This window comes from Ammodytes marinus (assembly GCF_949987685.1).
Source record: "Ammodytes marinus genome assembly, chromosome: 23".
Taxonomy (NCBI): Eukaryota; Metazoa; Chordata; class Actinopteri; order Uranoscopiformes; family Ammodytidae; genus Ammodytes; species Ammodytes marinus.
The window spans coordinates 16,954,479-17,064,478 of record NC_137227.1 but is presented as its reverse complement, the minus strand read 5'-3'; the positions used below and the strand labels follow the sequence as shown (position 1 = coordinate 17,064,478).

The following is a 110,000-nucleotide window of genomic DNA, read 5'->3' as shown; positions in this document are numbered from 1 at the left end:
AGAGCCTCATGCTGAAATAAAGCTTTACAAGTTTCCAAACACTCACAGCTGATCGGATAGGCGGCTACATGACGAGCCTTCAATGGAAAACCTGTTCACAAATTGTAGTCCAAATTGCTGCGTCATCATCGTGTGCCTATAGTTCGAAATGTAGTCTTTAGCTCTCCATCCACAAACTGCCGTCGCGAAGTTTAAAGCAGCAAAAAAATAAGTTGGGCGAGTAAGCAGAACGTGCTACAAGTAAAAAACGCCGCGAAGAAGAAGAAGAAGAAAAAGAACGCTGTGGAGTTATCTGTTCAGCCTGCGGTTTGTGGGCACATCTCCCACTGTGACGAGAGGACTGTCAGCTGTCTGTGTGTGTGTGTGTGTGTGTGTGTGTGTGTGTGTGTGTGTGTGTGTGTGTGTGTGTGTGTGTGTGTGTGTGTGTGTGTGTGTGTGTGTGTGTGTGTGGTTCATTGGGTACGCTTGCATTTTAATGAACGCATTAGTGAATCACGTGGCTGCTCCTGCAACTCAAAATAGCCCATTCTGAGATAATGGTTATTATATTGAATGGAGTGTTTGGGGCTATTGCTTAACTCCAATGTTGTGTTAAAACACACACACACACACACACACACACACACGCACACGCACACGCACACACACACACACACACACACACACACACACACACACACACACACACACACACACACACACACACACACACACACACACACACACACACACACACGGCCTAGGGCTGAATGGGTAAAAGAAGTAAAAGAAAAAACTACACCTCCCAAGTTGCAGCTCGTCCGTCCAGTTCCGTGCATGCGCCTTGATGCGTGCGCACATGTGCGGCGCACTGGCGCAGTGAGTGTGCAGCTTCCCTCTTGTTGCACTAACTACAAACAAACACAGACAGGAGGCATATTGATAAAAACAAAAAACAAAATGTAATTCGTAGCCTTAATAAAGACAGCCAACTAAACATACACCTGTAGGCCTAGTCATCCCCTGCCCATATTCCTACTTATTCCATCTTTTTATTTTACCAACGTCTTACTATTAAATGTAATGCAACTCACAATAAGGTTAGTCTTATGCCCCCCCCCCCCCCCCCCATACACACACGCACACACACCCTACACTGATGGCCTGCCAGTTATTTCTTGCTGTGGACGCATCACTTCACACCACAGTCGCCTTTTCCTTTGCGTGCTGCGCCTCTCCGCGGTGCTTTACGGTAATGGTACTGATGCGGGATGAGTCAGGCGATATGATGCTGCTGCTGCTACTGCTGCCATTTCATCAGCAGCGAAAGCCCCACAAACACACAGCGAACACAGACGTGATACCGCGGGATTCCCCCCTTCTCTCTCTCTACCTCTCTCTCCCTCCCTCTCTCTCTCTCTCTGACAGCGCTGCCTTCACATACAGAGGGTCGTTCGTGGTTTGAATTCGTGGCTGGAAGCGCAAGATCCTTTTCTCTCTCTCTCTTTCTCTTTCTTTCTTTCTTTTGCACTTGCTCGGGATGCGATTTTCTCTTGGCTCTATAGCTCTCGCCTCCTCGGGCCTGGCATTAGGCAAACACACAGCGCAGGCCCACAGCGCACACTGTAGCCTCTGTTTCGCAGGTCTGTGAGGCTACTTAACAGTAACAGCCACTCTTTGGAAGGCTTTTTGTGTCCGGGTTTGGGTTCGTTTTATCGGGTCGTTCCAGCCGGACCCGTCGGTGCCATGGAGCCGACATCAGCCTGGCGCTAGGAACGGCACGAGAGAAGCAAGAAAGCATCGTTATCTGGCCGATAAACTCCACTCCTGCTGCTCCAAGTAGGCTACTGTTTTCTCTCTGTATAACTGCTGTTTATCATGCCATTATACGCCTAAAGGTGGTCGAAATAGGATATCATAAAATGCTTCTTTTTCTGTCACTGACTGGTCTAATAATAGCATATAAACTGTAGCCTATAGATTAGAACAACCTCCGATACAAGACGTTCTATAAGTGTGGGGGTCCACCATAATAATGTGTATTCAACTCTCTCAGATATTCAAATAGGCTTACACTCAGAACACAAATAACAATGTAGGTTTATAGGCCGCTTGAATATTGCAGAACATTTTGTTTTGTATTAAATGTAGAGGACATATTGATCGGAAAAAAACCACAGGAAGTTAAGGGCAGTCACTTCAGGCAAAAAAAATGTTTTCAAAACAAAACAAGTTTTTCTCAAGCACTGGTCAATTTTGAGATTTCTGTCTAGTTTGCTTCGGTAACATGTCTCCTTTTCATGCCAGAAATATCAACTAATAAAACACTTACATTGACTACATTTTCCAAAATTATTCTTAGCACTATCCTGAAGGATTCTACAGAAGGATTTCTTCATATGTTGTTAATTACCTGATTTATGATACATTTTGTTCGTAAACACATGCCCCCAAAAAAAGCATTTTTAAAACCTGTATGCATAGTAGTTTCTTATTTATAAAATGAATAAAAAGGCTGTATCCAGAATCTGTTCGGTAAAACCTTGAGACACTACAATGTTGTCAAAATTCTTTTGGATTTAAAAAAAAAAATAATAATAATAATAATAATAATAGGCTATTTTTAAAAATCAACTGGCAAAGTTTCATGATGATATATTAGTTGAAACTTTTACCCGATTCACCAGCTGTGTCTCACATTAAAATATTCAATATATAATATAATAGCATAATGTCTTTAAAAGTCACATAGGAAGTAGGAAGACATCAGAAACACCCAGTTGATAACAAGGCATTGGTACATACAGTATTTAGACTTTAGACAGGTCCATCTGTGACTGTTGGATATGTGATACTCTGTGTGTGGTTGTACAAGTACACACACACACACACACACACACACACACACACACACACACACACACACCTCCTCCTCCAAAATCACTTCCGGTGTTTCGGGCCCATACGGAGGCTATTCACCGGGGATTGGGCCACTGATGTTTGCATACCGACCGAGCTACGCAACCCGACCCCAGCAACACACACACACACACACACACACACACACACACACACACACACACACACACACACACACACACACACACACACACACACACACACACACACACACACACACACACACACACACACAGGCACACACACACACACACACACACACACTCTCTCTCTCTCACACACACACACAGGCACACACACACACACACACACACACACACTCTCTCTCTCTCACACACACACACAGGCACACACACACACACACACACACACACACACACACACACACTCTCTCTCTCACACACACACACACACACAGACAGGGAGGATGAGGCTGTGTGTGTGTCTGGCTCCCTGCCTGCCTGATGATGGCCTGATCAGGGAAAACCGTAGTGTGAAGATATACAGTGCAACATCGGGGTGAGAAAATATACTATTCAATTATTTGGAGGAAGTTACTCAAAGATTTTTACTAAAAGTATAATAAATAATACAGTGTAGAAATACAAGTTGATATACTGCAATCAAAAAGTAGTGTTGGAAACATTATGCACAATGCATATACTGTGATATCAAATCTAACAGTCTGTAACTCTTGTTATTCAAATAAAATGAATTCATGTTCAGAACATCCTTTCAGCAACAGCCATCATGCAATACAAAACACAGGTTGCGTTCCGAATCGCATACTTTCTACTATATAGTATGTAGAAAAAAGATTTAGGATGTCCCGATTCTTGTGGCCAGATTTAGGATGGTTAGAAGTACCCGGATGTCCTACTTCATGCGGCCAAGATTGTTAGTGTTGAAAAGTGCATCCTATTTGGGCGATTCTGACCCACAATCCAGTGCGCACGTGAAGTGACGTAACATCGACGAAGCCTCCATATGAAAACAAACAGGGATGCGACGGATATAAAAGCAAGAGGCAAGATCAAGGCGCAATGTTATGATGAAATAAGAGAGAAAAGTATGTCCCAATAGTATGCCTACTGCCTCCTAACTAGATTCTTTTTATCGTCGGATGTAGTATGTAGAATAGAAAAAAGAAAGAGTATGCGATTCGGAACGCAACCACAGTCTTACCGGAGCTGCTAGATGGAGTCTGCTGGGCGTTGAGTTGAGAATGTTGGTTATGTCATAATCCCAAGTGTCAATAAGTTTTCTTCCAAAAGACAAAAGTGTCGAGTTGTTCAGGCGTCTAGTCAACATGGACGATCTCTGGCACGTTACTTTGGATCCTGTTTGTTGAAGGGAAAAGTCTCTCAACGCTGCAGGAAGTTGAAGGCAGTGTCAGCAATGGGCCTTAACAAACTATCATGTAGTTTGAATGTGGCTCAACGACAGCTGTTTAGCCATAGCTTAGTTAGCTCCCAGCCAAATGTAACTAACACGTCAGCAATGGGTCTTACACTAGAGGGGAAGTTGATCCCCCATTCATTCAAGAAAGACAGTTAAAAAATTCAAATTCAAACTTTTTTTTTGTATTCATTAATTGATATTATTTTCATGAATCTGATTGGGTGGGCCACCAGTCAATCTGGGATCTATAGATCCGCCCCTGCAAACAACTCCAACATCAGTTTGTCAACATGAAGCCGATTTGAGATACTTTGTATGGTAGCCTACTTGGTAAATTAACAGGTTTATTTTGAGAATAGATTACCTTTATAATTAAATGTTACCTTTTTGTAAGAAGCACCTTTTAATTGTTAGGCTCAAATAAATCAGTAAAAAGTTCAATATTTCCCTCTGAAGTATGGAGGAGGAAAGTAGAAAGTAGCTGAGAATGGAAATACTCAAGTAAAGTACAAGCATGTCAAAAATTGTACCAAAGTAAATCACTTAAATGGTGTCCTTTAGACGTCTCGTAATGGGAAAGAAATGCAATAAAAAGCTGCTATAGTCAGAGCAGGATATAAAGCTGCTATAGTCAGAGCAGGATATAAGCAAAGTCACGCAGGGTCACACTCACACGTCAAAAAAATACCAAAAACCTCGAATCAAAAGGGGCCGATAATCCAGAAGGCCGGTTATTAAAACATCAGTTGACGACATCAAGTGACGCTGAAAACATAAGAGGATTTTTTCCTTCTTTCTATTATATCTCGTGGTGTGAACACAATGAGGCACAATGGGCCAGTTATGTGAAGGCAACCAGCCAATTAACAGTTATATTGCTGTAGCTGTTGGAGGCATAGTCAGCCCAGGAATATGTATTGTTTTAATATGACTTAATATGAGTATTGTGGTCCCCTACTGTTGTGAAAAAGATATGTTTTTACTAAGAATACTTTAAATGTGTTAGTGAAAGCCGAGAAAATTATGGAAATGTATCATTAGGACATCAAAGGTGCTCCGAGGAACTTTCAGTTTTAGTTCATTATTGCGCCCCCTTTGGACAATAGCGGTAGTGTTTTTACTACGCTATGCAATTGTAGTTCCTGGGTGAGTATACCCATGACACAGGCAATAAGACAAACTATATAAAAGAGGCATTCTTTGCACTGATGGTCTCGTTTGCTGTTACATGTAACTTTTGATCATCAGAGGAAAATTTTTGCAGAAATATTTAAAAGTTCCTCGTAGCTTTAACTTGCCACCCACACAAAGGGCTGTTTAGATCCATTAAACGAAAAGCAGTTTTAAACCTACAAACAATGGGTCACGTTAATACAGTATTAGCCTATATTGATGGTGTTATGATCCATGCTGGGTTACATTTCTAACCCAGATATTTTTTAAGTGTGTAGCCTAGGCCTAATATGTGTCCTGTTGTTTTGATAGAAAGGCTGCAGTAAATAATTAAGATACTGTTAGATATGATAATCTAAAATCGTTGTCTCTCTCTCCCTCTCTCTCGTAGACGCACGCGCCTACACACACACACACACACACACACACACACACACCTGTGAGCGCGCTACCGACAGACAGACAGACAGACAGGCGAAGAAGAAGAAGTCATGGAGGCGATATGGCTCTATCAGTTCCGGCTGATCGTTATCGGTGACTCCACGGTGGGGAAGTCGTGTCTGATTCGGCGGTTCACGGAGGGCCGCTTCGCCCAGGTGTCGGACCCTACCGTCGGCGTGGATTTCTTCTCGCGCCTGGTGGAGATCGAACCGGGCAAGAGGATCAAGCTACAGATCTGGGATACAGCAGGTCAGGAGCGCTTCAGGTAAGTAGAAGACGGTGTGTGTGTGTGTGTGTGTGTGTGTGTGTGTGTGTGTGTGTGTGTGTGTGTGTGTGTGTGTGTGTGTGTGTGTGTGTGCGCGTGTGTGTTATAGTTATCATAATATCGTGTCGTGCATTTGTTTTTTTAGGCTGTGAAAGTGAAAGTGGCGATACTCCACTGTAAAAAATGACCACAATTAAAAAATAACATGCCTTCTAAGAAATGCTATAAGCAAACATACAAACCTACAAACATAGTAACAGTAATCTTAGAGAATGACCCCATTCAGTGTCCTATAGGCCTATATATAATGTAAAACTATTTTATATATTTTTGGCTATTTTAATCTATCAAATTAGGTGTATTACATATTTAATGAGATGATAATTTTTAGCGTAATTTACAATCTGAGTTTGAAAAGTATGAATGAATGAAAACATTTCTTTTTTAGTGTATTACAAAAATAAAATATTTCCTAGTGGAGTAGAAGTTTGAAGTAGCACAAAATCGAAACACAGGTCGCGTTCTGAATCGCATACTCTTTCTTTTTCTATTCTACATACTACATCCGTCGATCCGACTAGAATCTAGTTAGGATGCAGTAGGCATACTATTGGGACATACTTTTACTCTTATTTCATCATAACATTGCGCCTTGATATTGCCTCTTGCTTTTATATCCGTCTCATCCCCGTTTGTTTTCATATGGAGGCATCGTCGATGTGACGTCACTTCACGTGCGCATTGGATTGTGGGTCAGAATCGCCCAAATAGGATGCAGTTTTCAACACTAACAATCTTGGCCGGATGAAGTAGAACATCCGGGTACTTCTAACCATCCTAAATCTGGCCACAACAATCGGGACATCCTAAATCTTTTTTCTACATACTATATAGTAGAAAGTATGCGATTCGGAACTCAACCACAGTTCAAGTACCTTTACAATCGTATTAATAGACTGAGCTTCTATTGGGGGGCGACCATAGAGTCTCAGTCCTCTTCACAGCAGACCACGGGTTAGAATCCAGCCCGTGGTCGTTCTCTGTATGTCATTCCCCTCTCTGCCCCCATTTCACCTCTGTCTCTCCAAACAGTCTAATAAAAAGCATAAAATTACAAAGAAATTAAATGGTATTAGATACGTGAGGGGGCGCATTTAGCTCAGTTGGTAGGGCGTCCCCCTCCCGGGCCGGGCCCAGCAGCAGACCCGGGTTCGATTCCCACCTGCGGTCGTTCTCTGCATGTCATTCCCCTCTCTGCCCCATTTCACCTATGTCTCTCTGCACTGTCAATAAATAAAAATGCCCAAAAAATATCTTAAGAAAAAAAAAAAAAAAAAGATACGTGAGTGGGTGTGGGTGAAACATTAACTGGTGTGTTGTGGATATCAAGTTGGGAAGAGTTGCTTTTGCAGAAGTGAAAGATAGATGGACTTCCCTTCAGTGGACAATGGCTTGTGTGAGAGCAGAAAGTGAACACAGAAGTATTTCCTTTCGAAAAGATCAATAAAAAAAATCCCATTATTACAAATTCCCATTATTAAAAATTCTGAAGAATAGTCAATAGATAACAGAAACATCCTGACACTCATGTTATATATATGTCCATAAAGATGCTGTTTTTAAAATCATAAAGCTGTACACTTTGACCAATCAAGAGCAAGACTCAGACTCTCTGTTCTTATTGGCTGTTGGGACTGTCCATTCACTTTGGCACGACGTTGTTGGTGTAGTACAGCGTGTCAGGGAGGGACCATAGGGGAGGGACCAAAGAGAACAAGTGGAGCGGTTGAGGTATTTGGATTCGAATCTCTATCCCAACTGCCATTTTCTCCTCAAATCCTCCACCCCAGCTTTAAGGGAAATTGAGCGATTAGTACGTAATAATGTTAGGGAGGCGCTTGACAACAACAGCCTGCCGGTCTCAAAACTCGAATTAGCTGAGACTAATTTGTTGCAGTGCACAAAAGAAAGAAAGGGCAGTTATTCAAATGAGGTTGATTCAAGTCCAGGACACGACGAGAGGCAGTTGTTTTGTGATGAGTAAATAAATGCAATTTCAACTTAAAGCTGCAGTGTGTAGCATTTGGGGTTTTATTTCCTAGCAGATTTTGTAGAAAGTAATTATAATATCCATAAGAACATTTAATTTAGTGCATAATAGCTGAAAAAAATGTTTTGAATTATTTTTTTTCCCATTAGAAAGGGTCTCATATATGTCCATATTTCTGCATATTTTGGACCAAGGCCTAGTGCCGCCATCTTGAAAGTGTCATAGTTGGAATGTCATCAGGTGCATTGTTTAAAATTTAGAATTTTTCTTGTCCTTGAAGGCCACTGTAGCTTATGTTATTATTCGAAAGGGGTGGGGTTACCCAGGGAGCGTTGCATTCTAGAACTTTGTATAACTTTCTTGATGATGTCATATTACACACTGCACCTTTAAATGTGTAGGTTAAGTGTGTATGTGTGTGTTAAATAGGATGAGGGTTAAGGCTGCAGGCAAAACATATTTTTCAAGCACTTGACAATTTTGTGATTTTTGGCTATTTTGCTTCCATTACATGTCTTCCTTCATACTAGTATTAAATAGCACATGAACTCAAGGGTGGGGCCTCAAGTCTGATTCATTTCTTTGTTAAGTTGAATGTCTTACAAATCTCTACTTATCTCGAAGGTCCCAGACAATATTTATTTCGATACAATAAGTTAGGCATTTTGACTCATGTACAGTAGCCATTTTAGGAAAACATCAAAGATCGACTTGTATGGCGTAGTGGATAGAACGCGTACCATATTGGATCCGGCCTTCGTTGTAGTGGTCGCGGGTTCAAATCCGACCTGTGGACCTTTACTGCAGGTCATCCCCCCCCCCCCTCTCTCTCTCTCTCTCTCTGTCTCCCCATTTCAACTCTGTACTGTCTAATAAAGCTTTTACTTTTTGATATTTTACATATTTTGGGGGATTTTGTGGCAATGCCGTTCAACTTTTATCTACTGGTTTAGACTTGAATCCACTTCATAGTCCTTGTCTGTTCTGTGATCCTACTGATGATACAGATCTCATACTAGTGACTGTTTCATCTGCTCTGTCTTCCTTCCCTTAAATACAGAGATATAAATATACGTGTGAGTGTGTGTGTCTGTGTGTGTGTGTGTGTGTGTGCGTGCGTGCGTGCGTGCGTGCATGCGTGTGTGTGTGTCGAATTAAATGAATCACTTACTGGTTCTGAATGTTTTGCCACCTACTCCTCCTCTCACACTGTATTCTCTCTTTCCACCTCTTCCTCCAGTCTGTAATTTTCCTTTCCGTTATATATGTGTGTGTGTGTGTGTGTGTGTTGTCATGACGTTCTCTGTGTGAGGATTCTGTGGGAAGATAGACGCATCATAAGGGGGTTGTGTGTGTGTGTGTGTGTGTGTGTGTGTGTGTGTGTGCAGGGTGTCACATCTCATTAGAATCTAGCAGCACTTCGTGTCCCGGTTGAGCTGCAGTGTTTGTTTTGTATAAATCATAAAGGACTAAATGGTTTTCACTGATATTAACTTTTAATGGAGAGTAACGATATTATTGCATGTTGGTACTTAAGCAATGTTGATATAAGCTTTTCCATTTCATATGAATCTATCTATCTATCTATCTATCTATCTATCTATCTATCTATCTATCTATCTATCTATCTATCTATCTATCTATCTATCTATCTATCTATCTATCCACCAAGAATGAATCGAGACTAACAAAATATGTTTTTGTTAACTAACTGCAGGCTCTGCAAAATGTAAACGACCCCCCCTCCTCTGTAACTACGCACCTTTAATCTATTTTAAAGCTTATTTTGGGTCATTTTCAAGCTTTATTAGACAGCAAAGAGTTGAAATAGGGAGACAGACAGAGAGAGAGAGAGAGAGGGGGGGGGATGACCTGCAGTAAAGGTCCACGGGTCAGACTTGAACCCGCGACCACTGCAACGAAGGTTCGGAGCCAATATGGTACGCACTCTATCCACTACGCCACTGGAGCGCCCCCGCCTTTAATCTACTATTTAAAAATAATAAACTAAATACTAAAATCTATTTCTGCAGGTCCATCACCCGGGCGTACTACCGTAACTCAGTGGGCGGGCTCCTCTTGTTCGACATCACCAACCGACGCTCATTCCAGAACGTCCACGACTGGCTGGAAGAGGCTCGCAGCCACGTGCAGCCACACAGCATCGTTTTCCTGCTGGTCGGACACAAGTGTGACCTGGAGGCACAGCGCCAGGTGGGTAACGCACGATTCACGTGGGCTGTGTTCGAAAAGCCCTACTAAATGTCCTACTCATACAATTTTTTTTTTTAAAGATAATTTTTTGTCATTTTCAAGCTTTATTAGACAGTACAGAGTTGAAATGGGGAGACAGAGAGAGAGAGAGGGGGGATGACCGGCAGTAAAGGTCCACAGGTCAGATTTGAACCTGCGACCACTGCAACGAAGGCCGGAGCCAATATGGCACGCGCTCTATCCACTACACCACGTTTTTCTTAATGCCTTTGTCATGGGTATACGCTGACCCAGGAACAACAGCTGGTGTAGTAAAAAACACTACCGCTTTTGTCCAAAGGGGGCGCAAGAAATAACACAAACTGAAAATTCCTCGGAGCACCTTTAAATAGAAAAATAACCTTTTGTTCACATTTAGATCAGCTCACATTTGTATCAGAGAAGATGTTTTCATTGTGTGTTCAGTTCTCTTGAGGCGCAGCTTGAGACAGAGAGGAAAAAATATCCCCCATTGAAATTCAGACATCAGAGGATGACACTGCAAAAAAACGCTCTGCATCACAATGTCTGCACTCACACACAGTGTTGTAGGAGCAGGATTTAAGTTATGTAACGTTTCCTGTCTTAACCGCTTCATTTTAAGCTGGATTTGTTCACTCAAATCATTAAATGTTGAACTAGAAGGCTAATTTACAAGCCACATATCGCACTTGTCTCAGAATATAGACGATGCATTAATGTACTCAGACAGACAGACAGACAGACAGAAAGAGACAGGCTGACGGACAGACAGACAGACAGACAGACAGACAGACAGACAGACAGACAGACAGACAGACAGACAGACAGAAAGAGACAGGCTGACAGACAGACAGACAGACAGACAGACAGAAAGAGACAGACAGACAGACAGACAGAAAAAATCGCCGAATATCTTCCATTTCTTGCACTTTGGAATACAGACAATGATTTTTTTTCTCAAGGTCTCCTATCCACCGCAGGGCAAATGTAGCTTTATTTGTTTTATATTGGATTCGCAACACACTCAATTTATTGTCATAGTTAAGGGACCGTGTCATTTATCTCCCAGCTACTGGCAACGGTTGTCGGGCACAAAACCTCAGTGTTGGAAACTTAGATAATTTACTCCATTACAGAGATCTAGTGGATAAAAAAAGGTTATACAAGCCATTAACAGGTTTTTATAGACTTAAAGGTGCTCCGAGGAACTTTCAGTTTGTGTTCATTATTGCGCCCCCTTTGGACAAAAGCGGTAGTGTTTTTACTACGCCAGCTGTTGTTCCTGGGTGAGCGTATACCCCATGACAAAGGCATTAAGAAAAACTATATAAAAATAGCATTCTTTGCACTGATGGTCTCGTTTGCTGTTACAAAATTTGACTGTTTCAGAAATATTTAAAAGTTCCTCGTAGCACCTTTAAATTCTTCTTTGTAGTTCTTCTTTGACCTCTAGGTTGTGGGATTAATCAAACAGTTTGTCAGCTATAACTACGCAGTCCGCAGCCCAAAGCTAATATTGTCTAAAGACTGTCGCACCAGAGGGGTTGAATTATTAGTTTGTTGTTCATAATAGCACATCAATCTGCCCCGTGTGTTAAGATTGAGATTATTTTGAGGCCTATAAAGTGGGATTTATAGTCCGGGGATTTGGCTGGGAATTTATTCATAATACTCTCCAATCTAAAAATGAATGAATCTTATGTTGCCGTGGTGAAATCAACGGCTGAAATACATTGCTGAACGATAAACCCAAACATATGATTGCCACCAGACCTTTGAATCAAGTATGAAACCAACTACAAGCCTTTTTCTTCACTGCTTGAAGATTTTGAGTAATCTTTTTTTAGGTTCTCAAGTACTCAATTTAGTTCCTCTGCGGTAATTTGAGGATCCTGAAAAGTTCCAAAGACATGTCATGACAATATTTTCTGATAGCACAGGAACTATCAGGTGGAGTTTATAGCAGGTTCTTTTACATCATAGAAAAACTAAAAAATGGTAATAGCGTACAGCCGGTACCATGAAATTGAAAAGCGCCACAAGACCCTTAAAAGGGAAGTGGTCTTGACTCTTGGTCGAGTCATACAATCAATATGGAGCAGATTGTCTAAACCTCTGACATATCGAACCCATTCGAACTTCATCATACTTCCTGATAGCACTTTGAAAAAAGAAAAGTGAACAAAAGTGAAATAAAAACTGTTCTTTTCGTCTCACTTGGGTGTTCTGGTGGCGTAGTGGATAGAGCGCGTACCATATCGGCTCCGGCCTTCGTTCCAGTGGTCGCGGGTTCAAATCCGACCTGTGGACCTTTACTGCAGGTCATCCACCCTCTCTCTCTCTCTCTCTCTCTCTCTCTCTCTGTCTCCCCATTTCAACTCTGTACTGTCTAATAAAGCTTGAAAATGCCAAAAAAAATATTATAATCTTTTCGTCTCACTTGATGTGTTTTTTTGTAGGTGACTCGCCAGGAAGCGGAGAAGCTAGCGGGTGCGTACGGGATGCGCTACGTCGAGACATCGGCCCGGGACGCCATCAACGTCGAACACGCCTTCACGGAGCTGACGAGGGACATCTTCGCTCTGGTGCGATCCGGAGACATCAGCATCCAGGAGGGCTGGGAGGGCGTCAAGAGCGGCTTCGTGCCCAACGTGGTTCACTCCTCGGAGGAAGTGACCAAGAGCGACCGCCGCTGCCTCTGCTGAGCTGGTCTGAGAAAGAGTTTTGGGACCGAAAAAAAAGGTGAAAAAAGAACGAACGAACGAACGAGATCCCAGGAAAGGATTCTGGCAAGACTGAGGTGTCAGCAGCGCTCTGACTGATAGAAACTGTTGCTAGGGCTGGATCATCCGTGGGTTGCGAGTGACAAACTGGATAAAGAACGTATGGGACGTATGAGGAATTTAATTGGAAAAGAAAGGGCTGGTATAAGTCAGAGAGGAATGTCTTGAACGTAGGTGGGTAGCTGGAGGGTTTTGCCCATTTCTGTGTTCCCTTTTTCTTTCCCCCCGATAGGAAAGGAACAAGAGATTCTCGATTATCTATGAGGGCTCCCATGATTCAATTCCTTTTATTTTAAGGTTTTGGGCGGAATTCCTTTTAACTGAAAATTCCGTCGGCGAAAGTCTTAGGAAAGGCCTTAAAAAAGGAGCATCCATTTTGGTTTCTTCTTCACCGAAATATGACGACAAACTTTTGACATGTTCAAATATTTCTTTATCCCGTCATCACTTCCTTCCCTCTAATTCTTAATCTCCTCCAATATGCAATTACATAATCACATAGGAAACTGTCACTTTTTTCGTTGGGGGTCCGACACACTCCTAAGCACATGACATACGAATAAAGAAAATTGTCAGCAACTTTAGATCCAACCTTCAACCGTTGACAAGAGTTGGGGACATTCTGTGGCACATTCCACCATGAGAGCTCGATTGAGAAGTCCTGGAAGTCTGAAATATAATGAACTTAAGCCCGATGCACCGTTCTCGTAGCTGGGACAATAAGGCCTCAAGTGAGCCCAAAAACTACATGATTATATCCACTATCATTCTGCTAAATATCGCACTATAAAATTCAAACTATACAAATCCACCCACCAAGTTCCTCATGGACTCCTTAAGCAGACAAGAGACAACGTGCACAGCTAAACTGACCACATGAGGACATCTTGGACTATAGCTCAACGACTCCTAACTGTCTGCCTTTTTTTTGCGGAGGACTTTTAAGGTGGAATGTTAGGAATGTCGGGGCAAGAAAAAGCACCTTAATGACCAAGTCCACCTTAACTGTAGAGTCTAATTTAGGACTTATGAAGGGTGCTGCACAGGCCGGAGATAATGTATTCCAAGTTGAAAGCAAAGCGAACAGAGAAGAGGGACCAGACCACTGATTCCACAAATGAACTCCAATACCCACAATGCACGCACACGGATAATACAATGCAAAGAATGTCCAACTGGCAGCCATTAAAGGTGCACTATGTAGTTTCAGAGAGGAGGGGGATTTGTTTACATTTGAAGAGCCTGAAGTTAGTTTACAAAATATAGTTTCTCTATATGTAATTCTTAGTATTGAAACTAAATTATTTTGAGGAACCTGGAAACAAACGTAAGACTAGAATATGTTTGTAAACTAAAATGTGGGCCCTGTTGCTGTAAACAACAACAACAACAACAGTGGAACAGTAACTTTTCAGGAAGCTTTCTAACTTTCTAACAAACAGTGTTCCAGGGATCACATTTTCCTGAGGACCCTGGAAAATGTTCACTTATCTATCTGACACATCAAAAGTTACATAGTGCACCTTTAAATCGAGCAAACACGGATACAGGCAGAGGTAAACAACAAGGTTACATTTTGTTTGAGCAAGTGCTTTTTTTCATGTGTTTTACGCTACATTACGGAAACGAGTGACATATTGCCAGAAAAGATCAATCTGTAACCAAAAAAAACATTAGCCAATAGAGTTCTCCCTGATGCCTTTGAGTTTTGGAAATCAAATATTGAAGGTTATATTTCATCTGTCTGTTCTCCCTTCTCTGCTTGCTGTATCATCACCAATGCGTTCTACAGATACACTTTCAAACGTTCCCAAGTGTACGTCATGGATTTGACACTTCAGAAGGGTTAGGGTTTGTGTGTGTGTGTGAGAGTGAGTGAGTGAGTGAGTGAGTGAGTGAGTGAGTGAGTGAGTGAGTGAGTGAGTGAGTGAGTGTGTGTGTGTGTGTGTGTGTGTGTGTGTGTGTGTGTGTGAGTGAGTGAGTGAGTGAGTGAGTGAGTGAGTGAGTGAGTGAGTGAGTGAGTGAGTGAGTGAGTGAGTGAGTGAGTGAGTGAGTGAGTGAGTGAGTGAGTGAGTGAGTGAGTGAGTGAGTGAGTGAGTGAGTGAGTGAGTGAGTGAGTGAGTGAGTGAGTGAGTGAGTGTGTGTGTGTGTGTGTGTGTGTGTGTGTGTGTGAGTGAGTGAGTGAGTGAGTGAGTGAGTGAGTGTGAATGCTTTCTCCTGTGTGAATTCAGATCAGCCAGTTTGGTAGATCCGCTCCACTGTACAGCACCCAGTTGGATATCTCTTAAGCTTTGTAATATCTTGCTGCTTCCACTCTGAACTATTGTCTTAAATAAAATACTGTCATTCCACATTTCACTGAAATCCTCTTATTCACTTTCTTGCTAAGAGTCAGATTAGAAGCTGCGTGATCTCTTGTGTCCATTAAATATGAAGCTATAATTCCTAGTAGCCATGCAGGTAAGCTTAGCAATGCATACAGAATTGAAACGGCCGGGCTCTCCAAATTCATCTACTTATAATCTTTAACAATAAATAAAAAATAAATAAGCAAAATGGCCCGGTTTTTACAGAGAATAGACCATGTATGCTGGATTATTTTTAACGGTACAGACATCAGAGTATTGTCAGTCCACTCATCTTAACTCTCAGCAAGAAAGCAGATAAGCAAATTTCATAAAATGTTGGATCCATTCATTTAAGTAGCTACAATAAAATACAAAGTCTCTAAAATGTTTTGAGTCTTTTTTCTTTAAAGATGAAAGAGGAGGCCTATATCTAAAGGCCTTCTTTCTTTGCTAGACACCCAATCATCAGTTTATAAGAGTCTGGAAGTGACTGTGAACATTTGGTCTCACTGTGAGTGAAGGGAATTAGTTTTCTGCAGAGTCTTCGGTCAGTCACATCAAGAGATTACTGAATTTAAAAGAAACAGTTTTTGTCCGACTTTGCAAACAGTCCACTCCGTCAAACTTATTCGTTATTTACAGCTCTGGAAAAAATTAAGAGACCAGTCTGGATTTTTCTCTGCATGTCACTCCCCTCTCTGCCCCATTTCAACTCTGTCTCTACACTGTCAATAAAGCATGAAAATGCCAAAAAAAAATATCTTAAAAAACATAGAAACCTATAAATAGTCAACCATGAGAGACTGAATATTTGGATTGGTCTCTTAATTTTTTCCCGGAGCTGTATTTCCGCACAAGTTTTATTGATCACTTTTATTGATCTAGGGCTTTGCTTGGTGAACCATTTAACAATAAATACAGAAGTGGATATTTAGAGTTGCTGACACAGTCACCTCAGGCCTCGCGAGGGGGACGGAGAAAGGAGGGAGGTTCTCGTACATGATGGAAAGCAGTTTGACAGTAAAGCAATCGGGTCTCTGGCGTTTTTTCCAGAGTGATTTACTGGCATTACGCACCGTTTCTCATGCCCGCATCCTTCTCTGCAGCATTCGGTTTCTCACACACACACACACACACACACACACACACACACACACACACACACACACACACACACACACACACACACACACACACACACACACACACACACACACACACACACACACACACACACACACACACACACACACACACACACACACACACACACACACACACACGCGGTAAAGAGGTTGTTATCTTATCAACAAAACTGCAATCTCACACACAAGCTGGGAAAAGGAATCTGTTGTCACTTGGTGGGTGGCAAATATACAGCTCTGGAAAGAATTATGAGACCACTCCAATGTTTAGTGTATCTCATTTGACTATTTAAAGGCATATGTTTGAGTAGAATGAACATTTTGGTTTTATAATATGAACTACTGACAACATTTCTAACAAATTCACAATAAGAATATTGTCATTAAGAGCATTTCCATCGAGTTATGTAGAGATGAAGTTTGAAGAAAAATCCAGACTGGTCTATAATTTTTTTCAGGAGCTGTATAGCCTATGTTTGAAGAAATAGTTTGAGATTTTGAGTAATTTGCCTTTTAGCTGCAGGGTTTTCTACTCTGACAGGCAGGAGCCGCAGTGCAACAAAAATGTTTTATTTGTTCTTTTCAACCCCCCCGAGCTGTAGCCTACAGATGATACTGTATATCACCGTCCTTAATACTATAGGGTAGAGTAGACAGTCTCTCTTCCTCTGCCCTAGTTTTCTCTCAACAAACTGAAATGTAGCCTACTTATAAAAATAAAATGTGACTGAAAAGAATATTTATCCTATTCTCAATCTGTTAAGTGCTCGAGACAAAGGACGTTTGAATTAGAATAGTATGACAATGTGTTCAAGATCTTTAAAAACATTGGGGAATATTTATAATAGTTGACACTTATGAGAAATAATTGTGTATATTAAAATGCTGCTTATAAATTACTATCTTCGGATTGACAATTGAAATGTCATAGTTTATAATAGATCATTCACAGGGGACAAATGAATGCTTTTACCATAATTGGGTACTTTTATTTTGAAAAATTATTGTATATGATTTTGTAAAAAGCAGGGCTTTTATTTGTGTGACCGGTATTTGAGCTATTATGGAATGCTCGTGTGCATTTGGAATGTTTTGGAGTTTGCACATGTGTGTGTCATCAAAGGTGGATTCTAGAATCACATTTTAAGAATCTATGACTCTGTGACTATGTTTTGCCCATTCGTAAAAAAACAAGTGAGTTTCAAAGAAGACTGAAGAATCACAAACAAACAAGCGCCATATTTAAAAAACAACAGAGACAATCTTAGAAAACGAAAAAATAACTGAGGACACAATGGATCAACCTCAAACTTCTACCGGCTCTTCAAATGCTTCTGCATCTCTGTCTACTATCGGGGCAGAGAGTGAGGACCAGCTTCGATTGTTCGTCACCTTGCTTACCGTTAAAGTGTTGACCGGGGGCCTATCCGAAAACTCTTTTTTGCATAGGAAATTTCCTTTCCTATCGAGATGACCCGGAAGTGCTCGGCAGATAGGTGAATCCGAATAACCAAAATGCATAGGAAAGGAGCCTCGATTCATCCTTTAACCCTCCTTTAGCATAGGTTACTCCTGACCAACCTTTGCTAAAGGAACGTAGATAGTGGTATCCCATAATCCTTTACGGCGTCAAGATTTAAAGCAACAGGCCACCGCCGGAGTCTACCGACTCTACACGAATACAAACGAGAGGTAAAACAGAAGAGAGGAGAGGAGAAGAGAAGAGAGGAAGATTTAACTCGGCTAAAACAAAATACCCCCCTCCCCTCTCCCCCATTAAGATAATAAAGAACTCATAAAAGACCAACATCATAATAGTTATTTTCGTAGCACATAATTTACACCATAAGAAAAGAAAATACCAACTTCACATTTAATGAAGTTACTGGGGGCAGTTCATTTCAACATCAACATAAGTGTAGCCTCTTTTTATTCCACATGTGAATTGGGATATGGGAGTGATTCTCACTCTGTTGGCGACAACCTGATTAAAATCAATATGAAAAGAATACATGGATCAAACGAGCGCTTGTTGTAGTCCATTTTCGGAGAATAGTGTAGTTTCATGCTAGACTCACGTCAGCAATACTCGCCGTCGCGCAATGACGTCGGTTAGGAAAAGTGGAGTCGAATTCATTTGAAACAGCGCTGTCCTTTCCTATGTTCGATAGGAAGCACCTTTCATCTCTCCTTAACCCCGATGACGTTTAGGGGTTAAGGCATAGGAAAGGAGGCTTATAGGTTAGGAGATTGGACTTTTCGGATAGGCCCCAAGTGTCATGCTTTCCAAAACCACAGCCCGGAAGAAATTGCGGCCCGCACCAAAAAACTGGTGTCCCGTACTATGGAGGGCCTAGCCATCAAGGAAGGCTTTTGCCCCGACCTAAAGAGCGCCAAGAAAGTCTCCAAGGCCGTGGTGAGGGACTTGGAAAAGAGGTTTTTCGGGAGGGGGCTACTGCTGTCCGTTATGTTCAGTCATGATCCTCTTGTGGAGGAAGCCATCGTCCAGTGTCTACAGGGGAACATCAAGGACCTGCCTACTACACTCGCGACGAAAACCGGATCGAGATTCGTGAAAGATGTGCTGCAGTTTGTGGCTTGTGTTGCAAGTTACACTGGTCTAAAGCAGTAGCCTACACTGGAAGATCCAAAATAGCATATTTTGTAATAAACTATCTAGACAGATAAGTGAAAGATTCAGACTTCTGGATATATTTTTTATTTTATTTTATTTTACCGTCTGCAGTGTCACTTACTACCACTGGGTGGAATCCCTGGACAGTTGTTTGACTTTGTGCAACTAGTCAGCGAATGTGCTTAAAATTAGCCAGAGAATAATCTTTCTTTGAAGACATTACAGCACAAATACATTAAGTTAAAATGCATGAAAATCCCTGCGTTCCAATACCCATACTTTCATATTATTTAGTATGCCTGAAAAAGATTTAGGATGTCCCAAAACATGTATGTGAAATGCAGTATGCAAAAAAAAATGCCTGGATGCCCTACTACATCCAATTGCATGTTGTAGAATGCGAACCAGCATACTAGTAGGCCTACACAGTAGAGTAGTGAAAAAGTATGTGATTTGGAACGCAGGGAATGTCTCATCTATAAGCTGCTTATTCAGGCTTCTCTGTCCAAAGATTTGAAAGGAAAGGAAAGGAAAGCAAAGGAAAGGAAAGGAGTCACATTTTGAGGGGGATGGAAAAGTTAAGAGAGAAAGCTGCAGTGAATGAAGAGGAGGGAAGTAAAGACAATCGTTACTTTTAACTGCATCTTCACAAGGAAATTATATATATTTTTTGTGCTAAAAAGCGAATATAGCCGACTATGATGGAAAACAAGTGTCTGAGGACATTTTTATTTTAAATAATTAAATTTTGTGATATCTAAATTGGATTTTTAATCAATTATTAGATTAAAATAACTAAGAATTTAATTTGCAGATCAAGTTAGTAAAATTGAAAAAGGCACAAAATTCTAGACCCCATTTATTCATTAAAAAAAAGACCCTAATTTTTTTATTATCAATTAATTAAAGGTTTTTCAATTATTTGTTTGACACTTGTGGTCTTCCGTACGAAACATCTTCAACTGTAGATACCCAATAGGTGCATGGAAGTTAGTTACTGTAAATAGATGGAGTAACTAATTGTTCATTCTTGATTTCTTTGGGGGGGGAAATACTTTTTTTGCAGCCATTCGACTCCCACCATCTCTTTATATTTTCAGAGGAATACACAACACACAGAGGAGCAGGTCAAGGTCTCTTCTCTTTGCCCAAATGTTCGTATTTTTTTACTTCATTCGTTGTTTAATGAATACAGTGAGACACAAATAAATACAGACAGAACAGCGGCTGAAAGAGGAAAGGAGATAGATGGGAGTGTTGAAAGTCAAAATGGTAGATCCCTCTGAACTCCTAAAAAGTCCTGAAAACTGAAGCCTCAATGGCATTCTGAAATATTCTGTATTCTTCCTCTGTTGTGATCCGTGTTGTCCTTATCCTTACGGGCCTAATTCAATGAACAACTCAAGTATAGAAAAAGAAAAATGTGTCACAATGTGGACAATGCTGCAAGTTGAGAAATATAAAGCAAGACGTGCAGGTCGGTGACATGAGGAAGGGGGAAAATGTAAGTTTGGGGAAAAATTAAAGGGGACAATGCGATAGAACCTTCGTTATAGATAAACAGGAACATACTTATTAACAACTCATTAAAAAGAATACAAAAAATTGCCTCGTTGCCATTTTGTTTTTTTTGTTAGTTTTTACTTGAAAAAATACTTTAAAAAGTAACAAATCAAACAGAAAAAAAAACAGTAGTGGTGGAAATTTGAGCTCGACTTAGATAATAGGGCGCGTTCAAAATAAGACAGTGTTATAGAGTGTTTTTATTTAGCTGGTCTTGTTGTTAAAATCCAAATACTTAATGCCAACACACCACAACTTTAAGAGTATATTTCAAACATGCCCTCTTATCTGTAGAGCTCTGGGGTGAACATACACATGACTTTAGGGACGGGGTGTTTTAATTTTAATTGTTTTTTTCATAGACTAAAGGAGAAGTTATAGTTAGCAGACGGGAGGGTGTGGATATTATGTCGGTATTAAGACTTGTCTGCGGGTTTGAGGAGGTTTTCTCTGCTCCTTCTCTTCACGTCCCAGTTGTAGACTCGGGCCATGTCTGAGGGGAGCGCTGAGTTAAAGGAACAAACCATCAAGACTGAACGCAAATATCGAAAAAAAGGCTGAAACACTTAAAGGCCTACTTCACCGGTTTGAATATGAAGGTGTATTGAATTCTGAGATCCTATGTAGTATAAATGTGCAAAAAAAATTAAAATCACTGTGATGTCACGAGAAGGAGAAATATAGGGTTAAAAAAAACACTCTTTCTGCCTTTTCTCAGGCTAGGATGAAGCGATTTCAATTTTTTTCGCACATTTATACTACATAGGATCTCAGAATTCAATACACCTTCATATTCAAACCGGTGAAGTAGGCCTTTAATAGTTGGAGTAAGTGATTCTGGAGAACATTTGTTGTAATTATTTTTTCAAAAATCACTTTGTCAAAAAACTGAGAATAACTCGTCATAATCTACTTCCTGTCCGTACTCTGTGTGCACTGAAAAAAATCGGTTGTTAATACACAGCCTAGGCTCTGTAAAATCAAATGGTTTGTAAACAAAGAGTATATAAACAAAGGGGCCAACCGCGCCAATGAAAATACCCTAAAATTTTCTCACTTACCTCAAGTTTCTAACATAAAACTGTTAAAATGGAGGGTCATGAAAAAAGGATAAACTTTGGAAAAACTAAACAAAAAAAAAAAACTTAATTGACGGTAAAACGCTTCATCCATGCAAATGCAATACACATTTTTATCAGAAGATTTCACTATTTCTGCCAATCAAATGTTTAAAAAATAAGGAATAATTCTCAACACAATAGCTTTATGGTGGTTTAGTGCTTCAAAAAGTTTGAACAGCAAATAAAAAACACACAATTTTGCTTTTCAAAAAACTCCTAAAAGCTCCCAAATAACTTTTCTATCACTTTTCATTAAGCCAAACCTGGGCGGACTAGTACACGGTGGAAGGATACTGACTTCGGTGGTGGTGAACTGGTCTCGCAGGAAGTCCAGATCGTCCTCGAGTGTCTCTAGGTTACGAGATGCGGTGGAGAGGTTCTTCTCTAGCAGAGCCTGGGCCTCGTCAATGTCGTACTCTAACATCACGTTAGCCTTTAGGGGGGGGGGGGGGGGGGGGGGGGGGCAGATGAGTGACAGATGTTAACTCAAGTTACAATGCCTCCAGGATAGGACTTCATATAAACAACACACTGTTAAAAGGTGGAGTCAGTGAGTCTGGAGAACGCTTGTAATCAAAATCAGTGAATATCTCCTGAGGATCTGATACCTATTTGTACTGTGTGCACTGAAAGAATATCTGGTGTCCATCCATACACAGCCTAGGCTCTGTCAACTGGTATGTTAACAAAGGGTATGTAAACAAAAGGGGCCCACCGTAGCTAGCATCATAACTGTTTACAGAGCCTAGGCTGTGTTTTACCACCATAATTTATTTCAGTACACACACACAAAGCGGATTGTGAGGACCAACTCACTGATTTGACAAAAGGGGATTTTGACAACAAGCATTCTCCAGAATAGCGGAATACACTTTTAAGGCCGGAGTTTAAAGCCTTCTGAAGCAGAGAAAACTTTATAACTTCTGACCAAACATCTCATGCTTGTCTCCTACATATTAGATTCAATATTCAAGATTCAAAGTATTATTGTCACATGCACAATAAGAAACATGTTCTCAGTCATACAATGAAATTCTTACTTTGTTTTCCACAGACTGAGTTAGTTAGTTGAATTTAATCCGTGCTACTCACCCCTAACCATAGGCTTTAATCTGTGCTCTGCTACTTACCCCTAACCATAGACTTTGATCTGTGCTCTGCTACTCACTCACCCCTAACCATAGGCAGACTTTGTTGGTGGGCGGGACGGAGGCCTTGCAATAAACGTTGTCAGCCAATAGGAAGTGTGTTTTCATTGGCTCTGTGGTCTCCTGGGAAGAAACAACAACAGTGAAACGGGTCAAAACTGCTCCATTATCGGGGCGCTCCGGTGGATAGAGCGTGTACCACATTCGTTGCAGTGGTCGCGGGTTCAACTCCGACCCGTGGCCCTTTACTGCAGGTCATCCCCCCTCTCTCTCTGTCTCCCCATTTCAACTCTGTACTGTCTAATAAAGCTTGAAAATGACAAAAAATCATCTTAAAAACTGCTCCATTATCTTCTCCTACAAACGGAAAAAAAAGGTATGTATATCCAATATTTTCCAAAATAATTATTCATATTTAAGAAAAACTCATTGCATTTATTTGTGTTGACAATATGCATTTTTTCAAATAGCTCATTAGAAGTCAAAAGTCTTGTATTGGCTGTAAAAATGGCACTCAGATTGTTTTGTGGTAATAAACATAACTATTTCTGGGACAAAACTAAGCATCAATGATCTAATTTAATTTTTTCTCATTTAAACGACTCATCCCTTGGATCATACAAACACATAAATTATTTCACACCTCATTACATTGATGTCATACAAGCTTGGAAATACAGATCGCTGTCCATTTTCCGTAACACGTCAAATATAGTGATTAAAGTAAGAATAAAGAATCAAACCTTTTTCTTCTGCATGTGCCGTAGGATTTCTAGCGTCTGTGTGATCTGTGGGATCTGACTTTTCAACCTGGATATGAAGAGGAGTAAACAATATATTAATAAATATATTACGAATAAGTAAGAAGGTTTTAGTCAAGTAAGGAACGTCCAAAAAATTAAAACATTATAAAAAAAATATTAACAAGTCCAGAATATTATGTGTAGACCCATTAAGAATTGTTTTTCCACCACTTCTTTTTATACACCATATTTTGTTAAGGCTTTCACCTCTTCATTGGATCATGTTTGTTAACGAGAAATGTTTCATGCTTGCCGTACTATGGCGTCTCCTTATATCCACAATGCAGTTTTTTTTGGGGGGTCAATTTCCTTGACACTGCCTTAAAGAGGTTGTTACGCGCCCCACACACATCCTACCTCTACTGCGCGTCTACCTCGCGTCTGCGTCTGACTTTTGGTCACAGACTGTGAAATCAACGTAGAGCGAGCACACATCCAACCTCAGACGCACTGCTGAGGCGCGTCGGAGGCACGTCTGCAGCGACGCTCCCCTTCACCTCAGGAGGCTCGCCTATTTTTTTCTGAGAGCAGCGCGTCTCTCTCGCGTCTCTGTGCTTTAACTGATAGAGAAATACTCTGCTGACAGTCATACCAGCAGCATTCACTCTAGTTACACGTTTACCCGGTGTGTTTATTTCAAAATAAAACATCCCTCAGTCGTATACGCAAATAATCCCTTTATTTCACGATTTAATTGTGCAATCAAAATCCGAGGGATTTAAAACCTAATTTTCAATTAGTTCTGGCATTTCATTTTTGGATAAATGACACATATAGAGATCCAATATAGTGAAGAAATAAAAAAGATCATGATGAGCGCAACAGTTTTCAGTTGCTCTATCTGTGTCTACGGCCTTCTTCTTCCCCAACCACACCCCCCCTCTCTCTCTCCCGTATAAATCAGTAAAGTGATTTTTGAAATACTCTGCTGAGAGTCATATTGACTTCATACTGGCAGCTTTCGCTGTAGTTTCACCATTTCCTGGTGTGTCCCCTTCAAAATAAAACTTCCAACAAGCGAAAATATGGCAAAAAAAAAAAAAAAAATGGCAATGGGGCGCACGGATTACTGTCCAGACTCAATATAAATCATATGCATCATAGATGACATGAAAGAACTTCATTTTTAATGGGAATTATCTATGAAAACTCTATGTAGAAAGATAGGGCTTTTAGAAGCAGCGCTGCAGCAGCAGCTGCTGAGACGTTGCATGTGTGTCCGAGAAAAGTCCGAGAGAGGCAGCAGTAAGGTAACGCGACGCGCTCCAGAGGTAGACGCAGGATGTGTGTGGGGCGCGTTATCCTATCAACAAAACTGCAACCTCACATACAAGCTGGGAAAAGGATTCTGTTGTCATGTGGTGCCAAATATAGGCATAGGCAAGACATTGTTCATGCTTGCTGTACTATGGTGTCTCCTTATATCCACAATGCACTTTTGTTTTTGGGGTTAATTTCCTTATTTGGTCTGATTAACTTTCACACCTCAAATGAACCGAACCGGGATTCACTTGCAAGCGAACTGAGACTCACATTTTTCTGGTGGACCACAGTTCGATAAAGCTTTCACAATCAACCACACAATATGCTTTAAACAAACGGATTTATTTAAAGCGGAACAATTTAACAGTAAAACAAAATATCTCTCACAATTTCTTTGTTCTTTTAACAATGTTTAAGTATTTATGTAATGTTGAATGTATTGTTTTGTGTGGACCGCAGATAAAATAGTTGTTACTTCGGAGCTCAGGTGTGAGAGGACCCCATATAAATTAAGGAAAAAATAATAATATGTACAACCTTTGAAATCGAACAGTACACATTAAATAAAACACACTCAACATATGGCCTTTGAGTCTTTCACGGGTTTGAAGGAGAGAGAGAAGAGAGAGAGAAAAAAATAGGATCTAGATAAATTATGAGAGCGAGAGACACAGACAGACATAGAGAGACAGAGAGAGAGAGAGACAGACAGACAGAGAGAGAGAGAGACAGACAGACAGAGATAGACAGAGAAAGAGGGAGAGAGACAGACAGACACAGAGAGAGAGAGAGATAGACAGACACAGATAGACAGAGAGAGAGAGAGAGAGAGAGGGAGAGAGGGAGACAGACACAGATAGACACAGAGAGAGACAGACAGACACACAGAGAGAGAGAGAGAGAGAGAGAGAGAGAGAGAGAGAGAGACAGACAGACACAGATAGACACAGAGAGAGAGAGAGACAGACAGACACAGAGAGAGAGAGAGAGAGAGAGACAGACACAGATAGACACACAGAGAAGAGAAGAGAAAGTAGAGTGTGTTATTGTTGGCGGTACCTTTGCTTCTTCTGAGAAAGGTTGACTTCCATGTATTTATATTTCTGATAGTGTTCGTCCAGCTTCCTCAGCGCGGAGTCTGCCGTGTCATTGCCCGGCTGCTTCATATATGCCTCGACATCCTCCTGTAAAATACAACAGAGGGGGGAAGGAGGGGGGGAGGGGTGGGGGGGGGGGGGGAGAGAGAGACAGAAGGAGAGAGAGACAGAGAGAGAGGCAGAGAGAATGACAGACAGACAGACAGACAAACAGAAGGAGAGAGACAGAAGGAGAGAGAAAGAGACAGAGAGGGGGAGAGAGAGGCAGAGAGAGAGAGAGAGCGACATACAGAGAGAGAGACAGACAGAAGGAGAGACAAACAGACAGACAGAGACGGAGAGAGAGAGAGAGAGGGAGAGAGACAGACAGACACAGAGAGAGAAGTCACGTTAGAGCCTGATGACACTTATTAATATTTATGTCCGAGTCTAGAAGATTCTGTTGCCATTTTTTCTAACAAATACCACAAACATCCAGAGCTGAAAAACGAAATTTGTACAGTCATGTCTTGCAACTTATCAGCTGACTTATAAACCATATAAAGCAATTTGTATCAATACTGACAATATATCTTGTTTGATAAACGAATATCAGAACATTATGTGGGCATAGCCAGTCCTTATATGGCAGATAATAGTATTACAAATATTTTTTTTAATGGCAATCACAAAATAAGATCTTAACTAGCTATCAAGAGGAATAGATGATGGAGAGAACAAAAGAGGAGAGAGTGAAAAGGGGAAGCAGAAAGAGAGGCTGCCAAGTAACGCTCCTTTACAAATGACAGCCAGCACCACCCACACACACACACCGACAGGCTAACGTGTAGCTAACTTAAACACTTTTAATGCTTAGGAGGATTATATGCAGTAGAGGGGCACGAGGCGAACATGGGGACCCCGTGACGCCGAGATGTCCCTACATGGCCGTGAGGAGCCCGGTGCGTCCACACACACACCACACGCCCAGTAAAGCACAGCACAGCACAGCTAGCTCTCTGGCTAAATTAGCATGTAGCCATCATGACGAGTCACACACACACGCCATACAAATACACCAAACGTCTTATTCAAACTGTAGAAACGCGACAGTGAGGGAAACGTCAGCCGATACGCACCACAAAGATAGCTTCAGGGATACCCAGGTGCTTCTTCTTTGTCGCCAGAGCGGCATTGCTGTTGTCAATGGTGGCTGCCATCTTGGAGAGAGGCTGCTCCTTCCTTCCTGACGTACAAAGTCTGGGCGTCGCCAATCGGTAGCTCTGCTGCTCCCGGTGGCCACAGGCTGAAACTGCAGCCAGCCAACTTTTTAATTAGTTTGGTTTTCCAGCGTAAATGGTGCATTACCGCCACCTACTGCTCCAAGTTTGTATAACAGATTGAGGTGAGACTGCAAGTGAATAGGATCAAATGTTCAACAGATATCATCATGAAATGTTGCCAATTGATTGCTTGCATTTATTTTTTATTTCATAATTGTAACATGTACCATCCATTATACAAGTCAAACATAACATAATGGTACAGTGTGGGACACCCCAATCCTCCCAAGACAGCGCCATGTAACAAATTACAACATTGGGCTTTAGTTAGTAAAGTAATTTCAGATGTTCCAATGCCCTGCTGTAGCCTATAGTGGACCTATGGTAAAATATTTAAGATGTCCCAATACATCATGTGGTCAAATCATGGACCTATGAAAGGGTCAAATGCAGGAGTAGCCTATGCTGACAAATACCCAGACGCCCAGCCCTAACACATCCGATAGTAATGTTTAGTGTTGAAACCATGGACCTATAAAGAAAGGTTGAAACCTTTTTTAATAGGTAGGAAACCAGTAGCAATTCTGACCCACACAACAATATTGTGGGTGATTTCTTGCATGGGTCTGTCTGGGTTTGGCGCCTGGTCTATCGGTCATTTCGCGGACTTTTACTGTTTGTTTTCCCGGCTCTCGTCACGTCATTGGAGTTGTCCGAGAGCGGTGTGTATTTTGTGTAGTGCCAAACTATTAATGTGAAAAGTTATTAAGTTAAATGTTAATTTAGGTGCTGCAGTTTATTTGTTTACAACAACGTTGCAGCAGTCGAACCGATTGATGTTTTTGGCAAGCACTTTCGTTAGCTAACAGTGTTTTAGTGAGAGCTAGCAAACATGCTATATTTTTCCTTCCATGTGCGTTTTATAGTCGATGGCCTTAGTATATTACGTTAGAAGTGTAGAGTACCGAGAAAATTACCAACGCTGTTTTTCCTCTGTCTACAACACTGTACAGGTATGTTATGGTTGCACAGGAAATATGTAATTGTGTTAAGATGTAGGATAACGGTTTAAGAATGAATGTATGACTTCTGACGGCAATATTTCTTTTTTAAATTATATTTTTCTTGTGTTTTTGCATTGGAGAAATAATTCCAAAGAAGATGTTTTTATAATTTCTTTGTATTTTTGCATTTACTGTTTCATATGTAGGAATTTTATTTTAATTAGCCAGATTTGTAATCGTAAATTAAGACTTAATTTGAGATGGCGTGTTCTGAGGACAATTGACTAATGCTGCTTTTCTTTGCTCTAGAAATGAACAGAATTAAAAGTCCTGTGGAAAGAGCAAGTCGCCCGTCTTCAGAGATATACCGAGACACAGGAATCTGGCACCAAGGCCAGGCCGGTTACACTGGCAGTCCAGCCAAAAGAAGGTCCACCACTACAGCAGTTTGTGAGGGGGCCACTGATGCAACTTCAGGTAGGATGCTTCTTTTTCAATTCCATCTATAGCCTCGTTTACCTCGATTATGATAAATGATTTGGAACACCAAACAAGTCCATCAGTGTGCATCAATGCTATATTTGAATAGTTATTATTAATGCATTTGCACGGGTACGAATATTGCCAGGAATGATTGACAGGAGCCTGTGTGTTCTGAACGGAGCTAAATCAAAGTTGTATGCGTCACCATCATCAGATTTACCATTATTGATCTTCATAGTCAGATTAACACATTCCCTCATCACGATGCATTATGGGTAGCAAAGATCTGTAGGAGAGCAGGCTGGTGTTGGGATTCAGGGGCAAGTGGTAAAGTAACTGAAAAACAGGGACAGACAGCCCGGAGACTGCGGCAGGGACTGATGTGTTTTTCAGTTCCACTGCCACCTGCCACTGGCTAGAACCTGATTGCAAGCACCGCTGTGGTTCAATCAAGATCAAGAGTCTCTTACGTTGTTATGGAATCAAAAATATTCTAAATGAAATGGTGTTTGGGGGAAATATACGGTTACAACAGTTTTCTCCCCTGTTGTGTAAGACTGTGGTGACGTCAGCTATTTGGAAGTCTATAAAAGTACATTAAAAAAAACTCAACTATTTGTTCACCTGTGGCTACTATCGTAGTTTACCACCACCGGTATGAGTGTGTGTGAATAAATAGAACCTGAAACCCTGTAAAGTTTGAACAGTTTAATATGTTGCTGAAGACTCACTTTTGTTTCATTGGCCTTTAACTTAAGTTGAGACTTTGACACTCCTAACTTTTTTTTCATGTATCTTACATGTTGTTTTGTATTGAATCTTGTGCAGCACTTTGGTCAACTGATGTTGTTTTTAAATGTGCTATAGAAATCATTTTGACTTTGACTTTGACCTGCATCCTAATCTCTGGTCATACTACTTTATACCTTTGTTCATTATCAGAACTTCCTCTAGTCATGGTTGTTGATTAATCTTTGTACCGGTCCGATTATTGCCAGGAATGATTGACAGCAGGCAAACCGGAGCCTGTGTGTCCTGAACGGAGCTAAATCAAAGTAGTATGCGTCACCATCATCAGATTTACCATTATTCATCTTCATAGTCACATCAACACATTACCTCATCACGATGCATTATGGGGTCTCTATTTCAGTCGCTTCCAAAACAAATGGAAGGTAACAAAGATCTGTAGGAGAGCAGGCTGGTGTTGGGATTCAGGGGCAAGTGGTAAAGTAACTGAAAAACAGGGACAGAGCCTGGAGACTGCGGCAGGGACTGATGTGTTTTTCAGTTCCACTGCCACCTGCCACTGGCTAGACCTTGATTGCAAGCACCGCTGTGGTTCAATCAAGAGTCTCTTACGTTTTTATGGAATAAAAAATATTCAAAATTAAATGGTGTTTGGGGGAAATATACAGTTAAAACAGTTTTCTCCCCTGTTGTGTAAGACTGTGGGGACATCCGCTATTTTGGAGTCTATATATTCGTATGTCTCTAAAAGTACATAAAAGAAATTCAAATCTATGTTCACCTGTCGCTCCTATCGTAGTTTACCACCACCGGTATGACTGTGTGTGAATACAGGTCCTTCTCATATAATTAGCATATTGTGATAACGTTCAATATTTTCTGTAATGTACTGATAAACATTAGACTTTCATATATTTTAGATTCATTACACACAACTGAAGTAGTTCAAGCCTTTTATTGTTTTAATATTGATGATTTTGGCAAAAAAGTAAAGAAAAACCAAAAATCCCTATCTCAAAAAATTAGCATATTTCATCCGACCAATAAAAGAAAAGTGTTTTTAATACAAAAAAGTCAACCTTCAAATAATTATGTTCAGTTATGCACTCAATACTTGGTCGGGAATCCTTTCGCAGAAATGACTGCTTCAATGCGGCGTGGCATGGAGGCAATCAGCCTGTGGCACTGCTGAGGTGTTATGGAGGCCCAGGATGCTTTGATAGCGGCCTTAAGCTCATCCACAGTGTTGGGTCTGGTGTCTCTCAACTTCCTCTTCACAATATCCCACAGATTCTCTATGGGGTTCAGGTCAGCAGAGTTGGCAGGCCAATTGAGCACAGTAATACCATGGTCAGTAAACCATTTACCAGTGGTTTTGGCACTGTGAGCAGGTGCCAGGTCTTGTTGAAAAATTAAATCTTCATCTCCATAAAGCTTTTCAGCAGATGGAAGCATGAAGTGCTCCAAAATCTCCTGATAGCTAGCTGCATTGACCCTGCCTTTGATAAAACACAGTGGACCAACACCAGCAGCTGACATGGCACCCCAGACCATCACTGACTGTGGGTACTTGACACTGGACTTCAGGCATTATGGCATTTCCTTCTCCCAAGTCTTCCTCCAGACTCTGGCACCTTGATTTCCGAATGACATGCAAAATTTGCTTTCATCCGAAAAAAGTACTTTGGACCACAGTCCAGTGCTGCTTCTCTGTAGCCCAGGTCAGGCGCTTCTGCCGCTGTTTCTGGTTCAAAAGTGGCTTGACCTGGGGAATGCGGCACCTGTAGCCCATTTCCTGCACACGCCTGTGCACGGTGGCTCTGGATGTTTCTACTCCAGACTCAGTCCACTGCTTCCGCAGGTCCCCCAAGTTCTGGAATCGGCCCTTCTCCACAATACTCCTCAGGGTCCGGTCACCTCTTCTGGTTGTGCAGGGTTTTCTGCCACACTTTTTCCTTCCCACAGACTTCCCACTGAGGTGCCTTGATACAGCACTCTGGGAACAGCCTATTCGCTCAGAAATTTCTTTCTGTGTCTTACCCTCTTGCTTGAGGGTGTCAATGATGGCCTTCTGGACAGCAGTCAGGCCGGCAGTCTTACCCATGATTGTGGTTTTGAGTAATGAACCAGACTGGGAGTTTTTAAAAGCCTCAGGAATCTTTTGCAGGTGTTTAGAGTTAATTAGTTGATTCAGATGATTAGGTTAAGAGCTCGTTTAGAGTACCTTTTCATGATATGCTAATTTTTTGAGATAGGAATTTGGGGTTTTCATGAGCTGTATGCCAAAATCATCAGTATTAAAACAACAAAAGACCTGAAATATTTCAGTTGGTGTGCAATGAATCTAAAATATATGAAAGTTCAATTATTATCATTACATTATGGAAAATAATCAACTTTATCACAATATGCTAATTGTATGAGAAGGACCTGTAAATAGAACCTGGAACCCTGTAAAGTTTGAACAGTTTAATATGTTGCTGAAGACTCACTTTTGTTGCATTGGCCTTTAACATAAATTGAGACTTTGACACTCCTAACTTTTTCATGTATCTTATATGTTGTTTTGTATTGTATCTTGTACAGCGCTTTGGTCAACTGATGTTGTTTTTAAATGTGCTATAGAAATACATTTTACTTTGACTTTTACCTGCATCCTAATCTCTGGTCATACTACTTCATACCTTTGTTCATTATCAGAACTTCATCTAGTCATGGTTGTTGATTAATCTTTGTATCTATCTACCGTTGCTTCCTCCTCTGTATCTGGTTGGATCCGTTCATTTTCCCCCGATGCCAAAACCATAACAAAAACAATAGTGTAAAAAGCTGCAATTTTCTAAAACAATATAAGAACAGTTCATCATTTAGCATATCATAAACCCTTACTTTTAGAATCACTTGGATCAAATGTCTGTACTCAGTGTTTCAGGTTTGTGTGTTTTTGTTTTGGCCTCGTGATGCCAACTTTTGATGGCCCTCATCAGGAAATAATGGTAAAAACAAAACACCGTAGCAGGAAATAGGGGGAAACCCATAGAAAACATCCAATAAACAACACGTGACAACACATCATCGTTTGAACACTATAAATGTAGCCACAGCGAGCCTACAAATCACAACTTTCGAGACGCAAGACTTGCGACAAACTATCTGCCTTCCATCTCAACCCTTGCCCATCGGAGAAATGGCAAACCAGCAAAGAGGTATGAAACGTTCTCTTTAAAGATCTAGATGAAGATTTATCATCTATCAACTAAAAAATATAATGTTTTTTTTATTGCTGTTGTTGTTACTACTGCCCAACCTGCTGCTAACTTTTCAACATCTAGCCAAATAAATGAAGTTCAATATAACATAAAAATTAAATGTACTAAATTGACTTATTTGTTTTTCTTCATAAATAAAAATACACATTCATTAAAAGGCAACTTTTAGGTTAAATGCTAAGCTGCTCTCAGATAATTAAATAGTGAGAAAAATAAATTCCTAAATACATTTTGATTAAAGTAAGTAGTATTTGATTTTTTGTATGATAATATTCAAATATTTCTGTACAGGTTTCTGCTACACCCCACACGGTACGTGTGTGTTATATGTTTTTATCATTGTGTGTTTTATATTGCCTATAGTGTATTTGAAAAAAAGGTTTGTCTAATACTGGTAGGAGCTGCTACAGTTCAGCCCACATATCCATATCTAATTGCATGGATTGTAATTGAATACACAAGATAAATAGAACAATGCTTTGGCAAAATAACAAGATGGTAATGTTTTATTCCATAGTGGCATTCAGTGCAACGCTAGAACATGGTGGAGCCTATGGACCCTTCAACACTGATAAGACACTGGTTTTCAACAAACTGATTACAAACATTGGTGATGCCTACAGCAATGCTACAGGTAAGTTAAGCATGCAGCCTAAAGGATATACTGTAGCTGTGTATCACAAATCAGATATTTTACTTCCTCTGTTGTTTCCACAGGTATCTTTGTGGCACCTGTTGCAGGCATTTACTACTTTACCTTCTTCTATCACGCTGGAGGAAAGAGTAAATCCAGGCTGATTCTCTGCAAGGACGGCGAATCCATCGTCATGTCTTCTGATCACAGTACATCCACCGACGGCGCTGATAATGGAGGAAATGCAGCAGTCCTGCAGCTGAAGGAAGGCGACCAGGTGTATGTGCACATGGCCAAAGATACTCATGTTTGGGCAGCCGAAACCCAAACATCCTTCAGTGGTTTTCTGATCAGTCCAATGTGAGAATCAATGACTCCAAGAGGATGATCATGAAAACCTGAGAAAAATTATGCATCTACTGTATAATCATTAAAAATTAAATTTGGATTAAAACAGGTCTTTGTTCCTGTCATATTAACGTATCCAATCAGAATATATCATTAAAGCATTCTCAGTACAATGACTCTTGACTGGTTTGTTTACTGTTTAATCATGAAAATGACAATGAACAATTACCTTACCTATAGATAATATAAGATTACTGATTTTAGATGCTGTCAATATAATGTAGATATAATAACTCCATCGACTCTGCTGTTCCAAATGCATGACATCATATTTGTTTGAAATGTATTGAATTTCACAGCATCAACATTTTTGATATAAGGTCCATTATACAATACAGGACTTCACAATGAAATGCAGTTGTCTACACGTCCACACTTCACATACAGAAAATGTTAATATAAGTCATGTTTTGAAACGTAATAGAATAAAATTATAAAAAGGCAATAAACTAAAACAAAGACTAAAAAAAGACAAACTGAAAAAAAGATTTGTATATTTAAATGGTGGGTAAATCACTGCATGCATATTTATACCCAAAACTTGCATAACCAAAGTACATTATGTGCAATATCACTGTAATGTGCAAAGATTTAAGATAAAGATATGAGGCAGTGGTTGTCATGGTTTGTTAGATGCTTCCAGCCACTTGTCCCTGTCTCCAGTCCCTCACTTATTGCATTGCTCCCTTGCCCAGTTCTCAAAAATCCCTAGACCTGTCATCCTCTTGATGTCCACCAGATGTCCCCAGAGAATCTCATTCACCTGCTCACCTGTTCTCACTCCCTTGTCAGCCACTTTTCTCCGCTCTATGATTACATCAGCAAAGTATAGGATTACCTGTGAATACCTTTCAGCAGTCAGTCTGTAAATACAATTTACTTTCTGTCTTTTCTGAAGCGACTTATTTTGTGTTGGGGTCTGATCACTGCTGCTAGGTCAGCTGTGCCTTTTATATTAGTTCACGGACAGGGAATGGACTCAGATTCGTTCTCCTTTTTGTTATATCTGCCTTTTGGCAATCTTGATGTTGTCTTTTGTGTGTTATGTACTTATCCCCCCCTCATTGCAGAGCATTTATAAAAAAAACAACTAAAAAATCGGCAGTCAATTTCACATATATGTTAAAGCACTGGTGAAGTCATCTACGAGCAAACACAAATTAATACAGCTTTCAGAGAATTTTATTCAAAACAGACAGAAGGTCCTATAAACGAGAAAGAGATGAAATCTTTCTTTCAGGACATCTCCCATCTCCCTAGGGCTGCAAACTGACGTTTGTGTCTCTATTTGGAGTTGCCTTTGAAGTATGACACACCTCAACAGTTGTATTATGGTTTGGTTTGGCATGATAAGACCTGCACCTCCCTGACCTACTTTAGGAATAAACTCCCTCGCATTCCCTGTGCTCATCCTTCGCTGATTAACTGTCTATCCCCACCTCGAGCCTCAGCACCATGGGTCAACTAAAAGCAATATTATTGTATTCATAAAAAACATTGATTTGCTGCTCGCACTTCTACTGCTACTATTACTACAGCTGAGGACAGAGTTATTAGAACATTTTTTTTTTTTTTTTAAGTATTTCCTAAGTGCTGTCAAACAGAACAAGGAATTTTCAACACAGTTTTTCCAAACATCCTACTTTTATTTCCATCCTACATGGTTCAATGCTAGCATAAGCCTGTAGAGTTCGTAGTTGGACAACCAAGCCCCATCCACAGCGAATTCTACCAACATCCACAATGCAGTGTTGCCAACTTAGCTATTTTGTCGCTATATTAAGCGACTTTTCAGACCCCTCTGGTGATTTTTTTTTTTAAACAAGCGACAAATCTAGCTTCTTTATCTGGTGTTATTGGTGACTTTTTTGCTAAAGCAAGTATTGCTCTTAACTCTTTTCAATGAGCATCGGCTGCCTCCGTGGGTCCTCCCCCGTCCCAGAGCACTGACAGGCAGCTGGTTCCTCGCTACACACCTCGCGGCTCTAGAGTTCCGTTAGCATCCCTATTAGCAGTTGTAGTACCTCTCTTTTACAATTTATGAGTAGTGCAATTCAAAATGGTATGCAGTGCTTATTGAAACTTTGAGCATGTATGATTAGGCTATTGCTAGACTTAACATTATCACAACAGTTTTTTTATGCGATTGTCACATTCATAACACTAGCACCTCACCTATTCAAATGGTACTGTATAAAAACCCTTTCTCCAAATTTGCAAATGAGGCGATGACGTCATATGCCGACTTATAGCGACTTTTAGGACAGCCAATAGCTACTTTCCTTACTGAGGAGTTGGCAACACTGCCACAGTAGTAGATGACATTGACAGTTGGTTGTCACACCCTAAATTGTGTTGATTGTAGAATTTCCTGAGTATACTGAGGGCTGCAAATTGACACACCTTTTGTGTCTCCATTTGGAAGCGCCTTTAAAGTATGACACAACTCAACATTTGTATTGTGGTTTGGTTTGGCATGATAAGAATCGTATTCTTGCGCCTACCTGACCTACTTTAGGAGTAAACTCCCTTGCAATACCTGCGCTCATCCTTCGCTGATTAACTGTCTATCCCCACCTCGAGCCTCAGCACCGTGGGTCAACTAAAAGCAATATTATTGTATTTATAAAAAACATTGATTTGCTGTTCGCACTTCAACTTATACTATTACTACAGTTGAGGACAGAATTATTAGCCCCCCTAAGAACATTTAATTTTTTTTAAGTATTTCCTAAGTGTTGTCAAACAGAACAAGGAATTTTCAACACAGCTTTTCCAAACATCCTACTTTTATTTCCATCCTACATGGTTCAATGCTAGCATAAGCCTGTAGAGTTCGTAGTTGGACAACCAAGCCCCATCCACAGCAAATTCTACCAGCATCCACATCCACGCACAGTAGTAGATGACATTGACAGTTGGTTGTCACACCCTAAATTGTGTAGATTGTATAATTTCCTGAGTATACTGAGGGCTAAAAAAAAATTTCAGGCGTTGGCTTTTATGTTGCTCAATACCTGGTGAACCCTGTGCCATTCAATAAACAACACGTGACAACACATCATCGTTCGAACAATATAAATGTAGCCAAAGCGAGCCTACAAATCACAACTTTGAAGATGGACATTTATTACAAAGATGAAAGCTGTTGCCAGGAATCTCCACCTGTGCACACCGGAGAAATGGCAAAACAGCAAAAAGGTATGAAACTTCCTCTTTAAAGATATTGATGAAGATTTGTAATCTACAAAAATATATTGGTATTTTTCTATTATTGCTGTTGTTACTACTGCCCAACCTGCTGCTACCTAAATAATAGCCAAATAAATGAGTAAATGTAGTTGAATATAAGATTAAATACTCAAGTACTTAATTTATTTAATTAAATAAAAATTCAAATTTATCAGAAGGCAACTTTTAGGTTAAGTTGCTGAGCTGGTCTCAGTTAATGAATGAATGGGAAATAATAAATTCCTAAATACATTTTGATTAAGAGCAAAAGTAACAGTCTCAAACAGATTTATTTGATTGTTTTGTTTGAGTAAGTTTTGTGTAAGTAAGGACAGCTTTCTGCTACACTCACATATACCTTTTATCTCTTATCAATGTGTTTTTATATTGCTTATGTGTGGGAAAAAAATGGATTGTCTAATACTGGCAGGAGCTGCTACAGTTCAGCCCGTATATCCAACCTTTGATTGCATGAGTTTTAATTGAATACACAAGATAAATAGAACAATGCTTTGGCAAAATTACAAGATGGTAATGTTTTGTTCTACAGTGGCATTCAGTGCAGTGGCAGAACATGGTGGAGCCTATGGACCCTTCAACACTGATAAGACACTGGTGTTCAACAAAGTGATTACAAACATTGGTGATGCCTATAGCAATGCTACAGGTAAGTTAAGCATGCAGCCTAATGAATATACTGTAGCTGTGTATCACAAATCAGATCACTCATTTAACTTCTGTTTCCTTTAGAAATATTGTACTTGCTCTGTTGTTTCCACAGGTATCTTTGCAGCACCTGTTGCAGGCATTTACTACTTTACCTTCTCCTATCACGCTGGAGGAGATCATTGGTCCAGGCTGACACTCTGCAAGGACGGCGAATCCATCGTCAGTTCGTCTGATCACGAAGCATCCGGCGACAGCGCTGATAATGGAGGAAATGCAGCAGTCCTGCAGCTGAAGGAAGGCGACCAGGTGTATGTGATCCTGGGCAACGATACTCATGTTTGGGCAGGAGATGCCCAAACATCCTTCACTGGTTTTCTGATCAGTCCAATGTGAGAATCAATGACTCCAGGAGGATGATCATTAAAAACCTGAGAAAAATTATGCATCTACTGTGTAATCATTAAAAATTAAATTTGGATTTAAACAGGTATTTGCTCCTGTCATATTAATGTATCCAATCAGAATATATCATTAAAGCATTCTCAGTACAATGACTCTTGACTTTTATTTCTGTTAAATTGTGAAAAGGACATTACGGACACTACATGAGTTTTTTCTTTCCCATGTTCATGAGCTGCACAATCACCTTCCCTTAAGATACAATTGAAATTTTAGATTTCTGATTTTAGATGCAGTCCATAAACTCTACATATAATTAATCAATGAAAATATAATGTTCCAATAAAAAAAATCTAAATTCAGATAAAAAGAAAGTTCAACTGCACTAACAATTACTTGGTAATATTAATTTATGTCTGGTGCAGCAGGACATAGTTCACAAATCAGAAGATCAAAAGAGACTTAGTTATTGTTATTTTCTTACCATACATAATCCTTCCTGCTATACCCTCCTTGCATGGTTAGGAATATGGCCTTTAAACTTGGAAGGATGATGCAAAACAGAAAATGTTTCAAATAATCCTTTATTAAAAAACAAATCACTTTAGAAACACTGATTGAAACCTGCTAGTTAAGGCAATGTTCTCGTATTTTTAATAGATTGATAACCATTACTGATAATCAAGGGTTAAAGTAGATTAAGCCCATCTCAATGTCAATCAGAACCCTCTGCAGGCCTGTCTAAAACTCAGTTAATAATCTGAAATGCAGATGATGCACACGGTGCAATTCTAGTGTTAGCCTGTAGAGTTCGTAGTAGGACAACACATCCATAAACATGTCAGGTATAATTCTGTTTGATTCCTTATAAAGTTTGATACTTCATTTAAGTTTGGCATTTAGTACGAAGACGTACATGATGACACGTAAGATTACAGAAAAGGACACATTCGATTACAAAAAAGAAATGTACATATTTTCTTTTTTAAATTTTATTTTTAATTGAGATGATTTTGGTTTCATTTAAGATCAGTCCAGTACATACCAATATAAAACAAAACTGTTACCATAAAGGAATTGCGCATTTAGTTAATTTTGTTTAAAATCTTTAGTGATTTCTCATGGGCCAATGTTGGTTATTAGATTGTAATGGATCATCTTAAACAGCAGTCCAGTATTTGTTTCTATGACTGCATGTTTTGTGCATGAAAAAAAAATCCTTTCAGTTTACAGTAGTTTACAATTTGCATCGGAATTCACTTATAGTCAATTCTGCAACTCTAGTCATCCTCAATTCTACGTCTCGGGATTAACGGACGTAATAACCAGTGCGGCCGTATTCTTGCCTTCATCACTAACACCCGGGCTGAAGAAGGGGAAGATCCTCTCTGAGAACAAACACCCAGTGAAGGTGTACATGTGTGACCTGGTCTCTGCATCGAAGAATGACACGGTCCCCTCCTCGTAATCCATAAACACTCCGACAATCTGTGGCTTCTCCTTGAGGGGAAGAAGGACAGAGGGGGAGTCCAAAGCGCGATACTCGTCTCCGTTCCTCAGCCGCACCGTCCAATAGCCATTCTCCGGCTTGGAGGTGATCATCCCTTTCCTGTTGACAGACTCTTTGACCACACCCAGGTCCCAGAAGGTCTTTGTCCCCACTGCAACCTGATTGACAAGGCAAGACGATTTAAGAAAATGAAGCAAGTAACCTTTAAAGGGACAGTGTGTACTATTGGAGTGTTTGGTGGCATCTAGTGGTGTGATTTTAGATTCCAACACACCCTCACATTTAAATTTACAGAAGCTACGGTGCCTTCAAAGGACTAAAAGCTACTCACTAAAGATGGCATCTTCCATCACTGCCTGAAGTCTTTCCACAATATCAAGCGATGAGTTGAAAATAAGATGCATCTTATCTTCTCCCACTATTTATTAACGTCCACTTTTTATTAAAAAGGCGCAAGGCCGTCAAGTTTTTCATTCTGTGCTACTGCAGTAACAAAGCGATGCAACATGTTAGGGTACCCCGCTCATGTTGATTTAAAATGCTCATGAGGTAATTAAATATTTTAAATTTTATTCAAACAATTATACACTTCTAAATTATGAATAAAACATTCCCTGTCTACCAAGTCTGTTCTGAAAAAAGGCCAATAAATTACTAAACATAGTAATCACTTGATTCTGAACACTATTCTCGTTTTTTAAACTTCAGTTAATCAAACAACATGCCAACCTGGAAGTAGAACCTCCCAGACAGGAAGCCTTTCTTGCCCACAACGCAGATGACTGGGTCGAAGCGCTGGGGGTTGTCAGGCACAATGTGCAGCAGCTCGCCGCGGCCCGCCTGCTTTCCGTCAGCTGACAGGACAAGGTTCGGATGGGCCGTGTCTGGGTCTAAAACCACGTCAACTAGGGAGATGAGATGAAGAAGTTGAATTAATACAAGATCTATAAGAAATACCAACACATCTATGTCCACTTGGGATAGAAGATAATCTTAACTCTCTCCTAGTATCTGTAATTTGACTTAATAAAGAGTTAAGCTTCATATATTTATTATTTTACAGGATACATTTATAGGTACTGTACAGGTCCTTCTCATATAATTAGCATATTGTGATAAAGTTGATTATTTTCCATAATGTAATGATAATAATTGAACTTTCATATATTTTAGATTCATTGCACACCAACTGAAATATTTCAGGTCTTTTTTTGTTTTAATACTGATGATTTTGGCATACAGTTCATGAAAACCCCAAATTCCTATCTCAAAAAATTAGCATATTTCATCCGACCAATAAAAGAAAAGTGTTTTTAATACAAAAAAGTCAACCTTCAAATAATTATGTTCAGTTATGCACTCAATACTTGGTCGGGAATCCTTTCGCAGAAATGACTGCTTCAATGCGGCATGGCATGGAGGCAATCAGCCTGTGGCACTGCTGAGGTGTTATGGAGGCCCAGGATGCTTCGATAGCGGCCTTAAGCTCATCCACAGTGTTGGGTCTGGTGTCTCTCAACTTCCTCTTCACAATATCCCACAGATTCTCTATGGGGTTCAGGTCAGGAGAGTTGGCAGGCCAATTGAGCACAGTAATACCATGGTCAGTAAACCATTTACCAGTGGTTTTGGCACTGTGAGCAGGTGCCAGGTCTTGTTGAAAAATGAAATCTTCATCTCCATAAAGCTTTTCAGCAGATGGAAGCATGAAGTGCTCCAAAATCTCCTGATAGCTAGCTGCATTGACCCTGCCTTTGATAAAACACAGTGGACCAACACCAGCAGCTGACATGGCACCCCAGACCATCACTGACTGTGGGTACTTGACACTGGACTTCAGGCATTTTGGCATTTCCTTCTCCCCAGTCTTCCTCCAGACCCTGGCACCTTGATTTCCGAATGACATTCAAAATTTGCTTTCATCCGAAAAAAGTACTTTGGACCACTGAGCAACAGTCCAGTGCTGCTTCTCTGTAGCCCAGGTCAGGCGCTTCTGCCGCTGTTTCTGGTTCAAAAGTGGCTTGACCTGGGGAATGTGGCACCTGTAGCCCATTTCCTGCACACGCCTGTGCACGGTGGCTCTGGATGTTTCTACTCCAGACTCAGTCCACTGCTTCCGCAGGTCCCCCAAGGTCTGGAATCGGCCCTTCTCCACAATCCTCCTCAGGGTCCGGTCACCTCTTCTGGTTGTGCAGCGTTTTCTGCCACACTTTTTCCTTCCCACAGACTTCCCACTGAGGTGCCTTGATACAGCACTCTGGGAACAGCCTATTCGCTCAGAAATTTCTTTCTGTGTCTTACCCTCTTGCTTGAGGGTGTCAATGATGGCCTCCAGGACAGCAGTCAGGTCGGCAGTCTTACCCATGATTGCGGTTTTGAGTAATGAACCAGGCTGGGAGTTTTTAAAAGCCTCAGGAATCTTTTGCAGGTGTTTAGAGTTAATTAGTTGATTCAGATGATTAGGTTAAGAGCTCGTTTAGAGTACCTTTTCATGATATGCTAATTTTTTGAGATAGGAATTTGGGGTTTTCATGAGCTGTATGCCAAAATCATCAGTATTAAAACAACAAAAGACCTGAAATATTTCAGTTGGTGTGCAATGAATCTAAAATATATGAAAGTTCAATTATTATCATTACATTATGGAAAATAATCAACTTTATCACAATATGCTAATTATATGAGAAGGACCTGTATATGTACTATAACTACTGTTAGATGTATTCATGAAGGACAATGAGACAGACTGCTTCTGTAAAGAATTATCAAACATAAATAAATTAGTGGATTTAAAGCCATTCTGTGTAGGCACTATATACAGTGTGATTATAGCATGTTTCGTATTATTCTAGTACCATACGTTTTTGTAGAAAAATTCAACCTACTGTGTTTACCTTCCAACAAGGTGGCACCAAATATAACATTTCAAATCCAACAATATCATTTTAACTATGTAGCAATACATCATTTGACACACGATTATCATGATGAATGAGGCCTTACCTGCATATTTATGCATCCTCTTCATCTCTGTGATTAAAACAAACACAAACAGAACTTGACGACTTGAAGATTGAACTAAAATATGTTAGAAGCAAGTTTGACTTCAATGTTTGATGATTAGTTCCCTACAGTACAAAACCATAGCACATGCAATTCATTCCAGTCTATTCACAGTTCGCCTTACCTTCCTCCTTAAGGCCATTCAGTTCATTTGTCAGGGTGTCGTCCAGCTTGGACAGCGCTCTCCTCACCGTCCCCACACACAGTTCAGGGTGGATGCCGATCTCCGCCCACTCTTTGGTCGGGGGAGGGGACGTTAGAGAGGGCCACCTCTACCACAGGGAAAGATATTTGATTGTTACTTAAAATGTTTGAGTAGTGCATTGATGAGAGAAGAGCTACCTTGAGTGTCAACATCCTTTGAAAGCAGAGTTCGACTGATATAAGATTCTTAAAACAATTTAAAGAATATTTTTATACCAGAAAGGTGAAAGGATATATTTTCTGGCTTATTTTAATAGGAAAAGGTACAAATATTCAGTGTTTCCTCCAAAAATGTGATCTTTATAGTGGTGAAAAAGGTGTTGATTATAACCTGTAAGAGATGCAGGTGGTCTTCAGTGTTCCTCAGTTCCTCCAGCTCAGAGTTTCTCCTCTGTAGTTCTATAACTTCCTGTTGTAGCTGATCGATTAGCTCCTCGGCCCTCCTTTCTTCTGCCTCTTGCTTTTCCTTGATCTCTGCGTTGACTTCATGTCGTCTCTCCTCGACGGAGCGAACCAGAGACGTGAGGAGACGGTCACTCTCCTTCATCTCCCTGTCTACGCTCATCTGGACAGAGATAAAATATTTTTTCCAGTCTCAAAATTTGTTCCTTGTGTACTTCTGTACTCTCAATCTGTTTTTATTTATCTCACCTTGCTGAGCTTCATACAGTTTTTGATCTCCTCAACCTTCTTCAGTCGTTCCTCGATCCTCTGCTGAAAATCTGCCTCAGTCTTTACCATTTGGACCTAAAAATGCAAAAAAAATCATTGAAAGACTGTAAGCAAAGGACTTACATGCAGAACGGATTTCATTGATTGTCATGTGTTTAATACTGTTATAACACTGGAAATACTCTACGTACCTTTCGCTCCCCACTCTCGTCCTCTATCCTCACAGCCCGGTGATCTTTGTGCTTGGTCTCGGTGCAGAACTGACACACACACTTCTGTTCGTCCCTGCAGAACATCTCCAGCAGTCTGTTGTGCTTCTTACACAACCTGTCCTGAGTTTGAATTTGAGTTTGAGTTTATTGAATTCATGCTCATAGTAAAACAACTGAATAAATAGCAGAATTTAGTTTTGAAAAATAGAAAGCCATAAACATCCAAAGATCAAAACAATTGTACACATGCACCTATACATTTATACACACATACCTGAAGGTTATTCACCGGCTCTATCAGCTGGTGGAGCTTTAAGGTGGCGACACTCTGATGAGGTTCCAGGTGGCTGTCACAGTATGAGGTCAGACACACCAGGCAGGACTTCAGGGCCTTAACCTGTAGGGACGTGGTAGCACACACATCACACACCACCTCTCCCGGTTTGGCTGCAGAGAGCGGTGAAGCCGACGAGCAGACTATAATATTTCTAAACGTGTCCGCCAGCTCTTTGAAGGCAGTGTTGATGTTTATTTCAGGCTGGGGGTTGAATAGTTTGTTACAAGTGGGGCAATGGCAGTCCTCACTGCTGCCCCACACACTCTGGAGGCAGGCCTGGCAGAAGTTGTGTCCGCAAGGGGTGGTGACCGGGTCGCTGAATACCTGCTGACAGATGGTGCACTGGAACTGTTTTTCTGGTAACATGTTCCCAGAGGAAGCCATTGTCTGCAGAAGATAGAGAGAGAGAGAGAGAAAAGGAAGTTAGTTGATCAGTTGATAAGGAAGATAGAGGAAGTGTATGAAAACATTTGCATCAACAGAACAAACACAAAAGTGAACTGGACTTCCAGAATCAGAAGTGGTTTTATTGCCTGGTATATTCTCACAAAACAGGAATTTGTTCTTGTCTGTTCATTGTTTAATAAGTAATATTTACCAGTCGAAATCCAACAATAATTGACCACACATGCCATTTTTTGTTGGTTTGTTTACTATCTAGTGCAGTGTGTAAATATGCGCAACAATGCACATCTTGAATTTCATGCCCTGTACCAACCTGCATTGTTTGGTATGCTTAGTGTAATAATCATTGTGTTCTTACCTAAACACTAGGTACACCCACATTTCTAACAGATAATAATGACATTAATAGACCAACACCAAATAACAGTTGTTGGAGAAAACTACTCAAATGATTAAGGTTAGAAATCATAAATTTCTGCTTGAAAAAATATATATTAACAATTTGTAAATAGATTGCTAAATTTGCATGTAGACCTTCTATAGTTACTAATAGCTAATTAAGAAACTAATCAGGTTGCATGAATAGTAGGCCTAATACATAAACATTGGACATTTAGTCTGATTTCATTAGCATTATAAGCACACTTAAAATTTTACATTTTCCTCCAGGTTTACATAATTCAATGTCAAATGTTTATCTGAACCGGTCATAAATGATACATCTAACACAATTTGTTTGTAAGCTACATCACAGCTATGCCTGAAAGTTAGTGGGCATGATTACGTTGTTACAATGTATATAAATTAATATAAATTATAAACTATAGACAAAATAGTTTATTTTGTGATAAATCTTAATTTAGCCTGCAGACTCTTAATTTGACATCTTGATACATAGGCTTATTTGTTTTCTCAACATGAAGCTACAGCCAGCAGCTGATTAGCTTAGCTTAGCATCAATACTGGAAGCAGTAGGTTAACAGCTAGCCTGCCTTTGAATTAAAGTGAGAAAAATCCATGTACCAGAGCCTCTGAAATATGGTTTATACAATCATAACAACTTAACTACTGAAAAGAGAAAAACAAGGCAAGTTTTCCAGCACAGACTTTAGGCCGTTTATAAAGGAGCCTTAAGAAAAATAGCTCTAAAATAATTTAAACCACACTCTATGTTAAAAACTTAAAGCGTACATTACAGCCAAGAATATTCCTATCAGTCTAGTATTATACATTTGCAGTGCAGACTGAACTGCTTACTAAAAAAGTGATTCTTCCCCTCAATCCATGTCTTAGATATTCAAAAAGATTAACATAACAGTCTCATTCAAGACACAATCACTCATATTTTTAAGCTCTTACTTCATATCGTTCTTACTTACAGCTACTTTTCTTAGATGAAGTCGTTCAGTCACACTACTGTCCTCAGAGACGGCAGGGCAGGTGTATGGATACTTTACAGGGCAAGCTGTGAAACAGGAAAAAGTCTAACGTCAACACAGTTATTCATCAGCCCAGCCCTCCCTCTCCTGAGCACCATTACTGGTTTCCCTGTCTGACTGATCCAACCACCTGATCTTTAAATAGCAGCATTCACGGCTAAACCTACAATTACTTACTGTATTGGTAGTATTTTGCTCACAAGTTGTGTCAGTGATTTTGTCTGAATGTGTGGGTGCATAGGAATAAATCATAGGAATACATAATAGTAGCTCTCCCACAAGAAGGAGTTTGTTTGTTTCATGGGTGTGGTGTTTGAGTCCAATGGTTAACATTTTCCACCTGCTATGACACTCCTTGTAAACTGTAGTCACCACCCTGACCTGAAAAATGCTGCAGCTCTACATTGCATTCTTATGCCATGTTTATTGCGTTTTTTATGGTGTTAGCAACTGGTCAACTACTTCCTCACTTACGCTTGAAAAATGGCAGCAAAGAAGAACAAAAAGGTTGTTCTTTGCTGTGGCTCAAAATGCAATGGGGCAGGGCAAAGGCTTTTTAGATTTTTAGAGCAGGGATGGTTGTTATACAGCTAGTTCAATAATGCCTGAAACCAGACCAACTGTGCTGAATTGGGGGGCTGATTTTCAGATTAGAGATCATGTGACAGGCGTGTGATTGGATCTTTTACAAGTCCATAAAGTACAAACAGAATGTGCTGTAACTGACTGGCAGCTGATGCAAATACAATTGTGTGAACATTTTCTCTTTCATTAACGACCAAATACCTTTTTTCTACATTTAAATTTTTCTACATATACTGTACATCCAAAGTAGAAATTGGTTACCAGAGGAACAGGAAACCTTATGTAAACATACTGCATAATGTTGAGTTTGTGAGGCTTTACATCTGCTTTGCATCTTTGAACACAGCCCTGGAAACATTTTCGAAACCATGATGTTATCCAAAACTGTAGTTTTCACAGTTGCCTTCACTTGTACCGCTGTATGACATTCAATATTGTCATAAACTGCGCTACAGTGACTCATTTAAATTTGCCCAGTTTGAAAAACCATGGGACATCTTTATAAAAGTACATTTTTCAGTTTATAAGAGATTCAAAAATGGCACTACAAACTAAACAAAAAAACAGCAATACGCACTTTGTAAAGTTTGCAAAAAATATAAATTCTGGACATAAAGATAATGTTATGATTATTTCAAACCACAGATTGTTTTATTTTATTTGACAGTTTGAAAGTATAGAAAAAAGGGTGAGGTGAAGACGTGCCAAAAGCTCTTTTCTATAACCACAAATGTATTGAAAAATTACCTCTTATTGAATAAAATAAGTTTGCATTTCCTGCAATGCCCTGACAGGTCCACTTGGCGGCAATAAAGTAAAAGGCAAGCAAACACTTTGTTTTGAGCATTGAAACCACACTTAATTACTACCTTTGTTCCCTTGTTTGTATTATTATTAATTCTTTTTTATTAACCTTTATTTTTCCAGGAATATACTCATTGAGATTCAAAATCTCTTTTTCAAGAGAGTCCTGGCCAAGAAGGAGAAGCATAAAAACATAAAAGATTCACATTAAAAAAACAAAATTTCACACTTAAAACAAGACACAAAACACAATAAAAAATAAAAATAAAATAAAAAGTCACAAAGCATCAATCTCATTGGCAGTAAGTCAGTGTTCAGTAACCGGGCATGTACAGTTTGCGGTTAAATAGTCCTTAATCCTGCTTTTGTAATTGTTCATGGTGATAAAGGATTCAAGTTTAAGGTGTTCCTGTAGCTTACACCATGATGAGGGGGCAAAAGATTTAAAGGCACTTTCACCAAACGCAGTGCGAGTCCGAGGAACGTTATACATAATCAAACTGCTAGACCGAGTGATACGAGCACTGTTTTTAGGAACCATTAGAGAACACAAATAAGGAGGCAGATCGTACAAAATTGCCTTATAAAGGTTTACAGTTTACTGTCATAATAGGATTAAAGAAATCAGAAAATATTCACATTTGAAGCTGAAATCAGAGAATTTTGAAAATGTTTCATTAGAAAATTACTCGAAATGATTAATCGATTATCAAAATAGTTGGCGATTATTTTAATAATCGATTTGTCAATTAATCGTTGCAGCTCTACATTATACATAGAAATACAGTCGCACCTACAAAATGTAAAGAGCATTAAGTATACTCATGCATGCAGACTATAATGTTATATATTTAAAGTAATAATGTAGACCAGGTGGGGACAAAATAATAATCATACAATCCAGCCATTTGAAAGAGCCTATCAAACACAAAAAAGCCCAAGGAAAAAGATTCATGTAATCATTTAATCACAGACAGCTTGGCCTCTTTCACACGACGATCACATAATACGTTATATAAATGAAGACTGACTGGATATTTCATTGACACTATTGTTCAACCATCAACCTCTCATCAGAATGGATTTAAATCTTTATAATTGTGATGTAGGCCGGATTAGTACTTCGAAGGGCCCCTGGGCACTGAGAGCTCAAATGCCTTCCACCCTAAGACAAACGTGTTTGCACATATAAAACCACGCCTACCCGATCCTACCAACATGGCTATTATTTTGAGCGTTCAGTCAGTCTGGCATGTCATATGTCATATTTAAGCCTGTTTATTCCAGTGAATAAAAGGCAAATACAGGCAGAGCCCCGGCCGTCTGTATCAATGTTGTGGTGTTACCTATTAACCTATCAAGCTGGCGTCCGGTGTCCTTGTTTTATAAAATGGAAACACTGTGATTTTCAATCAACATAACTGCTCCCGTCTCGTTTCAAGAAGTCAGATGTATCTGCAACTACGTTGGTTAAGCTTTTTAGGATCATTTAGTGATTTAAAAAAATTCACTCAAGCTGACGCCACAGAAATGGCAGATTTTCTACATGTTGTGAAAAACGTCAACATAATCCCTATGTGATATTATGACTGTTTTTACCATAAGACCCGATGCATTAGTCGAAAAACAAAGAGACATCCTCTGTGGTTTAAAATGCTACCGATAGCAACACGCATCTTAATCTCAAGCCCATCTTTATAGTGAAAGTGAAAAAATCACCCAGTCAACGATGGGTCTTCACAATCCCAAAACTCACGTTAAAAAAAATGTCTTTCTTTTTTTAAATTGAAAGAATGTTATGCGATGTACCCACGCTGCATTTGCGATCGACCGGTAGATCGCGATCGACCCTATCTATCCATCCATCCATCCATCAATCCATCATCCTTCTTCAAATAATTTCATGTTCATAAATCAGTTTCAGTTGCTCTGCTTTGGATCTTTAACATTCTAACATCATGTTTGAGTTGCAATTAATTCTAAATTTTGTTCACACTTTATGATGATAGCCTTTGACTTTTATGCAACATCATGGAGACATCGACTAACTTTAAGTTGTTATATTTAAATTATTTCTCTTCAGGGGCAGAAACTATATCAAATGTAAATAATACATTCATTGTCTGAATTATAATGTTTTATTGAAAGAAAGAATAAAAACATTCGTGCAACAGGAGATTTTACCTACATTTGCGTCCACAATGCATTGTTAAAATGTAGACTCATTGTACTAATGCCGTTGCTCCAGAGCATATCTTATAACTGTAATTCACCCATGACCTCCACACACAAAGTACATTTATAATTGCTTGATAATTGCTTATGTATTTATAGAGCAGCAGCTGCACTTGATGACGTTGGAAATATAATGTGAAAACGCCTAAGAAGGATAACCAGAGTGACCTGTTCAGACACTGTGGGAGGAACTTTAAACTCTGTGCCTTCGTGTATATTAGTCTTATTTTTTCACACATACAACACCTGTCAACACATTTGTTAAGGAGCATCTGTCCGTTGATGCACACACAGGTAAGACAATTTATTTTACTTAGCAAGTAGTCTAGGGAGTAAGAACTTAAATAATATGATATCAGTAGCCTCTGCTTCAAAATCAGCTGACTTTTACAGGAACGTAAACATTCTCAGCAATCAAGCAGCAGTCAAACTTGATGTAATGAAAATTGTATGTAGCTATGTAAAATGTAACAAATTAGCATAGCTTAACATTTTGTGAATTTTACATGTAGTATCAAATGTATGCGAATTCAAAAATGCAATTTCAACCAAATACTGTACATTCAGATTGGACATACATTAGTATGTTTTTAACTGATGTACTTTTTTAACAAAACTCTTACCAATTATTGATATACTGTATGTTTATACATGTACGCGACCCGATTTCGGATAAGCGGTTGAAGATGTATGTATGTATGTTTATGCTTTTGTTAGAGTTTGTGAACTAGCTATATAACAATGATATAAGAGGGCACGTGGGAAAACAACATACAACAGTGGAACATTCTGTCTTCAGATTACTACCTTCGATGTTATAATTACTTGGCATTGAACTGAGCCAACTGCACAGTTAGAACATTCTGCCACTCCTACTTTAATAAGTGTGCATTGTGCATGAATTCATCGAAAGAATGAACTTAGAAACTGAAACCGTTTACAAAGTTTTCAAATATAGACATATGTATTTAATTACAAATTGTATTGATTTAAAACATATTGGGTCTTGAGGGTTTGAATGGTATTTGATGCTTAACGGTGTATCTTGTTAGCCAGTAAAAAAGTTTGAAAGCTCTATGGCCATAAAAAAAGGGTTTCAGCAAATTCTTTACAAATGCATTTTTAGATTACAATAAGTTCAAGAAGTCAATTTTTAGTTTTTTTTCTTCCATCAGAAAAATGGCCTCTGCTTTGTCTGAGGAGCAGTTTAAATGCAGCATCTGTCTGGATATTTTCAAAAATCCTGTCTCCATCCCATGTGGGCACAATTTCTGCCGTGGATGCATCAAGCGCTCCTGGGATACGGGTCGTAAGTGCGTGTGTCCGCTGTGCAAAATGACCTTCAAAAACCGTCCAGAACTGAGGGTCAACGTGGGCTTTAAAGACATCACTGAGCAATTTAAAAGGTCTTTGATAGTGGAGGGGAAGCCACGAATCAAGCGTCATCCACCAAAGAGAGATAAACCCAGACAAGCCTGTCGGTCTGATGATGTTAGCTGTGACGTCTGCACGGGCACCAAGACAGCTGCTGTCAAGTCGTGCCTCTACTGCCGAGCGTCATACTGCGAAACTCACCTGCAACCTCACCTGAGGGATCCGGCAATGACACAGCACAGGCTCACGGATACAGGCACCTTCGTCAACAGCCACCTGTGCCGAAAGCACGGCACACTCCTGGAGATGTTCTGCAAGAAGGACCAGACACCTGTTTGTGTTACATGCACAGAGACGGACCACAAACACCATAGCTTTACCCCCATTGACCAGGCTAGCAGAAAGATCAAGGTAAGGAATAGTGATGTATTTAATCTATGTTTATCTTGCACCCTGGTGCTTTACTTCTCCTATTATACCTCTTACGAGGAATTGTATATGTTTATGAAACAGTCTTGTTTTTCCTCTGATGATCAGAACTGACGTATAACCGTGTTCTTCGGAGCTACTTGAAGCACATCAAAGCAATCTAAATTAAAGCTAGATTGTTCCCCTTCAACCTTTACAGACTCAAATAGAGAAAACTGATCAAGAATTTCAACAGATGATCCAGGCCAGACTGGAAAAGGTTGAGGAGATCAATCTATCAGTGGAGCAGAGCAAAGTAAGTTTTGCATTTTCCACCTACAAACGTGAACATTTATGTGAATGAAAACTGGATTTTGTAAGCCATCCAACCGAATTGCTTCACCGCAACTTTTTCACATTCTTAAATGTGCATTGTTTTTTCATTATAATTCATATTTCAGGTAAAGAAAGAAGGAGCAATACAGTCGAGCGTTCAGGCCGTCACCACGGTGATAAGCGCCATCGAGAAAAACCAGGCAATTCTAATTGAGGAGATCGAGCAAAAGCAGGAAGCATCGCAGAAAGTGTCAGATGAGCTCCTCAAACAGCTCGGGGAGGAAATCAATGAACTGCTGAGAAGACGCAGTGAACTGCAGTACCTGGAGTCCACCGAGGACCCTCTTCATCTGCTACAGGTTAGAAAGTCCTGAACCCTCGGTTTAGTCGACGTAGATTCTTCAATTATAGAACCACAACACTGAGGTTTTCATATGTTTTTGCCCAATATATTAATTCTAACCGGCTCTGTGTTGTAATGTTGTAGTAAAGCCAGGTAGTTTAATCTCTGTATTGAACAGGCAGATTAGATCCAATAGACAAACATTCTGAGTTGGGGGCAGTCTTTGTGTCTTCAATCACACTAAATTACAAATATACATTAAACTAAAACACAAATAATATGTGTCACTTTTTTTCGGTAGAGTTTGCCCTCTCTGAGTCCTCCAGTGTTAAAAAAGGACTGGTCCAAAGTCAAAGTCCAATCAGACCACTACATAGGGATAGTGACGACAGCTTTCTCCAAGCTGGTGGACGTGTGCCATGAACTGGAAAAGAAACTGTCTGCAGAAGGTCAGTATATTTGAGTAATTCTGACAGTGTTCAGCAAAATATCTATATCATATTTTACTTACCATCTCACAAAATTATCCCTCACACGAGAAAAAACACAATAACTCACCAGCACAGACAACCTTTTATATACAGTATCTTGAAGTTTGAAAATTATTTTTTTTAAACTGACATTTACTTTTTCTAGACTTTGTAGACGCAAGCAAGAGGAATCAATATGCAGGTATGTGAATGGAAACATAATGGCTGAAATAGGTTCACCTAACCATTAATATCACATAAACAATATGAGACATCTGGTATGAATATGGTCATCTTTATTGTGTTGCTGCAGCATGAAGTTGTTAAAAAGACATGGTACCTATATTGGTTTCTAAAATGCAGTACCAACCAAAAAAGACACTTTTTGTGTGGATTTTTCTAGGTGTATTTGGTCATGTCTGTTTTAAAAGTATTGAGTATGTATGACAGCTTATTCAGGCACTTGTATGTTTTTAAAAAAAATACAGTGGTAGTGGTGGAGAGAATACATTTAGAATTTGCGACATTAAAGACGTCAAGCTATGAAAAACTTATATGTTGAATTTTTTTAAATGAACAACCTTAATCTTGTAGTTTTTTTTCTTGTTATATATTGCCTAGGAACATACAAACCTCTCATGTGTGTTAAGTGATACTAAGGCAGGGAGACTGCAATATTGACTTTTCGCATGAAGTATTCTTTAAAATATTTGAACTCTGAATTATATAATGTAAATATTACATTTCTCATCCATTTATCCTGTATCTTTCCAGTGGATGTGACTCTGGATCCTGACACTGCTTCAGGCTGGCTGATTCTGTCCCCAGATGGCAAGCAGGTAAAGTGTTGACACCATGATAGCTGGATGAAATATGTAACAGATAAGGGTTGATTTCAAATAATTTTTATTTCAAACTGTTGTTGCTGATAGTTTGAAAGCAAGTCTCCACATAGTCAATAAATGTTTCCCTCAGGGATCAATGTTAAGCCCGTCTGCTATTAATGAATAATTTGTCTGCAAAAATGTAAGTTGGTCCTTTAATTTGAGTTGGTTCTCTTGTTGTTCCTCAAAGTGTCTTGGATAGTGTTTCATCACTTCCTGTTTTAATGTTCTTTTGATACATGCTTTTACTATTCACTCAGTTTATTGAGCTCTGTTGTTAGTGAGCTCTGTTGTAAGTGTTTTTCATTTCTGAAAGTACTTATCATTTGTTGCTCTATCTATGGATTCGGTGGGAGGGGTTCGGTATTGTTATTTGGCACTGCACTTTGTGTTGTCTTTGCTGTGTATGAAATGTGCTATACACATAAAGTTTGATTGATTAATCCACAGGTGAGCGTGGCCTACCAGAAGAGGAAGCCCTCGCTCCCCGATGACCCCCGCAGGTTTGACTCCTGCGTCTCTGTCCTGGGGCAGCAAAGCTTCACCTCTGGGAGACACTACTGGGTGGTTCAGGTACGAAACCAGACCAACAAATTATACTTTGCTGTACCCTTTGCTGTACCCTTTGCTGTACCCTTTAACACTTACTCTGGTTGCATCATTAATTTGCTTCCTTGTCTTATCTTCTCGTGTATACGTTGTGTTTCAGGTTGGTGATAAAACCGACTGGGATCTTGGCGTTGCTAGAGAGTCCATAAACAGAAAGGGTTCCATCACAATCGGTCCGGACAACGGTTACTGGGCGATCTTCCGACGTAAAGGTGGAAGTCTCAGCGCCTGTGGCAGCCCCTCCATCACCCTCAACCTCAGGGAAACCCCACAGAAAGTCGGTGTGTTCCTGGACTACGAGAACGGCTCACTGTCATTCTACGACGAGGAAGCAAACACTCTAATTTACACGTACAGCGGAATTACATTCACGGAGCCTCTGTATCCGTACCTAAACCCCTGTGTTCATGACAACGGGAAGAACACCGACCCTTTGATCATCTGTCCTGTTGAGGGAAGTATCACTGATGGAGATGAAGAAGATTTTCTGTTATGAATTCTGAAGAAAAAGATTAAAGTGGGATGTACAGTGTATTCCAGTAAATAATTCCTATACAGTCTTTTTATTCGGCCAGTAGCATATTATTGACTCACCCATTGAAGCTATGTCCACTTGTTACTCATGTTCCCTCTAATCATGCCATCTTGCCAAGACCGCATCCACATCTCTGAATATCTTTATCTCATATAAACTGAAGGATATGGTGTTCCTTTGGATGTGTAGAACATTTTTCTCAATTTCAAATAAGCTATTGAAGACCTATATAAGACTTTTACTATTGATACTTTTTGAATTATGGACTTTTATTTAATGTACTTTTAATGTGAGTCTCCCGCGTTAAGAACAAGAAATAAAAAACGCAGTTCACCTGTGAATACGCAAAGGCTTGCCCATGCCTGATAGCAGTGAAAACCAATGATACTGTTGCAGGTTGCGCAGATTGCAAAACAGAGTTTTCTGTTGCTCACGGTGGTTAATACCTGTTTATTTTTCTCTAATGAGACAGAGATCCCTTTATCCTAGAAACAATAATTGTGTCTGAACGTAGACTATTTGTTTCAGCTCTGTATCAAGTTCGCTATTGTATATTGAATTATTTTGTTTTCTGAAGCTGTGGGACTTATGTACATAGTTGTGAAATCGTACCAGTAGAATCACATAATGTTGATGACTTTTCTGGATGTTAGTGAATCGGGTAATCTCCTTCAAACCAGTTTTTTTTTAGGTTGGGATGCTTTTCTGAATGAAGGGTCCACTAGCCGTTGAATTATATTAAATACTTCCAAATGTGATACCTTCTAGTTTCTGAAATGATGTTTTTTTTTAATGCTACGTATGTGTTGTGAAATTGGTTAAGATCTCTTGTTCATTTGCTTGTTCCTTGTTTATTTGCATGCGTTTTCTTTAGTTACTGTGAAGCAATTTTGGGAACACAAAGCAGGCACTGTAACAAAAACGGGGATTTTTAATACCGTTTATATATTCTAATGTTATTGTTCTCAAAAGAAGCTATAACTTTAAGCCAATTTTATAACTGTGGAACTGTGCATAGTGTAATGTTTTTTACTCATTTTTGAATAACCCTGCTAATGAGAATTCATCTTAATGGTATACAGTGTGAGGGATTGTTTGTCACTGTCAACATCCATGAGATGCTTTTTAACCAACTTTTCTGGAACATCTGGATTTTTTTTTAAACTTTTTATATTGATTATTGTACTTGATTTATTTTGGTCACATTTGTGAAGAAAATTTACAAAATACCACAAGGTCATGTTTATTTTCTGAAGGTGTGAGCCTACAATGTACAAAATAATGTATAAACCTTTGCAATAAATACATGAACTTTAAAAATGTTTAAAAAAAATTAAACTTTTTCTCATATTCGACTGAAATACTCTAATGGCATAGTCTTTATTTGTAAATGTGTCTTTTTCTAAATGACCACTAGGAGTCACTTAAGTGAGACATTCAAAAACACTTTGAAGGAAAGGTTTAAATTTTTTTTCTTTTTTTTTTAGCTTGTTAACTAGGAAACAGAAGCCTTTCCTTTAAACGTGTGTGCATTTTATGTTATGCTCTATATTTTTGGGAATAAAACACATACTGGAAGGAGACAGCGCAGTGTGTTCTGTTAAAATAAAATAAAAAATAAAATGTTGAACTATTCCTTTTAAAGGTGCAGTGTGTAATATGACATCATCAAGAAAGTTCTAGAATGCAACACTCCCTGGGTAACCCCAACTCTTTCGAATAATAACAGAAGCTACAGTGGCCTTCAAGGACAAGAACAATTCTAAATTTTATTCTAAATATGCAGAAATATGGACATATCTGAGACCCTTTCTAAGGGGAAAAAAATTATTCAAAACATTTTTTTCAGCTATTATGCACTAAATTAAATGTACTTATGGATATTATAATTACTTTCTACAAAATCTGCTAGGAAATAAAACCCCAAATGCTACACACTGCAGGTTTAAGATTAAAATCAAGCTGAGACAAGTGTGTGACATCAGTGGCAAAAACTCTGTCACCAGTGCAACTGACAGTGCAGTTTTGTTTGACTCATAACACTCACCAGGTGGCGTACTTTCTTATTGAATACACAAACCATTTAAAGCCCTGCTGTGACTGCTGAGGCTTTACATCATGCCTAATGCTCTAAAAATGTGCCTTAGGATGAGAACAGGTTGTGCACGCTCCACATTGAATCACACACAACAACACACTCCAATGAATACTTAGCATTGTGAAGTCAGAATGTAATGACTCATTCTTCCTTTGGACAAAGCTTTCTTTGGACAAAGCAGCACATGTCAAAACATCGATCCAAAGTCATGTACAATGAAAAGCATTTAAGGTCTCAGTCTGTGACAGGTTAAGAAGGAAAAAAGCTGGTTATTACAGTTAATTATATTCATAATGCAACGGCTCATTAAATGTTCCAGTGATTTGTGAAGTTAGAGCAGGAGGAAAATACCTGGTACAATACATATTGCACAGTACAGTAATGTGCAATATTACTTGTCATGGTCACAGGCTATCTATTATTTCTATGAGGCACAGTTTCTTCGCATTTACTTTTTTAATTAAATTTTACTACAATGTATATTTTATGTTTCATTTTGTTGCTGTAATTTTGGAGCAACCTGGTAAAAGATTAATTCTTCTTCAGGATCAAGAAAGTTCTATTTTAACTTTATCTTAAATCTTCAAAGTATAATTTATAGAATACAACAAAAAATTTCATTTTATTAACACATACCTATAAATAGTAAAAACCTGAGACACTGATCATTCTGAGCGGTTTCTTTTTTTCATAGCTAGCTGTATGTACACTACAGTATGTATTTTACAATGCCTGATGAATATTTATGACTGCTTTGTTTAAAATGGTCTTGGGCTGCAAACTGACACACCGGTTGAGATACATTTGGACAACAGTACAGAAGTGTCTGTTCTGAGAAGCCTTTGAAATAGGGCAGGCCTCAAGAGGCACCAGTTGTTTGGTGGTTGCCCAGGATATCAGTCCAGGCTGGCATCGATTCTGAATTTTTTTTTTGTATAAGAGCTGTTGAGGGGCAAAGCACAAACATATAGCTTTATATACAGTATATATAATTGGTTCCATTGTTTGCCATGCTAGTCTCTAGGGATGACAATGTAGCCTTTGGTCCAGACTGAAATATCTCAACATTTATTCGATTGCTTGGCACAAAATGTTGGTTCAGACCTCCATGTTCCCTAGACAAAAGTAGGTAGCGACCTACTGTAGCTGTGCCAAAGTACACCTTCACTGAGCCGAATTTGGCACACAAAATTGCAATGAAAAATAAAAAAAATAGACAATTTTTAATAAAATGTGTTTTTCAACTAACTACTCTTTGTTCAACATGCTTATTTCCTAAGAGCTGTTAAAGGTTAGACAACAAATTAATACATTTGCTGCACATCTTTATCCCAAATATCTCTAACCAGTCAAGCTATGGTCTTATTACCACAAATATTATGTTAAGTGTAGCTTAGTCACATTTAGTTACAATTTCAAAGTACACTTTATGGGAATATAGAAAGTGTGAAAAGGGAACCCACGATAATATACCCAATGGCTTTTCAGAGGGGGCCCGATAAGAGAAAAATTAGTAGACACTAAAACAAAGTTTGCTGTGCTGTGAAGCACTTGGAATTGCATGAGTGTATGTATGGTGCTATATATTTCATTTCATTTAACTTTTATTTATCCTCGAGAGACCAATTGAGGGGTGACCCTCATTTACAATGATGTCGAGTTCAAAGCAAATTCAAAGGAAAAACAACAATACATAAACAATATTCAATGCAAAAACATCAAATACACAACAACAGGTGAAGAGAAAAAAAACAATTGAAACATTTACACAGTGGTGAAGAGTGGCAGCAATTAAAATTAAATGGGTGAAAGTACAATATAGTCTAATTAAAACAGTTACAGGTAGAGTTTAGCAGATTTAAGATAGTTTGTTTAAATTGGTTAAAAGATATGAAGGTATTTAGTTTAATTTGTTGCTGTAAGTTATTCCAGGAGTCGGGGGCACTGAAGCTAAAAGCTGTCTTTCCCAGCTCAGACCAGGCTTGTGGGACATAAAGCATAAGCATGTCAGTGGAGCGGGTCTGATAAAGCCCATCTGAAATTTGCAGCATTTCTGTTAAATAACGAGGAAGCTTCCCGGTCAAGGCTTTGTAAATAAAAATGTGCCAATGTGTGTCAAGTCTCTCTTCATGGGAGGACCACCCAACCTTTTCATATAAAAGACAATGGTGTGTATCATAAGCATCTCCTGTGATGAACCTTAAAGCAGAGTGAAAAACATATACAGATAAATATATACAGATAAATTCCCTTGGCTTATTATAACTCGGGACTTTTTGTCTTTACATGACGTAATTGTGAATGTGGATCAGTAAATTACACTTATTTTAGTCATTAACTCATTGAGCACAGGTGCAACTACCAATCAGACGGATAATTACAGGTGATTAAGTAAGATGTGTGTCTGTCTAACTTTCCATTGCTTCTTTCAGTTGTGTGTGTGTGTGTACGTGCGTGTACTGTGCGTATGTATTGGTGTGCACTTTTATTTTTTCATTAAAGAAAAAACATCTTTAAACACAATGAAATATGAGTCTGTCAATTGTGGAATGTAAATTACTAAAATACTGTACTAAAAGCAGCTTATTATAATGATAACAACAACCTGAAACTTATAGCGAGTCTCAACGTCTTTCTGTCGCCTATTATTCTTGGCAATGTTCTATTTATATATTCATTTTCTGTCATAGAGTCGCCTAATATTCTTGGCAATGTTCTATTTATATATTCCTTTTGTGTCATAGACTGTTCACGTGCTTAGAGACAAACTCCAAAACGTGGAACGTTGCGAAACAGGTTATTCTTCCTGGAGCGGTTGCAGGAAAGCAGATCTATTGTGCTTATTATTTTTTAAATATTCTTTTGGTGTTTTAACCTTTATTTGACAGTTTGAAGTAGATAGTGACAGAGTTGAAATGGGGAGGGAAAGGGAGAAGACATGCAGTAAAGGTTCACAGGTCGGATTCGAACCCGCAACCACTGCGACAAGGACTGCGCCTCTATGGTACACTCTACCCACGTGTTTGTGTGTCACAGTAGTAAAAACTTAATTCATTCTTATACCTCCATCCGACGACACGGCGGTTCAAAGAAAGTGCACATGGCAAATTGCGATATGCATTATAATTATTATCTTAATCACACATATTTATTAAGCAACATGACATTTTGGACTTTTGCTTAATCATACTAATGACCGGAAACAGTGGCAGTGTGGAAACTGTTTTACACTGGTTCATTGTTTAAGGATGAAAATTTCCCAGACCCATCCCTGAAATACTTGCTTGTTGTTTGCATAACCACACGTTCTTACAAGCTACAACAAAGGCCATAGTTGAAAACTAGAAGACCAGAAAATCCAGATTGAGTGTTACGATAACCTTGATGGGAGGAGCTGATTGGAAATCAGACGGTGTTGTCTGCGAGGAGAATATAAAGTTGTCAACGTCTGAAGCATCACAGAACGATCACAGCACTCGACATGACGTCCCAAACAGGTGAGAGGGCAGCTATGTTACTACTCTTATAATAAAATATAAAACAATAGCTGCTTCATTTGCTTTATTTAACATAATTTTGTGAATTTGAAAAGTGAAAGCAGACAATAACTTTTATCTAGCAAAATCTAAAATGTATTAATAGATCACATAATTTTCAGTGTTAGGGTTTTATTATTTTATTTAGTAAATTTATTGAACATGTTAAAATAGTATTTTCCTAGAGTGAATAGTTAGTGAGTCTGGTCTGTGTTTCTGTGCATTCCATGTTGTTGACTGACACGCTGAAAGATTGTAACTTAATGCGTAACAATCTGTTTGCCAAAATCAGATACAGAATAATGAAGCCTAGAGCAGCCATGTCCATATATATATTTTTTTTTTACTTGTTTCCATTCATTACTTATTATAGGCCGTTACCTCAATATCACAAGTTATTTGACTAGTTATCCCAAGATGACAAGATTTGTTTTCATAAAGTCACAAGATAACAAACATAAATGTAAACAACCTTTTGTTGTGATAAGATGATTACATCATGATCTGGAGATAATAGCCTATACTATTAAAAGTAATGAGTGAAAACAAGCTTTGTTATTTCGTGATCACAAGAAAAATATCTCTTAATCAGAAAATAACAGAATAAAAAATATGAACAGATATGGCCGCTCTGGGCTTCCATACAGATATGTGCATTTAAGTAATAAAACGTTTATTTCTTTTTCATTTTCAGCTAAAAACCAAAACATGGCCGCCGAGTCATTTGAGATACAGTTCAGGTGCTGCATCTGCCTGGACACGTACAGCGACCCCGTCTCCATCCCGTGCGGACACAACTTCTGCCTGGACTGCATCGAGGGCTTCTGGGACACCAAGGACAAGGCGGAGTGCCCCCTGTGCAAAGAGCGATTCAAAAAACGTCCCGAACTCAGGATCAATCGAGGATTTGCTGACATCATTGAAGTGTTTAAAAGGTTTGTTTTGTCTCTTTATTTTTTTTGTTTCTAATCCCTTACCTCTATTTCATATTTAAAACAATAGAGAATATTTGATTTGATTCAATTGTTATTGAACAGAATTTAATTCCATCAAAAAGGTCTCAGTCGCCTGCACACAAACAAGAGGACTACGTCAACGTTGTGGCGCTACCAGCTGATGAAGTTCCCTGTGATATTTGCCATGGAAACAACAAGTCAACATCGGTCAAAGCTTGTCTGGTGTGCCAGGCGTCTTACTGTGAACTGCACCTAACGCCACATCTGAGGGATCCAGTGCTACACAGACACAGGCTCACAGATCCGGCCATTTTCCCCGATAGCCACCTATGCAGGAAACACAACAAACCTCTGACCATGTTCTGTAAGGCCGACCAGACGCCCGTGTGTGAGAGATGCACCGAGAGGGGCCACAAGCACCATCAGGTCGTTGTAATGCAGAAGGCCTGCAAGAGAATCAAGGTGAGGAATCTACTTCCTCTAAAGTAACTGAAACTTTTTTTTTTTTTAATTGTACAAGAAAGTCAGTCCTTCCTACCTGCTATTTTTAATTCAGTCAAACATTGTTTTTTTCCTTTAAGTCCCTGAAGTTTGAGTCAGTGATTCTGCAAAAGTGACTTTGACAACAAGCTTTCTCCAGAATTGCTGAGCCCCACTTAAATATTTTCTCGCTGATTTTTGAGCACATTATATTGAAAATTTCTTATTTTTCTGCCCTTTCACAGACTGATTTGAGGACGACTTAGATCAACATTCAACAGATGATCCAGGCCAGACTGACAAAAATGGGGCAGATAAAACATTCTGTGGATATGAGCAAAGTAAGTTTGAATACTATTTTTATACAGTTTTTCTTAATGCCTTTGTCATGGGTACACTCACCCAGGAACTACAGCTGACCTAGTAAAAACACTACCGTTTTTTGTCCAAAGGGTGTGCTAGAATTAATTTATTATCTTCAGTCTATTTTGTCTGTTTTTTTCTGTACATTTACATATTTTACGGTTTAAATCAACAGAAAATCACAGAGAGAGAGATAAAGAGCGGCGCTGAGGTCTGCAACATGTTGATAGCGGCCGTCCAGAGGCACCAGGTCGGGCTGGTGGAGCAGCTCAAGGAAAGGCAGGAGGAAGCCGAGAGGAAAGCAGAGAAGATGATCGACGAACTGGAAAAGGAAATCCATGAACTACAAGCGCAGGACAGCGAACTGCAGCACCTGGATCTAGCACAGAACCCTCTCCACCTCCTACAGGTAAACAGACACCGGACAGAGCTGCATTTAAGCTTTTCTGCGCTCGTTCGAGGACTGTACTCAAAGGTGTAGTGTGTAAAGTGAATTGACAATTTTCAGAACAGACTTGGTAGAAAGGGAATATAGTAATCATTAGTATGTTTTAATTAGTGTATAATCGCTTCAAAATATATAAAAGTATAACAAAACCAACATGTCTTCCCTATTTTAGAGCTTTTCTTCTCTGAGTAAGCTCCCGCCAGGTAGAGAGTGGTCGGAGGTGGCGGTCCACTCGGATAACTGCATGGGCACAGTGAGCAGAGCCTTCTCTAAGCTTGTGGACATCTGCCAGGGACTTGCGAACAAATTGTCTGCAGAAGGTCAGTAAAAACCTTAGAAAACTTCACAAATTGAACAAAGATTCAAGAAATTATTGTAAAAAAAATCTGTGTGAAAATAAAAAAATTCTATTTGCTATTTGCAGAGGCAGACAAGATGGATCACTATGCAGGTAGGTTCACAATAACACTTCCATTTTGTTTCTTTCAGTAACTTAGTTTAACTTTTATTAGAAACCTTTGTTTATTACCAAACTCATTGTGTTCTTGCTTTGTTCTTGCAGTCGACGTAACTCTGGACCCTGACACCGCTTCAGGCTGGCTGCTCCTGTCTCCGGACAGAAAGAAGGTATTTTTGTGATTATACTCAGAATCAGAAGTTCAGCTAATTTGAGGTAGAAGCAGCTCTCAAATTCCAATAAACCTATACAAATGAATTGGTTATCAGGCTCATGTATGATGAAGATGATGACACTGACAATAATATAATTCCTCCACAGGTCAGCGTCCAGGCGAATAAGGCCCCGATCACGGACAACCCTCAAAGATTTGACTCCTGCCTCTGCATTTTGGGGAAACAAAAGTTTGCTACCGGGAGATGCTACTGGGTGGTTCAGGTAGGAGCTCTACTCAGAAACAAGAAAAACAAGTTGTCAGATAACAGTATACTTCAAGAATCAAACTTAACTTGTCACTCACTCAACTTTTGAATATTTCTGAAACAGTCTAATTTTTGCTTTGATGATCATAAATGACATGTAACAGCAAACAAGACCATCAATAAAAAGAATGCTATTTTTATATAGTTTTTCTTAATGCCTTTGTCATGGGTATACGCTCACCCAGGAACAACAGCTGGTGTTGTAGAAACACTTAAAGTTACTCGTAGCTACTTTGAAGGAAGCTTGCATGTCTGATTTGTAATTTTTGTATTTATTTCGCTCTGTTGTTGCCTTACTGACTTGCTGCATGTTGTTTTTCAGGTTGGAGACAAAACTGACTGGGATCTTGGCATTGCTCGGGAGTCCATAAAAAGGAAGGGGGCCATCATTGTTCGCCCTGACAACGGTTACTGGGCGATCTGCCGACGTAAAGGCGGAAGTCTCAGCGCCTGTGCCGGCCCCTCCGTCACCCTCAACCTCAGGGAAACCCCACAGAAGGTCGGTGTGTTCCTGGACTACGAAGAAGGCTCAGTGTCTTTTTATGACGCAGAAGCAAACACACACATTTACACGTACAGCGGAATCACGTTCACGGAGCCTCTGTATCCGTATTTTAACCCGTGTGTTCAAGAAAACGGGAAGAACACCGGCCCGTTGGTCATCTGTCCGGTTGAGCCAAGGGTCAGGGAGGTACGGGACATAACCACTCAGTCAGAAGTGTGATATGTCAGGAAAATGGGTGAAATTTGTTTTTTGTTTTTGTCATCCACATTTTTGAACTAGTTTGGTTCAAATATTTAATGTACTGTAACAGTATTTGATCATCATTGGTCTGTAACAGGCCTAAATTCAAGAGTTAAAGCTGGGGTATGTGATTTCTGATTGGTCAAAGTTAACTTGAGCTGTACACTTTGACCAATAAGAGCGAGGCTCCGATTCTCTGTTCTTATTGGCTGTTGGGACTGTCCATTCACTTTGGCACGACGTTGTTGGTGTAGAGCGTGTCAGGGAGGGACCAAAGAGAACAAGTGGAGAGGTTGAGGTATTTGGATTTGAATCTCTATCCCAACTGCAATTTTCTCCCCAAATCCTCCACCCCAGCTTTAATGTTGTTTTTAAAATAACAAGACATTGATTTTGAACTTTTAAAAAAATGGCATTAAGGTTTTTGCTATTTCTGACAACGTGAATTGTTTTCTCGACAGTTTTTACATTGTTTTAATGTTCAAATTAATCTTTACAAACTGATTCCAGACTCATGTGTGTGTATGAAGGATTGTATAAAATGATTTAAAACGTTCTTCCAATTTTAATCAATCACCTGAATGGGCTAATATAAATGTATAATTAACACAAATTGTGAAGCTGAAACTTAAAGACGTGTTTTTAGAGTTAAAAATTGAATGTATGTAATTGTTTCACCTCTCATATGTTACGTTCGACAAAATTTGTCAATTATGTATATTAAACATATTATTATATTATGTATATTATGTTGAAATGGTGTATGTTGCTCCACTACATTAATAAAAGTTTTACCTGCAAAGTCTGCAATCCATTTTTTCAAGTTAAAAAATGCTTCTTTTTCTTATCAAACATATATTCATAGCTATTAGGATTCTCACAGAATGAATGACACATGTGTGTTGTTGGTGAGCAATTGGGGTTGCAACAAAATGTATTCTTTGTATAGTCAAGAAGACTGTCATGCAGTTTGTATGGGATATTGAAGGTGCTACAAGTAACTTTTAAATATTTCTGAGAGTCAAATTTTTTCCTCTGATGATCATAAATGACAGGTAACAGCAAATGAGACCTTCAATGCAAAGAATGCTATTTATATAGTTTTTCTTAATGCCTTTTTCATGTGTATACGCTACCGTAACACTACCGCAGGATGTACCGTAGACAAAATGGAGTTATTGGTTTTGGGAATCCATTGTATCCTCATTCCTGTTCATGTAAAAATAGTATGACTGTTTGAAGGGTTTTTTCAATACCTTGTCATCATGGTACCACACCTTTGTTGTTCCAATAAGTCAGTTACTTCCTTGATGACTTTACAGTAAGAGCATCATAACAAGGCTTTGTCAGAGAGCATTGTTTGGCCCTGCGGTTTCTTTTCACCTGTCATCTGTAAATGATGAGCAGCTTTAAAAATATATATATATATTTGGATAGTTCATTCATTCAGTTCAATCATGTCCATCCAGTGTCTTGTTTTGGTATTCAGAACAATGTGGGTGTAATTATGCATCCAGACCCATATTACAAATAATCATTCAACCAAGATTAACCAATAGTTTGCATATGAAGAGTTTTTTTTTTCTCTCTTCCAAACCTGTTGACACCTGCTTAAAAGTCAACAAGTAAAATCTTCACAAAAAAAAAATATAAATAGTATATCAGATAAAGGTAATTCATCTAATATTTGGAGCTGAATTCTTCATATTGGATTTTAGTAAAACTACAGGAGATTCCTTTAAGGGTCTCAAACTCATAAAGCAGAAAGGACTTTGAGATAGATATTTCATATAATGAGTGGTCAGGTATTATTTCTAATGTGGGTAAAAACATCAGAGAAGCTAGAGAGAAATCAAAGCACTACAAAATAATGCATCAATATAGTAATGGACACTGTCACCAACTACACAAAATGGGAATCACAGGGAACAATCAATGCTGGAAGTATGATACTGAGTTGGGTAAAATGACACCAAATATACTTGCGATGTGCTGCGAAAACAAACAAAAAAAACTTGAATTAAATAAAAAACATTGTAGAAAATCAACAACAACTCAAAGTGTTTGCCATATTGAGCTTAAATCTTTGCAGGAAAGGACAGATAGTTTGAGATGGGTTTTCAGTTCTGCGTTTGTGTGATTTCTGAGGTGAAAGAGATGAGTAGGAGGGAGCGGTGGAAGCGGAGAACAGTAGGAGGTTTCGAGGATCCGTGAGAACAGACGGACGGCGATGCTCGTGATGTGATTAAACGTCTGCTCGAACACTGGGGTTCCCTGGAACGGAGAGATAGAGAAAGAGAGAGGGAGGGAGAGAGAGAGAGAGAGAGAGAGAGAGAGAGAGGGAGAGAGAGAGAGGGAGACAGGGATGGGTAGCAGAGGTAAAGCTATAGGTAACAGGACGGGGAAAAAGGCTCTTGGGATGCTCCAACTTTACTGAAGAAAAGCTGCTTTTTGTCTGCCGCTGCGGAGCCAACGCTCAAAGTGAGAGGTGGGTGTTTTTTTTTGGCAATATTTCTGGACAAAACAAAACAAATTATGAGTGTTGCTAGTTTTATTTTGAGGATTTTTGTGCTTTTCAGTGTGTTTTTGTTTGTGTGTATGTGTGTGTGTGTGTGTATGTGTGTATTGTTAATGCAATATTAATGGTGGGAATTCTCCTAACTCTGCAAAACCTTTTTGTACTAAACTGCTTTTAATGATACAATGTTAAACTTCAAAAACATTTATACATCATTTAGATATTATTTATAGCGCTGTGTGAATTATCTTAATTGGTGTTTGCTGATCTAAACACACACATAATGACTGAACTGTATCGTTATTTTAAATATCTGTGTGTATATACTGTATATATACTGTGTGTGTGTGTGTGTGTGTGCGGGTTCGTGCGTGCGTGCGTTTGGTTGGCGTGTGTGTGTGTGTGTGTGTGTGTGTGTGTGTGTGTGTGTAAAGGAATGCAGAGAGGGCAAATACAGGGATCTAAATTGGAAGGATGCTAGGGGGGAGGAGAGCGAGCGGGCGTGTTTACCCACAGATGGCCTCTCGGTGGTGGGATTGTGATAGTCCGCTGTCTTACCCTCCTCCAGCTGGCAGTGCTCACAAACATGACTCCTACTGGCCAAATCATTACATCATCACTTCTTCTTCTTCTGCAGAATAATCATTTTCCCTTTCTGAATATTCTCTGCCAGTCCCCTCACTCTTCTAGCTTGTGTCTAATAACTTAATTTTCGTTTCGTACTTGACCCGGGTCAGAGCAGATGACCCCAGGGTGTTTTTGGCGAGAGAACACTTGGGTCAGCTTTTGGTGCAATTAACGTCACAACATTGGGGTGCAGTTTTCTGCAGTTTGAGAAAAGGAAGACCGGTTGTTTTAAAAAAATATATAAGTATGTTGGATGTTAATGTTACCCTGACTATTTTGAATCCTGTGTGAATATTCAATCATTTCTCAACAATTATGTGAAATATTACACGTAATAATACCACAACAGAAAAGTGCCACAACATAGCGAACATTTTTCTCTTCAAGAAATACTGTATACGAAACTTTAATGCAACAAATTTTCCTCTTCTGCTTCAAACAGGCCCGAAGCCTCCAGACCAGTTTGGATCTGTGTGTCAGCGCCCAGTTGGCTGACGGCCATTCTCGCTGTGGGTTTGAGGAACTGGAAAGTCTCCACTACACTGTCCGTACAAGGACTTCCTGCCCGGTGTTATGGGAATCAGCGATCTCTGTGCCAAGTAACAATCCTCACCAGAGAGAGAGACTCACATTTGCCAAAACAATAGGATTACCTGAATTACTTTAAATGCTCCACGAGATACAAGAAAATCCTTTGTTGATGAAGACATTATGATCCCGTAGCTAATGTAAGGTGTGCTCAAAATATAACACACATTCTCACCGGCGGCCATTTTGGCTCTGTTGCTGGGAGTGAAAGCACGAACCAATCAATCAACCAAGCGCACCCAAAACACACCCACATTTGGAACTATGGAACCCTCTTCGTCCTACCTTGCACCCCGCTCAGCAGTGGTTGTCGGTGGGCTGCTGCTTCTGGTCCTTGGGGTGCCCTCAGAGGTCAGCTGCCAGAATGAAACAGAGCCGATTGTGTTGGAGGGGAAATGTTTGGTGGTGTGCGACTCTACCCCCACGGCGGAGCCTTCGGGTAACGCTCTGGGCATGTCCGTGAGGTCGGGCACGGGCCGGGTGGCGTTCTCTGCCATTCGAAACACCAACCATGAACCGTCTGAGATGAGCAACCGCACCATGACCATCTACTTTGACCAGGTGGGTTTTGAAGGGTGAATGTGTGTAGAGTAGATGACCCCGTAAAATTGGTGGAAGTGTGTCTTTGTTCCCACAGCCCGATGGTCCCAAATTTCTAAGTAATCTACCTATATAACAGTAAATAATACTATTTATTTTTGAATGTGTGTGTGATTGGGGGTGTGTCAATCCAATTTTAACCTCTCCCTGTCCCCTTACCCTAACCACTCAGCTGTGATGCCTGAACCTAATCTCCAATTACAGGAACTTAGGGCTGTGGGTCAACGGGCTGTGGGAACATAGGGATGACCCCAAATTGGTCAAACAACCATTAAGGTCATTTCGAACACAATCCTGGCTCAAGAAAAAGCATCTCAGATGGCAGATTAAAACATTTGATATAACTATAATGTAGTTTACGTCAGGGTCTGGTTGTACCATTTATTCTCTCTCTTTAATGCATTGTCTCTTCCTAGATCCTTGTAAACGTCGGCAGCCACTTTGATCCGGCCCGGAGCATCTTTGTGGCGCCTAGAAAAGGAGTCTACAGTTTCAGCTTTCATGTCGTCAAAGTTTACAACCGGCAGACAATACAAGTATGACCACCGACTTAAAAGAGAAGTTTGACATGTTTGTTGACACATTTAGACGTAGTTGCTTTTTTGCTGAGAAGTTAAAGAACAAAATCCCAGAAGAACATTTTCTTATCGTGTCTTCTTATTGTCATTTTCATGCTAATGTTCGTTAAAATCACACCTGTTATATCTTTGTATCCATGAGGTCGTTGGTTCGATCCCTGGCACCAGGCAGCCAGGAGTGTGTTATTTGATACAGATAACTTAACTTACAATTACAATTACAATTTTCTCTCCAATCCTACTCCCACCTCCTACCTATCTTTCCCAGGTGAGCTTAGTTCTGAACGGCTTTCCGGTGATCTCGGCGTTCGCGGGCGATCAGGACGTGACGAGGGAAGCAGCGACCAACGCCGGGCTGGTGATGATGGAGCGCGGGGACAAGGCGTACCTCAAACTGGAGAGGGGAAACCTCATGGGGGGCTGGAAGTACTCTACTTTCTCTGGGTTCCTCGTGTTCCCGTTGTAGATTCCGGTTGAAGCCGAATGGGAGGTTTTTTCTTGTCATCATAGTCGAGGGTGTGGAGAGTGGGGAATGCGAATAATTCCGACGGCCCATAATTCCGACAGCTCAACATTCCGACATAGTTACCATTGACTGAAAGCCGATTGGTCCGTTGGTTACCGCGGTGAAGTTAGTTATAAGTTGGATATTCGACAAATTTTCATCAGCAAACGTCTTCTTGCTTGGATTCACCCCAAGTAGGCAACATGAGGATGGTTAGTGCACTCACCAGCAATCAGTAGTAATGTCAAGTTTACAACAAAAACTATTATTTAGTCGCTTATGATTATCTTTCGATTATCCAACTTAAAACTAACTTTACTGATGTCAGACTGTTGAGTTGTTGTGTGAAGTAAAGATCGTATTTTGGGGCGAGTTTTATTTGACAGAAAGGAGGATCTATACGTTGGAATCCACGCAGTTGGGAACAATATCAAACTTCTCTGATGAGTCGATATGTTTCAGATGAAAGGGTGAATTCACTCTGCACCAAGTTATCCTGAATGTAGTTTCCATTTCCACTGCACTTCCATGGCTCACTGTTGTCTGACTGCTGTAATGTGTTGTCTGTGCTTGTTTACACCAGCTTTCGTAAGTTTGTGATTTTCATTTAATGCATGAAACAGAAATAAGTGTCAAGAATAATAAAAAATTCAAAAATTAAATGTCCATTCTCTGCCTCATACCAAATCTCTCTGAAACTGTGGCCCCCAACTTTTGAAGGTGTACCATGAAGTTTCAGAGGTGGGGGATTTGTTTAAATTTGCAGAGCATGTAGTTAGTTTACAAAACAGATTTTCACATGATGATTCTCGTGCAAGTTTTGTGGTTTAAATTCTTCAAGTGATTTCTAAGCAAATCTTTGTAAGCAACATCTATTGAGGACACAACAACATATTTACCGCTTGTCCTTGGTTTATGCTGACGCTATAATGGCCTCCAAACTACATCTATGACACTTAACATGTCCTCCATAAATAATTTGATGCAGACAGACATCACAATTTGTGTGCACTGAGAGTTGAATTAAGGGTAACTGAGGCCTAAAACTAAATGATTTTGACCCCAAAAACACACCGTGATACTTTTCCTGTATACACCACTGCATCATGTATAAAAACAAATATAGATTTAAAGCTTTTAAAATCCTTCACCTTTTAAAAATGTGAAAAGATTTAAATAAAAAGTATAGCCTATATATATATATATATAAAATAAAAACATATACTTTAACTTTGCATATATCCTTGTGTGAGTTTTGTCCTCGCGTCAGGGGACAAACCGCGGTGTATCCGGTAGCAGATGGAGGATTGGCAGTGAGAGAAGGGTTTCGGTGCCAGGAGCCTGTAGAGTTCACACTGGACCGTCACTACTGATTAGTCTCAACGGCCCGGTGCACAGCGGACGCCCGTGTTAGCACTTTGATTCGTGTCTTGAGTACAAAGCAATGTGAGGAGACTTTGGATCCAAAACTAGAGAAACATGCAAAAATGTCTTAAAGGTGGAATCAGCAATTCTGGTGAACGTTTGATGTCAAAATCACTTTTTGTCGAAATCCGTGAATATCTCACAATCCACTACCTGTCTGTATTCTGTGTGTGCACTGAAAATAAATGTGTTAATTAACACAGAGCCTAGGTTCTGTTAACTCGTATGTAAACAAAGGGGCCCCAACCGTAGCTAGCAACATGCCCGTTTACAGAGCCTAGGATGTGTATTATTAAAACATTTGTTTGGATTAAATAGACATGGGTAGAAGTTAGTAAATGTGCCCATAGTTGAACAGAAAAACAGCAGTGCCACCTGCAGACAATCCAAGGGAAGTTACCGCCCACACTGAAAGTCAGATGACAAACAACACATCAAGCATAGCACCAAAATAAAATAATTAAAAATTATTTGGGGTGTTATTATTTTACACTAACCTCAGGTTATTTTGAGCAAAATCCACATACAGTACATCCTCCTGCTGCTGTAAATGCTCACTAAATCCACCGTTCAAAATAGTCCCAAACAAATGCATGATTTACATTAAATACAAAAAAAAAATAACATGAAAGAATATAGGTAAGTCTGAAAGTATTGAGAGATTTATTGACAATTACAAAAATACAGACTAATGCTAGACTCAATATTTTCGCACATTTTAAACAATATCACATAAATATTCCATTCATGCTTCTTTCAACACTTCATTGAAGCTACATCTTGCTTCTACTGAGTGAAGTATTCAAGACGCCATTTTGTCTGTTTTTTTTAATGTCAGCACCATTATATTATTATACCATTTCATAGCCTACACACTTCTGCTAAAAAAAAAAAAAAAAACTTTGTGGTTGAAAATTCATTCATTTATGTAAAAAAAGATTGTTAAGAAGAACAGTATATATTTTCTTGGCTGCACGTCATGAGTTTGTAGAAATGCTAATTTATATAAAAGACACATAAAACACAACAAAAAAAGGCACTTTTCAAAAACACAGTAACACACAGTAAATTATCTTGATCCAATTCAGTATTTCAGTGCAAGTGAAGGTAGCCAGATAAGAATAATACAAACTAAGTTATTCCTCTGTGACATACCTTACCTTGCCTTACTTAGTTTTAGGAAAATGTTTAAAATATTTGAAACTTGAGGGTACATATGCACCTGTTTGTTAGGCCAACACAAACATTAAAAGACTATTAATCCAACTGTTTAGATAAATATTCAATCGCCTTAATATGTCAAGGCGATTTTTTGGCACTGGCTGGTGAGTTGGCAATGTGGATATGTGTTGACCACAGTTGGTGGAAAAGCAAAACCATATGACCAGACTTGGCTCCCATATGCTGACAGGGCAAAATGGACGTGTGGGATTTGGTTCGCTGGTTTCAAATGTGCTAACAATATTATAGGACAATAAATAAGGACTATTTGAAAAAATATATAGATATGTACCAAAAAATTATTTTAAAATCCTGCCTGCTACTAAAAAAAACATCCGAATCCTGTACAGTTTTGTAGATCAAAAAACAGTAAAAGGAGGGCACTCGTGGTGTGGTGGTTAAAGAATCTGGCCCGTGGTCATTCTCTGCATGTCATTCCGATCTCTGCCCCACTTCACTTCTGTCTCTCAACACTGTCTAATAAAAGCATAAAATGCCCCAAAAAAATCATCAAAAAAATAACAGATAAGATATATAAAAATAATTATTTCAAAACGTAGCTACGTCTGTATGAAGGGAGTTTCTCTTACAAAACGCTGTCTTCCTGTTGTGCAAGAAAGGATAAACCAAGCCTAGAGAACTGTAATAGACATTTAGAGAAGTTTATGAGAACTCAGCCAACTCTTCCGGTCTTGTCCTTAATGTTGTGGCGAGAGGTTGACCCTAGGTGGTGCCGTTGGGTGCCGTTTTCTGTCTAAAACCATGTTGTTATTGTTGCCGACCTGAACTCCAAATACATCAGACATGTGAAAGTTGACGTATGAAGGCGGTGGATTGGAGGGCATAGTGTCCGGGGTGGAGACCTGACGCTGCAAATGCAAAAGAAGAAAAAAAGAGAGAGAAAGACTTGATTAAAAGAAGTGTTGATTTGCAAAATGACGACAAATGACACGTGCAGAGAGTTTGACCATAACCATGGATGGGACCATAATGTGCTGCAAATGGCAACTTTATATTCAAAATTGTCTGAATAAATTTCAATGGGGAAGAAAAACCTGAAAGGTGGAGTCAGTGATTCTGGAGAACGCTTGTTGTCAAAATCCATTTTTGTCAAAATCAGTGAATATCTCTCCTCACAATCCACTACTTGTCTGTACTGAAAAACAATCCGGTTCATACATTGCGGATCGTGAGGAGAGTTGCCACATCTCTCTCATAGTGGGACAAATATTTAACGCAGTAAAAAATAATAATAATTAAATGATTAAAATGCCTTTGGGCGACCTCACAGTGGAAGGGGGGAACCGTGGCAACGATAGAATGGGCAGAACAGACGACACTTTCAGCGTGTGGGCTATCGGCACGCGGCCCATTTCAACATCCGTCATACTGGCGGGTCGGGGGGAAGGCGAACCTGAAAAAAAAATGGAGATGAGACATGAGATGATTTTGTGTTTGGCTTGATTTGTGACCTAAAGAACACCAGTTCCCCTCCAGCCTCTGTGGTCTTAACGCAGCTACACCAACTTCCTCACGTACCTCTGCCTCTTGCTTTTGCTCGTAGATTTGCACTGCAACCACCAGCCATTTCCTGCACGAGACAGAAGTAAAATTTCAGTCGTTTGGGTTGTGAGAGACACAAGAGAGTGGCATTGGTGATATGATAACTACCACTGGTTAAATGCAATTTCTAATATCTAATCTTGATGTATTGTATGCCCCTATAAAGCACTTTGAATGGCCTTGTGTCTGAATTGTGACATATTGATAAACTTGCCTAAAAAAAGTGTTTTAATTATTATGTTACCAAGCTCATAATCTTGATTCTTTCACCGATTGCCCAACCTTGATCCGGACTTTATGCACTTTAATGCGGGTTTTACATTTGCTGCGTCAACACTCTTTGCTGTTAAAATCCCCCTTCGGCAGTGGGAAGAAGTGATGCAATTAATATTTCCCGCTCGAGCAACAAACAAAAAAAAAGACATGTGCATTGCAAAAACACCAGAGCGTTGACCGATTGACCAAGGAAGCGCCTATTCTGTTTAAGGATATCAAGGTGGATTCTTTCTAAGATGCTATTTCATATTGTGTGTGTGAGTGTTAAAAGAAAGAATGAATATTTATCTTTCGGAGTCTGAATCTTACCTGAACAGGTGGGCCCCCTGTGTGCACCTTGTCGTAAACGTTCACTCCTCCATTTCTTATACTCCCTGGCAAAAAAAAATAAAGAAAATTAGCGCTGGAAAATTACAGTATTAGTTGTTTTTTTTAACAGTAATTCTTAATGTGGCTAAAGTGGCTCATTCAAACTTAGTTGTTTAAAGTTTTTGACTCTAAGAAATACTATTTTGATCAACTATTCTTACAAGAGTTAAATTAACAGTTTTTGGGGGAATACACTAGAATACTAAATAAACTTTAAAAACTGACCTGAAGTCTGAGTTACATGAACCCTTTGGAATTGTTCTGTTACTTGTTCTTCCTCCCGTTGTTCCTGGAAAGAGGAATAGAAAGAGCGAGTCAGGCCGTGAGTTACCAAAAGTAAAAGACCTTTTGCTGCTATGTCATGTCCGAATTTCACAGGAAGGTTTTGGTTCCTTACCAGTTTCTTCAGCACTTCATGCACCGCGTCAAGAATTGCGTGTTTGTGCATCTTATACAGGTCCTCTGTGACAGCTGTACATTCTGAGAAAAACATGGAGTAAATTTTAATGTTAGGGCCGGGCAATACAGACTATTAAAAGAAGCCTATACGAACTTACAATGGTACAATGTTTACCATCTTCAACATCTTAGTTTAGCGTGTTAGCATGTTGCTATTGGTATTTGAAGGAAACAAACAGTGCAGCTGAGCCTAATGGGAATGTACACATTTATTTTGATCATATAAAGACACTGGATGGAGAGTTAAAGGTGGAGTCAGTGATTCTGGAGAACGCTTGTTGACAAAATAACTTGTTGTCCAAATTAGTTCATATATCCTCACAATCCACTACCTGTATGTAGCCTACTACTGTGTGAACTGAATGAAAACTGGTGTTAATACACAGCCTATGCTCTGTAAACGGATAAGTAAACAAAGGGGGCCAACTGTAGCTAACAATATGCCCATTTTCAGAGTCAAGGCTGTGTATAATATCTGTTTTTTTTTGTTTTACAGTGTGCACACAGTACGTTACCTACAGGTAGTGGATCATGAGGAGATATTCACTGATTTTGACAAAATAAACATTTGACAACAAGCATTCACCAGAATTGCTGACTCCACCTTAAAAAGTCAATTAACACTGTCCTTAGAAACCTGTAAATTAGTAGTAGTGTGAGGGGCCGATGACAAAGGCATTAAGAAAAACTATATACAAATAACATTCTTTGCACTGATGGTCTCATTTGTCCTTTGTTCCTCGTAGCACCTTTAACCCTCTAGTTGCAACACTGTGTTTTGTATGATCAAATAAACCTGTTTTCTCACCCAGGGACTCCGGTCTCTGTGCGGGTCGGGCCTGCCAACATTTCTCCATGAGTTCCATGAGTCTGGTCAGCCCGGCGCGCCCGGCCGCCTGCTGCCTGATCTCCTCCAGCGAGGGCCGGTCGCCCTGAGGGATCCGGAACCGCACCATGGTGGGCAGGGCATCTGGTGGATACAAACATTTTTTTAAATTTTTTTTTATTAACCTTTATTTTTCCAGGAATATACTCATTGAGATTCAAAATCTCTTTTTCAAGAGAGTCCTGGCCAAGAAGGCAGCATAAAAACATAAAAAATTCACATTAAAAAAAAAAAAAAAAAAAAAAAAATCACACTTAAAACAAGACACAAAACACAATAAAAAATAAAGATAAAATAAAAAGTCACAAAGCATCAATCTCATTGGCAGTAAGTCAGTGTTCAGTAACCGGGCATGTACAGTTTGCGGTTAAATAGTCCTTAATCCATGATGTCTAATGAAAGCTAATCTATCTTTAATCTTGATGTATTTTCTTTTTTTTTTTTACGGCCCCTTGAATGCAATTTCTAATTTGTAATCTTGATCCATGTATGTTACATAGGAACCTTGTTTACATACACCCTTTGTGTACATACCAGTTTACAGAGCATAGGCTGTGTATTACCCATGGACATATAAAGAAATGGACACCGTATTGAAAAATGGCGCCCATTCATTCCTATGAAAGCTGCTCATTGGCGCAGAGAAGCAACAAGGAAGCTGCCATATTGCTTTCATGTAAGCCCTGGCACGCTCCCTCCTCCTCCCTCGAAAACAAACTGAAAGCCGTTAAAAGCCGTTGGGATAATAAAACGCTTGATGTGGCGTTTTGAAATGAAAAAACTTCAGTTTTAATAGTATATGGTCTAAAGATAAGTTTGAGCCTATGATTGATATCCAGAAAATGTTTGCGGCGACACAATCTTGTTCACCGCTTGTATTGGTGTGGACGGGGAAATCTGCCTTAGGGCTACCATGAAAATAAGCTCCCATTCACAGCATGCAGTACCAATGGGTTGGCCACTAGTCCATGCTGGCTGCTCGGAGAAGGCAGCATCCTGGGGGCCTGGTATTACCACTGGATTTTTTTCAGCACACATTCATAGTACCGAGAGATAGCGGATCGTCAGGAGATATTCAATGATTTTGACAACAAGCATTCTCCAGAGAGAGAGAGAGAGAGAGAGAGAGAGAGAGAGAGTCATGAGGATAAAAGGGGAACAAAGACTTACTTGCATACGGTTGATTCCCTGTGACGATGGACCATAAGAGAATACCGTAGCTGAAAGAGACACGTGCCAGGATTACCCATCACATCATTGCACCATCAATGTCACACCCCGATTAACTTTTGTTCTTTGTTAGAGTTGGTTTTCTCTCATTGACAACAATTAAATCAGTGCCAGACTATTTGGAGGAATGTGGAATGTCTCTTGGGTGCGGTTAGTCACATGAAGAAGCGACAGGATTACCGGGAAGTTTGATCAATTTACAGTAAATGCTCTGACTGTCTAATCGAATTAACTCACCAGAAACCATCTACCTAAGACAGTGCCACTGTTGGTTTGACTTAAAGGTGCAACAAGGAACTTTTAAACATTTCAGAAACAGTCTAATTTTTCCTCTGATGATCATAAATGACATACCAGTGAACCAGACCATCGGTGCAACAAATGCTATTTTAATATAGTTTTTCTTAATGCCTTTGTCATGGGTATACGCTCACCCAGGAACAACAGCTGGCGTAGTAAAAACACTACCACTTTTGTCCAAAGGGGGTGCAAGAATTAACACAAACTGAAAGTTCCTCGGAGCACCTTTAAATGAATAAAACATTATTTTCCAAATGCTCTTTGTACCTGTAGATATCCGAGGCTCGGGTCGGGCTGTACGATAAGTCAAAAGCCTCTGGAGGCATGTAGCCGATGGTGCCTCCTTCTCCTTCACTGTTCATCTTGGAAGATTTGCTTTGGCAAAACCGGGCGAGACCGAAATCTGTGAGCTGATACGATGGAGAATGGAGCAAAGAAAATGGAGGAATAAGTTGGCTTTGACAGATTAGTAGTTTTATAGTAATATTGTCTGGATCCAGGTTGTCAAAAGGGAAAGTTGGGTGGTAAGATGGCCTAGAGAGGGAGAGGGGCCAACTAGTAACCATGATGTCGCTAGTTGGATCCCCGGCACCAGACAGGAGGGTGTTAGTAGTAAAACTAGTGGTGGCTGGTATTACGTCTACGAGGCCCACCATCTCTACCATTGTGTCCTTGAGCAAGACACTTAACCCCCAAACTGCTTCAGGGGCGCTGTACTATGACTGACCCTGCGCTCTGACCCCCTCTGAAGTGTGGTAACTTGAGAAAGGATATGCGAAAAGGTGAATTTCAATGTGCCTTGTGTAAATTGACTAATAAAGATAACTAAACCTTAAAGTTGAAAAGCGTTTTTTTTTTTTTTTTTTTTTTTTTTTTGCAGAAGGCCCGAAAGCCTGGGCCTCACCTTGGCATTGAGCCAGGAGTCCAGCAGCACATTGCTGGGCTTCAGGTCGAGGTGCAGCAGGGCGGGGGACAGGTTGTGGAGGAAGTTTATACCCAGAGCCACTTGGTGGGACAGTCTGAAGACCAACGGCCAGGGAGGGGTCCCACGTAAGGTCTCCTGTTAGAGGAATGGGAGGGTGGTGATTGTGCCGGGGTGAGTTATACACACTCTAACTAAATATATAAAGACATGAAGAACAATGTTAATGTCAGGTAGCTTTTGTTTATGACAGAAGTGGGGCCAATTAATTCTTCTGAAGGTAACAAGGAAATTGTTAATCTGCCTTAATCTGTAAATGTTGAGTCCTAGACAAAACATTTTGAACATACATTTTAATGTTTCGGCTTGGGGGAAGGTAGCACATGTTTCAGTAAAAGGGCTCAAGTTTAGGAGAAGTCGGTACTACTCTTGGTACCACTGTTGACTGACAGTAGTGCCAATGAGTAGTTGGAAACAAGGGCAGTCCCCGTTTTTACAGAGAGCCAATCTCAGTTTTTTTTTCTTTAATTTAAAAGCTACTTGTCCCAGCACCGGTTACCTGTAGGGAGGCCAGTGATCCTCTCTCCATGACTTCCATGACCAGTCCCAGCTGCACGGAGGAGGAGCAGGGCAGGCGACCTTTAAAGACCCCCAAGACGTGAATCACATACGGGCTGCTTCCCTGGCGCATCATGTCCACCTCACGCAGCAAGGAATTACTGGACCTGTGTGTGTGTGTGTGGTTTTAGTACTTTATGAGAAATCCTCAAATTCTTTTAAAGCTCTAGTGCGTAACTTCTGTTGCCCCCATGAGGTATTATATGAGTGATTACAACAACACTGTTGGCACGTCTTGATATAAGCCTTCTGTGATCCCGCATGGATTGTATGCCTTCTGCTGTCCGTCTAGGTTACTTTGCAGTAGAATCAACAAACTGAAACATTTCGTGGGCCCTTCTTGAGCTCCTGCCATACTACTAGAGTTTTGTGGAGCTGATGGGCTTAATCAACTTTGTGTCAACTCGTTTGGCGATGGCTCAAATGTAACCGACATTCATCTTAATTAAAAAGTCACGCACTATAGCTTGAAGTAGCATAAATCAGAATCTCTTAGTGACCACTCACTCACCCGTCGTCATAGTGAAGCAGTTTTATTGCGACGTCGCAGCACAACTGACGATGTCGGGCTTTGTAGATTTGTCCGAAACCTCCCGAGCCGATCACCTCCCAGCCCTCCAAGCTCGAGTCCACAATCAACTTAGGAAGCATGCAGCTGGCCAGGGCCATAGTTCACTGGAAGAGGACATTTTTTATTTTTTTTTAAGATTATTTTTTAGCATTTTCAAGCTTTATTGGACAGTACAGAGTTGAAATGGGGAGACAGAGAGAGAGAGAGAGAGAGAGAGAGAGAAAGAGAGAGAGAGAGAGAGGGGGGGGGATGACCTGCAGTAAAGGTCCACTGGTCGGATTTGAACCCGCGGCCACTGTAACGAAGGCCGGAGCCAATATGGTACACACTCTATCCACTACTGCACCACCGGAGCACCCAATGGAAGAGGAAATTGCTGATTATATACTTATTTACACATCTAGCAGTTATAGAGCTATTCAAGGAAGTCGATAGACAGACAGACAGACAGACAGACAGACAGACAGACAGACAGACAGACAGAGAGAGAGAGAGAGAGAGAGAGAGATAGATTAGATAGATAGATAGATAGATAGATAGATAGATAGATAGATAGATAGATAGATAGATAGATAGATAGATAGATAGATAGATAGATAGATAGATAGATAGATAGATAGATAGATAGATAGATAGATAGATAGATAGATAGATAGATAGATAGATAGATAGATAGATAGATAGATAGATGGATTCATTCTGTACAGTATATTTAAATTCTTGTCATGTGATTTCAACAAAATGGAAGACTAGTGAAAAAATGTCAAAAGAAACAGTAAATACTCACATTGTTTGTCTTCTCTCTTGAACTTCAGGTGTCTCCCTTCCTTCAACTCATTTCCCGTTCGTATACCATGCGGTAGATTGTTCTATCTGGTCAAATCTGTTACAGGAAGTCAATAAAAATGAACAATTGACGCTCTAGTCGTCCATGAGTGCGATAAATATTATATTCTAGTCACTTTTCACTCTTGCCAGTTATTGCCCTCAACTCTTCAAACAAAGGGAGAACACTTAAGTTTGTAGGGTGTTTTTTTTTTTTAAATGTGCGATGGTTTTGTATTTCACACATGGGGCACATACTGGCATACACACCTACACACACTGCAGGAAACCACATTCAGGCTACTTAACACGCATCAGAAAGGGTAGAGGGGGTGGACAAAATAATAAGAACATGCAAGGGAATGCAATAGTACAACGACAGTCCTGCCAGAGTTTCGGCTTGTGTGAAGATTATGTTGAATTTTATGTTAAGGGAACTTTCTGGGATAGATAGATAGATAGATAGATAGATAGATAGATAGATAGATAGATAGATAGATAGATAGATAGATAGATAGATAGATAGATAGATAGATAGATAGATAGATAGATAGATAGATAGATAGATAGATAGATAGATAGATAGATAGATAGATAGATAGATAGATAGATAGATAGATAGATAGATAATCAAGCTTTCTGCTATTTTCCCCACTTCAAAAACTTTCCCTTTTTAAAGTTATAGAAAAAAAACAATGTCTAGTTTTTTTTAACATAACAGATCCATATGAAAGACTGATATGACTCCCTAGATACTACAGGATAAAAGGTAGAAATCCCAACAATGTAGAATCATTTCAAGACTAAATCAATCACAGCCAATTAAAACACTAATAATAAACGGGGGGAACCCACTCACCCTTTGGGATATACTCTTCTTCCGCATCATTCTGCCATTCGGTTCGGAGGTAAAATAGTGTCAAAACTCTTAAGGGACTTTCTGAACTCAAACAGTTGAAAGCAGAAGCGAAACAAACGCATCATGTACGTTTAACTTCTGCTTCTGAATGGGAAATAAACCAGGCGAGTATGTAGAACAACTGCTTTTTTCTTTCTTCTTTTTAACCTTATTCCTTGTTAGATCAGAAGTGGTTGCTTTTGTGGATATATGTTTTGATTGTAAGTGTTTTTGTTGGTGATATGATTTTTTTTTTTTTTTTTTTTTTTTTTAATTATTATCTAGGAGAGCTTCACTGTTGTTGGGACTGTGGGACATAACATAATCAGATGTATGGAGGCTCTATTGTATTTACGTTTGATTTCATTTTAACATTTACTTGGCCATGTTTTTGTAATAATTAAAGGTGCAGTGTGTAATATGACATCATCAAGAAAGTTCTAGAAAGTTCAAGAATGCAACGCTCCCTGGGTAACCCCACCCCTTTAGAATAATAACAGAAGCTTCAGTGGCCTTCAAGGACAAGAACAATTCTAAATTTTAAACAATGCACCTGATGACATTCCAACTATGACACTTCCAAAATGGCGGTGACAAGGCCTTGGTCCAAAGTATGGAGAAATATGGACATATATGAGACCCTTTCTAAGGAAAAAAATAATAATAAAAAAAAAAAATCAGCTATCATGCACTAAATTAAACGTACTTATGGATATTATAATTACTTTCTACAAAATCTGCTAGGAAATAAAACCCAAAATTCTACACACTGCAGGTTTAAGTGATTTATGTCTGAGATTATTTTTTTCCACATATGATATTCAAGAATCAGAAATACTGGGATGATGGGGAAGGGAAGTTGTGGTTACCACTACACCCAACACGTGTTTTGTTATTAAGGTGCCATAATTATGATGCTGAACAGACACACACACTCTGACACAAACACACACACACCACACACTCACACAAATATATAGAAATGACCACCAGAGGGCATAGTCTGCTAAATCATTTACAGTAAATTGAGTGGTTTAAAAAAACACTCAGCAACACATTGCATCTATCAGTGTGTGTGTGTGTGTGTGTGTGTGTGTGTGTGTGTGTGTGTGTGTGTGTGTGTGTGTGTGTGTGTGTTGAAATGACATCATTACTGTTTCAATGGCTTTAGACCAGACGTAACCTTTGCAATTTATAACATATCCAGAGGTCTCCACAAAGTGCTCCACACACACACACACACACACACACACACACACACGCATAAAATAGAATTACATTTCAAAAAGTAATTTATCCATTAGCGGTTAAATTTCCCTCCTTACAAACACAGGATGTAGTGTAGGAGGAAACATTTCTCTTCCTGCCTTTGCTCTAGACACAAAACTCCAGTTGTCCCTGCACCAAGGACAAGTAGACTTTTATCAACAAAATAAATGAATAAAAGCACTTTGGAAACACATGAACGAGCATTTACTGCTGGACTAGTCTAAGAGATGTGAAGACTTTTAAAACACACATGTGAAGTGATACAACCAGCAACCACAGCCAGTCAACCAAGTTTTTTTTTAAAGTAGGTAAACCCCCCCTGCTTCTGACGTCAGTGGAAATCCCCTTTAAGTCCTGTGCTATCACAATGATAACACATTTCACCACTCAGGCTAAACACAGTCATACCATCACGTGGCAGGATTATTAGGCCTACTTCTAATACTAACTTTATTATGGTTTTAAAGGAGCAGTGTGTAAAATGTTTAGGGACATGACGATACATTGTTGTCCTTTAAAAAAAATGCAATAATTTTTTTTTAGTAAGAGTAAGCAGGCTATGATGTTTTGAGTGAGTGATTTTGTTCAAATAACGTCATCGGTTATTTTTTATTTTATTTTATTTTATCGGCGACACTATAGCGACCCAGACAGAAGTATCCGCCCTGCGTACGTGCGCGCGTGTGTGTGCTAGTTCCTTTAGTTTCGGTTTAGTCTTCGGGATTTTCACCGTCAGACTTCCTCAACCGTCTAGGCCTCATTTTACAGCAGGACGAATATACGAAGGGCTACTGCTTCCGTAAAAGAAAACCCTTTTCCGAAGAGCAATCATTTTTTTTTGATGAAGACATGTGACAACTTCTCTGTGGTGCGTGTTGTTGTTTTGTGATAGCGGAAGCTGGCGACTCGAGCTGCACCGCCTCTCGCTGTGTGTGTGCGTCTGTGTTTGTGTGTTTTTAACGCTACTGCTGCTGGAAGCGAAACTTTGACGCAAGCCGATCCACATAACGTAAGAAAAACGACACAAAAAGACAATAATATTCATTTTTTATGGCTTAAACGCTCTGATAATATCCCGTCTTTTCTATTTGTTTGTTTCCTGTTCTGTAACCAGCCTATAACGTGTTTCATAAAATTCCTCAAACTGTTTAAATGCCAAATAATCCAAACAACAACACGTCATGTTGAGCGGTGACAGCTCAAAAATACTGTAGCAAATTATATGTCGGTGTATTATTTAATGTAGGCTGTTAAATGAGAGGCAGGTTTTGTTTACATGTTGGAGTTCGCAAACGTAGCCTGCGAATATCAGGTGCAAAATGGTGGTGAGCTGATTTAAGGCTACATTACTGGATTATTATCGATTTTATGATCACATTACGACATTTCATAGGGAAATGCTAAAGGCTATGCTACTTGTTAGGCAAGGCAACTAAAGCAACTTTATTTGTATAGCACGTTTCGTACACAAGGCAACTCAAAGTGCTTTTCAAAGTGATGAACTGTGTGAAAAACTATTTAGCCAACAATAATACATTCAAAAAAAAATCAAATCATAGCCTACAGTTTAATGAAATTAGTTGTTTTTTTTAAGGAGAAGAAAGATAACATTAGACATGCACCTACTTATCTATTTAAAAAGGTAAATTACAGGGTGGAATAGGCATCATTAGATATAAAAGTGTTAAGCTTTGACTTAAAGGTGCAGTGTGTAAAATGTAATGGCATTTTTTTTAAATGGTAGAAAATGGAATATAATATTCATAAGGAGGCTATGCTTTAATGAGTGTATAATCACTTGAACATAAAAGTTGTTTCTTTAATTACCTTAGAATGAGCTTTTTTATATCTACATAGGAGCGGGGCATGGCGCCATGATTGTACAGTAGCACAGAAGGGACAAACTTAATGGTCTAATGTGTTTTTAAATATAGTGGGTGAGTGTCCTGGGGAAATGCAACTGTTGGAAGACCAAGAAGAAGAAGTACTATAGAATAAATAACTAAATACATCTTCACTTCATCACTTGATATTGTGGAAAGACTTGAGGCAGTGGTGGATGATGCCATCTTCAGTAACTATAGCTTCTTGTCCTTGAAGGCCACTGTAGCTTCTGTGATTATTCGAAAGGGAAGGGTTAGTTACCATGGGAGCGTTGTACCTTTTTAAGAGTGGTCAGAGTCCGGCCTTGTCTGATATCATATGGAAGGTTAATTCCAGGTCTGCGTTGCATAATAACAGAATGCTGCTTCACCGGTGTTTTGTTTTAACTTTTTGAACAGCCAATAAGGCGGCCCCACATGACTTTAGGGTTTTGGGTCAGCAATGTATAGGGCCCAGAGAGCTACATAGTCATATATAGGCTAAACAAGCAATGATATTTTGAAATTGATTCTCTGGGTGACTGGCAACCAAGTGTAAGGATTTTAGAACTGGTGTCATGTGCTAGTTTGTTTTTTAGATTTGGTGAAGATCCTGGCAGCGGTTTTCTGAATAATTTGGTTTTGCCGAAATACTTTTTTTTTTTTTTTTTTTTTAACCCACTGGAAATAAAGGCATAGGTAAGCTTTTCCAGGTCTTCTTTCAAGAGATGGACTCATTAATCGGTTGGTCGGTTATTATTGGCAATGTGTGATAAGCTTGGTGATTTTTTCTATCAGTGCTCCTTGGGACTTGTAGTTGATTTTGTATCCTTATGTACACAGTAGATAACCTACCTTTTAATTACTGTTGTGGACCAGGTGTTTCAATATTCATAACTGAAAAATAACACAATTGTTGTATAGATTTTTATAAAGTGTCAACACACATTTTAAGTTGCAAGTTGCGTTTTTTTAGTAGTATTTATTTATCATCTCTTTATGTTAAATTCTTTGTCAAGGACTTTGAAAATTGCTTCAGCTTATACATAAAAAATCCCACAACATGACAATTACCAATTAAAAATGTAAATCTCATAAAACTTGAGCCACCAAGTGAAAATCAATACACAAAAGTATAGACCCACTTTTTTTGCATTGGCCTTTAAAAAAAAGTCGAGACTTTGACACTCCTCCCTTTTTTTTCTCATGTATCTTACATGTTGTTTAGTATTGAATTTTGTGCAGCACTTTGGTCAACTGATGTTGTTTTTAAATGTGCTATAGAAATACATTTTACTTTGACTTTTGACTTTGACAATATACTAATACAAAGTGCATAAACCTTGTGTTTTTTTCCCACAGTATGTTCGACTCTTTGACGCCCATTTGATAGAGAGAGAGAGAAAGAGAGAGAGAGAGAGAGAGTGGAGATGGACGGAGAGAGAAGTGATGGGGAGCCGGAGGTGGGAGATGAGTTTGCGTGCGCGGGGATGCTGCGTGGATCTCTGGCGTCGCTGCACGGCACAGTGGAGCGGCTATTCAGCGTGAGGTTTAGCATCGGAGCGGACGATATTTCGGGAAGCAGCAACGGGCAGATATGGCTCAAACTACAGGGGCAAAGCAACGATGTGAAAGCTGCAAAAGTAAGGCCTGATTTTTTTTTTTTATAAACATTAAATATAATAATAAGCGAGAGTGCGAGAAAAGCATTATATAAATCCAATCCACTATTATTATTATTACATTTTTTTGGGGGGGGGGATTTGTTGATTAACACATGACTTATGGTCAAATAAATACTAAATTCCGCTTATAGGGGGTGTGATGTCCTTCATTTAGACTGTGTGGCAGTTTAGAAACACTTATTTGGAACGTCGCTCTACCAGTAAAGATGTTGTTGCCATTACCGGTAGTGTGAGTCTACAGGGCACTCTGATACAAGGTCAATGTTCCCTTGATATGACTCATCGAGGGGTTTTATATGTTGATCGATAAGATTTAGTTTACTTTCAAATCCAGAATGTGTGGCCGATCTGCTGACACACACAGTCAGATAGAAAATAACTCAGAAAAGCAATTAGATTAGAAGTGACTATACTGAGAAACATGTGTCCTCACTCCCCATGTCATAATAAAACCATCAAAATGAGTTATCACATGATAGCCAACTACACAGTGTATGAGGCTATACGATACGCTACGTGTCTGTACTGTGTGTGCGCTGAAAAAAAATCCAGTGTTAATACACAGTCTAGGCTCTCTTAACGGGCATGTTGCTAGATACAATGGGCCCACTGTGTTTACATACACTTTGTTTACATACCAGTTTACAGAGCCTATACTGTGTATTCACACTCGATTTTTTTTTTCAGTGCACACACAGTACAGACAGGTAGCAGATCGTGAGGAGATAATTCACTGATTTCAAGACAGAAAGTAATTTTGACAACAAGCGTTCTCCAGAATCACTGACTCCACCTTTTACCCATAAGAATTAGTCACGAGTATAATTATCGCTTAAGAACAACAGACAGTTTCTCCTATGAACATTGAAACCGGTTTTGATTGCTTTTGAACATTGATAGATTTCTTCTTCGTGCACTTTCAAAGTCAAAGTCAGTCAGATGTATTTCTATAGCACATTTAAAAAACAACATTAGTTGACCAAAGTGCTGTACAAAACAACATATAGGCCTAAGATACACAATAACAACAAAAAAACAACAAAAAAAGCTCAATTTGTCAAAGTCAAAATGATTTCTATAGCACATTTAAAAACAACATCAGTTGACCAAAGTGCTGCACAAGATACAATACAAAATAACATATAAGATACATGAAGGTTTGTGTTACAAGTCAAAGCAAAAAAAGGAATAGAAAGGATGTGGGACTCCAAAAAAAAAATAAAAAATAAAAATCCACAACCAAGAAAAAACACATTCCAAACTTGATGTGCAGCTATAAATGAGGCTCCAGTAGTCAAGTGGGTATTTCCCAAAGTCACTGCCTCTATGGTAGAAAAACTCCCTTTCTCCGTCTGTGAGCTGTAATGGAGGAAAAATAACACACACACACACACACACACACACACACACACACACACACACACACACACACACACAGAGGTGAATTTGTCCGACAGCTGAAGCCTCATTTTTAGCTACATTTAAACTGTTCTGTAGTTTTTTGAATGGTTTGATGGCATGTTTCTCTCTAGAAAGGGATGTTTTCATGGTCACTATGAACAGCAGTGACTATTGATTTGATACACTGTAAATAAATTGTGCACCTAAGCTTTACTTGCAATCTCCACCTATCTAGATAATATTTAAGGGCATTCCATTGGCCGGTTTTGTCTATTGCTTGATTATTTTTGTTTATTGGGGGGGGGGGGTTGCAATCTCCCCCCACACACACACATGCACACAAACACACACACACACACACAAATTACGCCCTTGACAGTACGATAACGATAAAACATTTTTCTGTCTTGCAGTTATTTGTGAAAGGAGTTGTGAACCAGGAGGAGCAGCAGGAGGTGTCCTATCCCCGGGTCCTTCACTGCGTCTTCTGTGGCGCCAAAGGGCTGTTCATGGACTGCCTGATTAAAAACACATCTGCGCAGATAGTGGTGAGTGATGCATTCTGGGTCTTTGTTTAGGCTGCATTCTTACACTTTGAGCCTTTAAGAAAAGAAAAGGTTTAAAAAAAGCAAATATTGGGAATGGAACTGTAGTGAGAAAAAGCAACAATGAAACGTTTGTAGAAGCAAAAGGTTTATTTTCAATCAATAGCAAGAAAGTCCGCGGAGTGGTCACTAGTTCCATCACAGGTAAGTATGTTACAAGGAGTGACAACCTTTCCTTAAATCGTCACATATTTAAGGAACATTTACTCCCCAGGGGGGAGGCGTCTAACCGTGGGTTTGGAGGAGAGACAGGCTGAGAGGCAGACAGTTCTAATATACATACATTGTTATTGTAAAACATGGGCGGGGTCAGGTGGATCTGAGTAGGAGAGACAGGCAAGGGTGGGGGAGGTAGGAGACAGGTAGACAGGTAAGCTGGGTGGGGGAAGAGGAGGGGGAGACAGGTTGGGAGGCAGACAGGTTGAGATATACATTCATATTATAATCGTGGGTGGGGCAGGCTGACCCAGAACAGCAGGAGGTTGTCTGCAGGACCGTTGTCCTCTTTCAAATGTATAGTCAGGCTGCTACTCTCCCTCCACAGAACTTTAATGTATTTTATCCGATTTTATTTATTTATTTAGTTAGTTAGTTAGTTAGTTAGTTAGTTAGTTAGTTAGTTAGTTAGTTAGTTAGTTAGTTAGTTACCGAAAATGACAGAGGAAAACAATCAAAAGTAGAAAAAGAAGTGAGAATATTTATTATAAGCAATATGTGCATTGGTGTATAAATTTGTTATCATTTAAAATGTGCCGCTCTTCCTGAAGCAGAATCTAGATGTTAATCAGAGTCTCAGTGTGACTGTAAGTGAGAATTGTCGCTAATTTGCATATTTTCGCAATTTTGTGTCTCCAACTTGACGCAAACTGTCGCAGCCCAGTGAGATAGGGGCTTAAGAAATAGAGATAAAAGGCCAGAAATTACATTAGAATTAACATCATAATATTTAGATGCAAAGACAGAAATTCACGCAATTGAAAGTATTTGCAGTGACATCATCTGTTATATTTCACATCCAGCACTGTGATGAGTTATTACTCACTTCCGCCATTTGCACAAATCCCCGTCGATGCAATAATGTTATTGACTAATATCTTGGATTGCATTCTCGCTATTTTTACAAGAATTTACATTATTGGTCAATATTGATATTGTGTAATAAGCGATGACCTCTGATGACCTAACCACTGCTGTGTTGTAATTGGGAATTTTTAACATGTTTGGTTAGAATTCTAACTTTCACTATTAGTTGCTTCACGTGGCTAAAGATTTGCTTGGAAATCCCTCACTAAAGGGTCTTCATCCACTTCTTTATATGAATACCAATATAACAAATAAACGGATCGCACTGTATAAAAATGCGAAAAGACAAATTTCAATGCGCCTCGTGTAAATTGACTAATAAAGAAAACTTGACTTAACTTATTGACGCCATTTTGTTTTTCCCTCGCCACTCCAGATCGGTTCTCCAGGGTTCCTGCTGATATCGGGGCTTGCGGAGCCGGTGGTTCGGGCGTATTCCCTCATCACAGACCTGGTGGAGCGATGTGAGGACACGCAGGCCAGACGCACAGACACCGGGGACAGGGGGGGCGGCTTCGGAGAATCTGTGGATTCGCGACGGACTTTTAAAACTCTGGTGGAAAAATGGGAGGACAGACACACCCTGGACCTTCTAGTTTTACCGGGGACGGTGAAGGAAATCTTGCTGGATTTGGTGACTGATTCTGGGCTTGGTGGTTCGAGCCACATCCCGGCCCTCGTGGATGGAAACGCGGGGGCAAGACTGCACTCTGATTCGGAGGGCAGATGGGACAGTAGTACCGATAGATGGATTGAAGGGACAACAACCGCAAATTCCTTGAAGGACTCTCCAGCCAACCACTCCTTCTCTCGGTCGTTCTCCTCGTCGGACGGCGGCCGGGGGAGTGCGGAGGGCGCGGAGGTGAGACTGATGCATTCTCCGCAGGAAGTGGGAGAAGAAGAACAGCCAGAGAAAGGGGCGGGGTTAGTTACCGAGGTTACAGAAGGACAAGGACAAGAACGCGAGCAGGAGTTGCAGTTGTCGCTGGGCAACAAGGAATTCCTTCTTCTGAAGTTCTTCACGGCCATGGGCTACACGGAGGACGTAGTCAAACGAGTCATCGCCCGGACGGGACCCAAAGAGGCCTCGCAGATACTCGACTTTGTTCAACAGGTTCTTTTCTTTTTCTTTTTTAAATTAAGTTGAGTTAAGTAAAGTAAAGTAAAGTAAAGTAAAGTAGAGTAGAGTAGAGTAGAGTAGAGTAGAGTAGAGTAGAGTAGAGTAGAGTAGAGTAGAGTAGAGTAGAGTAGAGTAGAGTAGAGTAGAGTTGAGTAGAGTAGAGTAGAGTAGAGTAGAGTAGAGTAGAGTAGAGTAGAGTAGAGTAGAGTAGAGTAGAGTTGAGCTACTTTATTAGTCAATGGATACATAGAAATGTGTCTTTCCGCATTGTTTTTAATCTCTGTAAGGCACTTTGCTAGCTACTCTTTAGTATGAAAAAGCGCGATACAAATAAAAATTGATTTGATTTGATTTGATTTGATCTGATTTGATTTGATTTGATTTGATTTGTTTTGATCTGATTTGAACAGGAGCAGGATCGCAGTGACCGGAGGCAAAACCAAGATGGCGGTGCTCAAGAAGACGCCTCGAATCGCAGCGAGAGGAACCGGCCTTGCGAGACGGAGCACAGAGAAGATGAGAAGGCGATGGACCAAAGCAAGAACGGGGAAGTGGGTGAAGTTTCGAGACAATGTGAGGGAGCGAGTGGCGGCACCATAGACGGGACGGGTGGTGTCGAGGCGATGTTGGTAGCGGCCGCAGGTCAAGAGGAGGATTTCGTCTTGGGCGTATTGAAGAAAGCGGCGGTCAGCTGTGGTTACATGGAGCAGAACGTAGCCAAGGTCTACAGCATGTTGCCGGATAGATCCACACACCAGCTGATACTGGAGCTGCAGAGAGAAGAAAGCAAAGAACTGGAGGCGGAAAGGCGTAAGGAGGGACCGAGGGAGATGGATGATGTGGTCCTGGAGAAAGAGAAAGAGAAAGAGAAAGAGAAAGAGAAAGTGAAAGAGAAAGAGAAAGAGCGACCGAAAGCTGAAGCAATAAGAGACAAGGAACTGTTTAAACCTGCCGAGAAGAGGGAATCCGTTGATAAAGCGTGGGCAGAAGTGAACCTTAGTTTGAACGATAAACCTCCTGCGAATCATCACACCGCGAAGCCAAACCGACAGCAGCCGTCGAAGCTACAGTCTCCACACCAGATAAACCTTCCTGTAGTGAAGGGGCCACCCGTCTCTACGTATCCAACCACAGCTTTAGATGTTCCAATGAATTTCCAATCCAACTCACAATTCGACCGGACCATCTTCTGGCCTGATCCCTCCACCTCAAAACAAAACCAATCGAACCAAGATAACGTCTTCAATCTAGTAGCGCCCCAGACTTCAAATAACGCCCTGAAAAGAGCCCTCCAAGGCCATCAGCTACCGTTCTTCTCGGGGAATGATTTATCGCCCACCAGAGCGAGGGAGAGACGGGGATTCGCGGCCACTCCTTCGGTGGTGGTGACGGGAGAGCAGCGATTCTTGGAAGGCCTACAGGCGCCCTTTGAGCTACAGCTAATGGACAAACCGGGAGACCCCAAACTGAGGGCGGTCATCATCGACGGGAGCAACGTGGCCATGAGGTGGGATTATGCGGAAAGAAATTTGCTCTTTGAAATTGTTTGAAAATGCCGATAAATATGCCACAAACTTTACAATCTGGTAAATATCTTGAAGATGTCCCCGGACTTAACAAGAGGGGGTATCCTATCCTAACAAACATGTTTCCGTAAAACATTTTGCGAAGATTTAAAATATGTTTTCAAACAAACAATACAAACAAAAAGGAAAAAAATCGCTTAGTAGCACTACTAGTGGTTAAAAAAGACTTAGACTGTTTGACTACAATTTAATGTTTTATAACAGGATCTTTGTCATCACTGATTTTGTCAAAGTAGGTTCCTTCACTATCATCATTATAAAACCTCTACCTGTGTTGTGTTGTGGGTGAATGGGTGAATGTGGTAAGAAATGTAAAGCGCTTTGAGACTGAGAAAATCGGTTAAAAATCGCTATATAAGTCAAGTCCATTTACCATTTGTTGTCCCATGTTTTCCTCAGTCACGGTTTGGGTAATTTCTTCTCCTGTCGGGGGATCGCTCTGGCCGTGCAGCACTTCTGGGACCGCGGCCATCGACACATCAGCGCCCTGCTGCCCCAGTGGAGGCAGAAGAACGACCCCAGAATCAAAGGTAACACTCAGTTATGAAAACCCAAAGTATTACGATTCATAAAGAAGAAAAACAAATCAGAATCTGGCGTAGAGACGTGTGTGTGCGTGTGTGCGTGTGTGCGTGTGTGTGTGTGCGTGTGCGTGTGTGCGTGTGTGTGTGTGTGTGTGTGTGTGTGTGTGTGTGTGTGTGTGTGTGTGTGTGTGTGTGTGTGTGTGGGTGTGTGGGTGTGTGGGTGTGCGCGTGTGCGTGTGTTTCCCTTTCCCCTCAGTGCACTGCAGACTAAACATTGCATTGTTCGTTGTGTCGTTTTCAGAGCGTCACTATCTGAGCGCGCTGCAAAACGTGGGTCTGGTCTCCTACACACCGTCACGAGAGGTCGAAGGCAAGAGGATCAGCTCCTACGATGACAGGTACCAAATAAAATGTTTTTAAATATTTTGCAGCTCTGTTAAAGTAGCCACAAGGAACTTTTAAATATTTCTGAAACAGTGTAATTTTTCCTCTGATGATCATGAATTACATGTCACAGAATACTATTTTTATATTGGCTGTGTCTTGATTCAGAGACCACGCACTTGGTAGGACGCAGTCTCGCGGTCTATGAAGGCTATAGCCTATGAAGGCCGATTTTAAGGCCGGTTTTAAGGCCAACGAGCCTTGTTAAACGAGACGGTCTCCGCAGGTCTCCGTTTACGAGCATTTCCGGTTTACGTAACAAGCCGTTACCTTGCGTGACGACTCGCCGCTCCTGTGCTGCCTAGCAACCCTGATTGCTGCCAACGGAGACAGCCCTGTCAGCGGAGGAAAAAAGAAAAAGAAGTTGTCTACCAGACGAAAAGAAAAAAAAGTACAAGAAAAAAAGAAAGGAAGATAAAAGTTAAGAAGATGGAGCAACACGTTGCTGTTTTGTTATTTTTTATTTTATTTTATGCAATCTCTGAAAAAAAACGCAATGAATCTTGGGATATGTTGGGCCACGAAGGATACATCTGATGCAGCCTTCAAAACTGCTTCAAAACCGTGAAACGAAGGCTGCATTTCACGACCGCATATGAGGAGCCTTGCAAGGAGCCTTGCAAATGGGACAGCCTTTGCGCGCCGCTATGACGCAATCGGTCTTCAAATGCAGCCTACGAGGCCGGTTCCAAGACCGCAACCCCTGAATCAAGACACAGCCATTGTTTTCTTAATGCCTTTGTCATGGGTAGTAGTACGCTCACCCAGGAACTACAGCTGGCGTAGTACAAACACTACCGCTTTTGTCCAAAGGGGGGCGCAAGAATGAACACAAACTGAAAGTTCCTCGGAGCACCTATAAACAAATTCCTTAAAAGTATAAGTAGTTTAGTTTAAGGAAGTGACTTAAATAAATAACTGACTCGGCAGACCTGATTTCCTTGGGCAGGTTGTCCCAGAGCCGATTAAACTTAACTGGAAATGTATTACTTGTTAGGATATTGGGAGATATTTCACGAACACACACTGCAACTGCGAGTATCTCCTCCTTGTCCTATGTGCATCGAGCGGCACTATCTATTGTTTTGTGTTTTAATTTAATTTAAATTCTTGCTTTTATTTGTCTTTATGATGTTCTGGATGTACGGCACTTTGGTCCGCCTCGGCTGTTATAAACGTGCTGTGTAAATAAAGTTGACTTGACTTGGCTTGACATTGCATTGTGGGAGAGTAGGGTGCATCAACAGCGCACTAAAAATAATCAACCTTATTTGCCTTCTGAACTTTGTCCCTTCACCAGTGTCAACACACTTTTGTTGACGAAATCTATTTCTCTATGATTGTATAACATATTAATGCTAGTCATTCTATTCACCTCACATTGAACTCTGGTGTACAACACTGTGGTAAACATGTTTTTAGTCTTATTGCTTGAAGAAGTAAAACTGCCTCGTAAGGAATTTTGGCACACAGATACTGGGATGTTCAAGGTCGAGGACTTCTTGCACTCGAAACATTTTGTTATCAGTGTAATTAAAACTCATCCCCCATATTATCCAGAAACTCAGATGACCAAAACATCAGCACCTGGTCAGACAAATACGTGCCAGTATGGGTATAAAAGTTGTAACATCCCTCTTATGACTTTAGTCATTTCTCTGTTATACTACATGTGTGGACATGATAACTGACTCAACTTGCAAGTTTTCAACTAAAGTCTCTGCGGATGATGAAATCTGACTCCTGACTCTTTGTGCATTATTTCATACTTATATTGAAATTAGAAAAGTTTAGTAACAGCTTTAAAAACCCACTTATGTAACAGAGATTTGTTTATTTTCCTATAAACGTTTATAACCACCACTACGGGGCGCCAAAGGTTTAAGGATTATTTCCCTCTTGCTCTGAAATGTTCAATTTCTTCTTTTAACCTTTTTTCTTTTTTCCTGCAGATTTATGCTGCAACATGCACAGAAGACAAACGGAGTGATCGTAACCAACGACAACCTGAGAGATCTGTCAGACGAGTCCGCTGTGTGGAGGGACATCATCAAGAAGAGGTCAGAACATGGCATTTCTATCATTTGAATCAGGATCATTTTATATTGATAAGAAAAATGATCTTTTTAGCTCCACGATAAGTATTTTTCCTTTAATTCAAGTAAAGTCTGGATTGAATATTGTGCTAAAATACTTAGAAGAAATAAGGTCGAATCAGGGGGATTTCCTTAAATCTCTAAAGGGCCGGGGGCGCTCGTGTAGTGGTACGATCGCCCCCCTCCCCATAGAGGCTCAGTCCTCTTCACAGCAGACCACGGGTTAGAATCCAGCCCGTGGTCGTTCTCTGCATGTCATTCCCCTCTCTTGACCCATTTCACCTCTGTCTCTCTATACAATAAAGCATAAAAATGCCCCCAAAAAAAATACAATTATTAAAGGGCCAGTACACTAAATGGAGTGGTGGGTGTTTCCTCTGCAGACTTCTCCAGTACACGTTTGTTGGGGATCACTTCATGGTGCCAGACGACCCGCTGGGCAGGGGGGGACCTCACCTGGACGACTTCCTACGCTCGGATCACAGGTACTAACACACAGAAACCCTGTATTCCAAATCGCATACTCTTTAAATAGTAGATTGTATGGGGTATTGGAACACAGGGAAGTGTTTTATTTGTTTACAAGACATGTGTGTTTGATAGGGCTGTCCCAAATACCAATTTAAAGACTTTGAATACTCCGAAATACTATAAAAAACACCATTAAAAACCACATTGTTTATTTCCGATTGTTAAGTGTTCTGTAGAGATGCCTTTGCAACATATCCTGTGTCTACCTCTGCAACAAACACTTAAATGAGCTTTTGATTGCTGTTTGTTAATGTTAGAGGGCAGCTGTATCTAAAAATAGTAATATGTTGACAAAATGTATTGTACAGCAAGATACATTTTGAAATAGTAAAAAAATAATGAGCTAACCACAAGCTTCAGAACACTGCATTAAGCCTAATACCAAACGAACAAAGAACATTCTAATTCCTCGGGCCAGCCTTTGTATTTGCATAATATGAAAATTCACCCTGGGACTATTTTGCTGTTATTTCTGCCTGGTTTGCTCACTAACACTAACACTCTCTCTGTTTCCTCCTCTCAGAACCCCCGACCCGGGAAACCATACTTTCGCCGGCCTGGCCTCCAACTTCCCTCCCTCCCAACCGCCGCCCCGCTCCCAAACCGAGGTGCTGAACTTCCGCGATCGGACTCTGGGTGGCGCTCTGGACGGGACACACAGCAGAGGCGGGGGCCAGGGTAGAGGGAGGGGGGTAGGGCATGGGAAAGGGTGGGGCGCGGGACAAAGGCTGGGTGGTACCACTACAGACAGGAGCCCACACGAAACAGCCAGCCTCAGGGAGCGCCTCTGTCAGGTGTTTGTGGGACAGGACAATATGGTGGCGCTGGTGCTGCAGTGTCACTCGGCAGAGACGGACGTGAACGTGCTCTCAGATCTGATCTTAGAGCAGCAGAAGGACTAGACTTTTTATCTAATGGTGGAGAAAGCGATTTTTGGAGAAAGTTCGTCGGAAAAAAAAATCACTGTTATGGCAAAACCAGTGAATATCTCCTGACATGTTGCTGGACTTTTTATTTTTAAAGGTGGAGTAAGCGATTTTTGGAGGAGGTTTGTTGTTAAAATTTTTTTTTTTTTGGTCAAAATCAGTGAATATCTCCTCACCATCCTGCTCTGTAAACGGGTTTGTTGCTAGACACAGTTGGCCCCTTTTGTTTACATACCCCTGGTTTACATTATTGTTTACTGAGCCTAGGCTGCGTATTAACACTGGATTGTTTTTTACAGCACACATAATAAAGACAGGTAGCGGATCGTGAGGAGATATTCACTGACTTTGACACAAAAAAAAATGGCAACAAGTGTTCTCCAGAATTGCTGACTCTACCTTTTTAACCTTAGTGTTGATTCACGCTTTTCTTAGAATGTTGAATGTTGCTCTGGTTGCAGGGATATAACTGTCTGCCACCAAAGCAACTACAGCAAATTGCACTGGCTGATCATTGATTTGCATTCGAAAGGATTTTATGAAAAGACCAAGATATCTTTTAAGATAAGATTTTTGAGTTGTTGAACTTGCTGTTTACAATCCAACACACTTATTACTTATACTAAATAACTGACATAAACTGAAACCAACTTAATACTTATTTGCTATGAGGTTCTGCATTTTAATACACGTTCTTAATCACACGTTTTGCCTTTTTTTCTCCACTGTCAACTGTCTAAACCTTGTAAAAAAAAAAAAAAAATCGATTAATTTCATGAAATAGAGTTCGGCTAATTTTTCATCAACACTTTGATTTGTGGCAAAATACCAATAACAATACAAAACTTAAACTGACATGCCCACCCATTAGCCTCAGCTGCAGTAACTTGTGTTTAGTGATAAATTGCAAATATGAAATTGCGTCGCTAACAGGCGAAACTGACACATGTTGTTAACTATCTTTTAATATGATTGAAAACACGACTGGTGTTCTGGTATGCGTGTGGTTGTGTTTTTAACCATGCAGCCATGTGATGTAATAGGGCAATTCATTCTCTATCTCGTCTTTTTGAATATGTTGTGTGTCGCCCTTGAAGAAACAAATTCGCTAACTTTTTAATGTGAGGTTTACTACCTTTGAGATAAGTCCCTTTTAGAACAAGCAATATATAAAAAATATATTGTTTTAGCTGTTATTCTGAAATATTCAAATCAGACTTGAAATGTTTTGTATTGCAGCTGCAGGCAATAAGGTGTGGGAGCTAAATGTGTAATGCTGAGTTTAGTTGTGGACAGTTGTTGTAGGTCGGAGATGGTTTTGCGTAAAATACAATCTAATCTGTACATAAGCATCACCAGCTGTGGGGTTGGATATCATTTTGCGATGCCCTTGGATAATACTAAAACCAATCCTTCCAATAATCTGGGCGCTCAATTTTAAAATGTAACTTATTTTGTTGATGTTGACTTTAGCGTTGAGCCTATGAACACAGTGTGCCTGGATGAGAGAAACTTCATGAGGGAGAGAAACCAAAAAATGTATCTGATATTTTGTGTTGTTCATCTGTGTATATCTGAAGACCTTGATGCTGGATTTTTGCATGTTTTTGTATAAAGTATTTCTTGATACAATTGAAGTTTCATTTGGTCTTTTTTAAATGTTTCCATGGGACGCTGTCTTCAATTCTGTGTCCGTATCACAAATGAGTTAATTTACAGAGGTATATTAAAATTTGCTCTTCACATATCCCCTCTCAAGTTACCACACTCCAGAGGGGGTCAGAGCGCAGGGTCAGCCATAGTACAGCGCCCCTGGAGCAGTTTGGGGGTTAAGAGTCTTGCTCAAGAACACAATGGTAGAGATGGTGGGCACCGTAGATGTATTAGCAGCAGCAGCCACTACTAGTTTTACTACTAACACCCGTTACCACACAGGAAATACCAGAGTTGGGGGGGCTAAAAGAAGGGGAAAATGCTATTGTCCGATTTTTGTCAGGGGTTATCAACAGGTCTGTGGGCATTAATGTAATGTGGAGATTTTTAAAGACAAAAGACAAAAACTTTGAACATTTTGCTTTGAAATAAACTGCTATTCATGACAATATCCACCAGAGGTCGCACTTCACCAGCATTTACGTGTGAAGGCGGCTACTGTGGTGCATGAAACTCAAATTGATAGAATTTCATCTGTCAGTTTGCAAGGGAAACTCCTTCTATAAACCTTTTGTTTGCAAGGATACACCCATGTTTGAAAGACAATTTTTTCCCTAATATTCGTTTTGTGAATTTGCCACAACCCCTGACTCTTTGCAGTGATTATCATCAAAGTTGCTTCAGTGTTAAGATGAAATATGCAAAGGCTTGCTATAACGTCTTACATGTGAATGAATGCAAAAACTACCACTGCAGACACACACACACACACACACACACACACACACACTAGAAATCCATGTGTCCTCCTCTTAGATCCCTGCCTCTCCTGACCTGACAGGACACTATTGTTATTGAGCAAACAAGTGGCAGGAATAAATGATTTAACTCATGACTTAATGGAAAGTTTTGCAAAATGGCGGCAATATAAAAGGACTTACAGGGAACAGCTGCATCTGCAAACTATGTCGTTCTCACATGCACACACACGCACACTCACACACAAACAAACTATGATGTCGTTCTGTTGTATTTCTCCCCCGCTTCCTCTTGCTATTGTGACCTTCTCTGTTTTGTTTATCCATAGCTCAGATAAATAAATACAAAGATGAATTGAAACGATTGCATAACGCATATTTCACTTAAAGGAGAATGGGAATAGAGATGTAGTGTACGTGTAGGCGGCCTATAGAAGTCTTGTGGTCGCATTTTTTCTCAGAATAGACATGCGCACGTTGAACCGGTTTGGTGAGTTTTTCGAACAATAGTTAAAATAGGCAGAGCATCTATTTTGGGAACATACAGAGCAGAGACACAACTGAAAGGACTTGCCCAGTAAAATAATAACAGCACGTCTAGTTATGTGTTTATGATTGAGCCCTGCCGGAGGCTTAAAGAGACACACACCAAAATAGGCCATCCTGAGATAAGCAGAAAATCAAGGTATAGAGGCATACTACAATAAATTATCTGAACGTCTTTTTCAACGACTAAAAAAAATGTACTAGGGACTTCTAAGACCATATAAAATTGACAGAAAAGTGTATAATATGAGACCTTTAATAACTCAAGTGTGGTACAGGGAATGTTGGCTATGCGGGTCTGCTCTGTTTGACTTATTTGGCAATGACAATGAGTTCCATGTAGTTTTTTTGGAATGTTATTTCGAACACAGTTCAACGCTTCCGCATACCGTACAATTGTTTTCATATAGGACAGGCATGTGTGAGGTGACACAATGAGTCGCAGTTTCTCTGAAAGGAATTGTATTCATAAAGCACACAGGACCTAATTTGAGTTTGTTTTGGCCTGAAAAACTGTGTACAGCATTGTGTAAATAGGTCCATTTGAATTAGGAAATTATGAATTGTTAATGATTTAGCATCACAGGTGTAGTGGAAAGCCCCCCCATATTAACATGCCCCGCCAGTGCAACCGATTTACACACAGCAATCTATGTTATCGGTGCATGTTTCGGCATAATTGCATGTGTTCATATGTAAATTATCATATCTTAAATCAGTTTTTCATTTCACTCAGTGTCCGATTGCAAGACTCTTGGTTTCATAATGTCTTGTTTAACTTTTACTTTCATTTCTTCAGATGGTGTCATGACGATCTGACATTCATTGTATGATCATTCCGCCAAATAATTTACTTTTTGGAATATGTGGGAACTAAATATTGTAGTACAAACCAATGCCACTTTATCTGTTTTAATGGTTATTTTATACAGAGATGGAAAGGGGATGATGCTCAAAGTGAGCAGTGTACAAACTGTATTGCTGGGTCAGTGAACGTTACATCATGTTCTCCAGATGAAATTCTCCAGAAATGTTTGTTTACTTTCCTGTTGAAATGTTGCTTCCTCTAAGCGGGTGATGAATATTCTCTTCTTGGCTTGTATCCAGATTTCCTTTGTTATTAACGCATTTCATGTCATTCAAAATGCTCATTTAAAGGTGCTATGAGGAACTTTTAAATATTTCTGAAACAGTTATATTTCGTTAGCCTGGTCCAACCAGACCATCGTACTTCATTTAATTTGTACAGAAGGTCTGGAAGTGCTGTAATTGGAAAACGTTCACTCACTTGGAGGCGGGTGTCTGTTGAAGTTTAAAACTATTGGATCTGCCCAGTGCCACTCTGGATTAGCCAACCAATCGCATCACGTTTGGTCGTCACGTGTGTCATGAGCCGGCTTTTGACGGTGCGTTCCAGTTAGACAGGGAACTCGGAAATTTCCGACTTACTACATATTGTAGTCTATGAATCTACCGGTACCTGGCAACAGTAACTTGTTAGAGCCTAACGTTTAGTTATTTGGACGAGAAAGGTTGTCGGCGTCCATACTTTCGCGAGCAGATGCACTGGAACACAGACAGGTCTGAACTCGGAACTACCAAGTCGGAAATCTCCTTCTTCCGAGTATAAAGGAACGCAGCATTCAACTGAAACTGGAGCGCGACTTCGACGTCATCGTTCTCAGCCACTCGCTCTGTTCACTGATTGGACGGCTGTAGATTCTCCGGAGAATCTGGGAAATGCGCTGTACACCCAGACTGACTACTGAAGGGAAAATTAAATTTGGCCGGAAGTAGGCGGGCGGGCGGAGCCAGGCTAATATTTCGTCTGATGATCATAAATGATATGTTAAAGCAAACAAGACCATCCGTGCAAAGAATCCTATTTTAATATAGTTTTTCTTAATGACTTTGTCATGGGGTATACACTCACCCAGGAACAACAGCTGGCGTGGTAAAAACACTACTGCTTTTGACCAAAGGGGGGCGCTAGAATGAACACAAACTGAAAGTTCCTCGGAGCACCTTTAAGGAAAATTAGCCTACATATTATCACAAGAAATCATGCAAAAAATGTTATACTATAAAACTATTTTAGCAGCAATGCAGCACAAATTTAGCAAACACACACAATTGACTCACAGTGTCTTTTCATGTGGCACTTAAAACCTGCAGCTGCACCATCACAGTGTGTGTGTGTGTGTGTGTGTGTGTGTGTGTGTGTGTGTGTGTGTGTGTGTGTGTGTGTGTGTGTGTGTGTGTGTGTGTGTGTGTGTGTGTGTGTGTGTGTGTGTGTCTTTGTGTGTGTGTCTTTGTGTGTTTGCTGATGTTGTAAAAATTGCTTGTTTGGCAATAAAGGGAAATATTGCCGAACCAATTAACATGTTTGATCTAAGAAAACAAATAAGTCGGATGGAAAGACAAAGGAGACACATATAGACGATGGCTTCCCTTCATATGGGCGGTTGGATAGTTATCCTTTTATTAGACAGTTTGGAGAGAGAGAGAGAGGTGAAATGGGGCAGAGAAGGGGAATGACATGCAGAGAACGACCACGGGCCGGCGGATTCTAACCTGTGGTCTGCTGAGAAGAGGACTGAGCCTCTATGGACGGGTGCTCTAACCACTATAATAGATTATAGTCATACAGTGAGACATGTGTCTGTATAGAATATTTGAAACTTAACGAAAATATCTCTCGCTTTTTTAATAATTATGTATTATATGCCCTTGTCAGTTCTGAACAGTTTTACCAACTCAAGCTGTATAATAATTAAAAACAATCAATCAAGTTAATGGAGAAAAAATAATCAGCAGATAGGGGTCACCAACACAGTGACCGCGGGCACCAGGTAGCCCACAAAGACCATACGAGGCGCCCGCAGGCCTGTTCTAAAAATAGCATAATAATCTGTTTCCCACCTTTTTTAAGTCATTGTTGATCATTATTGTGAGAAATCATTAACATGATCAGTGTCTTCACATAGATGAGCATCATTAATCATTAATAATAATATATAACTAAAGGCAAACTGAGCAAATTTGTTATTTCAGAAGAGTGTATCAAACTGGGTGCCCTTCGTATGACTCAGTACCCATGAAGTAGCCCTCAGGTTCAAAAAGGTTGGTGACCCCATTAATCCATACTGAAAATAATGAGGAATTGCTCTCCTGTATAGACATTTATTTTTGTTTAAATCAGCTCCACAACAAACTACTTTTATATTAAGGCATGAAATAATGTTGTAATAATATTATATATAAAAGTTACCTGCATGGAGTTGAGTAGCCTACTTTTGCTTTGGTAACACTTTCGATAGTCCACTGAGACCTCATGGTTACTGGGAGGAGGAACCAGAGACCTCATGGTTACTGGGAGGAACCAGAGACCTCATGGTTACTGGGAGGAGGAACCAGAGACCTCATGGTTACTGGGAGGAGGAACCAGAGACCTCATGGTTACTGGGAGGAGGAACCAGAGACCTCATGGTTACTGGTCGGCCCCTTTTCCTCTAGGACATCCTAACACCCCAACATAACCTTTTCAACAGATAATTTACTTTGAATACTTTTCATATACTGGCTTATTCTCGTGATTAAACACTTTCTGAAGCGACAATTTTAATGCGTGACTTTACAGTATTTGCAGTCGACTTTAATTTGGGTAAAGAATCCAAATACTTCCTCTACCATGCAGAAGCCTGACCTTTATCCTGTCCTCTCTCCATCTCTCTCTCTCTCTCTCTCTCTCTCTCTCTCTCTCTCTCTCTCTCTCTCTCTCTCTCTCTCTCTCTCTCAGTGTGTGTGTGTGTTATTGAGGCCTCTCTCTCCATCTCTCTCTCCCTGTGTTTACCTCTCCATCCTATTTGCATAGCTGGACCATAGAGCTCAGACTGAGCGCTCGTACCCGTGCTCGCGTGCACACGCCCACTCAGTCAGTCAGTCACTCACTCACTCACCTGCCTCGCGCTCAGAACCAACCAGACGCATTCCAAACTAGGATTCCAGACTAATCCAGCCAACGTCTGTCTAAAATTTGATTTTTTAAGGGGATAATATTTACTTTTTAACGAGTTTTAAGGGTCAAAAACGTGTCTGTTAACGCTAACCAACAGCGAAAGGGATTACGGAGGAAGTTGAACTTTATCGTGTGTATTGAGCTGAATGACTATCGTTCAAGGGAGCGAGCGACCGGTGAAACGATGAGGTAAATTTGAATTATAATTTTCCTTAGCAAACATTAACTTACCTTAAATAACCTTTCACGCATCGACTGTTTTAATGTCCAACCCGGTGTTTTTCCTGCCCTGGCTGGCTGCCACACAGTTAATTCCGACTTTTTAAGTAGCCTATTCATTAACCAAAATGGTACAATAATGCTCTGTTGCCTAATATTTTATAGCCTATTTAAACTCTAGGCTAGTTTTGAGTCTTACGTGACCAACACAGGTGGTCTGACTGTTATGAAGGTTCACACATGATAGCCTACTGTTCGGATCTATACGCCCCAGATAAAGCTATAGAAATGTAACGATAGCTTTGTTAACGGTCTTTTATATTATTTTTTTCCCATTGGTGATAACATCTTTCAATTTCAGCCATTCAACGTTGCAGATGCTATGTAGCCTATTTATCTTATCTTATCTATACAGTCTATGTTATCAATTGAGTGGTTGTAGCATTACCGGTTCTTTCTGAATCTATGCGTGTCCACTTTTACCTAATCAGACAATAGCCCTACTATACCTTATTTTCTATTAAATTGAAAGATTACAGATATTTGCAAATATATTTGGATTTCTGCAATTATACCTACAATTAGTACATATGAAACGAGTGGTTGTAAAAGTCTAAAAACAGGGAATTACTTTTCTAAGCAAGAATGTCCAACTTTTGCTGGTTGTACCCTCTCAATTAGGAGGATGTCAAGTCAAGTCCATAGTGATATATAACAAAGAAAGAGTTGACCAAGTTTCAGTCATATGTTAAAGTACGATTCTAGATTGTGTCCCATGTCTGAATTTTTTTGTATTTTTCTTTAAATCAAATCAAATCAGTTTTATTTGTATAGCCCAAAATCACAAATACATTTGTCTCAGTGGGCTTTACATTTCATACAGTATGATATATGATACAATATGATACAATATGACACTCTGCCCTTACACCCTTAGCTCGGCTGAGAAAAAACTCCCAGTAAAAACCCTTTACCGGGAATAAAAAAAATTGAAGAAATCTCAGGGAGAGTCGACAGAGTAAGGGATCCCTCTCCCAGGACGGACATACTGCAATAGATGTCATAAGTAGAGAAAATCACGAAGGAATTTGATCATTGACCAGGTGATTACATGGTAATACTAAAGTAAAGTGCTTTACTTTTGTGGTTGTTCATTTAAATTACTGAGAAATCCAATTAACTTGGAAAGAAGCACTGAATAAACTGGACCATCCAAGCACATATTAAAAAGCACTGGACCCATCCCCCAAGCAAATAATAAATAAAAAAAAACTGAGCGAAGGATATAACCCACTAAAAATACTATATTCCTGGATTGAATATGAGCTAAACAAGTCTTTGGTATTTTTTGGGAAACCCCCTTTTCCCTATGTATAGTGACATTACAGACATTATGCAGAATAGAGTAGTGAAACCAGTGCACAGGGAATACACCAGTGGAACAGCTAATCACACTATAGCAAGAACAATACCATGGTCATTACCACAAAATGTCACACGGAAGAAGTGTGTTGACCTCAAAAACACACACAGTACCTCTTTTTTTAGAAGTGTAGGAAAGGAACCAGATCGTTTAAATAAATAAATAAAAATTGTTGAAGTATTCCTTTTAACTGTACATTTTACAGCTGAAAGAATACTTAAACATTATTTATTTTTAGTGTGTTGCCTCACTCTCGAGTTAAAAACAGGGCTACAGGGGCGCTCCGGTGGCGTAGTGGATAGAGCGCGTACCATATTGGCTCCGGCCTTCGTTGCAGTGGTCGCAGGTTCAAATCCGACACGTGGACCTTTACTGCATGTCATCCCCCCCCCCCCCCTCTCTCTCTCTCTCTCTCTCTCTCTCTCTCTCTGTCTGTCTCCCCATTTCAACTCTGTACTGTCTAATAAAGCTTGAAAATGCCAAAAAATTACAGTAAAAAAAAAACAGGGCTACAGAAACCATTCCTATAACTGTGCATGCATTTTCAAATTAGAAATGGGCATATATCTCTCATTGCTAGTTCACTTAGCTCAAATACTGAGTGAGGCAAGAAGCTAAAAATACAAAAAAAATCCACTATTCCTTTAATGTTACGGACACAGCAAAGGGTTAGTCTGCTTGACTGGGTATTTCAATCAAGGTGATCGAATGGATCAAACGAATGACTGTTTAATCCCTCCATGACTTTGCTGTTAAATCAGATTGGCACCTGTAGCAGAAGAGACGGATTAAAGAGAGATTTTCAATCCTGGAATTAAAGATGGGGTCAGTGATTCTGGAGAACGCTTGTTGTCAAAAAAACACTTTTTGTCAAAAATCTGTGAATATCTCCTCATGATCTGCTACCTGTCTGTACTGGGTGTGCGTTGAAAAGAAATCCAGTGTTTATACAAAGCCTAGGCTCTGTAAACTGGTATGTAAACAAAGGGTATGTAAACAAGGCGGCCACGGTAACAAGCAACACAGCAGTTTACAGAGCCTAGGCTGTGGATTAACATTGTGGATTTCTTTTCAGCGCACACAGTACAACCAGGTTACAGATTGTGAGGAGACTTATTTTGACAAAAAGTGATTTTGACAACAAGCGTTTACCAGAGAGAGAGAGGGAGGGGGAGAGAGAGAGAGAGAGAGAGAGAGAGAGAGGGGGAGAGAGAGAGAGAGAGAGGGGGGAGAGAGAGGGTGGGAGAGAGAGAGAGAGAGAGGGAGGGAGTGGGGGGAGAGAGAAAAAAGGGGGGGGGGAGAGAGAGACAATTGTGTTTTTGACAGTGTGTCACATGACAGGGAGGATATAGAAGCAAAAGAGGAAAGTAAAACAGATCATTGTAAACCACTACTGACTGTAACTGGTGAATGGAAAAACATTTTTTAATTGTCACTGGGTGCGTCGCTGTCATGTCATTCCTGTCCACACCTGAACCGTGTGTGTGTGTGTGTGTGTGTGTGTGTGTGTGTGTGTGTGTTGGAGTATGTGTCACTGGGGGAAGCGCTCACAGCTGGACGAACAAGTTTTTTTGCATAATGGGAAAATGTCAAAAGGGAGTTTGTCATTAAAATGGTATTAAAACCATGCACAGGTAAGACTTCCTGCTTTATCGCTGCTGCAGTGTTGCACTTTGCTTGTGTCTCTCAGCTCAGGGAACTGTGTTTAATAATAATAATAGTAATAATAATTGATAGGATTTATATAACGCTTTTTTGGAGATCACTCAAAGACGCTTTACATCACCTTTAATGTACACCCTGTGAAGATGTTATGAAAAAGTTAGAAACACTCAGATTTATAAGGCAAATGTGTTCACTAGATTTATGAGTTTTGAGGCATAAAACTGATACTCTTGTTTGTCTGCATTTGAGCCATCTAATTAGTTGTCTTAAACCTGCAGTGTGTAGAATTTTGGGTTTTATTTCCTAGCAGATTTTGTAGAAAGTAATTATAATATCCATAAGTACATTTAATTTAGTGCATAATAGCTGAATGTCTTTTTTTAATTATTATTTTTTCCCTTAGAAAGGGTCTCATATATGTCCATATTTCTGCATATTTTGGACCAAGGCCTAGTGCCGCCATCTTGAAAGTGTCATAGTTGGAATGTCATCAGGTGCATTGTTTAAAATTTAGAATTGTTCTTGTCCTTGAAGGCCACTGTAGCTTCTGTTATTATTCAAAAGGGGTGGGGTTACCCAGGGAGCGTTGCATTCTAGAGCTTTGTAGAACTTTCTTGATGATGTCATATTACACACTGTACCTTTAAAGTTGAGAAAACATATCATTCATTTGTAATGTAACTTCTAGTTTTGAGTTCTAAATACTAAGAATTCCTAAAAAGTATTCTCTTTGCAATATAATTTTTTTTTTTTTAAAAGATATTTTTTTTGGTATTTTTATGCTTTATTGATAGTGTAGAGACAGAGTTGAAATGGGGCAGAGAGGGGAGTGACATGCAGGGAACGACCGCGGGCTGGAATCGAACCCGGGTCCGCTGCTGGCCGAGGCCCATGGGGGGGGCGCCCTACCAACTGAGCTAAGGGCGCCCCCATAATTTTTTTTTGTTCAGAAAGTCTTTCAGAAAGTTTTAACACTGGTTTATGTTTGAATCAACATTTCGACTGACTTGGTTTTGTTTGTTTTCTGTATGACTATTAATGTTTAAAATTTGTCGTATTTAGAACTCACATTTTTAAGTTTTTAAAGGTGTAGTGTGTAATATGACATCATCAAGAAAGTTCTACAAAGTTCTAGAATGCAACGCTCCCTGGGTAACCCCAACCCTTTAGAATAATGACAGAAGCTACAGTGGCCTTCAAGGACAAGAACAATTCTAAATGTTAAACAATGCACCTGATGACATTCCAACTATGACACTTTCAAGATGGCGGCACTAGGCCTTGGTCCAAAATATGCAGAAATATGGACATATATGAGACCCTTTCTATGGGAAAAAATAATAATTCAAAAAAAAATGTTCAGCTATTATGCAGTAAATTAAATGTACTTATGGATATTATAATTACTTTCTACAAAATCTGCTAGGAAATAAAACCCAAAATTCTACACACTGCAGGTTTAAACATCTGATATATACATTTTCATTCATGAATAGTTATCTCAACAAAAGATAATTAGTTGGCTCAAAACTCAGGCAGTTACCTTGAAAATGTGAGATTCCAACGTTTACATTTTTACAGTATGTTTGTTCTTTTATTATGTGCATATTTTATTGTAACTTTTCTAAATGTTAATTTTCTTTTTCTTTTTTTTGGCAGGAGGACTCTTCTTTCTTTCAGTATGGAGTGGCAGTCGTCAAAGAAGATTCTGCTTTTACATACCACAAAGAAGTTAAAATGTTAGTTTGTTTTATCATGTAGAAAAGCAAGAAGAATAGTCGAGACTGCCAGAAAAAGTTGTGAAGTTGATAAGACGGCCTGATTCTTTAGGTCACGATGCCCGGAGAAGAGGCGTCCCGAGTGAGTCTAGACCCCGACATTTTGGTCGAGGGAAAAACCATTGAAGGAAATATCCAGGAGCTTCACGACTTCACTCAAACAACAGACCACGTTAAAAAATCCACACAAAGCAATGGCGCCATTTTTCAATCGGGACCCAATGTTCCTGTCGTGGAGGTGGGTGTGGCCAAAACAGCGCTCATCCCAGAACCTCTCAAGGCCAAGTCTTTGTCGAAAGGAACAGACGTGAACTCCGACGCTACAAAACACGATTCCACGGACAACTCTACGTTACATATTGACAACAGAACTCCAATAGAAACGAATGGCAAAGACTTATCGGAGCTGGACACAAGCTCCTTTGAAAAGACGAACAATATCCCACCTGTCAATTTAGACCACCAATCGGATTCTGACAAAAACGCCAAAAATAGTCCCCATGACGACATAGATAGAGGCGATTCCAAAACAGATTGGTCTGACGACCCGAAAGCGGAAAAAAATTCCCACAATGGAAGTTCGCAGGCGTTCCGGGAGGTCTATGAAACGCGGGACAGTATCGATATCGGAAGGGGGGAAGGAGGAGGAGGAGGAGGAGAGGAGGATGGAGGTGAAGATAACCTTAGCAACAGGTCCAAACGGAGTGTGAAGGAGGGGATGTGTTGCTGCTATCAGGCGGTTCACCGAGCGTTCCTACAGTGTGTGGAGGAGACGCCCGCCATGCTGTCAGGCCTCATGCTGTCTCTGGCCTTCTGCGTGGCCATCATCGTCCTCATACCCACCACGGGACGGGTGAGTGTGTGTGTGTGTGTGTGGGGGGGAAGGGGGGTAGGGGTTGTGTTTCTGTGTGTGTGGGTGAGTGGAAAAGTGTGTGTGTGTGTGTGTTCTGTGTGTGTGTGCGTGTGTGTGTGTGTGTGTGTGTGTGTGTTCTGTGTGTGTGTGCGTGTGTGTGTGTGTGTGTGTGTGCGTGTGTGTGTGTGTGTGTGAGAACGACATAGTTTGCAGATGCAGCTGTTCCCTGTAAGTCCTTTTATATTGCCGCCATTTTGCAAAACTTTCCATTAAGTCATGAGTTAAATCATTTATTCCTGCCACTTGTTTGCTCAATAACAATAGTGTCCTGTCAGGTCAGGAGAAGCAGGGATCTAAGAGGAGGACACATGGATTTAGTGTGTGTGTGTGTGTGTGTGTGTGTGTGTGTGTGTGTGTGTGTGTGTGTGTGTGTGTGTGTGTGTGTGTGTGTGTGTGTGTGTGTGTGTGTGTGTGTGTGTATTCGGTGTGTGTGTGTGTGTGTGTCTGT

General features: G+C 39.9%; 11 protein-coding genes across 11 annotated transcripts in view; 8 read left to right on the top strand and 3 right to left on the bottom strand.

The window, feature by feature from the left end:
• Positions 1-5,963: 5,963 nt before the first annotated feature.
• rab39bb (RAB39B, member RAS oncogene family b) lies at positions 5,964-13,168 on the top strand (the record flags this gene model as incomplete). Its single annotated transcript, XM_080051795.1, has 3 exons — positions 5,964-6,178; positions 10,262-10,442; positions 12,923-13,168. 3 exons carry the CDS (start codon positions 5,964-5,966, stop codon positions 13,166-13,168), a joined length of 642 nt encoding a protein of 213 aa, XP_079907921.1.
• A 6,317-nt stretch (positions 13,169-19,485) lies between these two features.
• Positions 19,486-27,593, bottom strand: vbp1 (von Hippel-Lindau binding protein 1). The gene is made up of 6 exons (XM_080052288.1): positions 27,488-27,593; positions 26,332-26,456; positions 23,950-24,016; positions 23,231-23,329; positions 22,353-22,491; positions 19,486-21,430 (listed from the first exon to the last, which is right to left on the bottom strand). Exons 1-6 carry the CDS (start codon positions 27,566-27,568, stop codon positions 21,354-21,356), a joined length of 588 nt encoding a protein of 195 aa, XP_079908414.1. The 5' UTR covers positions 27,569-27,593; the 3' UTR covers positions 19,486-21,353.
• A 5,386-nt stretch (positions 27,594-32,979) lies between these two features.
• Positions 32,980-34,159, top strand: LOC307268955 (complement C1q-like protein 4). Its single transcript, XM_080051767.1, has 4 exons — positions 32,980-33,074; positions 33,429-33,449; positions 33,655-33,771; positions 33,855-34,159. Exons 1-4 carry the CDS (start codon positions 33,056-33,058, stop codon positions 34,133-34,135), a joined length of 438 nt encoding a protein of 145 aa, XP_079907893.1. The 5' UTR covers positions 32,980-33,055; the 3' UTR covers positions 34,136-34,159.
• A 3,066-nt stretch (positions 34,160-37,225) lies between these two features.
• On the top strand, positions 37,226-38,619 carry LOC307269136 (complement C1q-like protein 2). Its single transcript, XM_080051976.1, has 3 exons — positions 37,226-37,380; positions 37,961-38,077; positions 38,192-38,619. The coding sequence occupies exons 1-3, from the start codon at positions 37,299-37,301 to the stop codon at positions 38,470-38,472; spliced, it is 480 nt and encodes a 159-aa protein (XP_079908102.1). The 5' UTR covers positions 37,226-37,298; the 3' UTR covers positions 38,473-38,619.
• Positions 38,620-39,054: 435 nt separating this feature from the next.
• Positions 39,055-46,584, bottom strand: LOC307268918 (E3 ubiquitin-protein ligase TRIM39-like). Its single transcript, XM_080051717.1, has 10 exons — positions 46,498-46,584; positions 46,261-46,346; positions 44,414-44,863; positions 44,119-44,259; positions 43,907-44,002; positions 43,587-43,820; positions 43,176-43,323; positions 42,992-43,018; positions 40,718-40,893; positions 39,055-40,146 (listed from the first exon to the last, which is right to left on the bottom strand). Exons 3-10 carry the CDS (start codon positions 44,858-44,860, stop codon positions 39,775-39,777), a joined length of 1,641 nt encoding a protein of 546 aa, XP_079907843.1. The 5' UTR covers positions 44,861-44,863; positions 46,261-46,346; positions 46,498-46,584; the 3' UTR covers positions 39,055-39,774.
• A 3,551-nt stretch (positions 46,585-50,135) lies between these two features.
• Positions 50,136-65,259, top strand: LOC307268977 (E3 ubiquitin-protein ligase TRIM39-like). The gene is made up of 16 exons (XM_080051798.1): positions 50,136-50,238; positions 51,120-51,729; positions 51,947-52,042; positions 52,188-52,421; positions 52,707-52,854; positions 53,042-53,077; positions 53,650-53,714; positions 54,210-54,332; positions 54,469-54,857; positions 59,746-59,797; positions 62,512-62,745; positions 62,957-63,104; positions 63,209-63,235; positions 63,347-63,411; positions 63,563-63,679; positions 64,046-65,259. Exons 2-16 carry the CDS (start codon positions 51,124-51,126, stop codon positions 64,445-64,447), a joined length of 2,742 nt encoding a protein of 913 aa, XP_079907924.1. The 5' UTR covers positions 50,136-50,238; positions 51,120-51,123; the 3' UTR covers positions 64,448-65,259.
• Positions 60,461-62,651, top strand: LOC307268810 (E3 ubiquitin-protein ligase TRIM47-like). The gene is made up of 5 exons (XM_080051562.1): positions 60,461-60,498; positions 61,232-61,472; positions 61,595-61,955; positions 62,219-62,314; positions 62,512-62,651. The coding sequence occupies exons 1-4, from the start codon at positions 60,483-60,485 to the stop codon at positions 62,237-62,239; spliced, it is 639 nt and encodes a 212-aa protein (XP_079907688.1). The 5' UTR covers positions 60,461-60,482; the 3' UTR covers positions 62,240-62,314; positions 62,512-62,651.
• A 3,206-nt stretch (positions 65,260-68,465) lies between the features above and the next one.
• Positions 68,466-69,845, top strand: LOC307268976 (cerebellin-1; the record flags this gene model as incomplete). The annotated part of the gene is made up of 3 exons (XM_080051797.1): positions 68,466-68,762; positions 69,218-69,337; positions 69,648-69,845. 3 exons carry the CDS (start codon positions 68,466-68,468, stop codon positions 69,843-69,845), a joined length of 615 nt encoding a protein of 204 aa, XP_079907923.1.
• Positions 69,846-72,047: 2,202 nt separating this feature from the next.
• Positions 72,048-81,444, bottom strand: ripk3 (receptor-interacting serine-threonine kinase 3). Its single transcript, XM_080052080.1, has 14 exons — positions 81,409-81,444; positions 80,512-80,607; positions 79,665-79,828; positions 79,095-79,260; positions 78,518-78,673; positions 77,881-78,023; positions 77,254-77,303; positions 76,006-76,167; positions 75,136-75,218; positions 74,964-75,027; positions 74,679-74,743; positions 74,070-74,121; positions 73,820-73,944; positions 72,048-73,399 (listed from the first exon to the last, which is right to left on the bottom strand). Exons 3-14 carry the CDS (start codon positions 79,820-79,822, stop codon positions 73,229-73,231), a joined length of 1,395 nt encoding a protein of 464 aa, XP_079908206.1. The 5' UTR covers positions 79,823-79,828; positions 80,512-80,607; positions 81,409-81,444; the 3' UTR covers positions 72,048-73,228.
• A 2,083-nt stretch (positions 81,445-83,527) lies between these two features.
• Positions 83,528-98,199, top strand: khnyn (KH and NYN domain containing). The gene is made up of 10 exons (XM_080052046.1): positions 83,528-83,725; positions 85,941-86,221; positions 88,078-88,212; positions 89,729-90,466; positions 90,883-91,979; positions 92,458-92,588; positions 92,884-92,980; positions 94,979-95,086; positions 95,506-95,607; positions 96,177-98,199. The coding sequence occupies exons 2-10, from the start codon at positions 86,009-86,011 to the stop codon at positions 96,553-96,555; spliced, it is 3,000 nt and encodes a 999-aa protein (XP_079908172.1). The 5' UTR covers positions 83,528-83,725; positions 85,941-86,008; the 3' UTR covers positions 96,556-98,199.
• Positions 98,200-103,582: 5,383 nt separating this feature from the next.
• The window catches only part of LOC307268871 (adenylate cyclase type 2), a 35,210-nt gene continuing 28,792 nt past the window's right edge, over positions 103,583-110,000 (top strand). Inside the window, exons 1-2 of the mRNA XM_080051655.1 lie at positions 103,583-103,743; positions 108,521-109,492. Of these exons, the coding sequence (XP_079907781.1) occupies positions 108,698-109,492 (795 nt within the window). The 5' untranslated portion in view covers positions 103,583-103,743; positions 108,521-108,697. The remainder of the gene's footprint in view (positions 103,744-108,520; positions 109,493-110,000) is intronic.

Bases quoted from the DNA above. Each gene is read 5' to 3' on its own strand.
- vbp1 (XM_080052288.1), bottom strand. From the start codon at position 27,568: ATGGCAGCCACCATTGACAACAGCAATGCCGCTCTGGCGACAAAGAAG. The intron at 23,330-23,949 runs GTTTGATTCTTT...GTTTCTTCCCAG, and splicing joins GGCACATGCAGAAGAAAAAG to GAGACCACAGAGCCAATGAA. The intron at 22,492-23,230 runs GTGAGTGAGTAG...CCCCCCCTAAAG, and splicing joins AAGTCTGCCTATGGTTAGGG to GCTAACGTGATGTTAGAGTA.
- LOC307268955 (XM_080051767.1), top strand. The intron at 33,450-33,654 runs GTACGTGTGTGT...TTTATTCCATAG, and splicing joins TTTCTGCTACACCCCACACG to TGGCATTCAGTGCAACGCTA. The intron at 33,772-33,854 runs GTAAGTTAAGCA...TTGTTTCCACAG, and splicing joins TGCCTACAGCAATGCTACAG to GTATCTTTGTGGCACCTGTT.
- LOC307269136 (XM_080051976.1), top strand. From the start codon at position 37,299: ATGGACATTTATTACAAAGATGAAAGCTGTTGCCAGGAATCTCCACCT. The intron at 37,381-37,960 runs GTATGAAACTTC...TTTGTTCTACAG, and splicing joins AATGGCAAAACAGCAAAAAG to TGGCATTCAGTGCAGTGGCA. The intron at 38,078-38,191 runs GTAAGTTAAGCA...TTGTTTCCACAG, and splicing joins TGCCTATAGCAATGCTACAG to GTATCTTTGCAGCACCTGTT.
- LOC307268918 (XM_080051717.1), bottom strand. From the start codon at position 44,860: ATGGCTTCCTCTGGGAACATGTTACCAGAAAAACAGTTCCAGTGCACC. The intron at 44,260-44,413 runs GTATGTGTGTAT...ATTCAAACTCAG, and splicing joins AGCCGGTGAATAACCTTCAG to GACAGGTTGTGTAAGAAGCA. The intron at 43,324-43,586 runs GTTATAATCAAC...TCCCTGTGGTAG, and splicing joins ACCACCTGCATCTCTTACAG to AGGTGGCCCTCTCTAACGTC.
- LOC307268977 (XM_080051798.1), top strand. From the start codon at position 51,124: ATGGCCTCTGCTTTGTCTGAGGAGCAGTTTAAATGCAGCATCTGTCTG. The intron at 52,043-52,187 runs GTAAGTTTTGCA...TTCATATTTCAG, and splicing joins TATCAGTGGAGCAGAGCAAA to GTAAAGAAAGAAGGAGCAAT. The intron at 54,858-59,745 runs GTTATGAATTCT...TTTGTGTCATAG, and splicing joins GGAGATGAAGAAGATTTTCT to ACTGTTCACGTGCTTAGAGA.
- LOC307268810 (XM_080051562.1), top strand. The intron at 61,473-61,594 runs GTTTGTTTTGTC...TCCATCAAAAAG, and splicing joins ATCATTGAAGTGTTTAAAAG to GTCTCAGTCGCCTGCACACA. The intron at 61,956-62,218 runs GTGAGGAATCTA...GCCCTTTCACAG, and splicing joins AGGCCTGCAAGAGAATCAAG to ACTGATTTGAGGACGACTTA.
- ripk3 (XM_080052080.1), bottom strand. From the start codon at position 79,822: ATGGCCCTGGCCAGCTGCATGCTTCCTAAGTTGATTGTGGACTCGAGC. The intron at 77,304-77,880 runs GTACAAAGAGCA...TGTCTCTTTCAG, and splicing joins CGAGCCTCGGATATCTACAG to CTACGGTATTCTCTTATGGT. The intron at 74,122-74,678 runs GTAAGATTCAGA...TGTCTCGTGCAG, and splicing joins CAGGGGGCCCACCTGTTCAG to GAAATGGCTGGTGGTTGCAG.
- khnyn (XM_080052046.1), top strand. From the start codon at position 86,009: ATGGACGGAGAGAGAAGTGATGGGGAGCCGGAGGTGGGAGATGAGTTT. The intron at 86,222-88,077 runs GTAAGGCCTGAT...TCTGTCTTGCAG, and splicing joins ACGATGTGAAAGCTGCAAAA to TTATTTGTGAAAGGAGTTGT. The intron at 95,087-95,505 runs GTCAGAACATGG...TTTCCTCTGCAG, and splicing joins AGGGACATCATCAAGAAGAG to ACTTCTCCAGTACACGTTTG.